The sequence below is a fragment of the Rhododendron vialii genome, chromosome 12a (genome assembly GCF_030253575.1).
Source record: "Rhododendron vialii isolate Sample 1 chromosome 12a, ASM3025357v1".
Lineage (NCBI taxonomy): Eukaryota > Viridiplantae > Streptophyta > Magnoliopsida > Ericales > Ericaceae > Rhododendron > Rhododendron vialii.
The window spans coordinates 410,546-532,441 of NC_080568.1; the positions used below are offsets into that span (position 1 = coordinate 410,546).

At 38.4% G+C, this 121,896-nt stretch overlaps 10 protein-coding genes across 10 annotated transcripts; 2 read left to right on the plus strand and 8 right to left on the minus strand.

Annotated features, from left to right (window-relative positions):
• Positions 1-8,301: 8,301 nt before the first annotated feature.
• LOC131311620 (putative methylesterase 12, chloroplastic) lies at positions 8,302-13,180 on the minus strand. Its single transcript, XM_058339126.1, has 5 exons — positions 12,363-13,180; positions 11,235-11,474; positions 11,010-11,153; positions 10,710-10,844; positions 8,302-8,761 (listed from the first exon to the last, which is right to left on the minus strand). Exons 1-5 carry the CDS (start codon positions 12,630-12,632, stop codon positions 8,489-8,491), a joined length of 1,062 nt encoding a protein of 353 aa, XP_058195109.1. The 5' UTR covers positions 12,633-13,180; the 3' UTR covers positions 8,302-8,488.
• A 2,492-nt stretch (positions 13,181-15,672) lies between these two features.
• On the minus strand, positions 15,673-26,457 carry LOC131311695 (agamous-like MADS-box protein AGL11). Its single transcript, XM_058339241.1, has 9 exons — positions 25,894-26,457; positions 25,092-25,291; positions 19,157-19,238; positions 18,484-18,545; positions 17,936-18,035; positions 17,716-17,757; positions 17,559-17,600; positions 16,768-16,955; positions 15,673-15,868 (listed from the first exon to the last, which is right to left on the minus strand). The coding sequence occupies exons 1-9, from the start codon at positions 25,909-25,911 to the stop codon at positions 15,865-15,867; spliced, it is 738 nt and encodes a 245-aa protein (XP_058195224.1). The 5' UTR covers positions 25,912-26,457; the 3' UTR covers positions 15,673-15,864.
• A 3,832-nt stretch (positions 26,458-30,289) lies between these two features.
• LOC131311166 (elongation factor 1-gamma-like) lies at positions 30,290-36,013 on the minus strand. The gene is made up of 8 exons (XM_058338507.1): positions 35,906-36,013; positions 35,745-35,798; positions 34,233-34,382; positions 34,075-34,135; positions 33,942-33,994; positions 33,709-33,810; positions 33,077-33,596; positions 30,290-30,856 (listed from the first exon to the last, which is right to left on the minus strand). Exons 2-8 carry the CDS (start codon positions 35,751-35,753, stop codon positions 30,477-30,479), a joined length of 1,275 nt encoding a protein of 424 aa, XP_058194490.1. The 5' UTR covers positions 35,754-35,798; positions 35,906-36,013; the 3' UTR covers positions 30,290-30,476.
• A 1,704-nt stretch (positions 36,014-37,717) lies between these two features.
• LOC131309323 (tryptophan--tRNA ligase, cytoplasmic) lies at positions 37,718-46,331 on the plus strand. Its single transcript, XM_058335976.1, has 12 exons — positions 37,718-38,107; positions 38,557-38,676; positions 39,952-40,137; positions 40,753-40,804; positions 40,917-40,982; positions 41,865-41,951; positions 42,914-43,006; positions 43,273-43,353; positions 43,915-43,986; positions 44,456-44,524; positions 44,634-44,744; positions 45,993-46,331. The coding sequence occupies exons 1-12, from the start codon at positions 37,878-37,880 to the stop codon at positions 46,041-46,043; spliced, it is 1,218 nt and encodes a 405-aa protein (XP_058191959.1). The 5' UTR covers positions 37,718-37,877; the 3' UTR covers positions 46,044-46,331.
• Positions 46,332-47,567: 1,236 nt separating this feature from the next.
• LOC131309325 (GDSL esterase/lipase At1g33811) lies at positions 47,568-51,319 on the plus strand. The gene is made up of 5 exons (XM_058335978.1): positions 47,568-47,978; positions 48,365-48,489; positions 48,876-49,124; positions 50,012-50,285; positions 50,825-51,319. The coding sequence occupies exons 1-5, from the start codon at positions 47,714-47,716 to the stop codon at positions 51,040-51,042; spliced, it is 1,131 nt and encodes a 376-aa protein (XP_058191961.1). The 5' UTR covers positions 47,568-47,713; the 3' UTR covers positions 51,043-51,319.
• A 97-nt stretch (positions 51,320-51,416) lies between these two features.
• LOC131309324 (GDSL esterase/lipase At1g71691-like) lies at positions 51,417-55,816 on the minus strand. The gene is made up of 5 exons (XM_058335977.1): positions 55,431-55,816; positions 53,277-53,398; positions 52,599-52,838; positions 51,954-52,203; positions 51,417-51,855 (listed from the first exon to the last, which is right to left on the minus strand). The coding sequence occupies exons 1-5, from the start codon at positions 55,726-55,728 to the stop codon at positions 51,635-51,637; spliced, it is 1,131 nt and encodes a 376-aa protein (XP_058191960.1). The 5' UTR covers positions 55,729-55,816; the 3' UTR covers positions 51,417-51,634.
• Positions 55,817-56,535: 719 nt separating this feature from the next.
• On the minus strand, positions 56,536-72,086 carry LOC131309326 (suppressor of mec-8 and unc-52 protein homolog 1). Its single transcript, XM_058335979.1, has 16 exons — positions 71,915-72,086; positions 70,143-70,353; positions 68,002-68,154; positions 66,852-66,900; positions 64,676-64,759; positions 63,969-64,072; positions 63,091-63,177; positions 62,956-63,009; positions 60,678-60,773; positions 59,040-59,167; positions 58,656-58,782; positions 58,506-58,565; positions 58,287-58,394; positions 57,254-57,354; positions 57,041-57,092; positions 56,536-56,893 (listed from the first exon to the last, which is right to left on the minus strand). Exons 1-16 carry the CDS (start codon positions 71,941-71,943, stop codon positions 56,795-56,797), a joined length of 1,542 nt encoding a protein of 513 aa, XP_058191962.1. The 5' UTR covers positions 71,944-72,086; the 3' UTR covers positions 56,536-56,794.
• Positions 72,087-74,631: 2,545 nt separating this feature from the next.
• LOC131310905 (agamous-like MADS-box protein AGL12) lies at positions 74,632-80,954 on the minus strand. The gene is made up of 7 exons (XM_058338170.1): positions 80,626-80,954; positions 79,918-80,011; positions 75,966-76,027; positions 75,632-75,731; positions 75,472-75,513; positions 75,313-75,354; positions 74,632-74,990 (listed from the first exon to the last, which is right to left on the minus strand). Exons 1-7 carry the CDS (start codon positions 80,805-80,807, stop codon positions 74,898-74,900), a joined length of 615 nt encoding a protein of 204 aa, XP_058194153.1. The 5' UTR covers positions 80,808-80,954; the 3' UTR covers positions 74,632-74,897.
• A 15,073-nt stretch (positions 80,955-96,027) lies between these two features.
• On the minus strand, positions 96,028-99,140 carry LOC131310966 (glucuronoxylan 4-O-methyltransferase 3-like). Its single transcript, XM_058338248.1, has 2 exons — positions 98,562-99,140; positions 96,028-96,438 (listed from the first exon to the last, which is right to left on the minus strand). Exons 1-2 carry the CDS (start codon positions 98,811-98,813, stop codon positions 96,046-96,048), a joined length of 645 nt encoding a protein of 214 aa, XP_058194231.1. The 5' UTR covers positions 98,814-99,140; the 3' UTR covers positions 96,028-96,045.
• Positions 99,141-116,387: 17,247 nt separating this feature from the next.
• On the minus strand, positions 116,388-119,873 carry LOC131311939 (glucuronoxylan 4-O-methyltransferase 3-like). Its single transcript, XM_058339592.1, has 2 exons — positions 119,110-119,873; positions 116,388-117,172 (listed from the first exon to the last, which is right to left on the minus strand). The coding sequence occupies exons 1-2, from the start codon at positions 119,641-119,643 to the stop codon at positions 116,780-116,782; spliced, it is 927 nt and encodes a 308-aa protein (XP_058195575.1). The 5' UTR covers positions 119,644-119,873; the 3' UTR covers positions 116,388-116,779.
• Between the last annotated feature and the right edge of the window lie 2,023 nt (positions 119,874-121,896).

The window sequence follows — 121,896 nt, forward strand, 5'->3', positions numbered from 1 at the left end:
CATAACTTTTTATGAATGGATCGTTGCCCTTAATCTTGTATGACCAAAAAGTTAATAATTAAGCAAGAAACTTTTATCTAATTATTAGAAAATAATAATAATAATAATTTTGGTCAAAAATTAGTAAGCTTAGGCTTATACTAGTTTTATTTAAGAATTTAAAATAGATAAATAACCATGATAAATGAAAAAAAATAGATGATGATATTGAGTGAAGTAGCATGACCTTAGAACGAGTCCTACAGTCCTATGCAATATGTTCGAGTATCAAAAGTTGGATTTGGAGGGTCGCGGAGATATTTAAGAAATGATATTAACGAAAGTTGCCGAAAGTAAAATAAATACATAATAAATAATCTAATAAATAAAATATGTTGAGATTAACAAAGTTTCATCTTAGGAGTGTAAAGAGTCAAAAGAAATTATTTGGGCAATAATAACATAGTTTATAAGGTCGTAAAGTAATTTTGATTGGAAACACTTTAAAAATAATAATGAATAGTAAATTTAAATAAAAAAAATGAAATTGGCAAGATATTATCTTTGAGATGCGAGAAGTTTGGGAAAAATAGTTTCGATGGTAAAAACGTTCTTGGGAAGGTCGTAAAGATTTTTCATTTGTAAATTTTGAATGAGAACAAAAAAAATAAAATAAATAGAGAATAAAAAAAATGATATTAACAAGTTATGATATTTGAGGTGTGAAAAGTCTAGTAAAAATAATCCGGGTGTCAAAAATGATGTTTAGAAGGTCGCAAAATGGTTTCGAACCGTTTTTATCAAAAACCGACGGAAGTTTTCGTCTGGGGTCCTTGCCGCAAGGTTGGACCAGGTCAACCTTGAGGTTAAACAATTAACCGCTAACTCGGCACTGGTTCTTGCTGCCCGAACCTTGCAGCCGAAAGGTTGAACGCTGAATTCGAATTTTTTTATTTATTTCTCTTCGGTTTCGATGCATGGGGTCAAATAAGCTATACTTTAGGCCTAAAAATACATAAATATACTTAGAGAGGAGGTTGGATAGAATTATAGTACCTCGGGTTGGTAGAATTGGATTGAAATCGAAATTTTCGAATTTAGGGAAGGTGACTTCGGGTTTGGTCGAGGAGGAACCTTGGGACCGAATTGGATGACGTTTAGGAATGCTTGGAGTTGTGAGAACTGATTTGAACAGTTGAATTGGATTTCGGTTGGGTCGAGGTACGAAACCCATTTTTCTCTCTCTAAAACTCTATGGATTGGAGCTTCATTTTTTTCTTCTTCTTTGGTCGGTGGATTGTGGGGAGTATTGTGGTGTGCTCGTGGGTCAATGAAGTGGGGTATTTATAGGTGAATTTTGGTGGAGTAGGATATAATCGAATTTAATTAAATTGGGTTCATGGAACTTAAAAGGAACGAATTGAGACTGTTTTTGAGGCTTAAGAGGAAGCAGGAAAATGATATGAACGAATTGAATTCGGATTGAGCTTGGTGGGGAAGAAATTTTTTTGGTTTGGCCCATGGGGGATGAATTTGGGTTTTCTTGGAGGGTAAGGAAGAAAGAGTTATGGTTGGAGATAGAGAGGGAGCTGTGAGAGTGAGAGAGAGAGAGTTGCATGAGGGAGTGAGGTGAGGGAGATGCATGCACGCTACGTACATGCATGTGTGTGCATGATAAATAAATGCATGCATAAAAAAAATATTAAGAAATTATTATTATTATTATTATTAATGATATTATTAAAAAAAATAGGGTCAAAAATCCGGATCGTTACAAGTAACTCAACCCTAGCTCTCTCTCTCTCTCTTAACCCTAGCCACCATAACTTCTATTCTCTCCTCCCCCACCTCGGGTTCCATACTCGTGTGCGGCGACAGGAGGGGAAGACCATGGTACTGTTTTGTCTCCCTTTTCTTTGATTTTTCTTTTTTCCCTTCCGTCTCTCCAAATCATTGAATCTGTGAGAGTTTTGTTTTTCGTTTTACTAGAATTGTTAATTTCGTCTTTGGACAAATTTTGTCTACGGATCGGGTTCTCTCAATCGAGGTTATTTCACAATAATATATGTGCTTCAGTGTTCTATCCTTACACGATATCTTTGGTGGGCCAACTTGTGGTGGCTTGTCAGATCTATAGTTTTTGGGAGTTCATTGGTGCGTTCATTCTTGATTGTAGTGCATCTGATCGTCTTCTAGATATTTGGCGTTTTTTGTTCTTAACTTTGCATTTTTTCTCGCTTGAGATTCCTAATTAGATGTTTGACAGTTTAAAAGTGTCGTTATTGCATCAGACCATGCCTAAGTTAAGATGAAAGACATTGATTGTCTTGTGATTTACTCGTTTGTATTTGTTAGACGGTTAGTTTGGCTTTGTCCAAATTCTTTGTAATGATCTCCGTTTTGTAAATGCTACTGGGTGTTAATCAATACAATCTTCTCACTTTTGGAGAAAAAAAAAAGTTATTAGGCCATGTTCAGTTTGAGATGTCACACCCTCGATTTTCAACTTAATTATAAAGAGATATTCATACATAAAACCTCACAATAATCCGTCCAATACCCGAAAAGAGTTTAACATTCCCACTTCCATCAATTACAATTCAACGTCCAAATGTTTACAAAAAGTATATCATTGGCTCTATGGCCCAAATAAAAAAAAAGTGTCAAGTGATCAAGGGTTAAGGTTTACAATATCCTCAAATCAAAGTATTATCAAAAGGAGTTACAAATACATATTGTAAAGCCCCGGTATTTTTAATAAATAATAATAATTTCCAAAAAAAATATTATTTTGCTCGTTAGTTTATTTAATGCGAAAAATTATTTATATCGTCACACAAATTTTATTTCCGTAATTGATTGTGCGCGCAAATTTGGCGAGTAATTTTCCTAGTGTGTGCAATTGTTGCACCAAATCATTTTTCCAACCCAATCCCATTTCTTCTCCCTTTTTCCATTTCATACTTTTGGCTGAAACAAATAGAAGAAAAGAAAAAAAAAATTTCCTCATTCTCCTCCAATCAAAATTCAACAACACATGATAAACCACAGCCTATTGTCCCTCATGCAAAAATCCAAAATCCAATTATATATTCTCCTTTCTCCATTCCTTTTCTGGTTCCCAGCCAATTTCTCAACCTTTCGGCAGAGAGAGAGATAGATTAGTTCACACCTCATTCTCCATTTCTTCTACCACCACTTCCCCCTACTGTCGCAACTGAACTCACCCAATCCAAGTTCTAAAAATTAGCCCGTTACAACCTCGTTCCAACTCCGTTTAAGCACTCCAAAACAGCTCCAATCGCAACCTTGAAAATCAGTCCGGAGCCACCACCACCGGGCGAGCTCCATGCCACTCTGACCGCCACCGATATCTTTCCGAAACCCTGTTTTGCTAGGCGAGAGGTAGTCCGAACTCACCTCCCTAAATATATATTATGTTTCGTATTGATTGTTTCGTATTTCGGTATGCAAATTCGGTCCCGACGTCGCCAGTTCCGACCACTGTTTCCGTTGGCCATAACTACTGTTTTCTTTTAAAATTGGTTTGGAGAATTACAGTTTAGCCTCTCGTGATTTAAGAGCTTATAAATCTAACTCTTGAATAGTAAAAGTTAATAGTAAGTCCTGAAGTTAATTAGTTTCGATTCGATCCAAAATTTGTTGCAAATACGAACTAGTCTAATATTGTCAACACTTTGAGGTGATGTAGATTAAATGAAAATTTTTGTTTTGAAAAAGAAAAGGAAAAAAACAAGAGGAATCACTTAATTTTCTTAATATAATATTCAATTGCACGATTAGTTTCTATCACACGAATAACTGTTGTTAGCATGTTTTATTGAAATGTCTTTAATGATGTGGAGATCTAAATATGTTAAATGCAAGTATTAGTTTACGAAACGATTGGTGTTAGGTCGATTACTCTATTTAAGTGATAGTTGTTAATGAAAGGTGAACATAGTTATTAGTCCGCGTGAAGCATAATTTATTTTGTCTCTTGCTTAATTCCTGTTAACTGTGGACATGCACAATTTCGAAAACCTAGAATGGACATTAGAACCCGGGGTGGTATACGATTAGAGGATCATGTAGACGTTGATAAGTAAAGGATAAATCGAAAAGTGATTGAGTTATGATTTTTAAGATGGGTGCTAACAGGGGCCCAATCTTGTGTTAAGATGGGTACTAACATGGGTCCAGTCTTATGTTAATGAGTGCTAACAGGGGCCCAAGTTGTTTGAGAAATGTAACTCTAGGTAAGGTACAGTGGTGATTGGCTGCGAGAACAGGTTTGGTTCCTTCCTTGCGTGGTTGCGTTGACTGTAGGTCCGAGTAAATAATTTGGTAGCTATCAGCGGGACACAACAAGGAGCAGTCTGAATCACACTGAGTTGCTTTAACGCTGGAGGTTGAGGGTAGGACATATCTCGAGGTGGAGATCCTAGACTTTCATATAAGTTGAAGGATAGTAATGAAATCAAGCGCCGTATTTGCATTGCACTCTCTATCTTGTTGTGTGTAAGTTATGGATTCGGGTGGATTTTGGCTACTGAGCGTCATCGCTTACGGTACTATGTTGCCCTGGTAACTCGAACGCCAGGTACTGAAGACGGAACATAAGGGTCATATGAGAAAGTGAAGTGACGTTGACCGATAGCAGAAGGGCCGTGGGCAAAGAATGATTTGACGTCAACCAAAGAAGATATTATCGAATCTCTGGTTACACCCTTAGTTACTCTGTAATTCCAATTAATTATTTTAATATTGTACAGTAAGAGAATTTGACAAATTACTTTAAGGTTGGTACGTTGTGATTTGATTGAAATTGACAGAACTTTTGGAATTTTAATGCTTCAAAATGGAAATTTATTTAGAAATCTCAATTCAATATTTTTTTCATGTCTTCAAATTTTCGGGGCGTTACACATCTTCCAAAAAAGTGATTTACAAAGATGACTAAGTAACTTCTTCAAGGTTAGCTTTCAAAAGAATGTCCACATCCATGCACTCCAAACATGAACTACTGCCCTGGGTTAGTGCCTGAAATTGATGTAAGATTTGAGCTACACTAGCCCAGTAGAAAACTCTAATTTAACAATATATGCTAATGAAATGCAGGAACGGTCACAGGATAAAATATGGCAACCAAAACCAATGGAAAAGACAACAATAATAATCCAATTCCAACCTTTCATCTTCAAAACCAATCATGTGTCTTACTGAACAAACTTTGAAAACACCATATGTCAAGACATGTCTCGTACATGTGTCATGAGCCGAAGCTCCAACTGGGCCAATTAAAGGACCTCAATGTCTTCTGCCAGGCACTTTACCCATTTGGGATGTCCTGAAGTATCAAATACGAGCTTATAGCTCATGCCGGGCCAATTAAAGGACCCCAATGTCCTCTGCCAGGCACTCACCCTTCGATGAGTCCTGAAATGTTCTCGTCGTGTTCGTAAAGCTTCGAAATCCTTTTATCATCATGTTCGTATCATTCAAACCCTGACTTTGATACATAAAGTATTTTGTGAAATCATATCCAAACGAGCATTAAAGTTATGCTAAACATCCGATGAAGTTATTAAACACGAGTAATCAAGTTAAGGGTTATTCGGGAGGTGTTTGGGTAAGTTGGAAATAATTGGGAACCAAAACGGTGAAAAATGAAGCAAAACAGTAAAAGTTAGAGATAAGCAACATGTATCGATATCAAGGCAAATGGTATTGATACCTTTGGGTTAAAAAGTACTCCAGACGCAAGGGTATCGATAACTAGGACAATGGGTATCGATAACAAGTGAATTTCTGGGTTTTGGAGCATAAAGGTATCGATAACAACACTAAGGGTATCGATAACAGTTCATTTTGAGCAGATTTTTTGCAAATTTTCATGGGTTTAACAACAACAACAACAATAACCACAACAACATCAACATCAACAACGATCAATGGCAAGAATCAAGCTACAATAAACAAGTCATAAACATATGTTGAAAGTTAGAACTCCCTACCTCAAGATTGAAGAACGAATTTAAAGGGTTTTCCAAGCCCTAGCCCCAATTCTTGAAACCGAATGGAATATGCCTCCATCGAGCTTAATCCGACGAGAAAAGAACTCCAATACGCGTAGGAATGAAAGATTGGAGGTAGTTTTGTGTAGATTTTGGGTGATTTGGGTAGAGTTTGAGTGAGAGTGAGAGTGAGAGATGTGAGCCGAGAGAGAGAAGAAGAACGTGAGAGTGGGAGGAGAAAAGAAAAGGGAAAGTTATTCCCTATACACCACATACACATGCTATATACACACTACACACACATCACACATTTACCCCTCAAGCATAACACTTTACAGTTTAACCCCAAATCTCAATATTTCAAATCAATTTCTTCCTTTTATTTCTTGTAAAACTTTTAAATCAATTTTATGAATTTACAGGTCTTTACATGAGACTTAAGGAAGTTTTTTTTTGGGTAATGAGTAGATAGGGATAGATAGAGAAATGTGAGCAATAATTAGAGAAACAATTTATTGAAGACCGTGCACAGAAAGAAAAGATTGGGTCTAGAGTCCCAAAACGAACATGGTAGGAATGGTTGAATTTCACCATTGGTCACTATAGTTTTGTCCAGACTTTGAAATTGATCCCTATAGTTTTGTCCAGACTTTGAAATTGATCCCTATAGTTTTGATTTTGACAATTAAAACCATATAATTTTAAAAAAACTACGGTGACCACAAGTAGGGGTGAAAATGGGTATGGGTTTTGGTTTGGTTCGATTTTTGACTAATTTTACAACTATCCCGGTTTATTAGGTTTTGATCTTTCAAAACCCAAACCAAACCAAACAATTTTGGTTTTGCTCTGGTTTGGTTTGATTTATTTGGTCGAAAAACAAGTTTAACCCAACATATTTATTTAATACAGTATCATTTAACAAATCAAAAGCTCAACGAAAATAGAAAATATTAAATCGCATGAAAAAACTAATGTCTACAAATGATTTATCTATCGGATCAAAAAATACAAATGATTTATCTATATACAGTCTGGATCTCCTAAGGGATCCCGCACGGTCTTACCGTGCGGGACTTCCCTTTCCCGAACGAATTGCAACGATCCGAGCCACTCAAAGTGATCAGAACGTGATTTTCAAGGTACCCGCAAGAAATCAGGAAAAAAAAAAGATCGGGAGGGGCTTGATCCGAATAGTTTTTTTTTTATTTTATTGAAATGGTTCAGTAAAAAACTGCTAGGATCAAGCCCTTCCTGATAATTTCTTTTGCTGATTTCTAAAGAGTACCCTTTAAATCACGTTTTGCACACTTTGAGCAGCTCGGATCATCGCAATTCGATCGGGAAAGGGGAGTCCCGCACGGTAAGACCGTGCGGGATCCCTCATTGGATCCCGAGTGTATCTATATATCCTTTTATTCACCAAACCGTTAGAAAAGAAAGAAATTGGTCATGGGAAAAGGGTGTTACTACAAGTTTACTGGGTAATGGATTACTGAGATTACTAGGTTTATGAGGTTAGTGACTTAGTGTTATATGTTCGGTTCATTTTCGGTTTACTTCAACCAAAATTAAAACCGAACCGTTTTCAAACTTATTTCGAAATCCAAAACCAAACCAGAACAATTACTCTGGAAAATCAAGCCAAACCAATTTTTTTGGCCTTCTTTCTCGGTTGGTTTGATTTTGTTGGTTTTTATTTCACCTCAGATGATCACATGGGCCTGGGTAAAGTTGGTAATTGACATATTTTCCTGTCTCAACGAACCACACTACTTACTTTGACCGGTGTTAGTATTGTGTTTGAACATGTGAAAAGAATTTTGGCCACAAACACACCACACTACTCATTTTGACGAATGTTGGTATTTGGAACCCCTGGAGAGAGAAGAAAATTACATTTATTTTCCCTCAGCTTGGAATCTCTCAGGAGTGAGAACAAAGAAGCCAAAATACATGTGCAAGCTATGTTTTAACTTTCATTGATTTTCCTAGCAATTAAATTTTCTTCTCTCGTTTTTCTTCCACAGCTTCCAAACACAGACTAAAAATTTCATCAAGTGCGCAAAATAGCAAGTTATTCACTCTTGTTTTTGTTGGAACGTACATACAAACGTACCAGCCGGGCTTAGGTAATCTCTCTTCCTTATGTTTGAACCCTCCTTCCTGTAGACTTGGTATATATTGTTGCATAATTTTGGTGCAAAATACTAAGCAAAAATAAGTAACTACACACTGCCCACATATATATACATACACACAACAACATAGAAGCTAATTAAAAAAAAAAAAAAAGGAGTCATCGTTGACCAAAGAATAACTTTTATCTTTACATTAACCAGCTATGGATAGAAAATAAGTTCAGCCCTCCCTAATGCCTATATCCAGATTTCAAAAGAAGAGGAAGAAAGCAGCTCCTGTTTCTATTTATCGAAATCAAGGAAAGGTATCTTCCGGTAAGGTGGAAAAGAATAATTGTACAGAAATTTAAGCTACGGAATCTGCGCAATTTCAAGCAAAATTTTATGCAGTGACTGTGGCTTTGAAAAGAATGGGCAATGGTCACTGCCTTTGATCTTGAATACTCCTTCAGGAGGGTTTTCCCTGACCAGCTTTTCCTGGACATCGGGCGATAGAGCATTATCATCTAGGGTTTGAATGAAGAATCGCCGACCAGTACCATATTTTTCAGGTGTCAGAGACAGCTTCTCCATGATGGGACCAAGAGGGATGGGTCTCATGGAAACCATGGCCAAAGCAACATCCTGAAAAGAATCAAAATATAATCATAAACATATGGTGCCATACCTCTATTTGTCATGAATTATGAATATGTCCCAAAGCTTAAGGCCCCATTCGGGTGAATGTCGACTTTAAACTAAGGGATTTGATGTTTTTATTCAGTGAGAATGATGTCCAAGAAATAAATTCAGTGAGAACACACCAATTTCCGTTAAGCTTACACATAAATTTCAGCTTCACGTTAAGGATTGTAATTATGAAGCGACCCCTAAAAAATACATCTTCGTATCTCTAATCCATCTTCCGTTTTAGTTTCACAGACTACCTGTAACTGAACATCTAATATTTTTTCTGAAATTGAACACAGAATCCCTTCATTTGAAATCAACGTTCACCCAAAAGGAGCCTAAGAATGCTATCAAGTACGTCTGCAACTTTGCTTACATGCGTAAAACCAGATCAAACATATAGTTGATCACCACACTTGATGCAAACCAAGACGACTGGTCATCGTATTCATATCAGTAGGGCAGATTCATTAAGCCAATTTGTAGGGCAATAAAACCTCGACAACAAACCAGAGATTTAATGCGTAAGCATTGTAACAGTAGTCTATACAAGTTTCCTGATTATATCCCTGATATTGAGTCGAGTCTCAGAGACTCCCTCAACCCATTCCATCTTTTTGGAAGCCAAATTATATGTGCAAGTTATAATATCCAAAAAGTTCAGTCATCATCTTCCCGTAACACCTTTCCTTTCTGTCACAGGTTATACGGTGTCACATGAACACTCCATACCAACATGAGTTGTGGCCCCAATGCCCAAAAGATATGAAGCATGGATACTCACAGAACACGATGGGGTTGGTAAACGAAATAGTAGGCTCTGGCTAAGGGAAGTCGTCTTCTTGGTGAGACAAATGATGGTTCATTGATAAAATGCCTTTTTGCTGAAATTTTTTGAGAACGATGCAATGATAGATATGATTTAAGGCATAAATGGTACTGTGAAAGTTAGAGCCTCCGTATAACAAAATTCACAAGCATTTTTGTAACATGTTCCCAATGTGTTGCGTCCTCCAATTTTTAAAAATGATGCGTTTCAAAGTCCCCGTGTCATGTCACATGTCCATGTTGCATAGCCCACAAGTCATTTGGTATGCAATACTTCATGAGGTGTCTCTATCTTCACTCTTTAAATCATGCTAACAATACCAATTCCAAAACTTATTTACACAAGGAGCAATTATTTTGGACATATATTGTTATGAGCTCAACCATGCTACAAAAGTTGGAGGGAATAACTTCATGTTATACTTTATCACTACCTACTTCTAGACATTTGTTTTGCTTTTGCTGCCTATCAAACTAAGGTGAAATATTTCATAGTTCTTAGATTAGCAAGAAACTTATTACAAGAGGGCAAAGGACAAGATAAATCATGGTACAGTAATAGACCAAAAACTTGCAAAAAGCAGGTTGATAGTACACAACCAACAAAAGATTTTTGACGCAACAACTTATAACAAGGAGGCAGCAGAGCTGAACCTTGAACCCAGCAACATCCATATCTCTGCGAAAGAAATAAGAACACTTCCGAATGACGACCATAGTTTTACTGACTGACCTTGTTAACAATTTTCTGGCAACTAAACAACTTTTTACCCTCACATATCAAATAAATAAGCATACGAACACAAATGAGATTACATAACACTTCACAGACATAACTGTTCTTCAGTTTGGTCTACTCTTAAACTGAAATCATAGAGGTCATGTCCCTCTTGAATAAATATCTTTACCGAACTGATTTTCTCTAAATGATTGATTATATTGTGATAGTACCTACATTCAATGTACACAGAATAATTTCCATGAGATGTGATAATGACTGGAGGCTAGACTGACAAAGAAAAGCAGATCAAATCACAATGTCTCACAAATATTAACAGGTTAGGTCATAAAATACCTTTGATGGGGATTGGTTGAAATATAAACCTTTTGATTGTTGTTTCGCAAACATGAAGCCAGTAGGAGGGTTGTCTTTGCCATTCCCATAAATTAGGAATTTTGATTCCTTCATAAAAAGTTCAGCAGACCCAAGCTGCAAAATACCAAACATAGAATTGAAGCAAAGGAAAACTATCTGAAAGAATCACCATTTACAAAGACATCTGAGAATGAAAAGCACCTTGACAGGACAAAAACATTTTCCTAAGATGTTTGAGTTAATGGGCTGACCATGTGCAATAGTCTACTGGTTACATACCTCTTCTGCAAACACATCGAAAGGCCTCTGCCCGTCAGAAACCATTGTAGCACAAAGGAAGACTGCTTTTGAGATTTTCTCGGGGAAATGCTCCAGAGCATACGAGATGCACGCACCTCCACTACTATGACCAACCAAAATGACCTATAAAAGATTTACAAGATAAATACCATGAGAGTTGTTAAGAAGACGCAAAGGAATTAGAGCAGCCCCACGAGCATTTACCTTGTCATCCTCCGGAAGGTTATTGAGAAAATCAGTTAATGGTTTTGAGTAGTCCGCAAGGGAAGTGATCTTGTTAGTATCTGTCAGTTCTATTCCAGATCCTGTGAGATCTAAGGCAGTGGCAAGCAATCCTGATTCCTCCAATAGGGCAATAGTTTTGTACCAACACCATGCTCCAAATCCTTCTCCGTGTATTAAAACAATTTTCTTTGTTCTCAAACTCTCCAAAAATTCTGGAAGCTGCAGAAGGTGCACTTACACAATGATGAAACTGCAAACAAGAATGTAATCCAAAAAAAAACCCCTAAAAGCAAGAGAATCAAGGTGTCAGATAGTGCATTGCAGTATACTGCACTGCCATTGCATGTCTAAAGGTGCACATCATGGTCTAATTAAATTACCATATCTTATTCGCACACTAATACTTGCCACAAGGATCAGACGAAAAGTGAATCTCCAGGCGCCTTTTCAGAATACTTCTTACCCTTCCCTTTTCCTTTTCTTTTCTTCATAAAATACAAACAGTTCACACGCTCAATTGCTTAATTCAAAATTCGCAAGAACCCAGAAAGGAAAAAAGTGAATCGGCCCACTTCAAAACATTTCAGACAAAGCGCTCCAGTCCCTTCTTTTTCCTTGTACTTGTTCAACATAAGAAGTGCTAGTAATACACTACGATAAAGTTGAGACCTAGGATAGGAAAAAGATACCGGACCTTAGTCAGACTTTCGTAGTGACATTCGCTCCCGCTCTAAATTCTCGCAATTGTTGCACTCGCCAATAATTTTAGTTGTTTGCACTTCTCGCAATTGTTGCACTCGCCAATAATTTTAGTTGTTTGCACTTTTATACTCGCGCTCGCAAATTATGTGAAAGCGAATTTTAATAGTTCCAGATGATTTTGAAAGGCGCTTATTGCTTGAGCTCGTGCGCGCAGATTATGTGACTTAGACCTGGTCCGTATCTAAGATGAATCAAAACCCACTAAACTTTCCTCTTTCGACAGATCCAATCATCACGCACAAGAAAAAAGGAACTTTGGGCAGGGCATTTGTACTATAAAGCATAACTATACAGACAAATGAATCACTAGTAGTACTCCTAAATTGAGAATGAATGGGTGGGTACCTGTTTGGTATTAGGGAAGGAATCGGAGAGAGCGCGTTGGCGGCGAGAGCTAGTAGATCCCGGGCCGATTCGCCTAGACATGGATCCTCCTCCTCCTTCGAAGCGCTGAGAAAGCTGCTGATGAATTGCCATGGACAGAGCCTGCCTGTGAATCAACTCCTCTTCCGCTTGCATTTTCCTCTGCGACCTACCATTTCCCAACATCCTCTTGCTCCTTGACCCTCCTCTCTCTTTCTCATCCTTCTTTCTTACGCAAAATATATTCCCCATTAGATTTCTCTCTCTCCCTCTTTCTCTCTCAACTGAAAGGAGTATTTTTTTTTTCTACGACAATTTAGTACGACGAAATGAGAATTGAGGGGGGCGAATTTAGGGATCGGAAAATAGTAGTAGAAGTAGATAACTGTTTGGTGTGGAGAGATGAGAGAGAGAGAGTAGGTGAGGGTTGGCAATTACTGGAGTACTACTACAACTGAAAATCGAAGCAATTTAATGCGTTTGCGTTTGTCTCTCTCTCTTTGTACATTTTTTCAACGTCTAGCTATTGGAGTCCCATAGACACCGACCTGGTGCTTTGACAGGTCTTGTCTCTCTCTCTCTCTCTCTCTCTCTCTCTCTTACGATTGATTCTTACCTGCTCTGCCTCTGCTGTGAATTTCGTTGGAGTTGTTTAGGTTAGGGGTTCGGGTGTGTACATTGTATGGAGAGAGAGAGAGAGAGAGAGAGAGAGAGAGAGAGGTCAAACGCTGAGATTCCCACAGGATGCGGTACGGCTGGTTGGCTTTCGACACATCATCGAATCGAAACAAGGGAAGGACGAGATTTTTGGAAGGAGAGAGAGATAAGAGAAAGATAAAGAGACCAACTGGTCCAAACGGAGTCGCTGTGAAAACGAGAAGGCTTGATTTCCCAATGAAAATACTCCTAACGGCTCCGTTGATTTTTTGTTTTTCGTCTTTTGATTATTTATTTTTTTAAATCAAACTCACAAATTTTGATTACTCAAAATCCACTCCGAGGGTTACAAACCCCTTACCGGAGCCAGTCGATGGAAACAAACTCATAATAATCTCTATATGATTTGGATATGAATACGTGATCTCTATATGATTTGGATATGAATACACGAGTACAGAGGAAAGCTACCCAAAGAGGATGAGAACAGTTCCACGCGGGGCTTCCTCCGAGCGACTCACACCAGGAACGGAAATACCCACAGAGGGTGGAATCCAAGGAAAACATCTATACAATTTGAAGGAAACATAACTCAAATGTCCGGGCCAACATATACTTTCATTAATTTTGAGGAACCAATGTCATCGTTCATTTTTCGTATTATATTCTATAGTGTGTTAAGTTAATTCAAACGAATAGTGTAGAGACATAAATACTTTTAGCATTAAAAGATTGTTCACAAAAAGTAGTTGGCCGAATGTTCATCATATAGCATCGAATTATTCGTAAACCTACAAAATTAACGCCTAGTTTGGGGTTAGAAAATGAGGGGGGGAAATGCTACTGTAGTAGTTCAATTGGTGCAATTCACGCGGATCAAAACTGTAATTTTTTCCAGAGAAGAAACTCGATCGAAAGCTATATATGGTGATTGGATTTGAATAAGATATATATATTGGTGTATAATGCATCCAAGAGGATATTTATCAAAACTAATGACGTATATATATAGAAATATAATATATGTGAAGCTCATCACTCCTAGCTAGCTACATGACTCGTCTTCTCATGAATTTAATCTTTGTTATACCAATAAAGTGGACCCAAAATCTAGTCACCTCCCCGAATGAATTAAAAATTGGTCTCCGCCAAATGAAATGGGAATTATTTGATTTTTTTAATAACTCAGGTGTTCGGATCAACTATTTTACACGTACCTCGACTAATCATGATCATTTGAGATTTAACAAGCGATCTTGTTTCATATATGTTATCACCAAAAAATTAATGAGGAGTGCACAAAGACTTTCATGTGAACCAAACAAATTCGTCTCAAGGTTTTTCAAGTGTCAATCAATTTTATCACCTTTCCCTCTCAAAGCCGACATTATCAATTTTGACAAGGGGGTTGTAATCTTGAAGACTTTTAAGAATCGGCGATCTTCCGTGCTTTAAAGGGGAAATGGATCTAAAAAATCTCTCCTTTAAATTACTCATAGAAACTTCTAATTCTCAAGTGAGTACAACTCTTATTGATCACTTCGTCACATGTACTATCAACAATAGGATTCAGGTACTTGCCATTTCATTTGGATTTCTCATGCTAATTAAAGATAGTATTAACGAGCTACGGTGATTATTGCTTGCACCTATTAAATTAAAGTAGATGGAAAAAAAATGTAGACATTAAGGACCCACCTACTAGACCAACTCTCCCTTGCCCGACTTATATAGAGCTATAGAATGAGCAATAGCCCTGGTAACAGGTAGCCTAACATTTCATTGCTGGAGTACTACTTATTTAGAAACCTCATAAATATTCTAGCTAGGACTCGCAATTAAGTTCCCAGTTGGTCTCTTTTCCCTTTTCCCCGTACATATTAGGAGTCCACTACAGCTAGCAAAATAGGCATAAATGTCTCAACAAGAGACGGGTTTTCTATCAAGGCACTAAGCTACAAAAATTTTTTTTTTAACGGCAATTTTTTTTTAATAATCTTTAAAATTGTTACAAAGACTAAAGAAACAAGGGTTGACGGCATCATATTCCTAAATATAAGAACAAAATGTTCTTAAATCTAAGAATAATCCTGTGCCCAAAGACCCGAGCCTCAATACTGAGACAAGCCTACACCTATTGGGGTTAAGCCATAACACCTAATAGGCCAAGTCTAGAACCAAAAAAGAAAACCCTACCCTACCAATCAGCCACCAAAATCGCCACCCCTACCCAACCTACTGCTAGCCACCCGGCGCCCGGTAACCACCAGCAACCACCATCGTAGCCACCTGCAGTCACCAGCAATCCCCACCACACCACCGCGCCAAAATCTGAAACCAATTGCATGCGATCACCACGTACGTCCCCAGACCACATCTCAAAACCACGACGCATTTGTAATGAGGCACTTTAGTGAGCCTCGAGAGCTCTTTCTCACTGCACTTTTTGGTGCGGCATAGATTACTTATCAAGGCCAAAAATTTCAAAACGCATTTGAGATGCAATGTTAAGGCATTCCAAATTACGGCATAAAACCACCAACTTTTGAGGTCAAGAGGACTGCCGCAACAAGTACGAGAGAGAGAGAGAGAGAGAGAGAGAGAGAGAGAGAGAGAGAGAGAGAGAGAGAGATCATGTCCTAAGCATGGTTACAGTTTTATATGGTCTGATAAAATCACACATACTAGCACAATAGCGGCTACTAAAGTACAATGTTTCGAGCCCAAACAAGTAGTAGAGTACTGACAATCAAAATGAAATTTCTTTATTCCATGCATTATGTAGGGATACCATCAGGGCAAGCTAGCTCTCATGACCAAATTAATTTTACCTGTATATTCACAAAGGCAAAGTATGTCAATTTTAAAGTAAATCAAAAAATAATTACAGAAACATTTCTATGACGTGGCTTTCTATAATTAGCAAGACATATATGGACTGACACTAACAAGTAGCAAAATAAATCCCAACTCTTTGAGGGTCTTAGAAAAATACTCCACCTTAGTTTTACTGGTAATTCCAAGATAATTTGTGGGCATAAACCTTTTGATCTTGTGAGCATGCAACATGATCAAATCTTTTGGCCGAGCAAGAACCAAAAAACAAAAAACAAGATCAAATCTTTTGACCATGAACAATGACGGGTAATGATTAATAAAATCCTTTTAATCGTTGGGGTGCCAAACTATTTGAGATGTCAGTTTTTTTTGGATGCGATCGATGCCATCTTTCTTTGGATTCTTTTAATCGTTGTAACTTGTTGCAATGATTAATAAAATCCTTTCTTTTGCAGATAAAAAAAGAAAAGAACGATGACTAGTAATGGGTAAGTAGGTAATTAACTAATTTTTTTGAAAGGCAAAAAAATTTATTAATCTTTGAAAACCGATTACAAAGATTAAACGGATCCCAAGTAGCATCAAGCCGAAGAAAGAGAAAAACCCACAAGGAAAAATAACAAGCTCCAGCAATCATATGCCAAGAGGGACCCAAAGGGAAAGAAAACCAAAATTAAAGTTAGCAACAAGCCAATAATGGCAGAGCAACGCCAATCTCAAATAGACACCTGACGCCTAAGACCCAAAAACAACACCCTAAAAAGATACATCCAAAGATTCCAAAAAGAAAATACCCCACCCAAAATCCAACAAATCAAACATGCATATATCATGTTGTAATGGTGTTGTAATTAACTAATTTAATGCGTATATCATGCATAAATAAATTTACCCAAGATGGAGAGAGTGCTTCTTGTCTGTAGGGAGCTGTGGTGGGTAAGCAGTATGATCTGGTCCAGTACCATCCTCCATTATGTTGAGTTGAAGCGCATGGGCATTGCGAGCAAGGTATGCCTGAATTGCATTGTATTCTTGCCCTGAGACCATGCTTAGTTCCTGCAGCCTCTCATTTTCTGCAATCTGGAATTATCTTCTTAATTGTTATTACAGTACTTTGGAAAATTATTTTTTGCTCCTGGAGTGCCCTTCTCCACCATGCATTTGTGTGGGCTCCGCAACCACATGTGTGGCAGCTTCTACACAAAATGTGTGGGGAAAACCCTTGGAGCACTGAATAATCAACTCCAAATTTTGAAAAAACATGCACCCTTTCGAATACCTAGATCATTGTATTAGCAATGGTGGAATAATTACGTGTGAGATAATCTTCTAATTTCAGAAACTAACAGGAATCCATTTAATCCTATACATGTATTACTTCACAAACATGATAAGCTCTTATTTTCAATTGGAAAAGTCTATTAACACAACATCGATCACATACAACAATACGTACGCACAACATGTTAATCTGTATCGTTTTATTGGTTACTGTAAAATAGCATTTCAGTCAATAGCTAATAAAACAGATCACAAACGAGCATGTTGTGCAAGATACTATTATTGAGGTAGAAGCAAACCTCTTCAATTAATTAAATTTTCTTGCGTTTACTTGTTAGTATTCAAGAAGATAAATCTGATTTGTATTTGTTCACTCGTTACTGTCCAGTGCAAAATACGTACCTTGGCTCGAAGGAGTGCATTTTCGTGTTCAAGCTCCATTTCCTATTGCCAATTGTTTGAAAAGCGCATGCAATTCATTAGTATCATACCAAGTCAAAAGTCAAAGAAAAAGGATTAGAAGGTGAAAACATCTACATGAACTCAAGACATTACGTACCCTTTTCTGCAAATTTTCAGTTTCTGCGAGTATCATTTCATGCTGTCCAAATAGAAATGAGAGAAATAAGGCAGCATCGATCGGTTTAATGAATTTCAACACTTCTGAATTTTTTTTCTTAAGGCATGTATCACATGCAAAATTAAAAGAAGGGTCATATGCTAAAATGCCAACATACTAATATATCTTAGCGTTTTGTTTAAAAGTTTTTATTTATTACCTTTTTAGACCTGATTCTTGTGATTCCTCGTTCAAGTCGATTCTCCAACTGCTTTAACTCCTTCATGTTCAAGGACCCCAAGCCTTCACCCATGATGTTCCTGTCGACGAGAAATATTTGAAAACGTAATCGAATAGAAACACTTCACATCTTTAGACAATGTCTAATCATCCACCAAATTTTCTCACCAATTATGTTCGATGGAATAAGGACTAAAAAATGGGCTCCATGGTTGAACCATTTTATCGAATTAGTATCAAAATGCACACAATTTTAGATCTCAAATCAAGCGAGGGAAAAAAAAAATTCTAGCAAAATTGGTAGGACAAACTGGGTGTAAGTTTTTTGTACGTACGCGTTAGGAGAATGCAACATGCATGCATGTGTGTAGTTTTTCCTTGTGATTACTATCACTTGATGGATTGGAAAGACATTTTAACTGAAGAATTTAAGCTTTGGCGTTAGATTTACAGGTTCTACACAAAATTATACGTAAGCTCAATCAACCAGCTAGAGTATGATTGCCAATAGTGGATTCTAAAAAGCACCTGTTGGTATTCTGAAGCATCTGAATTTGTTGGCGCAGCTTCTCTGATTCTTGTTGATAAAACTGCAGTACTCAATTCCATACAAGTAAAATCAAATACCTCAGACGAAGTTGTTAGATCAGCTGGTTGAATACTACTTCGTATAATGAAATTTTAGGTCCGTGTTGGGCATATAATTGTCAAGGGTTTGTGTGCATGCCAACATAATTGGGATCAATGCTTTCTCCTTGTTTGTAATGCCGTTTCTTCACGTGTTCCCTTTAGTCTTTGTATCTTACATTTCAAAGATTAATGAAACTTTTTTCTGCCTTTCAAAATACTTCTTATAGCCGTATAGATTCCTTTTCGGAGTCATAATATAGGGATGATAACAATTTGTATTTTGGTATATATTTGAATGACTGAATTTTTAAAATCTCGTGTGTCGAGGCCAAGTTACGGGCACCTTGAATAATTTTCCAAAGACCAATTCTACCGTTCACTACCGGGAACCCATTAAACCGGAGCAAAACTCCAGGCCAACCCCCTTGGGTTGTATTTGATTTGCTTCATATATATGTGCACGCTCTACATGGTATCGCTGATTAATAAAATCTTTGTAATTTATTTTTAAAGATAATTAATAAAAAAAATTTTGCCGTTAAAAAAAGAAGAGAGAATTAAGTGAGCTTACTCGAGCATTAATCTCCGGAGTGGGGCATGGATTTGAGTTATCTGAATGTGCCTTCTTGTATCTCTCAATTGTTGATTTTATGCTGCATGCAAAAAAAAAAAAAAAAAGTAATGGAGAACTTGCAACAATATTGAAACAAACAATAAGTAATGTTGCCGAGCAAAAAAAACAATAAGTAATGTCTTGTCATTAGCTTTACTACGTTTTTTACTCTTTTTTTAAACTGGATTTGCTTTACTACTTTCATTGAAGGATTTTCATTTCTTCCTTCACCTAATGATCTAGCCACAACCTATTAATCTGATCCAATAAAACAATAGGAATGTAAATATTTCGCAAAAATGAATTCTAAAATGTTATGTAGGTCTTAGTTAGTATATAACTATATATGATCAATGATATTTATGTCTCGTTTCCTGAAAAATAATTCTCTTGTCCATCTTCTTTGGATGAGGAATGGTATGTTGACCATACATTTGAGTACTATGTAATATGTCACAATTGTATTATTATAATGTGCTCCACTCAGGGTCGATTATTCAGTCTCTCTAAAATCAGTCTCCCTCTCTCTCTACTGACTGCAAATAGGGTGTCCATTTGGGGGGGCGGCGCCCGCCGCTAGCCGCTCCCCCCTGCCTCTCTCTCCCTTCTCTTCTCTCATCTCTCATCTCTCTCTGTCCATCTTCCTTCCTTCCCCTTTCCCTTCTGATCTATTCCCGTTCTTTTATTCACAAAATGATTGGCGTTGCAACCGAGTTGGGCGGCGATGGTGGCGGCTGGGCGATGCTGTATTCGATTCTCGGCGTCTGGTTCCTCCAACCGTTTTTGGGAGTCCTTTGGCATCGCTTCACGGCGGTTGGGTCCAGGTTTCTGGCGTTGATGGCGGCTGGTATGGCTTCTCCTCCTCTATCTTCTCTCTCTCCTCTATGTTTTTTCGAACCCCTACCCTAACCTCCGATCCCGCCGTTCGCCTTCTTCGATCTCGGTCGTGATTCTCTTGTTCGGTTCTCCGGTTGGCGGGTTGTTGGACTCGCTGACTTTTGCCTAACGGCAGGGGCTTCTTGAGGGTGTTTTACGTCCGGCGTGGCTCCCGCCTGGGTCTTTGTCGGTGGACCTGGGTTTTGCTTAGCGGCTTGGTTGTTGCTTCCGCGGTTGCAGGGGTTCGTTGGGTTCCGTTTTGCTCCGTCATTGTGTGACCAGTGGTGGTTTAGTGGTGGACGATGGTGGCTGATGGGTGGTGGGTGTTGTACATCCTGATCGGATGGGCGGCGGTGGGCGGTGGTCTGATCTTTTGTGGTTGTGCTTGGGTGCAGGTTGCAACTCTGTCGGGTGGCCAGTGGTGGCTTGGTGGTTGGCGAAGTTGTTGTCCGGCGGTGGGGGCGGGCTGAGATCTAGGGTAGGTTTTGGTTTTCTTTTGGGCTGGGCTGTAATGTTTTATCTGGGCTTTCTGGCTCTTTGGGTGTTTGTTCTTCATTGTATTATCTGGGCATTCGGCCCTTAGGTGTTTGGGCTTCGGCCCATTAGGTGTTTTTCCAACTTTTGGTTGGAATCATCTTTTCTTCTAATAAAATGTTTGCTTCGCCTTTCAAAAAAAATAATGTGCTCCACTCCATGACATATGAGGCACACTCGTCAAATACGTTGTTGACACATCACATGATACTCAAAATATGGTAACAAAATGTGGTCAACAACATATTTTCGGTCATAGTTTTTGGGAAACCAACTGACAAGTTATAATTTGAATCATAGGGATAGGGGGTTTAATTTGAATTATGTCACAAAAAATTCAATAAAGATATATACACAACATTCAACTACAACACCAGCCACAACACCCTCGCATAGGTGTGAAACCCAAGGGTTGGACACTTGGGACTCACATATGGGTCCCACCCCATGTGAGAGAGTGTGAAAGTTGGTGTTGTGGTTGAATTAAGGTTGTGTACATATCATTGTTGCAAAAAATCAGCTTCAGTAGTTTCTCAAAATACTTTAATTACATTCCCGGTTACTCATAATCCACCTGAATTACTTATATCTTCACACTTTGCTGGACTTTTCCTCCTTAATTTAAATGCATAATCAAGGCATGCTGTAGCTAAGTGAAAGTTAAAGCCCATTGCACATTTGACAGTAATTATCTAGCATTGTTTTTGATCACTCGATAGTCGATTCTCTCAGGTCAGGTGTTTTTACTCTTTCCAGTTCCATGATAGAACATGAATGAGGTAGGAAAAGTGGATATTGTTGTCCTTTAGGGAGAGAAAGAGAGAGATCTTCGATCTCTCCTACGTCTGTTCATTTTCGGGTCTCAAAATCTCTAGGCACGGTCTCTAAAAAAATTTCTCCATCTATCTCTCTCCATTTATTATTCTAAAAAATCTCTCTCAAAATCCAAACTGAAAGTGTCTTGGTCAAGAGCAAAAACATGACAAAAGGGTAAACAAGTAGTAGGAAAAGGTATGCAGATTTGGTTTATCTGCTTCCATCGAAGAGAAAAAACAGAGACAAACTATGCGAAAGTTTAATTAAAAGCTAGAAAGGAAACAAGAAGGCCAAAGGGAGCCTGAGATCCGGCAACAATGAAAGAGGAAAGAAAGGTACAGAGCTAATCTAGCTCATGCATGCATAGTGAAACATAAACTTGTCTCTTTTCCTATTTTTTGAAGTTTTCGAAAATAGTATCAAATCTATCAAACTGATTAGAGATTTTCTGAGAGACCATATCTATGTCATAACATCAAAAGGGTGGCCGAAAAGAGTGAAGTCAGAAGATATTTTATTTCCTTCTTTCCCCAAGCAGGCCGAGTAATCCTTTTTGGAAGTGGATTTGGAACCTGGTAAGGAAGGCAAAATAATGTTCCTGATTTTAATTACAAGAACAACAAAAGAGATATGCTAAGTCCTAGTTTCCACTAAATTTTTTTCTCTATAATTTTTTTTTTGGTCAAAAGTTTATAAGTTGTTTTCACTAAAATAGAACATCCAACATATTTCTTCCACTAAACTAAAACACTCAATACATTTTGTACAGCTTTTAATTAGTTTAGTGAAAACATACACCTTGATTACAAATATCTACTAGAAGTTGAGCTTGCCGGAAATGCCACCTAAGGATTTTTAAACTACATGCAGTAGGGCACAACAATCTTTTTATAATACACCACATGGATCCAAGATTAACTTTAGAGCAGTGAAATATTGAGATGAATGTCTTTATATATACGTATTGTAGCATTTTTTTTGACAATCACATTCAAGTCTACTTGCGCACGCACACTGATTAATTCTGAAAACATGAAGTTAACGACCATGTAAACTCTTCAATAGCCCCAACGTTTGAAATACCTCCTTATTGTCCTAAATTCTCTCAATTCATCTATACAAGAAAGTCTCATAAACAAACGAGAAACACTATCTCAAAGGCTGTCGTCCTTAAGGGATCAAAGAATCCCAACAAAAAAAAAAAAAAGAGGTTAAATAGGGTGCATTAAAATTTAAAACGTAAGTAAGAGTTTGCATCTCGAGGGTATTTAACCCATTCAAATCCAAGTTTAGATAACATGAATTGAAAGCTACTTTTTTTAATCTTTCTTGCCGTGGGTGATGGGTTTCAGAAAGTTGAACACATTATTGTCAGAAGTTTATTTGGGTAGCCAAACAGTGAAGATTTAGAAGTAAAATTAATCCATCGAGAATCTTTAATGTCTTGTTCGGTTTGGTTTGGTTTGGTTTTTGAAAAAAAAATTCAACTCAAAAAATACTCATTATCTTTACTTTCAATCATTACTCTCCATTCATTACCCATATCTCCAATTATTATTCTTATTTATCTCTTTCTCTATATCTCTTTCTATTCATTACCCATACTTTCAATTATTACTATATTTCTTTCTCCACTCATAATCCTAAAAAATTTATCAAAAACTCATCCAAACACAGCACAAGTCACTAAAAGTGAGTGTCATCATTCCTTCCCAAGTGTCATCTACCAAAAAAAATAAAAAAATAACTCCCAGCATCCTATTTTGTTCACTTCCTAAGGGAGACCGTGCCATTTAAGACTTCCACAGTAAATTACTTCTCAAAATAATTTTCGAAAGTCTTTGCACCATTAGATCTCAATTACTAGTACTTTTGAAAGGTTTGAAAAAATATTCTCCGAACCACCACAATGGAAAATGTCAAGCACAACTTCCAACAAAACCTAATTATGAGTCAAAAGAAACTCAAAGGGATATCAGATTTCCAAAACATAGAAGCCAGCCTTGGAGCATGCATTTGCCTAAAGACTGGAGTGGAACTCAAGTGAGTCTCAGCTCCAGATCAGATGCAGGAGAGAAGATTCCTCTCTCTCTCTCTCTCTCTCTCGGACAGCAATTTTCACTTTCCCTACCTCATTCATGTTCTATCATGGAACTGCAAAGAGTAAAAACACCTGAGAGAATCGAGTGATCAAAAACCAATGCTAGATAATTGATCTCATGTTCAGTGGGCTTTAAGTTTCGCTTAGCTCAAAGAAGAAACATGACACCAGTCACACCATGCAAACCCAGAGTCAATGCAAAGCTTAAAACGGCAAGCATCAGAATTTTTCTCAGTACTGCTGCTACCAAGTAAAAACTCTAACCTTTTCTAGCTGGGACATATTGTTGGTATGTATATGTATGTATGTGTGTATGTATGTATACACATGCTACAGATACTAATCATTACTGATCTCACAGATACTAATCATGACTTATTAATTTGCTAAGCAAAAGAATTTAATTATTAATCTTTATAAAGGATTACAAAAATTAAAAGGATCAATGGTGCACTAGCAAAAGTCATCCGAGACCTAAAAGAAGACAAGATGCCAACTGGAGCCCAAAAAGAACCACCAAAAACTAAACAAGAAGCAACCAAAGACCCAAACGAGCCTCACACCCAAATCCTAAATCCCCACCAACAGCAGCAAAAATACATAGAAAAAGCCAAAACCAAAACCACAATAATCATGACTTATTGATCTCATAAAGAAGGGCGAATACAAATTTTAAAATATATCCTAAGCGCGGGCTGAATCGTTGATAATAAAAAGTGGAGTACATTCATTAATATTTTTTGCTCGGCAATTCATTAACTATATATTACTTGGAGAGAGACGATTGTATCTATACACGCAACCACCATTTAGTTTTATACATGTAACCAAAAAATGACTAATAACTTGAAATATTAGAAGTTTTTCCCACACATATATAAGAATTTAAGGAACTTATTGAAGAAAAACATGACTACATTTCCAAAATTTTGCCTTGTTCTCTTCTCTTTTCAAAAAGAATTTTTCAAAAAATTCTCCCTAGATTCCTCTTACTTTTAACATTTCTCTCTCTATCTCTCTCCACTTATTATCCCTACTATTTTTCAAAAAACTTTTCAAAAACTAAACCAAACACAGTTTTAAGACTTTAATCTCGTAAATCAATGAAGAAACATGATAACATCGCACATAAGTAAGGACAGACCTAGGAGCGACTAGGACTAACAACCACATGCAAATTTTGGGTTTTCAGGAATATCTCTATTTTTTTAAAGATATAGAGCTAAATAGTTTCGTCACTCTAAAAATATAATTTTTTTCCTCCCAAAATCATTCACCTCGTCAAATTAAGAGACAACATTCCTAGATACAAGGCATTATATATGCATCCTTTCTTCTTCTTTTTTTGAAACGGCAAAAATATTATTCGAAAACTCGAACATTATATATACATCCTATAGAGTAGGATTAGGATTTTCAAGCATGCAAATTATCCGATCAGAATTAAGACCAATATAGTTATAGTTTCTGTATATATGAAAATTAGAAAGCATATAAGGAAAATAAAGTAAGGTAAGGTAAGGTAATGTAAGTTAAATTCAGAAATGTAATTACTGATTAACATACTTGCTGTTGTTAGCGAACTCATAGACGCGGCCGCGGCTGGAGAAGACAATGAGAGCAACTTCAGCCTCACAGAGTACAGACAATTCATAGGCTTTCTTCAACAGCCCATTCCTCCTCTTGCAAAATGTCACCTGCCGATTCGTGTTGTTCTCAATCCTCTTTATCTCTATCTTCCCTCTCCCCATTTCACCACCGTTCCCCTAAATTACCAAGAAACAGCTTAATATGTCAACTTCCACACACATTTTTTTTGTGATCTGCAAATTTTTTTTTATTAGAAACTCGACAAAAAACACATCGAGGAAGAAAAAGAGGGACAAAACACCCGCTAATTTATTCTACCCTAATAAATGCATACACTTACATGTATGTGTATGTATAACATTTCTGTCATGAGAAAAAGGGCAAGAAATGAAGTGGTCAAATTAGCTAAACTTTTTTTTTTAATTTTTTCCTGCAACAAAATTTTATTAAAACTCGACAGGGGAAATTAGCTAAACTTATTCTCTATAAGTTAGAAGATGTCACATTTCTTTTGCAGAAAACTACACCAGGCGAGAGTATGAAACACGGATGGTCTAATAAACGGATTTAATTCAACTAAAGACACTAGATACGTACAGATCTTGAGCAATTTTTTTGTTTTTTTGATAATGAAAAGATAGGAAGAAATACTGCTATATATACGACTATATATGTTGATGAAGTTAAAGAAAGATGGAGATCAACGGCTCAGATGAGATTATAGGGCAAGAAGACTAGCTAGCTGGATCCCCGAGCAAAAATATAGGGGAAGAAATACCTCCATGTCAGATGACATTATTATCAACCAATCGAACAGTGTCCTGAGAGCTAGCTCTTTAGAAATGGCTTCTTCATGAAGAAATTTAAAACAAAAAAAATTTGAAACAAAAATGGAGAGATCTTTACAAGCTGCGGATGGATCTTTCCTGGAAAATTGCGTATCAAAAAGGTGAAAAATAAAAAAGTTACGTCAAAAAACCTAGATCCGAGCAGATTATTTTCCTGGAAAACTGGAAATGGAAGAAAGGGCTTATAAATCTAGAACTAGAGTTGAGATCCGTAATTTTCAAGCGAAGATCAGGAACTTGGAAAAATGAAAAACAAATTAGTGAAAAGGTTTGAAAGGGAGCACGAGGGAGAGTTTAGATGAAAGAGAAATGAAGATCCTTTAAGCTAGCTCGTGGTCTGGCATGAGAAAGCCAAACTAATAAAAAATAGGTTTTCAAATTAAATCAAGCTTTGTTATTTATTGTACAGACAAACAAAAGGAGAAACGTTTCAGAAGATGACATATATACATATATAAATGTATATATATACATGGTTACTCCATTGGAACAACAAGGGTTTTGATTGGAGGAGAGAGAGAGAGAGAGAGAGAGAGAGAGAGAGAGAGAGAGAGAGAGAGATGATCATCGATATCACAGCTCCTCCATACATAAACAGCAAAGATGGAAGCGAGCTACCTGACTTGGGAATCCTGAAAATTTTGCTATATTCCGGTGATGACTTGAAAGCTTTCAGAAACCAAAGCACGACTTCCAATGAAATAAAAAACCCCAATCTTTATAGACCACTCTGAGTTCCGTTTCACAAATACATGCTCCTTTGATTATATGCGTAATGCGTCATTGTCTAGCTTTCTACAATTTAACCACGCCTATCTACTATGTCACAGAGAGAGAGAGAGAGAGAGAGAGAGAGAGAGAGAGAGAGAGAGAGAGAGAGAGAGAGAGAGAGCTTGTCAAGCAAATGGACTTGTTTCCGTATTTGGAATACGTGGGGCTGTGGTTTTAGCTCACTCAAACACCTTTCCAGTGCATCTTCGCTCCATTTTCTGCAACTGTTGTTTTCTCTCTGAACTGACCCATATGCCCTCACCTTCAACCCTCTCTCACTCTAGACTTCTGAGTTGGAGAGAAGATATTTATCTGGCAACGTGAGGGCATAAAAGAGAGAGATGCCAGGAAATCACATTCCTGTTTAGATTAGGGTTTGGTCTTTCCACGTATAGGCAGATAATATGTATGCATATTTTTAAAATAAGTCAACAAATATTAAGAGTACTATATTGGTGAAAATAACATATGTTCACATGTCTTTGGTGAAAATATTGGTTAATTTGAGTTCCATTTAATCCAATACATCCCACCATCACACACCTGGGGACTTGCCTCAGTGGTTCGGGAGGATGTCCAGACCGGCTTTGGGAGTAGTACTCCTCAAGATTTGGCATTCGATTACCCATATGGTGAATATCTTGAAGTAAGTCGGAGTCTTGACTGATGTGACTGCGTTAGCTCATTCAGAAGTTTGAATTGCGCAATCAAGTCCATTTAGTGGCCTGGACCGTACGCGTGAATTGGTTTGTCCATTTAGTACCCACAATGTGTGATTAGTTAATACCATGGAGAGGGTGCCATTGCTAGTAAAGATCAAAAGTAATCATCATCTCTATTCCTAACTAGTACTAAATTAAAATCTTCTGAAGTGAAAAATCCTTTGTAGTATCTCTTTTCCTAACTAGTAATTAAAATCTTCAAAAATGCTAATATTGGGTAAAAGCCTAGTAAAGTTATTTAAGTTACCTGCTAATTAAGCCTATACATGTCAGTGCATGCACTAATTTTAAAGTTCTGTGCCAACAAAAATGAAAATAAAGAAAACAGAGTGACAAAAACATACCAAATTGGTTCATTGCTTACATTCTAGACAAATCCTAGTACACCACATTTTTGTACAGTAAATTGTTTGGAAAAAATCTATGTAATGTATTATCTATCCCAACAATGAAAATGAGACTAAAATTTTTATAACAAAACAGGATCTGTGAAAATGTAACATATAAAAATTCGAGTTCCATGAAAATAATCACAATGTAATTACTTTCCTTATAAGAAGTTGTGGTAATTAAATTATTTTTGTAGCGACCCAATACAGATAAAATATCGAAAAACTAAACAAGATAATCGAGCAAGGTAAATTTCACTTACACCTTTAAAGATTTTGCTTAATTACAGTGACAGATAAGTGATAACCCCATTCACGTATGAAAAATGACTATACATTGTTGTTACGTTTTTCATTTCACCGACACTCAACCAACAACTACAAAACCTCAAGGGGTGTCGATGAAATTTTCCCAAATTTTAGTAGTCACATATACACTACTAAGAATTTAATCTCATATACTAGTGATCGATATGAAGGAAAAAGATTCATGAAACTGATCCCAAGTAATTAGGACATAAGGCTCGGTTTGGTTTGATTTCAAAATTGGTGGAAAAATATTAGTCCTGATAAAAAAATTCCGCCACAATGTATAAATGGAGCATTTTTCTCGTGCATTTTGATTTCATTTACCCTCGGGACTAAAAGGTTATTACTTTTTCCATTTTATGCTTTACCTACTACAATTTTTTTCCTTTGAACAAATTGTGGCCTCTGACTACTGTGGGAACTTGGATCAACTACGTACTGATTCCTTGTCATTATAGTTCAAGAGAGAAACTTATTCACGTCTCAGCCGCGAACAAGTTTTTTACAATAGCAACCAATCCCGACGTTCTAAAAGTGTTCTGGATAGTTTGGATTTTAATGAAATTTTTCCGGAAAAAAGTTTAACTCCTTCCCGAAAAAATTTCATTAACATCCGGACCATCCAGAATACTTTTGGACGGTCACGATTGGCTCTGTAAACAACCATTCACGGCATTAAAAGGATTTTCTCTATAGTTCAAATAGCATGAAAGACCTGCAACCTTTTGATTTTGATTGGATCAAAAGGAAACTTCGTGAAATTTTTAGCAATAACCAAACAAAATTGAACAACTTTTTTCTATATGGCCTTTCAAATTTTGAAAAGGCTGGACATTTTCACATATAACTTGAAACAGGTCATAACACACAAATACTTGAGATTTTTTGGACTTCATCATCAGGAGTTTCTGGCTGTTTGACTGAATAGTATATTGCTCTTTCAATCTAACAGCTCCCTTTGTTCTACCAGGAGGAGAAGATATTCAATGCCCCTGGAACAAGGATGTACACGAATCTCACACTAATATGTGTTTCAAATTTGTGTTCAATCTTGCTCGGGGGCTTTCAATAATTTCCGTAATAAGAGAAGGATTCAATAGTCCACCAATATATGCACTGGACAGATTTCTTGGGGAAGTGGGCTCCATCACAGATTCACAAACATGGCTTTCAAGATAGATAAATTCAATTTTGCAAGGAAAAAAACGTGACAATATTAAGCGATTCAGTTAACTTTTAATGTATAATGTATACATCAACATTTACCAAATGAAGGGATCAAAACCATAAAAAGAGACTTGTGTTGGGACCCACAAACATACGTGGTCACATCAATGCCAAGAGGCTTTTGGTCCAATTGAATTGCATCATGTGGTGCACTTAGGTGCCTAAGAGAAAAGGAGATTAGGAGTTCAATTCTTTTTTTAATATTTTAATTTAACTATTTTAACTATACTATCTTTTTGTCCATAGAAAAAAAAAATGGTCAAATCCTTTATTTGGACCCCAAGGGGTCGATCGAGTGACATGATCGAGAAAACAGAAGCGCTTGCACTCCAAAATATCAAAAGGTCAAATCTCACGAAAGCGTTCGAGATCTTGAAACCACTAAAGGTTTAGCAAGTTGTTAACTTCAGGGGATTAATAGTGGTGCGCATAAGCGGACCAAGCACCCGGTTGGAAAAAAGAAGTAAAAATCGAACAATATGGGCTCAAGAGAATCCCATCCCTTGTACTACTACTAGTAGTCTGCATACGTACTCTTCGACTAAACGCGAGGGGACCAACGAAGAAAGTCTGGCTCATTCGAATGAAGAGTCACATGACAACAAAATGAGAAGTCTACATTCACACAATTGTTTCCTCATTTGGGTGCATTTACCTGCTTACTGATGAATTATTCAACACAATTAATGGCAAGGATGAAAGTGACTCCTAGTGTGAACATTCATTACAGATTCCACAATAGGGCCTACAAATTCTCAAATTATAGATCAATTGGGTTGGCCAATGCAAGGGCTAGGTAATGTTTCCTATTGTTAACTTTGTTTTTCTTCTTCTTCTTCTTTAATCTCCCTGAGTGTATTGTTATCATGAATAAAAATAGTATCTCAAATCTACCTTTCAGAAACCAGTTGAGGACAATCATAGTAATTCGTAAATTTGATTTAAAAGACGAGTACTAGAATAGAAAACTCTCAAACAAAATCCCAATTCAACAGTCATGAGCCTCGGATTACAAATTCAAACGAGGGCAAAAACAACTGACAGAGGTTAGATGCCAAATTATAACTACCTTTCTCTGCCAATGATTTGTTCTTTTTACTTGAAGCATTTTGCATCCAGCAGAGCCTCACCTTCAAAAGGCTCATAATCTTCAATCATCTGATTCACACGCTCCTTCTGATCCGCATCAGAAATGTCTACCTTCTTCCACTCATACAATTCCATGTCGTAACATTCATTAATCACAAACTGAGGGATCTCTTGCCCTCGGAAGAGCCACAATCCCTTCACTTTGAATGGGGGCTCTGAACCGATCACTAGCATCTTCCCAAATGCATATTTGCGAGCCAAATCCATTCGCTGTAGGAAACCACCCACCTTGTTTAAAGTCACGAAGGAGACTGTATTTTCATTGTTGTACTTGTAGTCGCAAAACCAAAGAGAGTATCCCTCAGGATCATACATATCCCAAAATCCTGCAAACCAAGAAAATAACAGGAGCCTTAGCTAATTAAGAATAAGGTTGTTACAAGTTGGCCACATTTCAAAGATAACAGAAGCACTGGTATGTGCGTATTTGTGGACGTGTACATCGAAGCACAGATTTATGCTTATGCCAAATTGCACATCCTTTCTTCCAAGTTTCCCTTTGTCTACTCTCAAATTCCAATCCATCTAAACCTTCACATCCATCACTATCATCAGCATCAATCTCACTCCCTTCATCCCTCCAATTAATCCCTATGAATATGAATCCAATCCATCTTTTTCAAAACCTTCCAAGCTCTAAACAATACCACAATCTATATATCTCCCTTAAGAACTCAAACCCTATAGTGTACATGACAGACCAAAACATATATGTAAGCACAATCGTCCATACAAATACAAGCACAATATGTATTTCTATGTGTTCATGCACATGGTGTGCCATACCTGAAATTTATGCGTTTCACTATTGCAGTGGTGTTGGTTTCAATGGTGGTGAGACGTAGGGCAGATGATGGTGGTGCTGGTAGGGTCATTATGGTAGTGAAAAATCATAATTTTTTCATGGTACTAGTAGTGGTCATGGTGAAGTGGTGGTTAAACGAGTGGGGCTGGGGCAGATATAGTAATTAATGATGATGGTGATTGGTGGGTGAGAATGCTGTAACGTGGTGGAGGTTTGCAATGACAGTGGGTGTTTGTGGTGGTGATGGTGGCAAAGGCGGGTGATTTCTATGATTGTTCTGCAAACTTATCAGATAGGAGCTTCATAGGTTTGTCTATGTATTTCGTCCTGCAAAATTTGACTCTTAATGATTTTTCAGAGGGCACTCTCTAGACTTTGTTTCCTTATATTCGAATTTTCTTCATCTAAGAGAAATAACAAGGAGACAAATATATACCAAAACAAGACTGCTCAATTCACTAGTTTGAAAAAAAATATATATATTTCATGTCTTGAAGTGACCAAAACGTAAACCGGTACACCCTGTTTGTTAGGGGTCAAATATGTCTGGATATAGCATAGCCCCGGATATCGGAATCCAGCGCCGCCCATGTTTGGGGTTTGCTTTCATTTTCACATCCAAATAAAAATTCGGGATACTAAATTATCTCTCCACACCCAGACTAATTATGGCCTTTCTCCCCAGTGTCCATAGTTTTGGACACTCTATATCCGGCTTTTGCTTACAAAAATGCCATTATGTCACTGTTACTTACGGAAATGTCATTATCCATCTATATCTCCCTTACCCAAACAAACCCTGTATAAGTAATCACCCCTACATAAATCCCCCCTTCTATCATGTCCCCCTCCTATAATTATATCCCCACATACCTCTTCAAAACTTGTCCTGCTAAAAAAATGGGCCAATAGGGTATTAGTATTTGCATGTGAAAAACTAGTACAAAATAGAACTCAAAGGAGAGTCGCAGTCACTCAAATAATGTTTCGAAACTGCTCAGGCGGTCGAGCCTAGAAGCTATGAAGCACAGTTTAAGGTCATGTATCAGTGGCGATCACGTGTTGGACACTCTCAAGATAGATGTTGGGGAATCAAATCAGCACGTCGATGTAACGCTCAGGTTGAGTTACGTGTCCAAGTTGGTAATACTTTGCTTACAAGGCTCTGGATCGCGTACACAATCATATTAGCCTTACAAATGCAAACAGTGATATTAGACTTACAAATGCAAACATCAAACATTATACAACAGACTATATATACCGGAACCACACAGATAACACAAGAAAAATCCAAAAAGATATTGACAAATCCTATAAATGTTTCTCAAATACTGCATTAGCATGAATTGAAGCTTCTACGCCAGAATTACTAATAATGTCTCAAGCAGCTAGCAGCCCAAATTAGCAAGGCTAAGTATGTTAGCATTGGGCAATTTAAATCAAAAGTTTACAAATTATACCATAAAAGAATATAGATGTCATTGCTTGGCCACGAGTCAAAACAATGCTTGCTCATTGGACTCAACAATACTTTATATCAAGAGAGATAAATCTGTGCACATACAAAGAGGAAGGATGATAACCATCAATTTCAACTTGTCAACAAACTGACAGATTGGCCTAGCTCTATATCCGCTCTTCATCTCAGTGAGTAATCCACAAGGTAAATATTGAACGAGGAGACTTGAGTACTAGCAAAGTGCATAACAAGGAATGGAAATAGGGGTAGTATACTGACCTTTTATAGCAACCTCACGGAAGTTGGTCTTTGTGTTGGAATATAGTCTCTTCCAGTCGTCCAGTATCATTTTACTTGGAGGCAAGAGATCAAGAGGATTTTTTGGCTTTGGCTTGGGTGCCTCCTCTTCCTCCTCTCCAACTACCCCCTCCTTAGGCTTCACCGATTCTTTCTTTGTCTCTTTTTTCGGTTCATCCTTGGCCTTAGGTTTTGCAGGTTCCTTCGTCTGTGATGGCTTCTTTGCTGATTGAACAGGTGGGACAGACTCTGCCTGTTTAATGTCACCCAATATCTTGTAGAAATTTGGTTGATTAACCATGGTCCAAAAGTATCTCTCTACGTGTGGAAATTCTGAAGTAAAGCTCTTAGTCATGATCCGATTGAATCCAAGAACCAAGTTGCATGTCATAATAATATCAGCCAATGTGACAGAATGTCCAACCAAGTAAGTGTTGGAAGCAAGGTGGGTGTTCAAAGCACCTAATGCTCTCTTCAATGCAGAAATTGTAGCTTCCTCTGCCTTTGAACATAAATCACAGCATAGTACTCACTAGATAAGTATTACACAACAATTGAAGAAGTTGTGCATGAGATACAATACCATCTAGAGGTGTAAGATATGTCGGATATACCGGGGGAAGATAGACAGCAAAACCAATAAGCGGAATGAACCACCGCAAAATATTGTCATCAATCTCAAGAGATGAAAAATCTATCCATTGCTCAATCAGGGCCTATCAGAACAAAGGTGATTGCAAGGGAAATAGTTCAATAAAATGGCCTAATAATCTGAAAGAAAAAGAGCATAACTTTTACCATAAACCGGAAAATTCAGGAAAATAAATAAATAAAGTCAATTCCTCACATTTTCAAAAAGGGAAGATCCATAAAGTAGATTGGCATCCTTCAAGCGAGCAACTGGAGCAACAAAGATAAGAATTATGTTTTTATGAAATGTCCCTAAAAGATAGCCGAACATCTAAAACAAGTAAACTCACCATAGTGTGCAATGGCATTACTCTCAAATATGGGCCCATCAGGTGTTTCAAGCACAGGTACCTATAAAATAGAATACACTTGACTGGGGGATAAAAGAAATCGTAACCATCTGAGTAAGCTACCTAAGTAAAAAAAGCCTGCATGAGTAAACGCATACCTTCCCTATAGGATTCATTTTGAGATATTCGGGAGTTTTATTTGACACACCCATCTCAAAGTCCTTGACCAAATCAACTTTAACACCAGTGTATTCTGCAGCAATGAGCGCCTTGAAAGCATTTTTATTTGTGCTCCCCGCATGTAAAACCTGCAAAGGAAATTGAATACACGAAACTAGCCATCTGTCCACCAACTTCAGTACTTAAATAAACAACAATAGGGTCCTATAAATTTTGGATAATGCATTTTCCCATTAAAAAGAGCCCTGACATTGGAGGATTATCAATTCTTCAAAATTTACAACAAGATAGAAGATTCCCAAAGCAACTATGAGTAGCAATAGGAAAAATCCATGCTTGATCACATCAATGTTCTAAAAATCGGCTGACGCGGTGCCCCGCCACCGCGCCTAAGGCCTAGGTGTTTGTCTAGGCGCCGGGCCGATTAAACGGCCGATAGGCGGGACTAATCGGCGATCAATCTGCTTAGCGGATTATGTGGGATTACACGGCTAGGCGGACGATTAACGGGTAGGCAGTGTGATTTTAAAAATTAAGGGCTTTAGTGCAGTGGTAATATAATACAAGGAGCTTTGGTGTAGTTTTACTATGATATATATACATTTCTAGCCTACCAAGTTCTCTTGTACGATCGAACGTTGAACTTCAAATTATTACTTAGCTTTCATGTTATTTAATGTTTTGTTCTACTTATGTTGTTTTATAATTGTATTTGCTCTCAGAACTTGGGAGGGAGGTAGGAGAATGTGTGAAAAAAAATAAAAAATGATAAATGACAAATCCGCCTAATCTCTAGAGGCCAAGGATTAATCGGCCTAGGTGCTAGTCGGTGCCCGGCCGCCCGACCAGTGCCTCGTGACTTTTAGAACCTAGATAATATGGCAGTAACTACTTGCCAATTGATTCTGATTTCCATTTGAGAATAAATTCTTTACACCGCCGGTGTAAACATTTGTTTCCTTCAAATCAATTACATCGCACCACGTTGCAAAACAGTGGTTCCAATCAATAGAACATGGCGACGTGGTGCAATATAATTGATTTCGAGAAAACAAATGTTTACACCGGTAGTGTAAAGAATTTATTCTCTTTCCATTTATCTATATCATAAGCGAATTGTGCGAAGGCTTCGAATCCTCCCAATTGTGCCAGGTCCAATTTTAATTTACCTGCTACTTGTTTCATTTTAATTTGAGCCACAGACCCTACTCTCTGGAAACAGAGATACCCCCACTATTAACTTTGTAAGACTTAAAAACTTAATTATGCATCTGACCATAATCGGTGGCCTGTGCAACGACGATACTTTGTGCAAGCCAAAGAAAAAAAAGGTTTTGCCGATATATATAAAAAAAAAGGTTTTGGCTTTGCAACCAACACAGATGCTCTTATTTCTCAGAGAGCCAATTTCGGTTAGTGCAATCACATGCAGATCCGCCATTTAAGTGCAGACCTAAACATAAAGAGGGAAAAAGGCATACGAAACTTACGAGAGCCATAGCTTCACGGAAATTGTTGCTCTCTTAGTCTCAGATGAGGAAAATCTGATCACAAAAAGACCAAGATTGGGAACACAAAAAGACCAAGATTATAAACCCAGAATCTTCACAGGAAAGGATCAACCGAAAAGTAGAGCAGATGAGAAGCATACCTAGCGGATATGGCGGCCCTGTTTTGCTCAGAGAGAGAGAGTGCGTGTGTGTGCGGGGGAGACTTTAGAGGTTTATATTAGGGTTTAGAGGTAATATTATAGGGTCCAGTAGTAGAGTGGCAAATGACCCGTTTGATCAAGTTCAGACGGGTTTAATGATAGCGGGTCTCATTGAGTTCGGGTTGGTGGTTCCCGTGGAGCAAGCTACCTGTTACCCAAGGTTTTTATTTTTATAGGCGATAAAATTTTATTAAAAACACTTGAAAAAAAGATACATGCAAGCTACCTAAGTTTGACCTCGTCCCTGTTCCAAAAGTTCGTTCAAGTTCGAGATCGATTTCTTTTCTTACATAAACAAATTAATTTTGAATATTCTAGAGCTGGTTACGCTGATTTATCAACCTTAGTCGTATAATTCTTTAATAATCTCTTTGTTTCCATTCACAACTGTGTTCTTACTCTTCATTCTCGCTCTCGAAATGTGTTTTTAAAGAAACCTTTTTCCATAGCGTAGTATATGACGGGAGCATATCCTATCCAGTTTTGCTAGCTTCCAATCCAATTCAATTTGGGCCATTTGTGAGCCTCCAAACCCATAATAACAATCAGAACCATTAATTTTTAAGAGTATATAGGAGTACCTATAACGCATCAAGATCCTTTTATGCGGACCGAGCTCCCCTGTCTGATCTCAATCCGGACATGGTATTCCATTTTTCTTGGCCGTTGATCTCGCAAATCGACAGCTGAGATGTGCCGAACACTTTTTGCTCCAAAACGACGTCGTTTTTGCTCGGCACATCGCAGCCGTTAATTTGCGAGATCAATGGTCGAGAGGAGTGGGACAGGCCCCTGTCCAAATTAAAATCGGACAGGGGATCTTGGTCCGCAAAAAAGGGTCTCGACGCATTATAGGTACTCCTATATACTTATACCGGAAGCGGGGGCTCTGTTGTGCCTCATGGCACAGCGCCCCCTACCCACACCCCCAAAAGGTAACGTACCGTTTGGGATTAAAAAAAATCTTAAGTTTTCAATTTGTAATCCTAAAGAGCAGAAATATGATTATGAGAGCCTTAGAGATAAAATTTAATTATGCCTCTTTAGAATAATATGATCAGAATAATAAGATCTTCACACTGGTTCAAATTGATTGAAAATTGGAGCAGTAAATTTTTTAATCATATTTTTAATTAAGTGCTCTAATTTTTAATTTATTGAACTAATTTATTGAACAAGTGCGAAAATCTTATTATTCTGATTATATTATTCTAAAAGGACATAATTAACTTTTGTCTTTAAGGCTCTAATAATCACGTTTTTGCTCTACAAGATTCTAAATAAAGAGCAGATGCTTAATTATGAAAGTTCTAGAGACAAAAGTTAATTACGATCCTTTAGAATTATATGTTCAGAATAATAAGATTTTCTCACTTGTTCAAACAGATTAAAAATTGGAGCAATTAATTTTTTAATTTTTTAGACAGTTTATATATTTAAAAATATGGTTAAAAAATTTACTGTTCAAATTTTCAATCAGTTTGAACCAGTGTGAAGATCTTATTATTCTGTTCATATTATTCTAAAGAGACATAATTAAATTTTATCTCTAAGGCTCTCATAATCACGTTTCTGCTCTTTAGGATTACAAATTGAAAACTTAAGATTTTTTTTAATCCCAGTGGGTAGGGGGTGCTGTGCCATAGCAGAGTCCCGCGCTTCCATTTATACTAGTGTTTGTCTGTGCTTACGGCACTATCTACCTTTTGAAGACATTTTTATAATATATTTATAAAAGCGTGAATACTTTCTTGAGAGGATTGGAGAACATACCCCACGTACTTGTATTTTATTGGGCAGATAGGCATCGTCTAAAAGCGTTGAGTACTAATTTAATGTTGGTTTTGGTGCCCTAGTAAGAGAGAGACAAAGAGAGACAGAGACAGACAGAGACAGAGAACAGGGGACGGGGATGGCGGCGGAAGAAGGCGAGGTGGCAGAAGCAGAAAAGCAAGAGGAAGAGGACCAAGTGGTGAATCCATGGGAGGTATCGGCCAAGGAGGGAGGGAAAATCGATTACGACAAACTCATTGTCCAATTCGGCTGTCAAAGGCTGGACCAATCCATCATCGATCGTGTCCAACGCCTCACCTCTCGCCCCCCTCACGTCTTCCTCCGCCGTGGCGTTTTCTTCGCTCACCGGTACTCTCTCTCTCTCTCTCTCTAAAGTTGTTTTAATTTATCAAAAAAAAGTTTTTTTTTTTATAAGATGTATGTTTTCACGTTCTCGGGACAAATTTTTTTGGCGCGTGGATTATTGTTTTGCTAACAATTGTCTAATAGGGGTGGATATTGCACACACAATGCGATAAAAGTTACAGTATTTTAGCAAAAAAATCACAAGATCAATATACATTTGTAGACTTGTATACATTTTTCAATGATGTTGAGACGCTTTTAGCATATCAATCACTGCCCAAGGGGCTTTACTGCTTTAGTTACCGATCTTTCTATGGTTGATTAGCATATAGGCAGCAAAATCAGGTATGTTTCTAAGTATCGGTCCCACTGCTCGAAAATTGTGGCTCCGCCCGTCTGTACATGTGTTACATATACACGCTGGCTTATGAGATTGTGTGTATATTTGACAGGGATTTCAATGAAATTCTTGACGCGTATGAGAGACGGGAGAAGTTCTATCTGTATACCGGCAGAGGGCCATCTTCCGAAGCTTTGCATTTGGGACATCTTGTTCCCTTCATGTTCACCAAGTATGCTCTCCATTCCTTTAGCTCTAAATATGTTGTCCTACATATGTGAGACTTCATCATCAGTTGCAATTTTCTATGTTCTGTATTAAAGTTTTCATATTTTTGGATGGGTTTGTTACCAATACTCCACCCATACAGGAAACAAACAAAGCAACAGCCTGTTGCAAACAAAACAAAACAAACCAACCCAAACCAGCCTAGTCCTACTAGGAACAAATCAAAAGTGTAGACTTAGCAGTAGAAATATGAGTTATCTAGGTAGGAAAATAGCAGCAGAAATGCTCCAGTTAGCGTAAATCAACCTGTTCTCATGAGTCTTGGGGATGTTTTGTGCTCACGTCACTGTCGCTAAAACAGAATGTATTCTGTGGATGGATCCAAGTTCAGCATTGGCACTCTTTTTAACTAACTAGAGCATCTCCAAACCTCAGCTATTTTTTTTGCCAATGCAGTAATTTGGCATTAACTCTCACCAAAGAACCATCTTCAACTGTAAGCCAAATTGTAGCTTTGCCAAATTTTGGCACCAGATTTGACTCGAGCAATTTCGTCTTCTCTTTTAAACCAGTGGAGTCATATTGCTTAATAGTGGCATTTTGACACTGTAGCAAGCCAAAAAATTGACTTCAGCTTAAGCCATTGGAGATGCTCCAAGAGAACCTTTAAGATATTCTTTATTGTTTTTGGCATAGATATGTTTTACCTCTTTCATGTACATAGTATTATGTATAATTCTATGTTGTAAAATGCCGAATGTGGCCTGGGTACTCGGTCCCCTTGAAGTGCCAAATAGTATCAGGTATAATTTGGTTTTTTCATCTGGGTATTTTGTCTGCTGTCTCTCTTGATTAAGTGATCCATCACATAGTGTTCTTAGGTGGTGTCTTCAAGTGGCTTACAACAAGGATTTTAGCTGGTGTTTAGGTCAACACGTGAAGCTTGTACTTACAGAAGTCTAAGCTCAATGAGTTTTTGCATCTCCATTGGGTTCCGCGATTTTCAAGTGTCATGTCGTAGTGCAAAAAGACTGCCAAGCTATTCTGTAATTTCCCTGATTGTTGTCTTTAATTCTTTATTAATTTGAGTGGCTTTGGAACCTGTGAGTAAATTGCGTATATATTCTGTTTTTGTCTGCCTCCTACGACCAGATTTTGTAAAGCCTCTATAAACTAAATATTACCTTATGAGAAGTTTTGTTGGTGAGTTGAAGAAAGATATTGAACCTCTTCGTGTTCATCTTGTTTAGCTTATGAACAGCGTGTAACACTGCTGCAGATATTTGCAGGATGCTTTTAAGGTTCCTCTTGTTATACAGTTAACTGATGATGAGAAGTGCATGTGGAAAAATTTATCCGTGGAAGAGAGCAAAAGACTTGCCCGCGAGAATGCTAAAGACATTATAGCTTGTGGCTTCGACATTTCAAGAACCTTCATCTTCTCGGATTTCAATTATGTTGGTGGGTAAGTGATATACATGTTCCATTAACTCATAGTATCTTAAGATTAATGCTTTAACAGTTATTTTGATATCCATTAAATTTGGTTGGTTCCATTCTTTGACTGCTCTACTTCCAACAAACCCCCCCAGGAAGGCATGAATCACTATTTTTAAAAAAATAAATAAACTGGGCATTCAATTCGAACCAAATTTGGAATTGTTATTAGGGTTGAGTTTTTCTAAACTTGGCTAGGCTGATGCTTAACTTCAATAAACTCAAACTCAACTAATGTCTAGACCCCAGCTTGAAAAAGACTCAACTAATGTCTAATCCCTACTACTTCGTGTTGGCTAAGCACGTCGACTGATGCTGTAACTAGTACTTATAGTTCTTATTTTGGCCCTTCAGATGCCTCATAGGGAATATTGCTCTGATTTTTGGCATGATTTTATATCCTGAATTTGAATATGTACCCCATTCAATATTCGTTTATAACTCCAATGGCAATGTAGGGGCATTCCATTTTTTATTCCATATGTTAGTAGCATATAACATATTTCCGTTGAATTCATCTTTTTTATAACACTATTGGCCTGGTGCATTTCCCGATTTCTCTCCACAAAATTTTCCTTTGCAGTGCCTTTTACGAGAACATGGTGAGGATTGACAAATGTGTCACGTACAATAAGGTAACAGTTGATTTTTTTTTTTTGTTGAGTTTATATTTTTGGTATCTATTCATTGTCTTCCGTCATTAGTCTTCACTCTTCATTGAAAGCATTGTGCTGGTGCTATGTTCAGGTTGTTGGCATTTTTGGCTTTACTGGTGAAGATCATATTGGAAAGATAAGTTTTCCTGCTGTTCAGGTATGACCTTTGTTCTGCTATACACTGCTGTGCAAAAAGTTATGTTCTACTGTTGATGAATTCCATCCTTCCTGTTAGCGCCAAAAAAACTATCCTTCCAGCTTACGATTGAAAGTGATGGGACTTATACTACCTAGCATATGTATCCATTCCTTCTCGTAGCGGTTGCCTTTGGAAATTCATTTCTTGTGTTTGTTATATTTCCTTCCTTTCTTGTCCACTGCTGCTGTAGAACAGTAGGTGCATCCAAGTTTGATCTTGATAGGACATGCAAAGTACGTGCTCCTTTTAATGAAGTTGGACGACTACTGAGTACTGAGACATTCTGGAATATTATGATTTATGCACAATAGATGCCTGTACATTGGTGGAGGCTTGGAATGTTATCCATAATAGAAGCCCATACACTGGTAGAGGCTTGGTCGTCCGTTGTAGACACATCTATATCCCCAGCTCTCTTGCCTGGAGACACAATCTCACTCTTCTAAGCTCTCTGATGATAAGTAAGCTGCTTTCTAGTGAGAATCTGTCCAAAGTCGACTTGGCAGTCTTCTTCATTGAGCATCTTTTCAATGCACCTGACACTACCTGCACCCAACAACTGTATCAGAGTCCACATTACATAGGAGCAGATAAATGTGAAAGGAATGCAAGAATGCTGTCACCAGTTTGTTTCCACGTATTTGCTTCTTTTTAGCTCAAAATTTGGATTCACATGCTTTAAAAGTTCTACGTCATTAGGGTTGGATGTTTGGTTTGTTAAATCGAAATAAGACTTATATGTATGTTTATTTATCTCCCTTGCCTCCGTTTTCTTTTGTTCTCAAATTTTCTAGTGTAAAGAGTGGTTGTTTCAACATGCTGAAATTGTGTCACCTGCAGGCTGCTCCGTCTTTTCCCAGTTCATTTCCACACCTCTTTTCAGGCAAAGACAATCCCCGCTGCTTGATTCCATGTGCAATTGATCAGGTTGATTCTTCTCTGCATTTGAATGCTTTTGTCCTTGTCAGTTCACTTTTTGATCCTATTATTGCCTCATATGTCTAGCTTGTTAAGATCTGGGTAAATTTCAGTTATAAGTGAATAAAAAATAAACATGGAGGCTCCTTTTTGTTTATGGGATTAGTGTAATAATTGTATCCGGTAAATTTTGGATAGCCGCAAAATAACAAAGTATCAGTTTAAGGTGTCGTAGATCTTCCAAAGTGGTAAGTTTTGCAATATAAGTAGACTTTTTCTTTTCCCTTTCGTCTCCTTATCTTTATCATGATTTTTTACTTTCAAAAATGGAGTCTTGTCACACTTGTCGTACATTTGGTTGTTGATATTGCCATCTGAAGCTTTGATATAATCCCCACCTGAATGGCTGAATCAAGCTTCAGTCCCCTAAATAGTGTTCATAATAATACCATCAGAGAGGCCCGTGGTTTGTGGATCTTGGAGAGTCAAGATGACAGCATTTGCTGCCTGAATTAGTACTATGTGGTTTTGAGCATAGTAACAGAGTTCAAGACTATAGGGGCACCAATCATGAGAATGGGCTTGGAGAAAAAAATTTCTAGATTTATTTTAATTTGACTTTAGCTCTTTAACCATCCGTTCACTTTTTGTTATATCTGACAGCTTGTTTTCAAGTCTCACAGCTTGTGGAATTCAAACCTTTCTTACTGGAAATTGGCTTTATGGCCAGATGTTTTTCGATGATGTGAACAAATTTGCTTTGATTTAAGCTGCTTACTATTCCTATCTTTCCACATGCATCACAGTTATTGTATTATCATATGACATCAAAGGATTGCCTCCTTAGAGTATCTGCCTGTTGCGTGCGTGTTATTGTGTTTGGTTTAAATACATCTCATATTGGTAAACTCAACTTGGTATCTCCCAAATTGCTTTTCTTATGGTTCACTGTGACTCAAAATTTTCTTCAGGATCCTTATTTTCGAATGACACGAGATGTTGCTCCTCGGTTAGGGTATCACAAGCCTGCTCTGATTGAATCATTGTTCTTTCCTGCCCTTCAGGTTCTCTTTCAATTAGATTGCAAACAATCTTTGCTTCTCGCAAAATGTAAATAATTTGTTCGTTCAAGTGCAGCTTTCTTTGTAGTTGGATTGATTATATTGGATGGATTGCCTAACTGGATTGATTATATTTCTTGGACATTAGTTATATTGATTATTTCTTTGAGCAGCTTCATCTAATCATTCAAACTAACTTTTAGTTGGTTTGATTATATTTCTTTGATGTTAATGATAGATTTTCCTTTCTCTCATCGTGAATTTTGCAGGGAGAGACAGGGAAAATGTCTGCAAGTGATCCAAATTCTGCCATATATGTGACTGATTCTGGAAAGATTCTTAAAAACAAGGTTCGTATGATAGCTTATATGGGTGATACTAGTGGACTGGCTACCATGAATGGAAAGGATTTCGTTAACCTACATTGTTTGTTGTTGTTGTGCATATGGAAGAAGTTTGTCTAGAATTTGAGTGATTGTGTAGTTTTATACTAAGCCAACTGGAGAAAACAAATTATGTAGCCAGCCGTAGGTTTCCGGGCTGAGGCGTGTTGAGTGGATTTACGAGTCTATCCTAGACTGAATGTCCTTTTAGGTGTATGTGTTTTCTGGTGTGCACTGAAATCTTTGCATGATTTGATTGTCAATTGTTGTGGTCTGGATTTGCTGGTATGTTTTAATACGTAAGAAATGGTGTTGTATGTGATGATGAAGGGAATTCGTTAGTTAATGCATACAATATAGGTCACTGTTGGACATTGCTGTCTCAAACTATGATTCGGCATTCGATTGCAGTATTTGCATGTTGCCTTCCGCTATTATTCAGCATTCAATTGAAATATTTGCATGTTAATTGGAATGCTCATATGTTAGATCACAAATGATTACTAACTGTCTGTATTTTGTACACAGATTAATAAATACGCTTTCTCTGGTGGGCAAGATTCAATAGAGAATCACAGAAAATATGGAGCGAATCTTGAGGTACTTAATATCGTTTGAATTGGTCAATGTATGATGAAGAATGAAATTTCATCGCAAAGACATGACATCTATATCTCATATTATCATACTTTCTCCATCCCACATTCCTAGAATCCTAGTCCTTTGGGGAATCGTGCCAATGTTCGGGTAAAGAAATAATTTATATTTCGTAAATGATCATATGAACTGTGACCCTTCATTGCATTGTGCTTATGATTAGGAAATGTTGCACCTTAGTTAGGCTTGAAGCTTTACTCTGTTCTGGTACCTATTGTACTCCATATCCATATTATTTGTGGTTAAGTTCCTTGACCTTCCTATGCAGCTGCTTGTCTTCTGTTTTTATATCTTGTGACAAGGCAGGTTTTTGCCAAATTTCAGCCTGATGCCTCTTAGGATATGCAGTTTTGCAATGGAGGCATACTCATCTTAAACTCCTTCATGGTATATTTTTCTCAATATTATGCAGGTAGACATATCAATCAAATATCTTGGTTTTTTCCTCGAGGATGATGCTGAACTAGAACATATAAAAAGGGTGAGATATCTTTTGTATAGTTCTTACGTTATCCACTACGTTCTGCTAAGCTCAAATGGTAGCTGCAGGTATGTCATGTTTCTTAAGAATGCCTTGTTCTTTGTTCCAGGAATATGGTGAAGGAAGTATGCTAACTGGCGAAGTGAAGAAGCGGCTTGGTGAAGTTCTAACAGAATTGGTGGAAAGACATCAGAGGGCTCGAGCTACAGTTACTGATGAGGTAAGCACTTTCATTCTTGATGAATTATTGCTTTGTTGGTAGAAATTGCAAATGTGATCACTAGACTAGCCAATTCTGTGATACTCCTCGATTGACTAATTTATAGATTGTTAAGTGCATTCTTCAAAAAAAAAAAAATTCAATAATCTTATGATGCTCTCCTTTTCGAGTAATAGCTTAGAAGCGACTGAGTAAAACACGAGGAAGCCCAAATAATTTACCCTGTAAAGACTAAACACAAGTGAAAAGACAGCGAGCAAATTGGCATGTGGAGATACCTTCAGGAAGAATCACATAACGTACACCCTGTAAATCAATGTCAATGTTGCTCGATTCTTATCAGTATAATAGAAGTTTTCTGTTCTTGCTGTTGAAACGTTTGCTTCCTCTTAATTTTATTTTGGCGTGGCATATAGTGTCCTTTGAAAACATCTTCCCTTGGTTCTCGCAACTGATGTTTGGCACTAGTTATCTCGAAGCTGAGTATAATTCTTGTCAGTGTCATGGTTTTAAGTTCCAAGCGTAGCTTGTTTGCTAACTATCAAGTTAATTCTTTGAAAAGAAGAACCTGCGCATGGTCCAATCCAGCCCGGGCCTTCATGATGGTCGCTTGGCCTCAAGGCTCTCAACTGATGTCTTCCAACACCTTGGGCTTCTTTCTCTACCTTACACTTTATTATTGCCAATACAGACCGGTAGCATTGGATGGGCACTTGCTGACTTGTGCTATTCGTCAGAGATAACTAAATTTCAGAAATCGATATTAATTGTTGGCTATTCCACTTTTGAAGGAGCTACCTGAATCACATAGAAATTTGTGTATGATATTTTAGTCACCAAAAGGGGTGACGATTGGTCTCTTTAAGTCAGTACTAGTATTCCATGGGATTGAGAAGACTTTGGTTGCTTGGAGTCATTGTTCATCTTTCATCCACTCAAGGAAAAACATATATTGGGGTGAATTGGTTAGAGCTCAGTAACACAATGCTTTTTCTAGGTTACAATCTTCTATATCAGGGCTAAGGATTTCATTTCATGCAACAAACAATTCATATCCGGATCTTTAATCGGTCATAGGGGTTACCTTAGGAATTGATGACTAAGCAAAGGACAACCTTGATTCTGGAAAGTTATCATATAGCAAGCTAAGTTTATATTGTTGTCTCATACTTATTTTAGGTCTAGAATGGATTTGCAAGTTGAGGACTTTTTGTGGTTACTAATACTATTCCCTTTCGTTCATTTCAGATGGTGGATGCATTCATGGCGGTTAGGCCCCTTCCCAATATGTTCAACTGAAGTGGGTGATTGGACTATATTTCAATTTGTCTGACAGATTAACTCACTGAGTCTCCTCCTCAAGATAGCATACAAGTTTTTTTTTTTTGCACTTACACTGTTTGGTCCACTGGTTAGTTCATTAATCAACTTGAAGGAGGCCTTTTATCTATTACCTGGTTCAAAAAGGCTTCTTGAAAATTCATATGTTTTGCTTAATTTTGTTATCAAGTGATAATTGTATGGATTCAGAATTCTTATTTGATGGAGCTAAACAACTAGTAAATTCTTTGCTAGTGGTGGAAAAAATTTGCAAAATTCTTCACCAAATACGTTATGTTTGTAAGGCATGATAGTTGAAAATTGATTTGCATAGGAGTAGTATTGGTCCACCCTAAGCTCAGCAAGTGCTCCATTGTGTATATAGTTTTCCTTCTTTTATTTTTGTTGTCCGACGATAGAATGTTAGGTAAGATAGACTACTACAAGGGGTATCGATGGTGTTCCATCAGCTTGAATCTAGAACCTCTTGTTTTCAAAAAAAAAATCTAGAACCTCCCAGTACATGAGAACTGGTGAATGACCAATTGAGCTAGAAGCACCGGTCCTATTGTGTATATTCATTGGGCTTACATATGTGTAGGGATGATATTTTGAAAGAGTAATGATGCTTTCCATTTTTCTGTTCTTATAAAGCTTGCTTGCTTGACTTTTGGGAAGGTGTAACATTAAGAACAGTAGCCTTTTAGGGTATGGGAAAGGGGGATTGTTGATCTTATCATCTTAGGTATGGTGATGGATTGTGAGGAGCTAATACTATCATTCTTTGGGGCATTCCATCCACTTGCACTCAGAGACTGAAAGAGAGTGATTGTTACCTAATGAGTTGGCTTATCTGTGGCCAGAGAAATGGGTTGTTTCTTGTTTTTTTGCCCTTTTATCAGTTCAGCTAAATAAAGTTAGGAAAAGCCCCTGTAGTTTTCCCCTTGTATCAATTCAGTCCCTCTGGTTCAATTCCAAAATATGTCCTTGACTCTTTCCAAGTGTGCCTATTTGTCCAAACAGAGAAGATATGGTGGCATGATAATCGCATGGGTATTGCATAACATAAAACCCGATTTGCGACTCAAGGGCAAATTTGTTGAAATCGGAACAGAAGGGACCAATTTGATCCAACAGAAAAGAAATGGTCACATCATGATCAAATGGGTATTGTCTAACATAAACCCAAATTGCGACTCAGGGAAAATACATTGAAATATGTACAGAAGGGACCAAATTTACATAAGTAGGGTTGCAAATGAACCGAGCCATTCATGAATTGTTCGATGCTCGACTCGGTAAATGCTTGTTCCAGTTCGGTTTGGGCACTAAACGAGCTGAACCTAAATTTCAATTTTAGGCTCGTTTAATAAATGAACCGAATTACAAAACCGTACCCCATCACACATTGATGTGAGAGTCACATGCTTTCAAATGGAACCCACACCGTGTGGTGTGGAAAAATGGCAGTACACTGGAGCACTTAATGGAGTAATATTTTCGGCTTTGTTGGTGCTGTACAACTCCATCCTTAGTCAACAGCACATGAATCCCATAAAAAACAGCAAAAGCACAAGGCTAAATAGAAGACCAACTGGGAGGAGCTATATATTGTGATAAATTTTGGTTATTTGCATGCATCAAAGTCCATGCAAAGTATGAGTAGCTTGGTTGAGTTGGTTTTGTTGGTCCTTGTGGCTTTCTTGTGGCTCATAGCAACCAGGGTTTGCTCACAGTCCCAACTAGAGCCCCAAGTGCCTGGCCTCTTCATATTTGGGGACTCTTTGATAGATAATGGTAACAACAATGACTTACCCACTCTTGCCAAGGCCAACTTCTGGCCTTACGGGATCGACTTTCCGCAGGGCACCACCGGCCGCTTCACCAACGGTCGAACTTACGTTGATATTCTAGGTACATACTTCGGCTAACCAAAACTGATTACTTACTTATGTTTTATACGGGGAAGTTATTCAAAATAATGTGACTATGACTCTACGGACTTGTGAGCAAGTTACAATAGCTATTTGTTTTGGTTTCAGAGAAATTGGGCAACAAAATGGCACGTCGCTTTTGTATGAGAAACAATGTCCTATCTACCGCCCTACATCCCTTGCTATAAAATAAACATTCACAAGCAAACAGATACACAATTTGCTGCAGCTTGATATATGAACGTAACAAGTGCACGAAGAGCTCCGAAAATATGGATTATTTTTCCCATTATATGCTGTCAAATGGCTATGGTATCCGTAAAAAATGTAATTCATGATCATCATTGCTCGTCTTAACATTTGCAGCTCAGCTTCTGGGATTTCCAGATTACATTCCAACCTATTCAAGGATTCGAGGCCGTACAATTCTTGGGGGAGCAAATTATGCTTCAGGAGCAGCTGGTATACGCAATGAATCTGGCAAACTTTTGGTATACAAATTACGACCCACCTGCTTTTAGAACAAATTACTCTCCCTAGCTCTCTTCTCTTTCTTCTTTCGACGAATTTAAAAGTTGAGGATAAAAAAAAAAAAAAAACAAAAACGAATTTAACAGTTTCTTTTTTAGTGTTTAATCTGTTCATGAGTTCAAATTGATCATTTGTAAAGTAGATCGATTAAGTATCCGAATTCCAGCGGAAAATCTTTCGTGATGACCCAAGACAATGCATAGTGGTGTAGAGAAAACTTTATTTATTTGTTGTATAGACAGATCGATTAAGAAAATCACGAATCTACTCTCAACAATAGATTGGGGGAATAATAGCAATATATTTTTGGTTGATCTTGCGTTTTAATTAATTTATAAATTGACAGGGGGCTAACGTGCCAATGAGGGAGCAAGTTGCCAGATTTGGAAGAACAGTGCAAGTGATAAGTAGGAGGTACTTCAGAGGAGATTACAGTGGACTGATGGGGTACCTAAGCAAGTGCATAATAGTTTCTGGACTTGGAAGCAATGACTATCTTAATAATTACTTCATGCCTTACTTTTCAACTTCCACAGTTTACACCCCTAAAGCCTTTGCTGCTTCACTCCTTGAAGATTATTCTAGCCAGCTTACGGTCCGTCCCGTTACTTCTCCTCCTCGTATGTCGTATGTATTATGCTTCTACTTTCCGCATCGTCCAAAAAAAAAAAAGAAAGGGGAGGAAGTGTAAATTGCGTCTATGATCCTTCAAGCGTATGTACTCATTGCCCACTATCACTTACGTACGCACTAATTAAGTTGCAATTTTATTGATTAAGTGTTCAATTTGAGGGGAGTAAATTGTTTGGAATTTCAAATGACCGTCTGTATTGACACCCATAACCCCTCAAATATGCTTTATGTGTCACTGTGGTCCTCAGAATTTGAATTTTGACAATTTCGTCCCCAATTGTTACAAGACTGTTTGGATGGTTGGAATTTAAAGATGCAAGAAATGTGATTTGTAGTTACATAATTCCACCTATGTCCCGCAAAGGAAAAGCTCTTCCTAACTACCTACTCAAGAGGAACTCACTTCTTGTTAGTAATTTTGTCTCAGGAGTATAATTCTTGCTCAAAGTTCGACCACCCAAATAGAGTTTTAGTGACGAAATTGAAATATATAAGGACCAAAGTGACATGAAATACATACTTCAAAGATCATTAGTAGATTTTATTATTGTTTCACTAATTAGAGAGACCCTTGAAATTGGATGAATTTAACACTAAGTGATACAGTAAACAATACGATAGGATCCAAACTTTTAAGTACCAATGTGAGAAGGTGCAGCTACATTTAACGAATGTAGACGTATGTTTCACCAAAGAAAGAAAAAGAATGAATCACAAAGGTTTTGGTATATATTTCCACGATTCATGGATTTTTGGTTGTTTTGATTTTTTGGCATGCACTCAAATATATTATACTCCACTAGTATGATGCTTGTATTTGTGAGTGATAATTGTAAATTGTTGGTCCAGGCATTGTATAAATTTGGAGCTCGAAAGATAATTGTAGCTGGGGTAGGCCAAATTGGTTGCATGCCATACCAAGTAGCCCAATACAGTACTGGTCGTAATTGCAACGGCAGCAGATGCAACGAAGAATACAATAACGCCGTCGATCTCTTCAATACCGGGCTCCGAAAATTGGTGGATCGTTTCAATAGTGGTCATGAGCTGCCCGGGTCTAAATTTGTGTATATTGATTTAAACCAAGCAAGTAAAGACCTAATCCTAAATGGCGCCTCTTACGGTAATACTAATTCATATAGAATGTGCTTTCTAATTTAATTAACCTCCTGCATGCATGCATGCGCATTTTTCACCAGGCTTGCTTCTGAATAGCTAGCTGCATATATGTATCAGGAAATACTAGTATATGATACGGTATACCAAAGCTATGAGAATACTTCAGAGACCAATGGTATAATCAAGCCTTATAAATTCCAACAAACTTTACTAAATAAGTGAGTTGCTGGGTTTAGATGAGAGCTATTTTCAAAAAAATGATCGATCTTGGGGATTTTCGTTATCAATGTTCTTATTTTTTTTACAGTGAGAGGGACAGCCGGAAAAAAGGTGAAGAGCGTAAAGTAAATGTTACGATGATCTTAACAAAAGTACTAGGTGTTAGAAAATTTCTGAGTCAAATATATATGATCAACATACATGCATTGATCGAAGGGGCCTGAACACATCTGTGTACACAAAACAGTATACATGCACTTAGTCCTGCTCTCTGGCTGATATATCATTAGATGAAATTAAACATGGGATTTTACATACATGCAGGTTTTGAGGTGGTGGACAAGGCATGCTGCGGGGTGGGAAAGACCAATGGGCTATGTCTTCCTCTTCAACAGCCCTGTAATGATAGGACCAAGTACTTGTTTTGGGATTCTTTTCATCCCACAGAGGCTGCCAACATTGTGGTCGCCAACAAGTCTTTTTATTCAAACTCCCCATCTTATGCATACCCAATTAGCATACATCAATTGGCAATGCTGTGAAATGATGATCTCTATCATCTTTCCTGGAAACACTGTAAGCGTGTTTCCTCAATTCTTACTGGATCGATGTTGTACGGTAAGACCGCAGAAAATAAGCGTTACGCCTAGTGAAATAAATGTTATGTACCCAATACCGTTGTGCTTTTTGTTATGCCATTTTCCCCTTGTGTCTGTGTGTGCGTGTGTTTTTTTTTTTTTTGGAATGGAACCCCTCGTTGTTTTGGTCAAGACCTTTTGAATGCTGACTAAATTTCTATTAAAGCATAGATTTTATGTAATTTAAATTAGCCTTGAAACATGAGTGGATTGACCTAATTTATTCATGCCAAACACTAAAAAAATAAGCAAAATCAATGAAATGAAGGAGAAAAAAATTTAACACGAAATCAAGCTAAATTAATCACACCTCAAATGACAAAAACACCATCAAGTCATGGAATTTAAGCTATAGCATATTTAATACCGCACTCTAACACTTCGAGTCCCTGGTATGCTACACTTCGATCCTAGCTACTAGTCTTCTCCCACACCACCAGATCTTCATTTCCGTAGAGCAAACAGTGATTGAAAAAAACTCACAATTAAGTTTTGTTCAAAGGTTGGCGAGCTGCTGAATATTGATGGGAGAAACCACAGTTTGATCCCCACTGAAAGCCTTCCTCCCCATTATAATGTTGACTGCTTCTGTTGGGTGGAATGCATCCCAAAACACGTACTGATCCCTGTTGGGACACGGCGTCTGAAACGGAAGACACGTTATCTGTCCTCTGTTTCTTCCAATCCCACAGCACCCCCGGTTTATCACGCTAAATCCTGTCAGAATAGTTTACAGTTAATTTTGAATGTTCTTAAGCTGGTTCAAACACCCGGTTATGAAAAAACAGAAATCCGATATCCAAACCATTGCATACCGTAGGATCTGTAATTGGTGAGGACATCGTTGAACATGTTGCGAACATCGATGTAAGTGAAGTGGGAACCAGGTAGGTTGGCGCTGAGGTTGTTCATCATCATCTTGATGTTAGCGTTGAAAGGTATCATAAGCTGGTTCACTTCGTCTGAACATCGCCCAATCGGGCTTTGAGCCAGGATGCTGGGTATGCAGCCCATCAGGCCCAGTCCTGCCAGCACAAACTTCCTTGCTCCTAGGTTGTACATCCTCTGTATCGACGTAGTCAGTTATGTTAGTTGGTATAGTTGGTGAAGTTGGGCTTTAATATTTAGCTGTAGAAAAAATTTTAAACATTGACCGCTACATAACGATTATTTAGCCCATCTGACGCTTTTGATACCGTTGCATCCTTGTATACCGGTGACACTGAAAAATTGCATGTGCATAGGCCGATTTCTGCTACATATCTGTTTGGTCTACGACTGTTACTCTGATCGCTACATCTGATTTAGGTACTCCGGAAGTTCTTTTTGTCAACATTACTTCTTAATAATTCAAGACTGTTACAGACGACTCCTGCTACGCGTCGCCAAAATACTCTCAATATGGTAACTTATATACCGAGTCTGAAACAATTAAGTATGAATAACAAGTATGATCTTACAGTGAGTTGTTGGGAGTACTGCTGAATCAACAAATCAGCGTACTGTTGGCCATTGTACTCGTTCCGGGTCGGGTAATTGGGCATGAGGTAGTTGTTGAGGTAGTCATTGCTTCCCATTCCAACAAAGAATATGGATCGGCCCAATGCCTGCGCCAATTCCACAGCTCCCAGGTTGCCCGTTATTTGATCCAGCGTGTTCTCGAAATTCTTTATTTGTTGGTTAAATGGTATCCGGCCCACCTGTAAATTCATCATGCAAACAATACCAAGTACCTTCAATTAGAAAATTCAAAACCCTAGCTAGTTAAGCATCCCTATTTACCATCCGATGTGACATAGTCTATTCACGTCGATTGAATGAGTCGTGTACGCATAACGCTAAAGTTTGCATCCTGCTTCGTAATCTATGAATGGTAAATGGAGATGGTCAAAGCAATGAGTAATAAGAATATATACAGATTGTAGTGTGGAGAATCATCTCCAAGGAAATAACATAAGAACGGCATCCTAATATATTCGCAGCCTGGTGGCGAGTGAGCGAGCCATATGCACTAGGATTATGTACAAATACTCTGTTTTAGTCATCGGTCTTGTTATGAAAGTACTAAACTATTACAAAATTATTGAACACCCACAAAAATGTCAGTATTGATGCAATAAAGAAGCAGGAGTGCTTACGAAATTCCGGCCGGTGATGTCGAGGATTCCGGCCGCCGCAGATGCATAATTGACTCCATGAAGCACTTGGTCACCAGAAGCTTCAGAGTAAGCAGGAATCAGGGGCAGTCCCAAGAGTTCAGCTGCATTTTTTCCAGGAAATATTGAATATCAGTTTATATATATAACCAAAAACAAAGCATCATCAATTAATCCTCCAAGTCTAGATCGTCCAATGATGAAAGAGCATCCAAGGACAAGTACAAACATATTGTTGGGGAATTGTAGCCTCTCCAAATCTAGATAGTCCAATGATGCTTTTGACTCTTACAGGTAGGAGGAGTCTGTGAGCAAATCTGTATGGTCCAAAACTTCGACTATCTCGTCTAGTTCAAAACTTCAACAAGAGAGGATCCGAACCATATTGGTAGTTACAAATATAATTAAGAGATGGACCCTGATCCTGACATTAGAGCCATGTGATTATAACGGATTTGTACGATGTAGTTGTTTCCACTTAATTCCTGTCTAATACGTACCTAGCTAGGTAATTAATGCTAATAACGAGTTAATGTCTACGGTCAAATTCTATTCCATCATTACTTTTTGGTTACCTAACCTAACAAACAATCTTCTCACTTTTGACCAAAACAAAAAAACAAAAACAAACAAACCATGGGCAATGTACTACTTCAAAGATTAATGCCAGGAAGGTGAGGTTTTCCATTTCGTATTAAATACCCATTTTGTATAGAAAAAAAAAACATAAATAATACAAAAAATGCAAACCAAACATGCATGAAATTCATTGTCAAGATCACTTCTTCATTCATTTTAATTTATTTTTTTTCATATAAAGGGAATTTGGTATATTTGCTCGAATAAAGACAAGAAAAGAAATGCATTAGGATGGAAGGAGAGTGCGACATTTCAAGAAACCACGGGTTATATACAGGGCCGGCCCAAGGTATTTGGATACCCTAGGCCAAGTGGTGGAATATGGCCCTACATAAATTTTCTAATTTAAAAGCAATAAACAAAAATACTTATCTATATATAATTTTCATTCATACTCAACAAGGTAAATATTTTGGTCTTAATGGTTTGTGCGGTTGCAATAATATTCAGTGCACTCAGGTTTGAATCACAACAGTCCTAATTTGTGTGATAAAAGAAATTTTTTTCTGCAAAAAGATACTTCAAAAAAATATCCTGCCAAGATTTGAACCCAAGCATCTTATGCGAAAAAACAAATATTTTACCACTGAACCACCAAAGGAGTTTATATTATAGTTGCACACAGAAAATATATATACTCATCTAGAAAGGGGTGTCCCATTTTTTACCCAAAATGTGGAGGCCCAAGGCGGCGGCCTCTTGGGCCTCCCCATTGGGCCGGCCCTGGTTATATATATACCTTTAAGTCTAATAATACCCATTTAGTAATACAAAAAGGCCTTAATTCCTCCAATCAAGCTGTATGATAAAGGTTTAAATGCCCATCTCCATCACAAATAGGCTCAGAGTAACTGTGCATGCGCTCTATATTCATGCAAAATTAAAATTCAGATTTTTAAAGGATAAAAGGAAATGGCCGTTTTAACTACTTAGTATAACGCAGAGGTTGTAACTATGTTTAAAAGTTAAAAGCCCATTGACTTAGTATTTGTGGGTGTAGATATTTTCAGTCCAAAAATTCAGTAAGATTCCAAGTGTCAATTAGAACACTTGCAAGCCCTTAGCCAACTTAAATCCCAAAATCTTTTGTTGTGGGTAGTGTAAAGGTGTCCGGAGTCATCTTACTGACACCTCAAATTTATGGGCCCTCTTAAAACAATTTCACACTTTTTACTAGCGGGGTGAAGTGGTCTCAAGAGTTGAAGAAGAGAGCAAACCAGTCACATGCGTCGACTTAAATTCTTAAATCTTGTTCACTCCTCTTAAACCCATTAAAATGATCAGTAAAAAAGCACTTCTTTACTGGAAGACCAATTTTTCACTCAACTAATTGCAAGACTGAACTAAAATTACAGACTAATGTCTACTGCATGCATGCACGCAGTGTATATTATAGTAAAGAAAGCAAATGTACCCTAAAAAACTAGCTTCCACACACACACAGAGAGAGAGAGAGAGAGAGAGAGAGAGAGAGAGAGAGAGAGAGAGTTTTCTGACCGATTTCATCGACCATGGTGTAGCCATTGGAGAAGCGGCCGGTAGGACCACCTTCAAAATCAATCCCATAAGGGTAATAGTTTGCTTTGGCAAAAGACTGGAGGTTATTGTTGTTTCCATTGTCAATGAGGGAGTCTCCAAAAATGAATAAGGCAGGCACAATCTCCCTCCTGCTTCCAACAGCCTCCTCTGGTGCAAATGCATCTGAACCTTCCCCTTGTCCTATAACTGCACTACTACTACTCATCAACATAACCATCAAAACCCACAAACAGAAAAACCTCACCTTCTCAGCCATTTGCTTATCTGTTTGTGTGAGTGTGTGTGAGTGTGTGTGTGTGTATGAGAGAGAGAGAGAGAGAGAGAGAGAGAGAGAGAGAGGCGAGTGAATCGTGAGTGGTAGAAGGATTGGGGATTTAATAGAGGTGGAATTGAGGTGGTTGGGCCGTAATTAATGAATTCACCTGTAAATTTCCCGAATCAGTAAATACACTAGTCAATTTATTGTGTACAGGCTTCCTCCAACTGTCCTATTTTATCCCTTCTTTTGTGTTATTTGGCTGTGTCTTAACTAGTTCTATTAGGTCAAACATCGTTCTCTATGAGGCTTTTGTTTTCCAAGAAAGCATCTTATTTTCAACTGATTCTACATTACTAGTAGACAATACTTCTCTTCTTATGAGAATGCATGGGAAAAAAAGAACTTTTTTCCTGATGACAGGGCTTCTTCCAATAAAAATTTTGAGTCCATACAACCCCCGTTTCATGGTGAATATATTATCAGAGGTGATGGTTACTTATAACCGGTATTTGCCAACCGAACATAGGCGATTAGGCGTGGATAAATTACTCAAGTTTTATAGTTCTGACAAAAAAAGCACCCTTTTGGACTAGAGAGCAGGGAGTACCTCTCTCTCTGTGCAACTGCCGGAATCTCTTTCCAAATAACCCATTCTGGTATAAGAAAAAGAAAACATTGACCAGCAAAAGAATCGATCAAACACATTTTCTACATAGTTTCCATCTTCACATATAGGCTTCAATGACTTGTGAAAAGGGAAATATGATGCAGATCATAAATATGATGAACTACACAACCATCACCTCTGCAACTGAAGCTTTTATAGAAAATTTCTAGACCAGTAACACAGAATTCCAAGAAAGGAGAAACTTTTTTATATAATAACAAAACTTCAACTACCACCACAAATCTCTAACAAATAATTGCACCTTTCCTACTACAAAGAATACGAAAGGGATAAATATTTTTAACAAAGACCGACTATAGATGAACTGAGAGTACAGAGCTAAATCCTGAAACTACACTCGCAACGAAACAAGCTGCAGCAACCTAAATCAAGTGACTAAGGCTTCCACAATTTCATCGTGCAGTCCTCGCTATAGGTAGCAACGAGGTTTCTGTGGGGATGGTGAGTGATACCAATTACATCTTTGTCATGGACCTGCCAAAAGATGAAATATTAACAAAACGTCAGTGTAAGGCGAAAGCTGATTCCTGGATCAGATAGTTAGAATTCGAATTGCGACCTTGGTCCACCTTACTTACTGCTAATATAGCAATTCTTAGCCTCAAAAGAGTATGGGCTTACCTTCATAAGATGCTCCAGTTTACCAGATTGGTGGCTGAAGCAGTACATATTTCTGCACAAATTTACATGTCATTTACTTAATAACTGAACCGACAAACTTCGTAATATTAAGCAGATAAATTTTTCTCCCAACTATACTTGAAACATCATGAAGGCATTCCAGGATAATACAGTTCATGTGAGAATAAGCATGATAATCCTTTCAGGCCATACCTATCTTCACCAACACAGTAAATCCACTCCCCTTTAGGTGATACACAAGCAGCTACAAAGTCTCCCCCTTCTTTTTTACCAGATGAGAAGCTCTTTACAACCTGCAACCGATACGAAACAAACCATACTTCTGCTTACATCGCTATGCTAACCACAAAGCCAAAATGAAACATGAGAATATAAGAGGTGACTCGAAGATGAGACATTCTACTTGAACATGCATTGAGAAATCAATGATACATAATCTACAGAGTATACACTCCAAAGCATTCCACCACAGGAGCAACGTGTTATGAGTAGATCCGGAATTCAGGCCACCATATGTAGCTGTTATCTAGTCATGCATTGCAGTACCGCTATGAGTTATTGCACAAAGAGATGTTCCCTCTCCAATTAGGTTTCCAGCAAGAAAAAGCAATTTTCACCAATTCCGTGTGGCTTTTTATGCAAAGTACAAAACAATAGATGAACTCTTCAAACTTCTTGCTTTATATAGGCTGCCCGACGACATTGTTTAAGCCATCTAAAAACTACAAGTTGTCTGAATTCAAAACTAAATTTCCATGATAAATCAAAAGTGGGTATATAAGGTAAGGCATACTCTTATCAATTCTTTGACCAAAAGTGCGATATCAATTTTTCATAATGTGGTTGTTGCTGGGTACCAACCAGTGAGGACAACTACTTCCTCAAACACCGTCAAATCACTACATCAGAAGCATTATCACTCAAGTCCACATATGACCAAACCCATAGCTATAGAGTGCGAGACACCTAGTTACCACATCTACGTAACATATGTGTTTCTTACATGCCCATTCAACGTCCAACAACGGAAATTTCCCGTCTGTCCAATGTTGAGCAAGTCAGACATTTCATTGCCAACCCAGTTTTATTTGTGTCTCAACTATACTGGATCACATGTGAGGGAAATTCGTAATCGATCAGTAGTTTGCACCTTTGCACTATCTCTCAATACAGGAACCTAAAACGATGAAATAACAATCTCTTGCCCAAGTTTGTGTAAGCATACCTGTCCTTGAAGTGTCATTAGGTGTATTGACGAAGTCTTGTTACACACAATTATGTGATCTGTATTTTTAGGAAAAAGATGGACAGAATTCACTGACGCATCAGCTCCCTACAAAACATAGAATAGGGTTTGAGGAATAGTAAAGATCATTGAAATGTAAAACAGGTTCAATGTTATACTAGATGAGAGCTGCAATTTTTGTCACAAGAGAAGAAATACCCTTAAAGTAGGTGGTGGCTTTAATGTGTGCAGACATTCTGTAGTCTTGACGTCCCAAACCTATATAGAGCAGACTGCCACATTACTCATACAGGAGAAAGAAGCACCGGGTTCGCTACTTGAGCCATGATGAATAAAAAATACACCTACCTTGACAGTAAAATCGCTAGATGCAGTAATTACACGAGCTCCATCGCTCGTAAAGATGGCATCATTCACATAGGATCCATGTCCACGGAATTCCTTTAATAATTTCCCTGATTTTAGGCCATGGATTCTACACCAAACACGAGACAACACAACATTAGAGTCTCAGAAAAGGAAGCAAGTTTCGCCTACCTTATTGTTAGTCAATATTACCCACTCTTACAACCATAGCAGCTATTAATCAAAGATGGGAAATAAGTACATCAATAATTACAAACCCAATCAGCAGAAAAATAAAACAAGTACAGCTAAAAATCAATGGATCATGTACATCAAAAGCACTAGGTTACAAGCCAAATAAATAGATGCATATTTGTTCAGTTAAACCTTGCTGTGCCATCAAATGATGTGCTTAATAGCTGACTTCCATCTCGAGAGAAGGTAAGACTGGTGACACCCTGAGAATGTGCATGTTCAAGGCGGCGCAAGCATTGTCCAGTCCTTATGCGCCAAACCTATAACAATAACATTGAATAAGCGAAGCTACTATTGCTACTGACAGAAATTACATGCTTCATTGATAGTAAGTATATGATCAAAATATGATAGCCAACTGAACAAAACTGAGGTTTTTTTTAAGCATGCAATAGTACCAAGAAAGATATGGTGACAAATTCTAACAGGAAGTTGTCAAATCAGTTACACTGTGCACTCTCCAATGTTTTAGACCAATACATGCCTGGCAGCTTGACTAACGTGAACGGCAACCAGGCTGCATCAAGATTCTTTGATACTAAAAATTGCTTAGTTGACCATCAACGAATTCTAGTAGACATAATCAATAACTCACTTCAACCAATGGCTAATCTCAATAATCTCATGATTTGCTAATTAATGTAGGATGCTCGCTTGGACTATTATCCACTTCTTGTTAAACTAATCACAGCTTAGGGATCGAACAGTTTATCAGTTTCAGTAATCCAGTTATTAAAACCTCTGTTATCTTGAGGAAATGAAGGAGAAATTCTTTTACGATAAAAGTATCTAAAATTCTAGATTTCATTTATCCTGCTTTTGCTTCTTTCACTTCGTGTGATAGTTACATGTTTCATTGTTTATTCTTCCGACATTTATTACTTTCTACTCATTACTCATTAGTGTTTTATTTCAAGGTATATTTGGTTTTTGCAAGTACCAATGATTTTGTTGCGAGGTGGGGGTGGCCTCATGCTTATATGTTGCACATTATTTTTTGCCCTCAAGCAATGTGACTTCACCACTTCAACATTGCACATGCTACTAATTAAGACGCATCAATCTGACATTTTGGTCCACTTCACCTCAATCAACCCCAAAAGCTAGCCTTTGAGGGAGAGTGCCCTTGCGCTAATATATTGCGCATTACTATTGTACCCAGACAATGTAGGACTTCACCAAACATGGACCACTTCAACACCACACAGCCACTCATCCAAACATCGTAATTGACATTTTGGTCCAAAATCCAAAGGTCATTCTGTTGTTAAGTCAAGTCAAATACCTCTTACGAAACAAGGTTTTTTTTTATATTTTTTATAAGTAATAAAATTTATTGAAAAGGCATCAAGGGGGTGCCGCCCATGTACAAAATAAATAAAAAAGCTAGCAATAAAAAAATAAAAAATAAAAGGCCCTATAATTACGGGTGGCATTCCTTAATGCCTTCATTCTAATATAATTATTTACTTATCAAAAAATATATATATAAACATAAAAGGCCCGAAACACCCCTCTATACCCCAAAAATATCTAACATGTCCAAGAATTTACTCAAAGAAGGGTTACACTCCCTTAACAAAGAACAAGCCCACCTATGATTGTGCAAACTGGTACAGGAAGCCCTTCATTAGTCTACAGTATGCTTGCAATCTAAGTATGAAGCAAACGGGAGAAAGGATACACAAAAAGATAACGAACAAGGCCTATCATAAGAACGTTTATGAAGGAGGATTCGCATCACAACCCGTAGATAAACCTAAAACTTACTTTGATTTTTCCATCTTGGGACCCAGATGCCAGCATCTCAGAATCTCTACTAAAATCAACACAAAGGGCAGCATCATCATGCATCATAAATGTCTCCTGTTGGGAAAATACCATGTGATGAACGCACAAATTCAGACAACAATGGTGATGGAGCTATAAATTTTCTTACTTTGACATAACCAAGCAGAAGTGGGATCATCCAGATCCTACTATTCAAATTCTTACATCCAGAATTTCTTGGCCATGCAAACTACCTTCTTTTTTTGGTGAACTACTATTGCAGGCATTCGTAGTACAACCATATTAACACAAACAGAGACAGACACGATTAGTCGCGGCTCCAGATATTTTCCTTAGGGTTGTCAATAAGAAACTTAAACTTTTCAACTCAACCTATCCATCTAAATTTGTTTGTCCATAGAAATCTAACTTTTTTAAAGAAAAGCAATTATTGAACTTAAAAATCTTTAAGCTTCCAAAATTACCCATCTACTTCTTTTTGTTGTTCGTATCATTCAAAAAAGAGGGGGGAAAGAAAAAGAAATTCATATGAATTAGTTAATCAACCTTTCAGTATAGATAAATTAAGAGCAATGTTACATTTCAGAATTCTGTGTCTGGACAATTCGATGCACTTGGATCCCTCATTGTATAGTGGGGTTCACTTCGGACAAATCGCCAAAATTTTGCACCAAAATCCCCATGCACGGACTTTACGATTAAGTAATAAGTTTTCTACTATATTCCCTTGCAATAGGGCTCGGCTAGGGTCACTAACAGTTTATCCTATATTTTGCCTTGGCCATTCAGTAATTCTGCCATCTATTGATTTTGGATTCTATCATTATAGTTTCAGGCTTTACATGTGTTCAAATATTGTGGGTGAATGTTCAAGCATTGTGGCCTGGGGTGTTCAAAGCAGTGGTTTACTTAGAATTAGCTGCTATCTACATAGTTTAGTTATTTGTGAGCGTATTCAATTGCATAGCATCCTTCAATTGTAGCGCCACCTCTAACAAGAATCATAAGACACAATAAACGACAAAAAGTTCAAATCAAGGAATGTTCAAACAGTATCTCATATAAATAAAGAAAAGGTAACAGCACCATAGATCAATTGAAGAAGGCACCAAAAAATTGAAGAAAAAGGTCAGGCTATATAAAACAAAAACTGCAATATCCGTAAGAGCGAGCAGTCTTCCATACAATAGCACCAACTCAACATTTTCAATGCACTAAGAGTATTAAAGTATAAACCTTCAATCAGTTACCTATTTTGTTGGCTAGTTGCAGCACAAAGGCGGTAAGAGTAAGACTACTTTCGAATTAGAGAACATGTAGCTACTAGCAGATGCCTTTGGAGACAAGGTCAGAGATTGGTGGGGCGGCCCAATAGTGGTGGACTGGAGGGTAGTCCAAATGTTAGACTGGCCAAAATACTATTTTTTTGGTTACTTGAAAAAGGATACAAAAAATGGATCATATAGGTTTGAAAAAGCATATAACCATGATAGTTAGGATTTCCAGCTTTAAGTTCCAGATCTTATTTTTTTGGTTATTTGAAAAAGGATACAATAAATGGATCATATAGGTTTGAAAAAGCATATAACCATGATAGTTAGGATTTCCAGCTTTAAGTTCCAGATCTTATGAGCTTTAAGGATAATTGCTGCCACAATCAATGGGTCTGAAGCAGGTGATTCCCTATCCCTGTTGCTTTTAATCCTTTTTACGGAGGCCTTGAATTCTGATCAGAGAGCAGTTCATAGGGCCACTGAGAAGATCTCAGGGTATGTGCAGCAAATGGCAATTTCTCAGAGTGTGTGCAGCAAATGGCAATTTATGTGACTGGCCCAGTACAGCAGGACGAGAAAGGGAAAAAAAAAAAAAAAAGAAAAAAAAAAGGATAACACTAGTAAACGCTGAAGATTACACGACTAGATTGTTTTGGTCATAAATGCTGAAGATTATTTCAACCCTTCTAAGTAAATATGTATAACTCAAAAGATGCGTTGCGAAGCATTATATTGCGAACATTGAGAGTAAATTATGGGAAGAGCGAGAGAGTCATCCAAGCTGGAATCCTAGGCAAAGTGGCACGCGGTTTAACTAAAGAATGGCATCAACAAGGCAAAGAAGATTCATGTATTCCACACTGGGTAACTCAAATCAGGCTTAGTTCAACAAAACAACAGCATAAGGTTTTCAAAACTAAATAGTCCAAAATATGTCCACACAAATTAAAAAATAGAAAAACAATAGGCTCTAAAATACTCACATCAGCTTGGTATTGAAGATCCTTCTTCAACTTCCCGCTTATGTGGTCCCAAACCTGGTACAAAACCATACAAGTTCTTCACATAATATGAACAAATTCTTAGTGGTCAGCAATGCAAGTTCTGATTGTGCATACCTCAACAAATCCGTCAACAGAGCAAGAAACAAGGAACTGTCCATCTGGTGAGAACTGCGCACATTCTGGGTGACTTTTCTTTCCAAACTGTAGCAAGACACCGCCAGAAAACATGATTTCACGAATTCTGAGGCTAATGTCTATTAACAACAATTAAGCATGCAACTATGAAGGAAAAACTACATGCTGAATTGATTACCCAAGATCTTTGCAACTATGTTGAACATAAACCATAAAAATGCTGTGTTCTCTTTTCCTTCATTCTGATGGATTATCTTACCTAATTTTATATTAACATAGAAGCAAAACAAAGGGTAGCGAAAACAACATTATAGCGCATGGAAATGATCAAAAAATCACTGATGCTTTCTCACAACCTCACTCTGCCAGAAAGTAAAACAAAATCTTTAGAAAATTACAATAAGGAAATGTACTACAACCACTAGCACATGGATCTACATATTTCTTAAGGCTTATCAGATCTCAGGAATCAATTAGTTTACTTTGGACAAATGCCTAGCTTCGAGAATACAAGACCAGAAGCTTAAGATCTCACAGATCCTTCCCTATGAAACAGAAAAGGGGGGGGGGAGAAATAAAACATGTCTGGGCATTTCAAATATCAACAGACAAACAACACAAGTACATTCGTCTGCAGCCTAGGTTTTTCTTTTGAAAATGGCTATTAAAAGCCATCGTCTTAGGATTTCAATACTTCAGAAAAATAGCAGGAATGTATTCAATTTCCAGATTAGATTTGTCTATAAAAAAAAATCACATACAACACATGTTCACGTATATGTATTCTCCAGGGTTAGATTAAGATCAGATTCATAAATGCAAAATAAGTGTCAGGAAGAGAGACATCTACAGCTTACCTTAATAGTATGCCCAAGATTTGTCGCGTACATATCATCTACATCTTGTTTCATAGCAGCCGTCCCTCGGAATAGGTCAAACTGTGTGCCTGGCGGAAGCAACCCTGAAATAGAAGAAATATGTATATCAATTTACTAAGTATGATGTTTATAAAGTCATTGAAGTCAACTAGCCAGAAGTAAGAGTTGAAAGCAATGCAAACTGTTGCATCAGGAGAATATTTTTTCATTTTATCTTTGTAAGTGTTGCGCAACAATTATCAGACAATGATAAGTTCAACAAAGTTCAACAAATCACATATAAAATAGAATGAAAAACTCCCCGAAACTTTTCCAGTTCGAGTTTAATCTGAGATTTACAGGGAGATATTTCCATTATGCTACTTGTATCCAAACGAAGCTTAATTGGTTGAAATTTCTTCTCCTTTCCTTTTGTATGAAGGCACAACTCTCAAAGTGCTACCAAGCACTGGCGTCTTCCACATTTACATTGCATCTCCCTTCCCTTAAGTTTAGCAACCAGTGATATCCATGAGAATGGGTAACGAGAGAGAAGTAAACAAACATGGATATTGGAAATTGGTGAATTTATTCTTATCCTTTATATTCAGAAAGTCAAACTTGCATTTTCCCAGTTCAAATTTATACATCCAGGCAGAGAGAAGGAATAGATCTCTGTTAAATAACATAGCTCAATAAAACGTAACCTTGGTGCTGCTGCCACTTCAAAGCCTGACCAATTAGAGCCATTAGTCGTGACGGCGGAACCACAGAAACCTCTGCAGCGAGAGCTGAAAAAAAAGGAATAGTGAAAATGGATAAGAATAAGAGCAGCAGAACCAATTGACAACCTTTTGTAAAACTATTCCTTGGGGTCATGCATATCTCATAATTGTATAACACAAACGAGTATATTTCAGTATTCAATCTCACTGTTCTCACCAATAACCTACCGCTTTCACGTTTTTACAATGACGTCCACTGTCAGAAATGCCTAGATGATTGAATCCTCTTTGCAAATCGGAAATCACGGATGACTAACAAATGCTTCAATTTAAGTACTTCGAAAGGATAAACAGATTCAGATTGTTCCCAACAAACAACCAAATTTGATCTCAATAAGGATGCAAGAAAAGTAAAATCTATACTACTGTACTGAGGTCGAATTCTCACTAGGTTCATCATTTATTTTGTTGGCCACGTAGAGGCTATAAATACTTTCAAGTCGAAGACCAAAATAGAAAAATCAACAAGCCAACTTCTACGTACTTTCAATTCGAATTCTCACTAGGGTTCATTATATGCCTCAAAAAATTGATCTCAGCCAGTTTCTCAAATCTGCTGTATGGTTCACATCTTATTTGGAAATTGGAAACCTAACAACATAAATAAACAAAAAAATGGAAGTAACCGCAGAAATTGTTTGGACATTTAACCATTTTAGTGATGGCGTAACAGGTTGAATTTCCCTACAGACATGTCTCCATTTGATTGTGGAGACTTATTCTACTACTGCTTTTAACTGAATCCCTGTACACAGACCAATGATAGGAGATTCACTAATATGACTAAAGGTACTTTTAGATCTCTTTAGAGGCAGAGACAAATGTTTCTCTTGGATTCCTATAAAGGCCAAGTGAGATCAGGCTATCAAAAACAAAAGTTCCTTGGCATCTTGCCTATTTCCAATAAAATCACAAATTCAAATAAGGCTTCAAACTTTTATGACAAACTTCATATATAATTCCATAGTCTCACGTAAATACATGACATTTTACACAGAATTTTCACATTTTGGAATCGTTCTATCAATTCCATGGAACACATTGAGGAACCCAAGAATCCCTCATCCATTGATCTTCCATCCACCTAGGCAGTACAGTGTTCATCAATTTCATCACTGAAAAAGCTCTTTCCACAGCTGCAGTGCTAATTTAAGAAGTAGGTTGATTAGACTTTGCAGTGCTAGTTTCATTGAGTTTGGTCATTCCTTTTGAAAACACATATCATAATTTACATTTTTTGGAAGTCAGTGACTCCTGTTGGACCCTCTCAATGTACAATAAAGCCACTTGTGCTAAATAAAGGAGCTTCCATGGCCACTAACTTTTTGCATACTTCTCTTGGAAGGAGGTAGTCTCATGGGGAGATGAATAACTTGGTGAATCACTGCAACTTGTCAGATGGGATCCCAGGAATAAGGGAGGGCTTTGATGCTTTGGGGTGGAAGAGTACAAGGTCGAGGAGATTCAAGTCAAAGGTGGCTTTTGGGGCACGTACATAAGTGATTATGAAATGGCGTTCGATGTGTAAAAGTGATGGAGACTCAGTTCGGCATCTTCTCATTAAGTACCCAGTGGCTACAGATCTTTTGGGGAGTAATACTGAGAACATTTGGCAGGTGGAGCAACTACTTTTTTTATCTCTAAAAGGTTTCTTCTCATCCATTCCGCATGATTATTCGAACGTTACCCATCTCAAGATCATTCATGGCATTTCACAGAGGCTTTTAAGACATAAATTATAGGTTGCTGTCCTCCTTTTACCCGCTAAATAGAAGACCTAATCACCATGTTCTTCATTAATTTCCTATTTCCAATTTGGTCTTTTTTGCATCATTATGCCTTCTTTGAGCATTTGTCATCATATGAAAGAACCGCATATATCTCTCATGGGATGCCAATTTTCTGTTCACTGTAGCAGCCCTTATTGGCTACAATCAATATGTTTTATTAGTTTCTCCTTCCTGAAAGAAAAAGCGTGATATTTCTTTTCCTAAACACTGGATCAGGAGACTGGATCTAGCTGTCAGAATAATGTTTGGTACATGCATACACATCATTTTGATGAATCCCTCCAAAGAAAGGAAGAGAATGCTCAAACCTTGAGCTATTTGTGCACGTCTTTTCTCTTTTGTTGAATCTTGATAAGCCTGGGGAAAAAAAATAGTAGTGTTACTGTGTTAGTAATTATATGAAGTACAAGACAATTACATAATACCAAGTTTCTTCTTGTAAAGTTAAAGAACAGGGAGACCCAACTCTGCGCATGCAAAGAGTATGGAAGCAATTAGAACCCAAATTACAAGAACCATAATTGCACATCGTCCAAAATGCTAACAAAAAAAATTCTGCAGGAGAATACAAAAGCCAGATACTACAATATTTGACAGATAATGACAAGTTGACAACCTAAGAAACCAGACACATGAAAACAAATTATTTCACTGCTGCAGTGACCGAACAAAAACTCACTACAGTATGGTCAAATATAATCCACTGCAGCAATAAACACGATAATCTAGGACCCAAAAGTACCCTATCTAATTACCCAGGGAAAACTTACACGGTCAACCACCACATTTTGCAGCAACACATTAAGTTGGTCTTCAGCTGTTCACTATCACCCTCGCCCAAGTGTATGTTTATAGGAATGAAAACAAGAAAGCAACAAGATTCTAACAGAATACTAACGGATCCATGTATCACTATGGTGCTACAGACTTCTAACTTCTTAGATAAGAACCCAGAGATGGTTGAATAAAAGAAAATTGATTGATCATGAAAGATGTCTCTTCAAAAAAAAGATCATAAAATGACATGCATATTTCCTGCTACACATTAACTAGTCCATGCTTATATCTCTTCTAATACAATAATGATAAGTGCCCTACAACTAGGATTGCACTGAAGTACTCGGATGTCCAAGACATGGTACAACCCATACAAATATAGAGTTTGCATCACACAGTACATCTAGCAGCTTCTGTGCAGACTACTGAAAAGTATCAAAATGAAGTAAAAGTTCAGCCTTCTACCACCAATACAAACAGTACAACCCAATAGAAATTGTGTAGAAGGCTGATTACACCTCTCATGGTAAATACTAAATAATCATTACAGTTTTCCCAATGCAGTAATAAAAAAACATCATTGAAGGATCCATCTGCAGAAAATGCGGTCAACTATATTGTAATACCGATGAGTAGAGAAAAGGAGATTAAAGAGTTATTGAGCCAGAAAGGCAATCTAACCTCATGCGGATCGAAATAAGTTCTAACAAGGAGATGCTCCATTCGCAAATATCTTTCAGGTTGCTCTTGTTTCATGACGCCCATTACCTGGGTTTGCCTTAATATAGCACGTGCAGTATCCAATTCCCGAAGTTCGATCATTTCCAAAACAATCTGGAAATTCAGGAGGAAAAAGGAAGTACATTAGAACATGCTAGCAGAGCACGTGCAACAACAGAATTTTTTCTTCTATTATTCACCTCAAATGCTTACAACTAGAAAACTAGGACTATATGGACCGTACTGGAGAGTCTTGATTAACACATGACAATGAGCCAAATCCAAACTCGTGTGGAAAACCTAAACTCGAGGTCGGACTTGAAATTTTTTAAACCTTGGTCTCAAATAATCAACCTATCAATGGAATCAATGAACAAAGCAAACCCAGAGAAAGGAGGGTGGGGGGAGGTTTGTTCTATCAATGTATTGGGCCACAACTGAACCAAGCTAAGTGGAGTTTTACCGTGTTTGAGCTCAACCCAAGTAATGCTTAAGATGTTCGAACTCAGCCCGAACCAGAGTCAAGCCTAAAGTAAGCTGTTCAAACATGTCCCTTGCTCAGATAGTTAAGGAGCCGGCTAGGGAGTGAATACATATGACGTAGGCAGGATTGAATAATTGAGAGGTGTTCAATTTCCATTAGATTTACAGCCGTGTTCGCAAGCCTAAGAAGTCTAGGTACCCATTGATTAGGCTTGGGTCATTGCAACTTTCTCCCAGTTCAACCTTCATCCATTTAACCAACTTAACATAGAACGAGTTCTGCAGTTCAGTTCTTGTTTTGGATCAACCTACTCTTCATTGTTTTAACCCTCAAAGAGCTGGCCACCTTTACAATTAAAGTACCATCAAAAAAAAAAAAAAAAGGAAAGGAAAAACATAAGTGGTGAATGCAATCATCCTGAAAGGCAAATGGAATGCCACAGCCAAATATGTGATATACATGAAGGCCCACAGGACAACATAAGCTCCGTTCTGATGGAACTATCTAAGTGGACAATTGTGTAGAATTTGGTGTCCAATGTTAAGTTGTCAGAATATTTGCACATCACCGGAAATACTTCCTCAATAGTATTGGCACATTACAGGAATATACAGTGAAATGTTACGGGTAATGATTCCTAAAAAATTGTCACCAATATTTTACCAAAACTTCATATTAGCAGCTTTCACAAGTCTCAGGACAGCTCATGCTCACTTTTAGCTGCAATTTTTGTGAATCTGTGATATATAGTTATTGAAAATCTCGAACAACATTTTGTGGTCTATCCTTCTTTATGCTTCTCATTGACTTCATCAGAAAATGGGGAAAGTAAGTGATAAAAAGTTCTCCTAATAACTAATTGACTCGAACTGTCGAACATACACTTGTCAGCTCCCAATTTTCAGATTCTCGAGCAGCAGCAACACATATGCTTTAGTCAGGTCCCCAAAGTACTTCGTAACTTCTAACCAAAGGAAATTTATTAATTTAATGATAATGAAATGACATTTGGTAGTTTCTCAAACACATGCCAACTAATTGTGTACTTTCAGTTGGATTTCAAGGTACAGATGGAAGTACTAACAGATCTTTCAGAGAGGGTGAATAAACCACTACCAAGATCTTCTTTTTGTTTTTTGATCTACAATGCCAAGATCAAACACCACATTGTTGTCATTCTTTAAGCATAAGGAACAGGCAAATATACAGTCGACATCAAACTCCTTACAAAGCCATACATCTCCTAATGTAGAACAAAATTCAACGGACTTTCAAGTGCATTTATTTTTGTCCTCCGACATTTCTCTATTTGAAGACTCTTACAGAGCAATCTTGCCAAAATTGATGCTTGCTCAGACAAATGATCCATTCTGCCAAACATCTCAAGCCTAAACTCCACACAAAATGCATCTTTTTAGAAGTCCAATGAAATAACATAAGGAGAACAGTCTGCTATTAATGTGTATATTACATAGACGTCAAGTAATCATTCAGGCATCAAAATAATAAAACTTTAAGTTCAAGAGACCAACACGTCACAGGGTTTCAAAACCCAAGATAAAAATGTAGTAAAAGCAGATAAGAAACAGTGTTATCTGGTTAAAGACATAATACATACCTGTTCATAGAGATCTTCTAGTTTCTTCCTAGGAAGCTTAAGTTGTGCAACTTGAGGTAATATTGTATCCCACCTTCCACTGTTAATATCCGCAACAAATGTTTCAAGGCTGTCTACCGTATTGAGAGAAACCTGACACTCACTCTGTAATGTTTGGAAAGTTTGATGCAAAGAATTTTCTTTGCAGAATTGAAGAACTATCTTAATCACACTGCAATGGAAAATACAAAACAGATTAGAATATAGTGGTTCAAAATAACTTGACAGTCCATGATAATTTGCATTTGTCCCAGATAATGCAGGATGTGGATATGTAATAATAGCCATGTTCACGGGACAAAAAGACTAACATATGCTTCCATTAAGCCATAAATATTATTGCCAATGGATGAGATGTCGAGGACCCCAAGAACCCTGCCACCGCATTTCTTGGTGATTCTATTATGGTTTTCATAGTGAATCAACAAGTTTACGAAAGAGTTGTGGCAATCTCTTGGCGCAAAATTTGCTTCCTACACGCTTACATTACTGAGCTGTGCAAAAGTATTGGTTCTCCTTTCATGGACCACATTTATAACTTTATACTACTAAGTTTCTTATAAGTTGAGTACCAGGCAAAGACTCAATTTGAAAGGAGCATTTCCACGCCAAAGATCGAATTACGAGGGTCAAATTAAAGTGCATTAAGGTCACTGATAATTCTAAGAAATAACTAAGAGGAGAAGAAGACACTAGATGAATGATAAGTTTAGACGTGACTCTCAATAGCTTCATGCGTCAAGAAACATTAAGAAGGATAGATAGACTACAATTTTGTCTTGTTAATACGGTCTCCATCGTTTCATAAACTGCGAACTGATACAAAACCTGTTAACCATAGATTGGAAAACAATGATGCTGCAATGTTTAAAGAGAGAATTCTTCCCATTATTTGAGAATGTTTCACGGTAAAATATAGGTTGAGACAAAAGGAGGCAGAGGAAAACTTGTTCCCCTCAGACATTCACCATTTGCTTCCTCAGAAAAGTTTATCTATAAAGGTTAACCAAAAAACATAAAGCAAGAAGTACAAAATCGGAATTTATCGAAACCTATAAAAAGGAAAAAAGAGCCCAAAGAGAAATATAACTATCATGATTCCATCGAATCATTGCAACTTGGAGAACCCCAAGTTACCTCTCGAAACGCTCTGCAATGAAACAAGCTACGTGTGAACAACTATCAGCATGTTTTCCTGGAAAGTTCATGACCAATTCACAAAAGCTACGTGAACAAAAATCATAAATATCTTTCCTTGGAAAGTGTATTGCCAATGCACACACTCCACACCCCACAATGGCAGACCCAAAAACAGCTCTGCACAAAGATAGACTAAAAAGTAGCTACACATGACAGACCTAAATGCGGTTGCACGTGAGGGAGGGTGTTCAAGAGTAGTCACATTGCTTGGCTATGGAATGGGAGATCACTTAATAACATAAGGGACCTCTCCACTTGGTGCCAATTGGTTTTGGGCTGGATATAAGGTTTCCACAGGATTCGCGTTCCACTAATTTAGCTCAGTGCGGTTGCTGAGAAAAAGGGGGACAATAGAGGAACACAAAAGCTGTGAATTTCGACAAATTTTGAGCTTGAAAAAACTAAAGCTCCGTTAAGGTAAACCAGAAAGATTTGTTCCGACAGCCAAACAAGGTCGAATTAAGTTCTTCCAAAAAACAGAGTCAAATTGGAAAACAAAAAACCAGGAAACCTAATGGTGAAAGAGAACTTACTCTCGGGCTTCGATTTCGAGCGTAGACATCGCGCTCTGTTGCTGAGTATACGAATCTTAGGGGTGAATCCTCGTCAGTATAAATGATTTTGATGACAGAGAAAACACAGAGAGGGGGTTAGGGTTTATCCTGAATTTCAAGAACCAAACGAAACTTTAGGGGCATGTTAGAAGATATATTACAGTTGTAGTCCCTATAACTATCTTTTTTTACAAATTTATCTCTATACAAAAAACTTTGCAATTTTAATCTCAGTCTGGATTTTACTACTCCTATATATTTATTTTTTTGGTGCTTCGGGAAGATAGATTTTATATCTATTTAGTTCTAGAGAAAAACTTTTATTACTGCGGAGCCGTGAATATATTTTACGGCGCTCAATCGCGCGCATTCAAAAGTGTTTTGGATGGTCCAAATTTTTAAAAAATTATTCACTGAAAGAATTTAAGTGTCCGAATAGTGAGTAGAAGTGGGATCTGGAATTATGACATAAGTTCATTGCATTAACCTATTTTCCTTTAGTTTTGCAAAAGAAGAGGAAGACAGTAGTCAGCAACTCATAAACAAACCTTATCTATTGGGCTGCACAAAATGTTACAAAGGCTCCCTGCTACATCACATAGTTATCTTTTTATAGGCAAAAAATTTATTAAGAAACTTGACAATAGATATATCAAGTCGGAGGAGTCAAATCAAAGATTGAATGACAACGCGAAAAAACGCCAAAATATAATTAAAACCCAACTACAATAATGCCCAAAAACAGCCCAAAACTTTATCTGTCAGTAGGTGGGGTCAACACCTGAACACTGTCTTTCGACCTAACAAACTCGGAAACGATGAGGGCTAAGAGATCCTCATCTGCAAGTAGGGTCAGCACCCAACACCGTCCTTCGAATATACACACTCGGATCTACAGCCCCTAATCTGGGCCGACCACAACACTCTGGCGGCAACCAAAAGCAGCTGCCTTTGACAAAATGACGCCCTCACCAGAGCAACCCATGTCAAATCTCAGACAAGCCCGAACGAAAACACAGCACCTCGAGCGGTTTCGACAAACCTTGCTATGCCCCGAACCGGAGGTCTTCGATCTCCGATTAGTTTGATCTTCAATCAATGCACACACCACACCAAAATCAGAAAGCTAGCCGCCAGAGCTGAAGAAGAAAACAACCGACAACCTGCGCCGCCGCGAACCCCACAAGTGGTCGGACCCCAAAAGCGACCACCAAGATCCAACACTTCGGACCTCGATCACAAGCGACTAGAAAATCTGACCACCAAGATTGCCATACTGCAAGCCACCGTCGTTGCCCACTTCATCGAAAAAATCTTCAATGCAACGATTATTTGTAACGCTCTCTCTCATGATGTGGGCTCCATATATGTGTACGTCACATACCATGTGAGAGGGGTGTTGCAAAAAAAATTGCATTCAAAATTTTCCTCATAGATGTTCGTACAATTCTCATTAGATTTTGGTTCTGGTTGACTTAATCTTATTAATCATCATGCATGTGACTACTTAGCCTGTATACTCTTAAATCATAAGCAGAAGTAAGAGAGATTTGATAGGTATATTTAGAAGCTCCAAAGTTTATGGAGAATGAGAGGGCCGGGGCAAAGAAGTATTCTTTCGCTATTGAAAAATGGTTCTACATACAAGAGTTGAAATTAGCTTTTGAAGAAATGCACCGGTGATAATTAGTACTCTTTTGAATCTAGGACCCTGTTGGAATGTGTGTTCGAGGGGGTAAATTAAATGAGATGATTCGGATTTTGATTTAGATGAAGTTACAGGACAGGATTGGTTCCAGCGAATATAATTCCACTGGACTCTGAGATTGCCCTAGCCGAGAAAAGCTCCTTGTTCCCTTTTACCTATGCCATGATGCTCATGAGTCATGGGCAGCCCCAGCCCTGAATCCACAAGGGTTATGTCTGCATGCATCTTATAGAGATATTCTAAGTTGACTTTCTAATAGTGTCTAGAACGAGCATTAATGGTCATGTTTTGATGGGTGCATGTTATCTTGAGCACTCAAGAGTATGTCAGTGCAAATATATATATGAGGTGTAAAAGGTACAGTATTTGTCAAATGAGATTAGATGTGAATATTAGTCATGAGATTGGGAGAAAAGAGTAGGATATTGGCATAATCTTAAGTGGCAGTGATAATTTAGTTCGTACTAGGAATCAAGTACCGTGTGATTTAATTCATTGTTTGGATTAATTCTAGAAAACATATTAAAGTCGTCTTCTTTTTTTATGGGTTGGATATGAAATCTAAGCTTTGTAGTATTAGAGAATGAGGCAATCAGTATCGATTCTACCTAAGATCGAAAATATGATTGCATGTAGAATTTGTTATCAAGAATTATGTACGTACAATGTTATTTCAAACCATTTCAAGACATAGAAATCGAAGGTTTCACGGGTCACAATTTTATTCTCCCTCAAAAGTCCTATATATCATGGACCATTGGTCTACTAACTTTTTCCCTTCTTTGTTTTTCCTTTAAAAGCAAGAACATTGTGCAAGTATATACAATTTGACAATGGGAGGAAGGAGTTGAACCTAATTAGACTATGCGAACTTGGTACAAGCACTCATCCACTTCTACTATGTATGAGTTGATCACAATGAGAGAGAGAGAGAGAGAGAGAGAGAGAGAGAGAGAGAGAGAGAGAGAGAGAGAGAGATAGATAGATAGATTTAAATATGGAGAGTACTTCTTCACAAACCATTCAGCAAATTATTCAGCGCATATAAGATAATAAAGCAGGCGCCATACATCCAGCAAATTATTCAGCGCATGGTACTGGCCGGTCATGTCTTCAGAATTATTGCAAGCCCATTTCACAAGCTAGGTTACTTACTTACTTAATTAATTACCACAAACATATCAACTGATTATGCACTTTCACAAACCTCCTAAATGCATAATCAACTTACATAAACATGTAAATTCAATATATCTAAAACTGATATATTTCATCATATATTGTTAGTGGTTGTGGATTAGTACTGATCACTGGTGCAAAGTTAGTGATCCCGCAGTGCTCTTCTATCTGCTTGCACACAGAAAAAAGAAGAAGAAGAAGGTAGTAGTTAGCTTTCATGGGTTAATATAGATCGATCTTTCAACGTGTAAAAGGGTCTTGGGGTTTAGATAAGCGGGTGCATGAGAAAGGAACTAAAAATTTAATGCCAAAAAGGTTGCAAGTTCGAATCCTATAAAAACCAAACATTTCAAACTTTGGGGCCATTGGAGATTTGTCCGCCCGTTAACTTCAAGGCCCCAGAATTAGTCAAGGTGCACACAAGCTAACCCGGACATCCAGTTATCCAAAAAAACCTTGTAAAATAAAAATGAGGAAAACATAACGTTACCTTTTCTTGGAGATAGTTGTTAGCGGCTTTCAGTAACCCCTCCTTAAAAAAGTAAAACCATGCATATAATTAGACTTTTTTTGCGCAAATATATTCAAATGGTAACATGTTTAACAGAGAGATATATATAGAGAGAGAGAGAGAGTACTGCATGCTAACCTTGTTCTTCAACAATTGGATCTCTTGATACATGATATCCATCTGCAAATTAATTAATTAATGTAAAATTAGCCAGGAATTAATTTGGTTGTTTAATTAGTACTGCAGAAAACTGCAATTAGATATTATAGTTCGATCGAATTAGCTTTTACGTACGTACCTTTGCTGAGCGGATATGATAGATCCAAATCTCGAGATGCTTCTCAAGCATGTGCAACTCATCTAGTGCCATTGTTCCAATCCCCCCTCCATACATATAACTAAAATGCAATTTATATACATAAACTTGAAGTTAATTAATCTCGCAAGTTAATTAGGAGTCACGTACGAATCTTCTAGTGTGTGTGTGTGTGTATATATATATATTAATCGTAGGTATATTAATTTGTCCGTAAAAACTTTCGAGTGATCGAAATGAAGATTATTGTTAGTTAATTCTTCACCACATGGTTTTGAACTTGAGCGCAACGCTTACTTTAAAATAGCACACATACCTGAGACCCTTCTGAAGAAATTCAATTTCATGCTTCATATTGTTGACCTCCTCTTTCGATTCCTAGGAGAGAACAAAAAAAAACAAAAGTTTAAAAAAGAAGTCTATAAAGGAGCGCGCATGTCCAACGTACCCCACACTATATTCGTTGCTTCCCCAACCCACCCACCCCCCCCCCCCCCCGATTTTAGAAGTGCGTGTGGAGTACGAGAAAAAAAATTGGTGATCCACTAAATCCACTTTTGGAATATAGAAAGAGAGAAAGAAGTAAACTTGAAAGAAAAATAGACAATGATGGGAGAAAAGTGAAAGAATACTTGAGAGGAAGATGTAAGGTATAGATATAGAGATTTGTGATTGAAGTTTTTATAAATAGTAGTATCTTCTAAAGTCTACTTTTTTATTATAAAATAGTATCTTGATCCACTAAAATAGAGTTTTACGGTGTATTGGGTTGGAGATGCTCTAAGACGATGAAAAGGACTAGACTTTTTTTTTAAAATTTTGGTCTATATTTTTGAACTATTCAAAATCCTGTTATGGAGACGAAAGATGTGAACTAAAAATTTGACCCATATTTAATGGAGTAAACGTTAAGAGAAAACAATTAAGGAGACCGTACCCAAAAGTCAAGCGAAAAGTTATGGCAAATGGGCCATTAATAAGGATGGCTACGGGTAGGGTTGATAAATGAGCCAAAAGCAAAACCTAACTCCAAAATATGTTTTAGCTTAGCTTATTTTCGAGATGCGTAGATCTCAAATGAATTTTAATCGAGCCAAATGCATTTAGCGGATCTCAAGTAACTGAATTTTTATACATTATACGTCAAACAACTGAAACAAGCAAAGTAGTAGCTTGTTCAAGCTTAGTTTGACTTTGAAACCTTAACGAATTTTCAAAAAATTGTTCAAGGGTTTATTGTTTGTGTTAATAAATTAACCAATCTTGATCGAGTTTTTGCCAACTGGATATGAGCTCGAACTGGGTAGTTTGCTTCATTTAGCCGCCTACATGTAGGGAAAGTTTTAATAAGATTTGTGGGGATTTGATAAATTAAAACATCGAACCGAATCGGATTTGGGTAGTGATTGAGTTAAGGGTTCCATAGCCAAACCCAAACCCAAACCCAAACCCGGTTCTATTCTATAGCATACGAAATCACCAAATTATACCTGATGGTTTTTTTGTGTAATCAACCATGCAATATGGATAAGATAAAAAAAAAAAAAACATGCAATATGGGTCCCACCATTGAGAGAGACATGTGAGATACTCAGGGAGGAAACCCAAGTTAGCAGTTCAGCCTCCCAATGGGCCAAAGCGAAAAGAAATGTAACGGCTGGCGTAAACTACTGGCCCAATAAATTATTAGAGCATAATCATGTGGTTCAAAAATACCTAAGCTTATTTATCGGGCCAGTGGTTTACGTGGGGGCGTTATAGGTGGTATCAAAGAAACTCGTATATGCTGTGTGGGCTCCGACCATGAAAAAGAATCGTGAAATACTATGGTGACTCTGGGCTCGGGGTGCAAGTGGCCGCCAAGGAAAGATCTGTGAAATATCATGGCGACTTTGATCATTAGGGACCCGTGAAATATCTTGGTGACTATAGTACTGAACTCGTCATAGGGGCCTAAGGCCATAAAGGTGGGGAGGTTATGGTAGCCCATCCTACACCAAAAGTTTACATGAGTAATCTTGGGTTTATAAGAACTATGTAAGTGACTACTAGTAATTTGAGCTTAAGAATTTTGGACTATGTTGTTAGGCTTCGACAAGTTAAATAGTCGTTGGTCTACATGAGACGTTATAGATGGTATCAGACCGAGGAAAAGACGTTATAGACGTTATATTGGCTCATGATTAGGCCAAGGAAAAGACCTATTAAATTCTGTGGTTACTTTGGGCTTAGGGCGCAAGTGGTCACTAGAAAAAAGACTTGTGAAATACCGCGCCTTATTCCACATTGAAAGTTTATATGGGTGATTTTAGGACTATAAGAGACCACATAAGCTACTGTTAGTAAGTTGGGCTTAATATCTTGGACTCGATATATTCCAACAACTTACTGGGCCAATGATTTATGCATGTACGGATGTACCCAATCGTGTAATTATTAGGATATTTTGAACCATTGCACGCTTGAGCTCATTGCATCTTTTTTGAAGATGGAATTATACAGTACTCTCTTCGTCCTATAATATTTGTCTGGTTCGCAAATCGAAGATGTAAAAATAATAATACAATTTTTGCAAGAAAATTTTGAAATTGGAAAATTCTAAAATCAGCCCATTGGACTGATAATAGTAAGTAGGGGTAAGCAAAAAATCCATCAAACTGTGAATCCAGTCCAATCCAAACTGAAAGATTTGGTTCGGTTTTTTAGTAATATGGTTTGGTCATGGTTTAAAAAAATTAAAAACCGCGTTATATGATTTGGTTTGTGGATTTACGTTCATGGTTACGGTTCCAAACCGATCCGAACCATATAATACATACATATATATATATATATATATAATTGAATTATGATTCACCAATTAAATATGGGAGCTACTTATCAAAAAAAAAAAAAAAATGGGAGCCTTAGTTAACTACTTTCCTAATTTTATTGATCTTATTAAATCCACCGCAATATTTGTTTTTTCTTCCCTACCAAGATAATTTAGACTAAATTTCTATATATCAAATCCAATCCTAATTTCTTATGATTATTAATTATATTATACAAAAAAAGCACATGGATCACCAGATCAGTCAACTTCCACAGCTCAATTCATAAATTTCTATACATGAAAACCAATTCTAAATCCTAGTCCTATAATTCCTTCACTACCAAGACTAATTACTCTAAATTTCTATACGTGCAAACCGTGGTTTAAAACCAAAATCAAACTGTATTTTAATGGTTTGGATTGGTTTGGTTTTATGCTTTTTGTGGGTTGGTTTTGTTCTCCAAACTCATAATCCGTATGTATTTGTTTGGTTCTTGGTTTACTATAAAACCGAACCAATCCGGACCATGCTCACCCCTAATAGTAAGTGTGTGAATGTGTATTAAAGAGTGTAAAAGTACACATAAATACGTATTTTTCTTGTCTTCTAGTGTGCTTATTGTCAACCCAATGAGCTGACAATAGCAAGACCATTTGAACTTTTTTCAACAATCTACTAGATATCGATGAGTTCTTTTAATTTATGGAAAAAAGTTTGAATTTTTTCTTCAAAGAAATATACAGTACTATTTTTGAATCCTTATTTTGCGGGCCGGACAAACATTTTGAGAGGGAGGTAGTGTATGTTTCTAGACATGCCCTCCTTTCTTTAAATTCAAGTGGATCATTAGTAGCTAGTAGCCTAGCATAATAACTTTGAAACAGATATCCAATTAAATGTGTGTTCCCCTAAGTAAGGGACTTATCCCGAATTCATTCTCGCAAGTAGCTCTCGATCGCAGTCAATAAAAGAATAAACGTAGCCAATAAAAGAATTCTCGCAAGTAGCTCTCACGTACGTAGTTATACATAATATGTAAAAAGAAGTATCCATGTGAAAAAAAAAGGTGGTATATATATATATATACATACTTTATAGCTAGGATAAAGCTTCACTACAAAATTAGTAATTAATTAATATACCCAAATTAGGGACGTAGATGCATGTAGTCCAAGAATTTTCAGAGTTAAAAGAATAGAACCGCCCAATGCATGCCGACCGTGCGTGCATTTTAATCATTTTCCCGGGAGACAAACATTAAAGTTATTCTGCACACAAATATATACTAATTCGATCGTGTATATAATGGAGCATCTGATGCAATAATATGATAAAGTGTATTAAACTAATAGGTCCTTTTAAAAAGAGTACTGATTTGTTTATTAGTTTGGTCGCCATGCACACATTATTTTGAAAGATATTCTTGAAAATGGTAAAGATATATCACATTACCAGAACTTGCTTTTCTTTGGCTACGTGGTCAGCTGCTGCCTGATGAGTCTCCACGGTTGAGTTCACGTACCTTTCGACAAGCCCTTGCATAGTTCTGGCATACACAATAGGAAAAAAAGAAAAACCGAAACACCGTCAAAACAAAAATAAGAGTTGGCGTGCAGTCGAATAGAGACGCGATTTTTCTCTTTAATTACTCCGGTTGTACATAGGAGCTAGCCTACTGATGCATCATCGGACGTAGCAACTTCCAATATGATCCATAAGTTCCATAACTAATGTGATATTTTCCTTGTTATATACATAATTCTAAATTTAGGCTTCATTCGTCACATGTTGAAAAAAGCTTAAAGAAATTGACCAAAACCAAGAAAAATCCAATAAACACACAACAAAGCGCCTGGATTTTTTCCTATTTAATTTTTGCTTACTTGAGTTCTTTACATTGTTAAAACTCAATTTCTTTACGACAAACATTTTTGGACAAGAGATAGCAACTTTTTTGGACATGTACACTAAATGAAACAATGCTAACTTGAATTAATGTTCACCTAGTGAAAACAAGTTTACTAGATTATAGAACACATGGGTGCCTGATGAAATTCTCATCTCTACTGTCCGAGTTGGAGGAAATCTTAGAGAGAGAGAGAGAGAGAGAGAGAGAGAGAGAGAGAGAGAGAGAGAGAGAGAGAGAGAGAGGTTACGTACCCTTTGGTGGCTAGTTCATAGAGCTTTCCATGGGCGGAGAAAATGAGAACACCAATTTCAGCATCGCACAGCACAGACAGCTCCTTAGCCTTCTTAAGGAGCCCAGCTCGGCGCTTGCAAAAGGTCACCTGCCTGTGAACCGGGTTCTCAATCCTCTTCAGCTGAACTCTTCCTCGTGCCATGATCACTTCTTCTTCTTCTTTTCTGTACTGGTTGATTTACCGTCGGCTTCTCTGCACACAACCTCCCACTAGTTTGAACTAGCTTCGAGATTGCTGCAGTAGTACTACTGAACCTCCTCTCTGGTTCTGCCTAAAACCTCTAAGTACTCTCTTGTATGAAGCCTTTCTCGTTATATAGGGGATGGCCGGGTTTTCCATTATAAGCCACTAAAGCAAACACATCACGCTCCGGGTGAAATTATTCAATACTTAAGGAGCACCGCTATGTAGTGCTCCGGATCACTCTACTACTACACATTCTTGTAGAATTCACAACTAAGTGCATGAATCCTACATAAATATGTGTAGTTCTAGAGTAATTTTGAAAACCACGTAGGGGTACTCCAAAACTATTGAATAAAATTACTCAGGCTCATAAAGATAAACTTGTATTTTTTCGGGACTTCTTTCCTGAACTGTTCAAAATAGACAACACTTTAGGACAGTGAAAAGTCAAAAATAGGATAAACCATATGGCACCTAGGAGTATCTATTCTATATCTTGGGTTACACCTATTCGCTGTGAACCAAACTAATAATGATTCGGTATCACAAAAATGACGGAAAATGATTTTGTCATTCCATTTTTTTGTTAACACCACTTTTCTACAAGTGTATTTTTGCACCAAAAATACATTTATAGGGAAGTAACGTTAACAAAAAAAGAAGTGACAAAATTAGCAGCCTATTTGTCCCTCTCGAAAAAAGTCCTTACACCTATTTCCATATGCCATTACTCCTAATTAACAATTACTACGTCAGAGCAGTAAAAGAACCCTTGCTAAATTCACGCGCGCGCACACCCACCCACCCAATGTTTTGAATATCATATCAGCTAGGGTATCGATTTTCTTACTGGTACGGTACATACTGGTACCGATCAAATACCGAGTACCATTTCGGATTTAGCGCCATTACCATTATATATAGTTATAAATTTATATTTTTTTTCCATGTCTTCCCATGTTTTATAACATAAACTTTTATTTAGACAACACAAATTACACTCTCATTATATAAGCTCCATAAATATCAAATTTTGAAAGTTCATACTTTATTTGAAAAAGAAACTTTAAGCTCGCACATAAATATAAATGGAAACAAAATCATTTACTGACTCATCTCCCCACTTCCTTTTTGCTCCACGTGTAAGTTGTAGTAAACAAAAGGGTAGTTTGGTCCTAGTCCATTTTAGGGTTTCAATCTTTTTAGAGTTAACTTTTTACCAGCAGTTCCCCCACCCCCGTCCCCTTCCCCTTCCCTTTGCTGCTGCTGCTTCTTCTCCTCTCTCTCTCTCTCTCTCTCACGGCAAACCCAGGTATGAACTATATTGTACAGCTCTCTCTCTCTCTCTCTCTCTCTGGTGGCGATTTGAATGAGAGGGGTTTGTAAATCCCAGTCACAGTCATGCAAAATGGTACCGGACGAAATCGTCGATACCTCCATCTCGTCCGAGATTGGCCGGATTTTCCGGTACTCGCCGGTAAAGACCGGTATTAGAGCCGAGATGGTATTAGAGATCCAAAGTACCGGTTTCATCCAAATCCGGTAGACTTTAAAAATTCTTTTTTTTAAACGGCGAAAAAAAATTTATTAATCAATTTATTAATCTTTGAAAGGGAGTACAAAGATTAAAAGATGATGAGCAAGAGGCATCACAACAATAAGGAAGCTTCCTAATAACGTTGACACCCAACCTATCGACAATCATATGCCACTCCAAAACCCAAGGCAAAAAAGTTTTGAGCTGGCCCTGGTTATATACACATTGCACACAACAATTTAATTCCCCTTCACTCTTTGTTCCTCTCTCAATTTTTAAAAAAGGAGTATATATATAGTTGGGTGTTGTTGGCATATATCCTCCTTTACACGTCACTTTGGTGCGTTCTTTTTCCTTTTCCTTCATGTATACTCTAGCTATATATGGCTATACAGAAAGTCTACGCACAATGACAATTTGTGCACAGATTTTAATGTGGGGCTTATTACGGGTTCCACACAAATGATTCAATTTATTCATTAAATGTAAAATATTTTTTTAAGGGTTCACGTAAAAAATCAAATCAATCTGATATTTATAAATGCTCGATTTAATTGTCGAACTTTTCATTCAAATTTAAGAATAATGAAAAGCTAGACGATTGGATCGAATATCTATAGGTATCGAATTGAGTTAATTTTTTACGTGAACCCTCAAAAACTTGTTTTACATTTAATGAACGACTCGGATTATTTGTATAGGACCCGTGGTTGGCCCTACAACGGAATTTTTGCACAATCTATGCACAGACTGTTGTGTGTAGCAGGGCTCATGACTATATATGTGCTCCGTGTATGTAGTTCTCTCTCTCTCTCTAGATCTTCCTTGCTAGTGACTGCTTCAGAAGTTTCCGCGTCAGGATTATCATTCGAAATCATTAGCAATGGCATCCCTCCACCGCGGGCGGTCTGGGACGGGGCTAAAATTTACATAGGGAGGGCTATAATTTACATGGAAAGTTATTGATTTTCGCTACATCTTAACACATACACTATCTACTAAAGTCAGCAAAACTCGACATTCTTTCAAATCTTGAAAGTCATCTATGATTGAATCTACCTAAAACGCGGCAACTTCCTTTTCAATGACCAAAAATTAAAAGAGTTTGTGAGAAAACCATTATATATGGTATTTCATTTATTTTTCTTAAAGTTCGGGATTGATACAGTATTTTAGACTATGTACGTAATGTGTAATGTGTGTTACTATATATGGGGGTGATTCTAGCAACGTGGAGTGCCAGGCCCCCCAAGTCCCCAACCCATATATGTGCCTCCGTCCAAGGCTTTTTTGGCCCCTTTTTGACCCATTATAATGATCAGAAATGTTAATCTTTTTGACTCATTGATACAATCAATAAAGTCAAAAATCATGTCCATCGAATGTTTGATTGGTATGTTCTCAAAATAGGTTTGTACCAGAAAAAACAAGAAACGTGAAATGTTAGGCCTAAGAGTAACCTAAGAAAGCCTGGACAAGATTGTTCAGTCTCACTTGAGAGGCCGGATTCTACCCCAAAACATTAATCCTCTATTAATGTTACTACAAATTCAAAGTACAGTCTTGAGTAGCTCCTCTCCTGTGTCTTAGAGAAATCTTTCAAATATCTGATTCTCGACAAGGTCTAAAATATAAACGATTTCGGACATCGAAATAGACCCAAAGAAGACCACAAACGAGAAATTTGAATGGCTCAGTCCCTCTTTTAGGGACTCGTAAGGAGTAGTTTTTGTTTTTGCAAATACCCTATCAAGAACAATATTTAAAATAGCTAGCTTTATAGGGATATCAATATCTACTCACGGCTTTTAGTCACATGATAAAAGAAATGCAACTATTCAGTAAGATAAAAGAAATGCAACTATTCGGTAGTTATGTAGTTCTGAAGCACCGGATTGCGACTGTGACATATATAAAAAGTATTTCTTTAGAAAAATTGTGACATAAAAAGTGATCGATGCTCTCCACCAATGAGGATATGTAAAAGAAATGACACAATCATTTGATTAGCAATTTCTAATTATTCAAGAAAATCCTGTAAAAAGTATATTAGTTGTATATGTAGCGAGTGGAGAACATTGAATATTAGATCAATTCCCAGACATGGTTGCCTTTTCGCGGCTAATGGCACCATGCCACCTGGTGCATGCCACTAGATCAAGTGCTTTATAGAATTTCATCTAGTCAAAAACAAAATTCCATGGTAATATTAAATACTCTCAAGGGGAGGAAGGGTCTCATTGGTTGGCAATTGCAGAGAATGAGGAGGCAGCCTAAAGCATCTGCTTTTACGTATTCCTGGGACTCGATTCTCCAAGGTGCATGGCCCAGATGAGATATGGAATGGAGTACTAGCTATATATTTAGTATCACTGGGGCCATTCATAATGGAGAGAAGTTTTTGCTTTGGGCGCGCAGATGATCATAGTCATATCATACGTAGGCAATAGGCATTGTTTGATACAAGTGGCATGGATAGGTTGCAAATAGCGGATTCGGATTGAAATTGATAGTAAAGAGGGATTACTTTTCGTGAAGTACGTAGTTTGGTTGGAGCTAGAGATTGTTTTACAAACATGTTTGTTTGGGTTGAGGAGTACGCAAGAGAGGATTAATGTGGTGATGCAAGACGTAACTTTTTGAACTGTACAATTAATGGAAGACGCTCCCTGAGTTTTTGCCAACCCCCAATTTTGAGAGATTCAAAATTCTCCTGGTTGATCTGCCTCTCAAAGCATGCAACCAAAAGAAAAGACTGATACAGGGACCCACACTCATAGCAGTCTAAACTCACTCTCTAAACCGGCCATCAAACAGGGTCACAGTTCGTGAGTGATGCTAGAGATACTTCATGAATTTTTGTACTTTAAACGTTGTAAAGTAATTATATATCTATGTTATAGGTTCATACACATCTTAATTACACCAATAACATGTTTGACAAAACGTGAACATGATTAAACTTTATAATCAAGAATGCTATATATTTGGTTTTAGGTTAAAATTCTTACAGCCCGGAGTAGACATGCATTGATATATACATTATTCACATATTACTGTTTGACCAAAAAAAAAAAAACCATTATTCACGCAGTTTGTGATAATAAGAAAAACCACTATTAGTTTAACGGAAATTACAAATCCTGTAAAATTACATATATATTCTATGATACTATTGTATGTCCTTTTTCCTATTCTTGCATTCACTCCCCGCAAGGGTATTTCATGGAAGATCCTGAATTGGCTTTTCTCAAAGCTTACTTAAGGTTTGATCAATTGCGCCCTTTTCATGTGCAGCCAACTCCCATCTAATCCTAGTTGAGTTAACCAATGAGCTGCCCATGTTTGGGTTTGCCTTTTCCCACAAAATTCTTTAGAGAAAAGATTTAAGCTAAAGAGTATCTGACATTTTTCTAAGGGTTTCCATCCGTCCATGGTATTTTGCTTTTGTTAGGATATTAAACAAAACTCTAAAGGCTAGGGGGCTATTACTATTGGAGCCGTCCACTCCTGTCTTCAGTGGCCGGGGAGCCAGGATTCGGATGCAAGGTGACACTGTTTAATGAAAATCTAGTTACATGTTGTGAGAAAAAATATCATATAAGTAGTCGTGGGTTTTTTTTTTTTTTTTGAAAAAGGAATAAAAGCTTGCTTCAACTCTCTTGTGGTATGCAAATGCAAGACATTAACCACCGATGGTGGTAGCCTGGATGGCAAAAGCCTCCTTCATTCCTAGGCAAGACTCAAGTTCGAGTCTTGTCAGTGACAAGGGAATGAGAGATTTGTTCTCTTGCCATCTTGTACCTAGGTGGTGTTGTGATGACAGTCTGTGCTCACAGACAGTAGCTATGGCTCGAACCGGACATTCCACAGCGGGTAGGAAGCCCCTATGGTCACGCCCAAAGAGGGTTGCTACACTGGTTGCCTCCTCCCACCCTTTTTGTGATTAAAAAAAGAATGCAAGACATTTCGATATTAATTTTTTTGATCCAAACTTACCATTCTCTAAATTGCCTCTTCTTCTTTTTTACAGTATTTGTGTAAAGTATTAATTTTTTTAATATCCGTAAATACTTAGTCGAACCACATTAGCCTATAAAAAAATTATGTGTTCGAATAGGTCATGTTTCTTTCAGATTAGTGAAAAAAATAATTACAAATCTTGAAAGAACTTATGCGAAAAGTGAGAGAGCTAGGGAGAGTTTGAAAAACAAAAAAACGTATAGGCTGCCAGGGGATTCAACCCCCCCCAAAAAAAAAGGTACTTCACCCCCCCAAAAAAAAAAAAGCTACTTCACAAGAAGGCGCTTTGCCACTCCACCAAGCATATTTTGGGTAAAATTCTTCAAGTATTCTTATTTAACCTTATTATGTGTTAATTTTATTTTACAGTTGAAACGTGGTGCCAAATGCCACCACCCCGTCTTAGGTTCACCCCTACTTATCTTAACTATGAAGGAATTCAGAATCTTGTCAAATCACTTCCCATGTTCAATCGAAAACCAACAATTGATCTCCTCCAGATATCTATATTCTCATGTATTCCCACGTGTAATGATGGTTTAATTGGGTTGTCCTATAAAGTTTCAGATTCTAGATTCCAAATCCTTTTCATTTAAAAATGAATTTAGGTGTATAAAACAAAGGAATAAAGTTACACAAAAGGTTCCTGGAAAGGATTCCCTTTGAAACGGAAGAGTGTCTTTTTTACGGAGTTGTTCAATCTTTCGCGTCTATTTCAATTTTGAACGGTTCAAATTTTAATAAAATTAATTACAATTAATTATTTTTGATCATAATTAATTTTCAATTCGAGTTGTCCAAAAATATTTTGAACGATCGCGATTGAACTTCATATTTCTTCTTTATGGAACACCTATAAAGAAGATTTTCTCTTGATATATATCTCCTTAAATTCTGTGGCGTGTCTTTTGAGAACATGAGTTAACAGTACGAGAAGGAGAAAATACTATTTTTGAAAGAAAAAATTACAGTAGCAGACTAGTAGTTTTTGGACTATCGGTCGACTACTTTCGGCTGCCTAATGGATGCACTATTTGCCCTTGACAAGACATGAAAGTTGAAACTACTCATGGAACACAAAAGAGACCAGGATATCCCGCGCAATAATTGCAATATCGATCATTACATATCGTTTGTCGGACGGATAAAATTTTGAATGGATAAAAAAGAAGGGGTGGATAAAAGGTGTATATGATATGAGGGGAAATTAGGTAAGAGAGGAGATTAACTTATAATTGATTTGAGTAATAGTTAATATGAATGGATAAAAATATGTGGATAACAGTGGATGATGTATGAATTTACTTACTAATTGCCATTATTAAATAATTACATTGGAAATACAAAAAAGGTTTAAGGGGCAATTTGGTCTTTCTCCTCACTCGATATGCTTATCCTAGGGTGGGGGGTGAAATTAGCTAAGAGCATGTACACCAATGAAAATGTAAAAATGCTGATTAACAGTGCACTTTTTTTATTTTACCTACTTACATCTCTCTCAACACTACACTAAAACTATCTATTTTACCTAACTCCAATTAAAAAATATTTTTTTTAATTATTTTTATTGTTTAAAGAGAGGAGAAATGAGGGAGGAGACAGAAAAAGATAATAAAAAAAGAAAGGAGTATGAATAGTGCATAGGTAAAAATAGAGAACAACTATTCATAAATTCATTTTAGCTCCTCTTTTAGCTTATCTGGTGTAGACTATTTTTTAAAAAAGAAAGGAGTATGAATAGTGCATAGGTAAAAATAGAGAACAACTATTCATAAATTCATTTTAGCTCCTCTTTTAGCTTATCTGGTGTAGACTATTTTTTTATGTTTCTCTAAAGTAAAATAGCAAAAAAAGGTATTTAAGCTCATTTAGTATACTTGCTCTAAGGCCACTTCAACGGCATAAGCTCTCTCCCTCTCCCCCTCTCCCTTATCCCCTTCCTTCTCCCCTATCAAACGACATCTTTCTTCTCCCTCTCCCTCCCTTATCTCCCTCCCTCTCCTATCCTTGTTCTTAACATCCCCTGGCCCTGAGGATTGGTATACCCAAAGCGAGTAATTATTTCGTAGTTTTGGATACGTAATATTCTTTCCGTCTCATAATGTTTGTTCGGCCCGTAAAATGATGTCTTAAAAATAACAAAAAAAATTCAAACTTTTTTCACAAATTAAAAAAACTCATTGCTATTTAGTAAGTTGTTGAAAAAAAATTAACTTTCTCTAGCAAAAATTGTATTATTTTTAGGGTAGTTATAATGCCAAAACTGTTTTTGTTGGTGCCAAAATTTCAGTGTATAAAAGTCTTGTACACTGCACAGGATACAAACTTTTTGTACATTATAGTTTTGGCACCAACAAAAACAATTTTAGCATTATCATTTCCCATTTTTAATACTCTGTTTTACGGACTGGATAAACATTTTGAGATGGATGGAGTAGTTTTTAATATTCATGAGAATCACGTATTCACGTGACTTCAAACTTAATTCTAAACGCTTCATCAATGTTCATTTGAGAAAAGAGTTGGGGCGCAACGTAATGGTACTGCAGAAGCACTCAATATTTTGTACTCCCTCCGTCTCATAATGTTTGTCCGGTCCGCAAAACGAGGATGTAAAAATAATATAATTTTTGTAAGAAAAAATCAAATTTTTTTCAACAATTCACTAGATATCGATGAGTTCTTTTAATTTATGAAAAAAGTTTGAATTTTTTCTTGAAATAAGTGCATTATTTTTTAGTCTTCGTTTTGCGGACCGAACAAACAATTTGGGACGGAAGGAGTATGTCAAAAGGCAAAACTCCTCACACATCACCTCAGCCTGACATGGTGATGCCATTGGCTACGCTACGCACAAGTAGCACACAAGCTATCAAACATCCTACAGCCTCATCACGGTTGATTCCTGGCTTGACGAATTAATTTGGCCATGCCATGGCCCATTGTTGCCATGATTGCTTGGTGGCCGGCTTCTGTCTGTTGTGGCTGGTGGCGGTCTTGGTTCAGTATTCGTTATTAAAACTCTCAGGCTTTGTGTCCACAGTCCACTTTGGGTTTTCAGTGTTGGAATTTCTCAGAATCCGATGAATGAAATCCGGACATTCAGAGGGTCCCCGGTTCTCCTGAGGCAACCCGAAAGATCCCTCCTTTGGTTTATCGAACCTAGACAATGAGATTAATAGGACTTCTTAGACCCTCCCAACTTAGAAACATTGAGTTTTGACATCATTACACCATTAGTATTGGTATTACCAAACATCCTATAGGCACATGCACTGGAGCAACTGTTGACTAGGCCATCACGGTTGATGATCGCTTGCTTGGCCAATTTGGTCAGCCATGGCCCATTTTGCCATGGTTATTGATTGCTAGGGAGCTTCTAGCTGTTTACTGTAGTACGAGGGCTTGCTTGCTGCTTCTTTTCTTTTTTCACTTGAAAGGAAGTAGTTTTATTAAGACATCGAGATAAGGCCAACGCCCCCGATAATCATCAAGAAGAGCTAAGAGTGAAAGTCAAGAGGGAATATTCTCTCACCAACTTTCTCTCCTAACTTCTTAAAGGAAATGCTTCGCCCAACATTGGGCGACATTGTTACACTTTTTCCCGTGTGAAACGTGAGTGTAATGGAGGTTTGGTTCAATACTCGTAATTATATAGCTTTATGGTTGGGCAGCCCAGCTACTTCTAAAAAATCTACCATCAATATTTCCGTAGAATAGTACTGAAATAAGTACTCATTTAAATAAGTATTTATTTTTTGTATTAAATGTGATATATTGTGAAAGAATAACATGTTTCGTAAAGTAAAAAATAAGAACATTGGTAAAACGGGGCTTTCTTGTTACATCAACAACTAAAAAAAAAAGGACATAAACCACCTCATGCATACAGTACAATCTATTTCACAAGTATGCATGTCATGCACAAGTGCGGAACCAGGAATTGGTCCTGCCCTAGGCTAACCCCAAAAAAATTTCGGTGGGCAAAATAGTGTATATAATATGCATACAGCATTTTCTAAAAAATAAGGCTTGTAATTCCACCCCAAATTTGGTGCAATTTCTAGATTTTTTTTCTATTCCATTATAATCTAAACCCAAAAGAGTAAGATTGTAAGAGCCAATATCTTAAATCAATTTAAACACATCAGTCACTGCTCTACATTAACTAAATTAATAAAAATCTAAGCACGCCAGTCAGTGCTCTGTATTTAACAATATAAGAGCAAATCTTAACACACGAACCAATACTCTACATTTAACAACATAAGCATAAATCTAAGCACATTAACCAACGCTCTGCATAATAATAAAATACTTACGGATCTGAAGCATCGCGATTTGAGGCTGAAATCATTTGGATGGTGGGTTGGACTAGGCTGAATTTTGAATGGTGGGTTGGGCTAAAATTATTTAGATTGAAATTTACATATAAATTATTATAAATTTTTTTTTTGGTTTATGGTGGTAGACATGGGCTACAGGCCAAGATAGCCCATGAATAGTTCCGCCCTTCATGCATCTTTAGTTCTTAACCGCTGCAATTGATCATGTTTTGAAATGTACACAAAACACTTGTACGACTGAAGTGAAAATGAAGGGATCTATGAGGTATCTATCTGTGGGTACTTGGGCATGCAATAGGGCAGAGGGTGTAATGGACGATCGGAGCCATCCGCTCGGCAATCAATGATTGAGACTTCTTTACGCTCTCGCAAATCTGTCTATTGCTGAAATGAACTTTAAACCATTGATTGTTAGAAGTGGATTGCTCAGATCACGCACTACACTATAGGGTCTCGGTTCCTGTATGTGGCACCACTTAGTTATAATGAGAAGCTCGTAAATTCAAGAAAGAAGTTCCTCTTATCAATGATATTGATCACGCTCTTGACAATTCAAGCAATATATTAAGTAAAGGTACAGTTACAACCTCCTATGCTGGTAAACCCCTTTCATATCAGCGGAGAAAAAGAAAAAGCAAACTTTTGGAACAAAAAGAGAAAGTAGTAGTATTTGATTAACAAAAAGAAAAGGAGTAAAAAAAATTATAGCAAGCAACCTTTAAGAACAAAAAGAGAAAGTAGTATTTGATTAAAAAAAAAAGAAGTAGTACAAAAAAATATCTACGCGTGCGGAGGGAGGGAGGGAGAATGAAATGAGATGAGCTCTAGCCCAGATGCACTTTCGCACTTCTTTGACCCTCCAAACTTAAAAGCATTGGGGATTTATATTTTTTTAAAATAGTAATAGCTTTCTCTCTACCATGGCAATTTACCTAGAGCTTTTCATCGTTCCGCTGCCGCCTACTGGGGGGAGGTGCCCTTCTTCCCTCTTCCCCCAGGTCCAATCTCCTCTCCTCCCCCTCTATCTCTCTCTCCTATCCTCTCCTCCTCCGGATCGCGCCTCTTTTCCTCTACTCCGTTCTCATTGGGGTTCCGCCCTCCCTGACGTGGGAGGGTGTGGCATTTCGCCTACACTGGTGGTCCATTGGTTCTGCCGGAATGCCTAGCGGCATGGGAGCCTCAATTGGTTGTTTGGTAGTCTGGTTTGGTGGCGATTGGTTTAGATCTGGTGGTTGTAGGTGGAGGGCAGTGGTAGGTGTCCCGTTAGTTTCATTTTTTTAATTTTGTTTTGCAGATTTTATTCAAAACGATCGGTGAAGATGGCGGTGTGGATCGGCTGTGGTTTTCAGTTCGGTGGTGGTAAGGTGGTTGTGGCCCCCATGGTGGTTTGCTCAAGTCATTTTATGTGCCAAAGTCTGGTCGACGGCTATTCTGAGTTCCCCTCCGGGCACGGGGCTGGCGGTTCATCATTCCGATTTGTTATTGCTGTTTGGTTTCTTCGGTGGTGTTGGGTTTGGTTGGGGCTGTTGTTTGGTAGTGGTGTGCTCCCTTGCCTTGAGTGTTGTGTACTTCATTGTTGTAAGCCGGTTTCCGCCGCAGGTCTCAACGTCTGGGAGGGGTCGGCTCAGCTTAACAACGAGGCTGATTTTCCGGTGGTTTGTGTGGCGGTGGAGTATATAGCGTTTAGGGTTTAGGGTTTTGGGTGTTGGATTGGGTGGGCCGGTCCTTGGTTGAAACGGGTATGGATGTTTTGGGCTTTAATCTATTTTATTTAGATGCTGAGTTGTGCTGTATTGTTTTTTGGGGTTCTTACTGGCCGGCCCTCTTTTGTCAATTTTTGCCCATCCAAACCCATCCCATGTCAAGTCCATCCCACACAAGCCCTGTTTTAAGTAAACAGCTGAAAATACCCTCACCTCATCTATTAGCTCATACGCCGACCAAATACGTTCCACCCAAAAGGCGAGCACCAGATCTGCCTCATCTCTCTACCTTTCTGCGTCCTTCCCCCCTTAAAACCTCTTTACGCTTACACCATTGGCTTCCAATCCCACATGGTGCCTGACAAGCTGCTGATGGCGGCGGACTTGGAGAGCTTGGCGGTAGGGATGGCGTTGGCAACGCTGGAGCCGGGGAAGTAGCTGGGGGTGACGAACGTCAAGTCGACGATTAGTATCAACAACGTGAAGATCAGAAAAAGAGATTTGATTTTTGCGTATAACCCCAAGGTCATGGTTCATGGACTGTCGGCACCGTTTCCGCACGTTCACGAGATTTTGGCGGGGTTAAAAATGACGGTCCGTATTTTCCGTCGACAAATATAGGCGTGACGTGGCGGCGCCTACACCGGTGGTTAAGTCGGTGGAGATTGAGGATCACCATGGCCTATGAGATCTGTAATTGAAGTTTTACTCTGTTTCTATTGATTGGAATAAAATCCTCACGTACAGTTGTAGCTTTACATGGTTTACGGTACATGCTTGTTCTCGTCAGCGGTAAGAAATTAGGCTTTTTGAGTGTGAGGGTTTGTTCAAGGTGTAAATTGTATAATTTGGGGTGTGAATTCTAGAGTCTGACAGTGCAATTTGAGGGTATGAATTCTGGAGTTTGACAGTGCACTTGAGGCGTGAATTCTAGTGTTTGTTTTGGTGGCTGAAATTTAAGGTTTTTGGTGTTTTTTTTTTCTAAGCATCTGGTGTTTGTTGTTAACGACAGGGGCGTTGGGACTTTTTTGTAATTTAGCGGTGTGAATTTTGCATTTAGAGGTTTGAATTGTGTCGATGAATGTAAATTTTGAGGTGTATGAATTATGAGGCGTGAATTCTGTAAAAGCGTGTGAATTTTGGCAGTGTGAATTCTCTTGATGTGAATAATATAGATGGGGTGTGAATTCTGTAAAGAGGTGTAATAGTGCATATATGGTGTAAATTCTTTAGGTGTGAATGTGAATTCTATGGGTGTGAATTTTGTAAAGGTGTGAATTCTGGAGATGAAAGCTTGATCCGCCGGCAGAGACTATGGTGGAAGAGGCAGCAGGAACTATGGAGGCTGTGACAGTTATGGTGGAAGAGGTGGTGGAGATTACGGAGGCAGCGGTGGCTGCACACCGAATATGTAAGATGCAGCTGTAACCTGGAAAGGAGAAATGGAAGAATTAGTGGAAAGGAGAAAGGGAAGAGTCAGCGGAAGGCCAGGGAGATTAATTTTTTATTTCTTTTGAATTCAGACCTTTTCGTTTTTTTTTTGTTTTTTTGGTGGTATGATTTTTTTTTGAAAGGTATAAACTCTTAATTTGGTGATGTGAATTTTATTTTTTTCGAGGATGTGAATTCTTTTTTTCTAAGAGTGTGAATTCTTAATTTGATGATGTGAATTCTGGATTTGTGCTCCAAACGGCATTATTTTCCAATCATGGATTGATGGAACTGTAACACCCCGTCCCACATCGGAAGTCTACATGGATGATCTTGGGCATATAACAAACCTTGTGGGCTACTACTAGTACCTTGTGCTTAAGCTTTTGGGCCATGTGGTGTGGCCTGTGGATCAAAATCAAGGTACTAGGCCAGTGGTCTGGTCGGGGCGTTACAGGTGGTATCAAAGCCATCCATGTACACGACCATGTTGGCCTTGGAGTTTGGTTTGATTTAGTTGTTGGTTTGATTTGTATTGGTGATTATAGTACTCAACCCCTCGCAAGGGCGCGAGGCTATAAAGTTGGAGAGATTGTAACACCCCGTCCCACATCGGAAGTCTACATGGATGATCTTGGGCATATAACAAACTTTGTGGGCTACTACTAGTACCTTGTGCTTAAGCTTTTGGGCCATGTGGTGTGGCTTGTGGATCAAAATCAGGGTACTAGGCCAGTGGTCTGCTCGGGGCGTTACAGGTCCTGTAACGCCCCAAGCAGACCACTGGCCCAATACCTTGATTTTGATCCACAAGCCACACCACATGGCCCAAAAGCTTAAGCACAAGGTACTAGTAGTAGCCCACAAAGTTTGTTATATGCCCAAGATCATCCATGTAGACTTCCAATGTGGGACGGGGTGTTACAATCTCCCCAACTTTATAGCCTCGCGCCCTCACGAGGGCTTGAGCACTATAATCACCATTATAAATCAAACCAATAACCAAATCAAACCAAACTCCAAGGGTCCACACGGTCGTGTACATGGATGACTCTGATACCACCTGTAATGCCCCAAGCAGACCACTGGCCCAATACCTTGATTTTGATCCACAAGCCACACCACATGGCCCAAAAGCTTAAGCACAAGGTACTAGTAGTAGCCCACAAGGTTTGTTATATGCCCAATATCATCCATTTAGACTTCCGATGTGGGACGGGGTGTTACAGGAACACAGTGCCGTTCTTGGCGACGAAGATAGATAGAACATATCGAAAACAGAATTCAACTCGTTGTAAACGCTGCTGATGGGGCCATTGAGACACGGTGGTTTTCAGAGATTAACCAACCTTGAAAATCTTTGATTACGTTTATTACTAGTATAAAGTAGAACCAGTAGATGCAGTTTATTATTTTTCTTATGCACTTGATTATATATGTGGAATGACTAGAATCAATTTTAAAAAGTTATCCGGTGAATTCTTACTTTTTCGAAGGTGTGAATTTTTAATTTGGTGTGAATTTTGTCTTTTTCAAATGTGTGAATTTTTCATTTAGGTATGAATTCTCTCTTGTTCAACTGTGTGAATTATGCAAATGTGTGTGAATTCTTTAAACGGTGTAAATTCTAAAAAGACGTGTAAATTCTGCAAATGAGTGTGAATTCTGAGAAGTGTTAATTCTTAAGGGTTTGAATTTGGGAGGTGTGAATTCTTGGGGCTTGAATTCTTCAAAATGATGTGAATTCTAGGAGAGTAAAAAGTGACCAGGGCAAAATAGTAAAAACATCTTAAAAAAGGGTCTCGATGGAATAGCACTACAAAAAAGGGTTTAGAGGGGATAGGAGGAAAAAAATAGGGCTGGCCGGTAATTTCCTGTTGTTTTTTTGACCTTTGTAGACCTTTGGGTGTTTTGGGCTTTGTTATTCAGGTGTATCTTCTAATTTTTTGTTGGATCCCCTTTCCTTTTTTTCTGTTTTTAATAAAATTTCATCTTTTGCCGATAAAAAAACTTAGAAGCATTGGGTTCAAATCTCACTATACTCGAGATAGTGTTGCAAACGGTGATTTATACCCCATGTGACCATGCCTCCTTCTTCTCTCCCTAGATATAAAGAGAGAGAGAGAGAGAGAGAGAGAGGGGAGAGAGAGAGTCTAGGGGCAAAAGGGTCTGCCAGAGCGAGCCCTATGACTGGGAATGGTGAAGTGCCCGATCCTCCCTTCTTGCTCTATCAAGTAGCCTTCACACAAGAATGCCTTGGAGAACTTATCCTCCACAACCCTGTCGATATTGTGAACAAACACGTCGGTCTCGCCCTCCTCTCTGTTCCTAGCCATGAGTCCAGCAGTGTAGATGGCAGTCATCCTCCCAGGAGGCCCATCGTGGTACCCAGTTGGTGCATCGACCATGATCAAGTCCCAATCAATGTCGTACACCTCACTTGGAAACCTTTTCAGGGCTAGCTCACACCTTGATTCCCTAGGATCCACCACAGCCTTGCAATCCTCCCTCTTTCCAACCTCCATCAGTTCATCTGCTTCAGTTACCTGATTAATTTCACTGAGCATTTTAAGTCACATATCCGTCAAACACGTACCATACATAATTCCCAACAAATATGCCTAGAGATGTCAAAATTAATTATTTTACGGAACCCGGCTCCGTTCGGGTTTGAACTGCAAGAAGCAATCACATCTCGATCGTTCATCTTATTTACATTTTTAGTGTTATATACAAAAAACAAATGAAATTTTTTCAAGTCAATGACGTCTTCGTTGTGTAGTCGATCTTTCCATTTTGTTTTAGAATACATGTTCGCCCTACTAGGTTAAAATTTTGGTTCCTGTCAGTTTGACATCTTGATTGGATCAGAGATGCTCTTGAATTATTGTTCTCGTATTCTTGTTTCTTATATGAAAAAAAGCATAAAGATGTACTTGCGAACTCATTGAAAACAAAGAGATAAAATCACAAATGAGGAGTTATTTGAAAACAGTTGCATTGAGTTGGTGTGTTATGTCAGTTTGACATCTTGATTGAGAGTGTGTTCTACCAACAAAAATAAATATATTTTTTAATTAAAAATAATGTATTGTGAAAGAATTGACCTGTTTCGTAAAACCAAAAAAAAATATTTTAAAAAAAATAACCTTAGCAGGGGGGAGATGCTCTTTTTCAATGAGTTGGCAATTACCATGCATCTTAGAGTATCCACAGTGGAATAAGCAAAACCAAAATATTATTAAAGTTAGCAATATTTGCTTAAAAAATTACTTACATTGGAATAATCAAACTTAGCAACATCTTAATAATTCATTAAATTTTGACCTTTGAATAATCAAAATTAGCAACCTTTTTCCAATACCAAATTAAGTGATCCCCACATTTTTTCAATCAAGTACACCGATCATTACACACAAATCTTCTTTCTCTCAACAATTTTTTCAAAAAATAATTTTAAAAAACTATTTTTTTCAGAATTAAAAAAAAATCTGTCTTCTTATGAACTTAAAAAAAAAAAAAAAAGTTTCTTCAATTTTTTTTAAAATTGTAATTAAACAAAACTGTTTTTTTTTACACAATTTTTTTTTCATAAACTATTTTTTTATTCCACTGTTTTTCACTTAAACTGTTTTTTTTTTCAAGAACAGATATTTTTTTTTTATAAAAACTGTTTTAACATAAACAGTTTTTTCAAAAACTAGTTTTCAAAAGATATACGTGAAATAAAGGGGAAAATTTTGGAGAATACTGAGGGAATGAAACAATTAATGGTTCCATTGGTTTTAATTATGAGGAAAAAATAACCAATGTGAAATTTGACATTGCTAACTTTAACAACCTCTAAATATGGATAATTAAAATCTGATGTGGCATGTTTTGATTATTCAATTTTCCTTATTCCACTGCGAATGCTCTTAACATGGGTTTTCAGAGCATACGCAATACATTTATCAACAATTACCTAACCATTATATCTTTTGATAAAAATTTCACATATTTAGCTCACTTGTAAAGCAGAGCTTGGCCAACCACACCACTAAATTAATCTCTCTGTAAATGATGCATGCCCAATTTGGATGAATGGTGACTAACCATTTTTAAAATGACGTATGCCCAAATTATTTTCTAAAATGAATGCAACACCTCCACAAAGCAGATTAGGGGTTTGTTTGGAACCTACAGAAAAGAAAATAAAAGAAAGAAAACGAAAATTATTTTCCTCAAAGTTTCCTTTCCCTTTTCATTTTTTTTTTCTCACAAGTTTCAAACATTCCGTAAGGGTTCGTTTGAAACTTGAGAAAATGAAAAGAGAAGAAAATATGTAAAAAAAAATTATTTCTCATGTTTGGTCAAAGAAGAAAGAGTGAGAAGAAAATATTACCATTTTTTTTTGGAACTTAGGAAAAGTGAGAGAAAAAAAAATGAAAGTTAAAAAAATTTCCCTCCAATTATTTAGATCAAAGAGAAATAGGAGAGAAAATAAAGAATTGAAGTTTTGTAAATAGTGAAATTTTCCTCACATTTTCTTTTCCCTCACTTCCCTAAGTTCCAAACAAAACCATTTTCCTCACATTCTCCGCCTCAACCATTTCACTTCCTTCTCACAAGTTCCAAACAGGCCGCAAATAGTTAGCATTAATGGAACCAAGCCAACAATGTGTCAAACCTTGGTATTATAAACCACATGGTAAGACTCCAAACTGGGCAACTGCTTCGTAATCTGATCGACCCACGATTTGTCTTCCTCGAGAAAGACAATGCGGCCGCCGTGGTTGAGCGCAATCCACATGAGGCTGTCGCGTCCCAGTCCGAAGACCAAGAAGTTGCACGGAGACTTCCTCTGGAGGACCCTGAGTGAGACCAAGACCTCCTTCTTCGTCTGCTGCGGCGTCACGTTGGAGGTTGCGTAGTGGACCATGGCTTCCGCCAGGGAAGGTGAGATCTTGTTGCATGTTAGTGGTGGCGTAACAGTAGTGGGGATTTCAATTGGTGGGCAATCTGTGGAAGATTTTTGTGATTATTCTTCTTGTGGGGAATCGTCATTTGTGGATGAGTTGTTTGATGATGAGGTGCTGATGGGTACTGGAGATTGGTAATTTGATCTTAGGATCAAGAAGAGGAGGAAGAGGCAGGCGAGGCAGATGAGGATGAGCTTGAGGTTGATGTTGGTCGACATGTAGTTCTGGGTTTTGGATCTCATCTTGGTTTTCTTGATCCTTTACACACACACACACACACACACACACACACACAGAGATGGGATGGGATGGGATGGGATTTTGGAGCTATAGCCTATCTGGGAGCTTGGTAGTTGGTATAGTACATTGCTGGGATAGCGACGGAGCTATAGCCTATCTGGGAGCTTGGTAGTTGGTATAGTACATTGCTGGGAGCTTGGTTGTTGGTATAGTACATTGCTGGGATAGCAATGGAGCTATAGCCTATCTGGGAGCTTGGTAGTTGGTATAGTACATTGCTGGGATATTGCTAGTATAGTCCAGGGTGCATTGAAGAAAGAGATTGGATGATGAGTGGGGAGAGAGGGAAGGAGTATAGTAAGGCATTTCTTCTTCTTAGATTTCGAGATGGTACGTACTAATTAATGGGATTGGTAGAACGATCTTTCGGTGGGTACCTTAACGGTAGTACCAGCCTTGTTGCATACCGCTCCCAAATTTCTAAACTTTTACCGGAAGACATGCAATTTTGAGATTAAAAAATGAAATACATTCGGATATAATTTTTTGAATTTCTTTGCACCATATTAAAGGGCTCGTGAGATACTTTAATTTGGTATAAAGAAACTTTAAAAATGATGCTCGAAAGTACATAATTTTTCGATTTTAAAATTGCACGATTTTTTTCATAGAACGGATAATTTGGGAGGACGCGGGGGGGCTGCGTGCTGCTGCCTCAATTTTGAGGCCCACCCCGGTCTCGCTCCGATGATCTGAATCGTTCACTTTGTAGAGCTCGTCGAGTAGAACAACTTTGCAAAAAATCAACTTAATTGGATATCATTAAGTACCTGATCGGAGCCCATATAACTCTTAGTCCATGGGTTACAGTGGATTTGATCCAGTGTTTCGGATCCATTCTTTTTAAGATAAAAAGGTTCCGATCAAATACTTAATGATATCCAATTAAGCTGATTTTTTGCATAGTTGTTCTACTCGACGAGCTCTACGAAGTGAACGTTTCCGATCATCGGATCGAGACCGAAGTAGACCCCGAATTCAGGGACCCTCCCTCCAATTTGGGACGGAGGAGGGAGTAAATACCAAAGTGTCTGCTCTGTCCTATATACTCCCTCCGTCCCATAATATTTGTCCGGTCCGCAAAATGGAGATATAAAAATAATACAATTTTTGTAAGAAAAGTTGGAAAAAATTTCAACAATTTACTAGATCTTGACGAGTTCTTTTAACTTATGAAAAAAAATTGAATTTTTTCTTGAAAGAAATACATTATTTTATAGTCCTCGTTTTGCGGACCGGACAAATATTATGGGACGGAGGAAGTATACAGTTCAAAGTGGAATAATGGTTTCCACTATTCCAGCAAGCCACAGCAGATCTAGATAACCTAATCATGTGATCACTTGCTGACACAGAAGCAAAGATTCAGGAGAAAGGGTGACTTGAAAGGGATGAGAAAAATACGTCCATTGTCGAGCATCCGTAACAGGATTTGATATATTTATGTGTTAAAATATTCTTTAAAAGGTGTATTAGAATAAAAATGGGTCTCACAAGTGTATATTAGACATTGATAACATAGACATCTGTTAGAACATTCAGAATAAGTTTGGTAAATTTGTATGTTAAAATGTTTGTTATGATAAAAATGGGTCTCACAAATGTATATTAGAAGTAGTGAATATTTATATTTTATAATTGAAGTTTGAATTATAGAGGTGGAACCCATTTATTGTTTGCTAGCATATTTGCCAAACTTGTCACTGTAGACACCCCATTCTGGACTGTCCAGATAATGTTATTTGTCGATCTTTTATTTCCCCAATGATGATTATAGTCGAAAACAGATCAAAGACAAGGGTGTGCTTAAGCCTTGAGCGTCCAAAACCCATTTCAAACCTTTCAAACCAGAGCCAAACGGCCCCAGCAAAACCCAACTGGCATACGCCAGTGTCTTGGTGACGTACGCCAGTAAGCTTCCACGTGTCAGTCATCGACCAGTGGTCCAGCTTATACTGGCGCACGCCAGTAAGAAATGGCGCACGCCAGTCAAACCCAGTCAAATCAACTTTATTCAGCCACTTGGGCGGGACTTTTGTGCCACCCTGACGTCGGCCACAGTGTCCCTGATGATTGCTTTCGGCAGGGGCGTCCCCTCTCTCTCCTACACCCCCCATCAACTAGTCCCATGCATTTAATGCATGGAAGGCCTCTTTTGTTCCTAAGACCAGCCAAACAAGGCCTGACCTTAACTGATCTCAGTCCATTTCCCCTCTATATATACTCCCCTCTCCCACTCTTGCAAAGGGTTACCAAGTTCACAAAGGGTTAGCCACATTAAGAAGGTGCCATCTCTCTTCTTCTCCTTTCTCCAAGCTTTCTATCTCCTTTCATCCATTGAAAGAGAAGAAAAGGTCATACACTTCCACACATCCTGCTGGAACCCAGTCATCATATAAGCCACCATCTTCAACCCTCAAGTTCAAAAACAACCACCAAACCACAATACTAAGAGGTATACCACCTTTGTGTTCTTTTCTGTTTTCAACTCCTGAGGGGGGTCAGTAAGGCCCAGGCTAGTAGATAATACTAGTTCTGGCCTTAAACAGATAAAATACAGCTATCGTATGTGATGATACATGGCGCACGCCAGTTTACAAAGGCCGTACGCCAGTCATGGCAATATGGGCACAACTGGCGTGGGGATCATGAATCGTCATTCCTTTTGTTTTATCTTTCTGTCGATCACCTTAGCATGCTAATAACCAGTTTACTGCTTTCCATATTTAGAATTGTTTAGTGGTGGCATCCTATCTTGTTCATTTTTGTCATGTAAAGGCCTCTGGGATCCTTCTGGTCATGTTCCAGAACCCAGATGATGCAAAGCCAAACACTGGAATCAAAGGCAAAGTGGCGTACGGCAGTAATATACTGGCGTACGGCAGTAGGCTTCTGGGTCCAGTGACTGGCCCTTGCATCTGAAGCGTAAGATAGGCCTATCTTCTGTCCCACACTGTTTTGGGGTGTTCTGCTTTCTTTCATGGCCTAAAGCCATTCATTTTGCCTGTGACTGTGTATATTCTGCTATATTAAACTGCGTGGTTTGCCCTGGGTGTGCGCTGGTCCTTTTCCAGAGCCCAGAGGGTTGCAAACAAAGACTGAGAGATCCAACAAGTGGAGTACGCCAGTTTATATGTGGCGTGCGCAGGTTGTATCACCATGTAGTGGCTCGACCAGTGCATGCTGGCAGAATCTGCTCACGTCACCTTGTGACGGCGTACTGCAGTTTGCTCGGGATGCTCAGTGCTTGTTCTCAATCTATACTTAGCATCGCAATCAAATCATTCATAAGCATTTTGTCACATAAACTGCAATTTGTTACCGCTTTCGTCCCCATTAACTGTTCCCCCGCCCTAACTGGCTAAAAAATGATAAAATGAGAGAAAAATGCAAAGGTTTTCATGAAATGCCCGAGTAGAGACCGATCTCCGGATTGGGCGAGAGGGGGTGCCATAAAACCCTTCCCCTCTCGTAACCTGGCTCCCGAATCTCAGATATCGAAGGTGACGACGGACCGGTCTACGCCTTTTCAAAATCAAACAAACGTGGCAAAAACGTTTTCGAGTTCGGTTCCTTGGGTGTTCCTACCGCTAAAACCCGAGTGGCGACTCTGAATCGAGGCGTTTCGCCGCGCATTTTCAAAAGAGGGCCGCGCCCAGTCTTTAAAAAGGGAACCCAAAGATCGAGCGATTTTCGGGGCGCGTGCCCACAGTGGCGACTCTGCTGGGGACATTGCGTTGGTTGATGTTTGGCAATTAAAACATAACTGAACAATTCTCAAAAGCTTGTCAAAACAGTACGCTTCGCGCTGCTGAAGAACGGAATGGTAACGTAACAGGATCTCAGCATCCGACCAATCCGGACTGGGGCTGTTTGCTATTGTTCTCTTGTGTAGTTTTCTCCAAGTATCAATTAACAAAAGTGAGCCAAGCTTCAAAAGGGCATTTGTTTTCAAAAGCGCTGCATTTTCTCTCATTGAATCATTCTTCGGCATTCTCCGTTCGTATCGATGGTTGGTCAGCCCCGTTGAGGTGTTTTGGGTAACCGGCACAGTTTACTGGAGCCCGGGGTCCTCGAACGCCCAACAACCTTGGACGATGATGAGTCGTACTACCGTTCGACCATTGCTTTGCTCCACGCGTTGCAATGGGAGGTATATCGCGGCTCTAGTCAGAGGAACCCCTTTAAGCCAAAATCGGCCTCTACAGCGTTTACAAAGCACTAGAACCTTTCAACATAAGACAGGAACCCACAGGGTAGGATTACTTGTTTCTAACCCCATATCCTGTCTATGTGTTACCGCTTTCCTTATCGCATGCTTGTACATTCATTCGTGACCGTTTTTGCGTAGGAGCATGCTAGGGCGGCTTCTAGGATATCTTTTGTCGAGTCTGTCTTGCGCCCGTTCGGCGTTGCCTTGGACCGATGACGAGTCGTGCATCTCGATGTTGCACGTTATCAAAAATTTTCAAGTCCTTAATCAATGAGACTTCGGGAAATCAATACTTTCTAAGTCTTTATCTAACGCCCGATCGAGGTTTCAAACTGAAAAGCTAGGAACAACGGAGAGGATGTCGTGATGCTTACACCGCTCAGGCTCCAGCACAGTGCTGCTTATGCCACTTTGGTTACAGTATCACGCCATCTACACTGAGTCATTCCGAGCTCAAAACTTTGAAACTTCGAGAAGGGAAAAGTCAAAGGCTTAGGCTGTTTTGGCATCTCTTAGTGACAGTCGATTCAATCAAGGATACACCGTCGAAAAGAAAATCCGAGGAAATTAGGCAACTGTCCGAGTATCGTAGGGCAGACTCTCTCTAGCTCTAGAGTCTAGGAGGACACCGACGACAATGACATGCGCATTGCATTCCTTCAAATTCTTTCAAAAGCTTGCTGCAGGAACGCCACTGAGTTCTCATTTACTTTACTGTCAAAAGCTCTAGGCCATTTCACTGAAGGAGAGAGCCAAACCTACTTGGGAGCGTCTGCCAGGGCTATTTCACTGTCACTTCCAAAGCCATATCGCCCTCCTCAATCATCAATCCAAAATGGCAGCACAAACAGAGCTGGCTGAGCTGAAGAGGTTTGTTCAAGAAATGAACCAGAAAATGGACAAACAAATGGCTATGGTCCAGGGATTGGTTGACCTCTTTACCACCATAGCCCCGCAGCCAGATATGGGGCTAATCAAGGAATCCTCTCAAGCTTACCACACTCCTGCGGTCGGAACCAAGCAGTGCTCGAAGGACATGTTCAAAGACCTGGTTAAGTTTCATGAAGCCAGGACTCACCCGAAGGAGAATGTTAGATCCTTGTTCGAAGCCAACGCCGAAAGGGAGGATATGCGCGGCAAAGAAATCAATCCCAAAGGCAAAAGAGTGCATCATGTTCCTCAATCTGGTCGTCGGAACCCACCAAGGACCTTTTCCCGCTTCTCCACACCTTTGTCCTCGGTTTATGAGAAGCTCATCGAAGCTGGCTTCCTCAAGCCACTCCTTCCAACTCCTTCGCCTCGAACATTCCCGGCATCCTACAACCCAAACGCCTATTGTGCTTTCCATCAAATGCCAGGCCATCTCACCGATGCTTGCTTCCGCCTTCGACATGAAATTCAAAATCTCATTGATAGTGGCACCATTCAAGCTCCACTCCCATCAAAGCCCAGCGTCATATCCAACTTCATGCTCCAACACGGTTCAAACCCATGTGTTAACCAGATATCCATCAACTCTACTCAAATCAACTCAAGCTCCACTCAAATCAAACCTAGCTCCACCATATTCAACCCAACCCTTTTCATTAGCCCAGAAAATCAAACCAAGCCAATTTTGTCTCTCCCATCCGAACCCGAGGTTAACCTGATGGCCATAGGTGCGGTCGAGGTCCTTACCGCTGATACCTGGGTTGACAGTGATGAGCAGTCTACAAAGGAGGAACTCAAGAGGAAGCTTAATCAATCAAAGGAGAAAACGGACTGGCTCGGATCCTTCAAACATGAGAATTTAGGGCTGTTGTTCAAGGAGTTCTCTCAAGTGGGTTTGGACGAAGAAGCTGAAGAAGCCGAAGTGCTGTTGCTTGAGCCTGTTGTCCTCTAGCTCCCACCTCTCTGCGAGGAAGTCAAGGGTAACTATAAAAGTTGCATTTTCAAAATCGCGTCTCTTTTGCATTGACACTGTTGAGTATGAGTCTGACATAGTGTCTGTCAAGTCGTCTAAATCTAGCTCTGAGTCGGAGTTTGTGCTTCTTGGCCCTCCATGTCGTAGCTTTTATTCTCAAATTGAGTCTTTTTGCTGTACTTGGCAATCCCGAGGGTTCTTATGATATGCATTATCCCGCTTTTAAATACTTTGCTGGCTTTTGAATAAACCGTGTCGACCCCGACGACGAAGGGATAGATTTCGATGGGATCATCCCTAAGGAAATGTGTTCCCTCGCCGAAAGGGAAGACGAAAGGCATGCTTAGCCTCTAAAAAGAAGAAGTAATTTCAAATAAACTTGAAAGATGGGGCAGACCCCCGGATGGTTCAAATTGGTTCAGCGCTGTCCCCATAGGAGTATTGCGCCCGTTGAGACTTGTTCAAAGAATTCAACAATATCTTAGCATGGTCTCACAAAGCCACGCTTGGCGTTGATCATGGGATAAAGAAGTATCAAGTCCCCTGCCGCCGGATGCCAAGCCAGAAAGCAGAAGCTCAGAAGGCTCCAGGCCTCGTACCATGCTCAAAATAATAACAACAGTGTTCCATCAAACACACATTAAAGAGGTACAAAAGTGGCCTGGAGCGAGGCATTCCCAATTGTAGCAGTCAGGACCCTTTCACTATCAAAGCCGTTCTATCTGGGGCTACAATCAAAGATCATCGACCTCGACGGTAGCACATCAATACCTCGGTCAACATGGATCAACACAAGTGTTGCTTTTTCCTGAGAGAAGCTCGTTGGACTGAAAACCCCAAGGGTGGGCAGTTCCAAGCAAAAGTCAGAGCAGCCTGCTAGACCGAAAACCTATGAAGGCGGTCTAGGCAAAAGTTGGCAAAAAGTCGAAAGCTCGCTAGACCGAAAACCTGAAAAGGCGGTACTAGGCAAAAGTTAGAGCATAAAAAGAGAGGTAGAACACACGAGTGAACCTTTGCCTGAACTACGTTTTGACCTGATTCCCAGAAAGGGATACGTAGGCAGTCTCTCTTCGAGGCTCGGTCATACTCTATCAATTGGATCCAAGGTTGACGTTTTGGTGCACATCAAGGGTCAAGAAAGGTCGAGAACAAGACAAGCCGAAGTGCTGACTGGTAGACTGAAGTCCATTGATTCATTGGAGAATCAGAAGGGGGAAGCCATTCGTCTTTCAAGTTTAATGCAAACTGCTATTTCAATTTTAAAGCTGAGCAAAAGCCTTAAAATATTTTGAAGCATCAAAAACAGAACGAAATGCTTATGAGGCCTAACGGCTCACAGTTTATTCTAAGTTCAGCAAACGTTTATTTTAAGCAGCTGCAGCAGCTTTGCAATCTCGCGCGCTAGTTTGAGACTCACACGCACTCGTACAAAAGTGATGCGCGTTGATCTCAAGCATGCGCGCGCTTCTTCATTTCCTGCATCAGACAGCAGTAGGCAGCCATCACGCCTAACAAAGATTTTTGGCCGCTCGGGGGCACATTTCAAATTCAAAGCACCTCAAATCTCGTTGAAGGGGCTTTTACCAAGTCTTGTCATGCTGTGCGAGTCATATGGTCCTAATGTGGCTGCACAGGGGTGTTGGTGTCAGTCCGGGCCTATATGAGTCATCATTTGTGTCTTTTGTCCATCTTTGCGACACTTTTCAAGTTTTTCAATCGATTGTCATATCGGGATGCTTTTCCTAGTTTTACCAATTTGTACAGGTCAATGTACATTTATTGGACCTTATGCAAAGTGTCAGTTTCACCTGTCTAAGGGATACTGTGAATTTTGGCACATTAATGCCCAAAATTTCATTGTTTTCCATATGTTTAGGAGTTCGTGACATATCCGGGGCTCTTCTTCCTTTCTCATTTGAGCTAGGCGAGTCTGTACATATGTGTATGTTTGTCGATTCAGTTCACTTGTCAATGCAAATTAGATATTAGCGGTTGGTTTCTGCATTCTTTTAGACATTCTCAAAAGAGAGTCAAATAAACTGAAAAATGCAATTTACATTGCTACTCTACCATTTGTAATCCGCAAGTAGTGGAATCTTGTGAGCAGCGGGGGCATGTCGGCTCAGGGCCAAGCAAAGCTTATCTATGGGGCTCATTCGCCCAAGCATCAAAGGAAAAGGGCACGTCGACCCAATGCCACTCCTAAATGTCAACTGGGGCAGGCCAGTCCGCTCAACGTCTATCTATCTAAGGACACATCTCAGAAGCAAAGGACAGTAAAGTAAAGAGGCTCAATGGTAGTCCTCAGTGGTAGAGCTCAGCCTCGTTCTCGTCGTTGTCGTCACTCTTGATCTCCTTGAGTACCTGGGGCTCCTATCCCATCCGCCTCTTCTGAGGAGGCTTTCGCTGATGGACTCTTTCTCTCTCACTCTCTCTTAATCTCTTAGACTACTCTCTCTGAACCTCTGAAAACTCTTTGGCGCGAGCCACCCTTTCTATGGGCCTTTCTTTCAACTGCACACCTCTAGCCACTGGTTATCTATTGCTCTCGTGTCTCTGAGCTGTGGCTAAGGTGATAGTACCACTTTCTGTAACTCTTGTTTATGTGGCCATCCTAGGCCATCAATCCTCTAGAGGCCGCCCTAGTCTGCCCTTGCATTTTCAATTTATGCATTCAATTCCGTACATATCATTGCATATTGTATATCAACTGTTGAAAACAGGGAAAATCTATCCAGTGTCAAAGCATGCCTGTCCAGTATCGAAAGCAGCAAGTAATCAGGATTTTGGGGGTTCATACATGGGATCTAACCACTACTGGAACTGGAGCCGAAGCCGCTGCTCTGGGAAAGTGCAAATTGTAAGGGGGGGGGTGCCACATGTTGTTCTCCTTATCTATTTTTCCATGACAAATGTCGAGCACACAGCCTCACTGTCCCGCTCCACTAGCACCTGGAACACACTTTGGCAATCAGAATACAAATTCAAAGCAACAATGGGTTGTGCTACCCGTCTCAATCAAATCGACGACGATCAGCCACGTCGTCCTTCTCAAATCAAATCGACGACGATCAACCATATCGTCCTTTTCAATCCTTCAACGACGATCAGCCATGTCGTCCTTCTCAAATCAAATCAACGACGATCAGCCATGTCGTCCCTTCTCAAATCAAATCAACGACGATCAACCATATCGTCCTTTTCAATCCTTCAATGACGATCAGCCATGTCGTCCTTCTCAAATCAAATCAACGACGATCAGCCATGTCGTCCCTCTCAAATCAAATCAACGACGATCAGCCATGTCGTCCTTTTCAATCAAATCAACGACGATCAGCCATGTCGTCCCTCTCAATCAAATCAACGACGATCAGCCATGTCGTCCTTCTCAATCAAATCAACGACGATCAGCCATGTCGTCCCTCTCAAATCAAATCAACGACGATCAGCCATGTCGTCCTATTCAATCAAATCAACGACGATCAGCCATGTCGTCCCTCTCAATCAAATCAACGACGATCAGCCATGTCGTCCCTCTCAATCAAATCAACGACGATCAGCCATGTCGTCCCTCTCAAATCAAATCAACGACGATCACCCATGTCGTCCTTTTCAATCAAATCAACGACGATCAGCCATGTCGTCCTTCTCAATCAAATCAACGACGATCAGCCATGTCGTCCTTCTCAATCAAATCAACGACGATCAGCCATGTCGTCCTTCTCAATCAAATCAATGACGATCAGCCATGTCGTCCCTTCCCAAATCAAATCAACGACGATCAGCCATGTCGTCCCTCTCAATCAAATCAACGACGATCAGCCATGTCGTCCCTCTCAAATCAAATCAACGACGATCAGCCATGTCGTCCTTTTCAATCAAATCAACGACGATCAGCCATGTCGTCCCTCTCAATCAAATCAACGACGATCAGCCATGTCGTCCTTCTCAATCAAATCAACGACGATCAGCCATGTCGTCCTTCTCAATCAAATCAACGACGATCAGCCATGTCGTCCCTCTCAAATCAAATCAACGACGATCAGCCATGTCGTCCTTTTCAATCAAATCAACGACGATCAGCCATGTCGTCCCTCTCAATCAAATCAACGACGATCAGCCATGTCGTCCCTCTCAAATCAAATCAACGACGATCAGCCATGTCGTCCTTTTCAATCAAATCAACGATGATCAGCCATGTCGTCCTTCTCAATCAAATCAACGACGATCAGCCATATCGTCCTTCTCAATCAAATCAATGACGATCAGCCATGTCGTCCCTTCCCAAATCAAATCAACGACGATCAGCCATGTCGTCCCTCTCAAATCAAATCAACGACGATCAGCCATGTCGTCCTTTTCAATCAAATCAACGACGATCAGCCATGTCGTCCCTCTCAATCAAATCAACGACGATCAGCCATGTCGTCCTTCTCAATCAAATCAACGACGATCAGCCATGTCGTCCTTCTCAATCAAATCAACGACGATCAGCCATGTCGTCCTTTTCAATCAAATCAACGACGATCAGCCATGTCGTCCTTCTCAATCAAATCAACGACGATCAGCCATGTCGTCCTTCTCAATCAAATCAACGACCTTCCCAAATCAAATCAACGACGATCAGCCATGTCGTCCTTCTCAATCAAATCAACGACGATTAGCCATGTCGTCCCTCTCAATCAAATCAACGATGATCAGCCATGTCGTCCCTCTCAATCAAATCAACGACGATCAGCCATGTCGTCCTATCGTCTTTTCAATCAATCAACAATGATCAGAATATCGTCTTTTCAATCAATCAACGATGGTTCAACGAGTCGTCCTTCCGTGATGACCCACCGTCTCAAATCAACGATGGTTCAACGAGTCGTCTTCAGTGATGACCCGCCGTCTCAAATCAACGATGGTTTAACGAGTCGTCCTTCAACGATGACCCACCGTCTCAAATCAACGATGGTTTAACGAGTCGTCCTCAACGATGACCCACCGTCTCAAATCAACGATGGTTCAACGAGTCGTCCTCAACGATGACCCACCATCTCAAATCAACGATGGTTCAACGAGTCGTCCTCAACGATGACCCACCGTCTCAAATCAACGATGGTTCAACGAGTCATCCCTCAGCGATGACCCACCGTCTCAAATCAACGATGGTTTAACGAGTCGTCCTTCAGTGATGACCCACCGTCTCAAATCAACGATGGTTCAACGAGTCGTCCTTCAGTGATGACCCACCGTCTCAAATCAACGATGGTTGAACGAGTCGTCCTTCAGTGATGACCCACCGTCTCAAATCAACGATGGTTCAACGAGTCGTCCTCACCGATGACCCACCGTCTCAAATCAACGATGGTTCAACGAGTCGTCCTCACCGATGACCCACCGTCTCAAATCAACGATGGTTCAACGAGTCGTCCTTCAGTGATGACCCACCGTCTCAAATCAACGATGGTTCAACGAGTCGTCCTTCAACGATGATCCACCGTCTCAAATCAACGATGGTTCAACGAGTCGTCCTCAACGATGACCCACCGTCTCAAATCAACGATAGTTCCCGAGTCATCCTCAACGATGATCCATCATCCATGTTCAACGATGGTCCATCCATTCTGTATGACTACCTCTATTTCAGACCAGCTTAGAGCACATTTTCCAGCAGTCCTATTGCTCTGTCTCGGATGGTCCTTGATAAGGAGATTGGCTCTGATTCCCAACAGATGGAATTTAACCTCCCTGACGCGACCTACCCGTGATTGTTGGAGTTCTTTGTGTGCCGGATAAGGTTTGGTCCCCAACAACGTTCATCATTCCGCGATTAAACCATTTCCCCAAGCAGAGTCAAATCAACGACGGTCTGCCCGTCCAACTCTCAACTCAACGACGGTTCGCCCGTCCACTTTCAAATCAAACGAGCGACGGTTTGCCCGTCCAACTTCAAATCAACGACGGTCCACCCATCCAAATCCGAATCAACGACGGTCCATCCGTCCAAAATCAAATCAACGACGATCCACTCGTCCAAATCCAAATCAACGACGGTCCATCCGTCCAAATTCAAATCAACGACGATCCACCTGTCCAAATTCAAATCAACGACGATCCACCTGTCCAAATTCAAATCAACGACAATCCACTCGTCCAAATTCAGATCAACGACGGTCCACCCGTCCAATTTCAAATCAACGACGATCTATCCGTCCCACAGTCTTTTTCCCCAACAGAGTCGATGCTGTTGCAAAAAAGATTGTTCCCCAGGAGAGTCCGCATTGTGTGATCTATCCGTCAAAGACAACAAAGCAGCGGTCTGTCCGCCCCAACTTCAAATCAAACAGGTTCTTTAAAAATTTACGTATTCTGGATAGCCTTGAAGAGGGTGTCTAGAAAACCTTTGACGTTACTTGTCTTCAGTCAATGGTGTTTCAAGTGCCGTCAAAGGGGGGCTTCTGTAGACACCCCATTCTGGACTGTCCAGATAACGTTATTTGTCGATCTTTTATTTTCCCAATGATGATTATAGTCGAAAACAGATCAAGGACAAGGGTGTGCTTAAGCCTTGAGCGTCCAAAACCCATTTCAAACCTTTCAAACCAGAGCCAAACGGCCCCAGCAAAACCCAACTGGCATACGCCAGTGTCTTGGTGACGTACGCCAGTAAGCTTCCACGTGTCAGTCATCGACCAGTGGTCCAGCTTATACTGGCGCACGCCAGTAAGAAATGGCGCACGCCAGTCAAACCCAGTCAAATCAACTTTATTCAGCCACTTGGGCGGGACTTTTGTGCCACCCTGACGTCGGCCACAGTGTCCCTGATGATTGCTTTCGGCAGGGGCGTCCCCTCTCTCTCCTACACCCCCCATCAACTAGTCCCATGCATTTAATGCATGGAAGGCCTCTTTTGTTCCTAAGACCAGCCAAACAAGGCCTGACCTTAACTGATCTCAGTCCATTTCCCCTCTATATATACTCCCCTCTCCCACTCTTGCAAAGGGTTACCAAGTTCACAAAGGGTTAGCCACATTAAGAAGGTGCCATCTCTCTTCTTCTCCTTTCTCCAAGCTTTCTATCTCCTTTCATCCATTGAAAGAGAAGAAAAGGTCATACACTTCCACACATCCTGCTGGAACCCAGTCATCATATAAGCCACCATCTTCAACCCTCAAGTTCAAAAACAACCACCAAACCACAATACTAAGAGGTATACCACCTTTGTGTTCTTTTCTGTTTTCAACTCCTGAGGGGGGTCAGTAAGGCCCAGGCTAGTAGATAATACTAGTTCTGGCCTTAAACAGATAAAATACAGCTATCGTATGTGATGATACATGGCGCACGCCAGTTTACAAAGGCCGTACGCCAGTCATGGCAATATGGGCACAACTGGCGTGGGGATCATGGATCGTCATTCCTTTTGTTTTATCTTTCTGTCGATCACCTTAGCATGCTAATAACCAGTTTACTGCTTTCCATATTTAGAATTGTTTAGTGGTGGCATCCTATCTTGTTCATTTCTGTCATGTAAAGGCCTCTGGGATCCTTCTGGTCATGTTCCAGAACCCAGATGATGCAAAGCCAAACACTGGAATCAAAGGCAAAGTGGCGTACGGCAGTAATATACTGGCGTACGGCAGTAGGCTTCTGGGTCCAGTGACTGGCCCTTGCATCTGAAGCGTAAGATAGGCCTATCTTCTGTCCCACACTGTTTTGGGGTGTTCTGCTTTCTTTCATGGCCTAAAGCCATTCATTTTGCCTGTGACTGTGTATATTCTGCTATATTAAACTGCGTGGTTTGCCCTGGGTGTGCGCTGGTCCTTTTCCAGAGCCCAGAGGGTTGCAAACAAAGACTGAGAGATCCAACAAGTGGAGTACGCCAGTTTATATGTGGCGTGCGCAGGTTGTATCACCATGTAGTGGCTCGACCAGTGCATGCTGGCAGAATCTGCTCACGTCACCTTGTGACGGCGTACTGCAGTTTGCTCGGGATGCTCAGTGCTTGTTCTCAATCTATACTTAGCATCGCAATCAAATCATTCATAAGCATTTTGTCACATAAACTGCAATTTGTTACCGCTTTCGTCCCCATTAACTGTTCCCCCGCCCTAACTGGCTAAAAAATGATAAAATGAGAGAAAAATGCAAAGGTTTTCATGAAATGCCCGAGTAGAGACCGATCTCCGGATTGGGCGAGAGAGGGTGCCATAAAACCCTTCCCCTCTCGTAACCTGGCTCCCGAATCTCAGATATCGAAGGTGACGACGGACCGGTCTACGCCTTTTCAAAATCAAACAAACGTGGCAAAAACGTTTTCGAGTTCGGTTCCTTGGGTGTTCCTACCGCTAAAACCCGAGTGGCGACTCTGAATCGAGGCGTTTCGCCGCGCATTTTCAAAAGAGGGCCGCGCCCAGTCTTTAAAAAGGGAACCCAAAGATCGAGCGATTTTCGGGGCGCGTGCCCACAGTCACATATGCTAACACACTACTAGATTTAACACACTCTAGCACCCAAGCATTGTGGTACAAAAATTACATTTTTGTTTACTAAGTCTTAGCACACACACAATTAACACACTAGTTAACAAATCCATTACAGATGCTCAAAGAGCATTCATAATGGGTATGCTAACTAATGTTTTAATTGTGTGTGATAAGACTTAGTAAATAAAAATGTATTTTTTGTGCCATAATGCTTGTGTTAGTTTGTGTGCTAGAGTGTGTTAAATCTTACTAATGTATTAGTATATGTGAAAAGTTTAGCAACTATGCTAGCAAACAATAAGTGGGTCTCACCTCTATAATTCAAATTACAATTATAAAATATAAATATCCACTACTCCTAATATACACTTGTCGGACCCATTTTTTATCTTAACAAACATTTTAACATACATATTTACCAAACTCATTGTGAATGTTTTAACACACTTCTATGTTATCAATGTCTAATATACACTTGTGGGACCCATTTTTATCCTAATATATATTTTAACAAATATTTTAACACACAAATATACTAAACCCTACTGCGGATGCTTTTAATTCACACACTTGATCCAATTCTTTGAAATGAAGCAAAAGCTCTTGAGGATTGATAATGGGGACAAGAAAACATAAGATGCATGTTTGGTAGAGAGCCTTTTTTTTTTTTTTTTTCTATCTTTTTGTTTAATGGAAGTCAATCAGGCAGGTGGGATTAGTTGGGGTCACCTTGATATTTTTTGATTTGTGCATTAGTAAAGTAGTGTCTTTTGCGGTTTGTTTATAGTGGCTTTGGTTTGGAGTAAGATTTTGGAAAATAATTTTCTAAGATTTGGGCAATGATGTTGAAGGGATTAGTGGACCTTACTTCACTTTTAGTCTGAGGAATGTTTATTTTTTTTATAGTTTGTCCTTTTTTCACAACCACCTATTACTTCTTCCAAAGTTTTACGCTTGTATAAATCCATTGAGCATGCAAACCACGATTATCCAATTCAAATAATACAAGCCATCAAACATCCTATAGGCACATGCACTGGAGCAACTGTTGACTAGGCCATCACGGTTGATGATCGCTTGCTTGACCAATTTGGTCAGCCATGGCCCATTTTGCCATGGTTATTGATTGCTAGGGGGCTTCTAGCTGTTCAGACCCCGTTCCGTTTTTTTTAAAAATCTTCTTTTTTAAATAGAAGATAATTTCAAACTTCAATATAACGAAAATGAAAAATAATTTTTCAATTTTTTTTACACCTTTTAAAAGATCTTAATGAGATCTATCAAATAAGATTTATATTGATAGAAAAATTATTTGCGTAAACATATGATTTTTGACCTTAAGTACGGCTTGCTTCCTCTTTTCTTTTTCTTTTTTAACTTGAATGGAAGTAGTTTTATTAAAACATCGAGATAGGGCCAACGACGTGATAATCATCAAGAGCTAAGAGTGAAAGTCAAGAGGGAACATTCTCCCACCAACTTTCTCTCCTAACTTCTAAAAGAAAATGCTTCGACCCAAAATGAGCGACATTGTTGCACTTTTTCTCGTGTGAAACGTGAGTGTAATGGGGGCTTGGTTCAATATTCGTAATTATATGCTTCATGGTTGGGCAGTCCAGCTGCTTCTAAAAAATCCACCATCAATATTTCTGTAGAACAATATTGAAATAAGTACTCATTTAAATAAGTACTCCCCTGTCCCATTTTGTTGTGTCTATATTGACTTTTTCAAAATTTAAGGGGACATCATAATTATATTGACTTTTTGTCAATTTTAATATTTTACCCCTTTGACAAAATATTACTATAATTTTGTAAAAAATAAAAATAATTGAACGCAAATTATGGTATCAGAGCAACATCCACAAATAGAAGTCTTGTCATGTCAATCAAGTTTAAATTTTGAATATGGTGGAAAGGAAATGAGGGGTAAAATAATAATATGAACACCAAAAATGAAAAGTTTAATTTGAAACAAACACATCATTTTATGACATCTTAAAAAAGAATAAGGGCATAACAAAGTGTGACGGAGGGAGTATTTATTTTTTGTATTAAAAGTGATGTATTGTGAAAGAATGACATGTCTTGTAAACGAAAAATAAGTACTTAAAAAAATAAGAACATTGATGAAACGGGACTTTTTGGTTACATCAACAACTAAAAAAAAACAGCTCATAAACCTCCTCATGCATACGCTACAATCTATTTCACAAGTATGCATGTCATGCATCTTTGGTTCTTAACCGTTGCAATTGATCGTGTTTTGAAATGCACACATAACACTTGTACAACTGAAGTGAAAATGAAGGGATCTATGAGGTATCTATCCGTGGGGACTTGGGCACACTGTAGTGCAAAGGGTGTAATGCGTGATCTAAGACATCCGCTTGGAAATCAATAATTGAGACTTCTTTAGGCTCTCGCAGATCTGTTTATTGTTGAAATGAAAGTTGAACCATTTATTGTTAAAAGTGGACTGCTCAGATCACGCACTACACTACAGGGTCTCGGTTCTTGTATGTGGCACCACTTATATATCAATGATATTGTTCACGTTCTTATATCACAGCAATTTTTTTTTTATTTTTAAATCAGATATATCACCGCATTTTTTATTCATCGAAAAACTAACAATTCAAAGCAGTTAAGTTAAAGGGGTACTATTACAACCCTCCTATAGTCCTATGTTGGTAAACCCCTTTCATATCATCGGAGAAAGAGAAAAAAAGCAAACTTTTTTTAACAAAAAGAGAAAGTAGTAATTGATTAAAAAAATAAAAGTACAAAAAAAATATCTCCGCATGCGGAGGGAGGGAGAGAGAATGAGCTCTAGCCCAGATGCACTTCGTATTTCTTTGACCCTCCCAACTTAGAAGCATTGGGTTCCCTCCCAACTTGGAAGCATTGGGTTCAAATCTCGTTATAGACAGAGATAGTGTTGCAAACGGTGATTTATACCCCATGTCTCCTTCTCCTCCCCCTAGATATAAAGTAGTGTAATTTCTCACAATATTTGAAGAGAGAGAGAGAGAGAGCCTAGGGGCAAAAGGGTCTGCCAGAGCGAGCCCTATGACTGGGAATGGTGAAGTGCCTGATCCTCCCTTCCTGCTCTATCAAGTAGCCTTCACACAAGAAAGCCTTGGAGAACCTATCCTCCACAACCCTGTCCACATCATGAACAAACACGTCGGTCTCGCCCTCCTCTCTGTTCCTAGCCATGAGTCCAGCAGTGTAGATGGCACTCATCCTCCCAGGAGCCCCATCGTGGTACCCTGTCGGTGCATCGACCATGATCAAGTCCCAATCGATGTCGTACACCTCGCTCGGAAACCCTTTCAGGGCTAGCTCACACCTTGATTCCCTAGGATCCACCACAGCCTTGCAATCCTCCCTCTTTCCAACCTCCATCAGTTCATCTGCTTCAGTTACCTGATTAATTTCACAGAGCATTTTAAGTCACATATCCGTCAAACACGTACCATACATAATTCCCAACAAATATGCCTAGAGATGTCAAAATTAATTATTTTACGGAACCCGGCTCAGTTCGGGTTTGAACTGCAAGAAGCAATAACATCTCGATCGTTAGTCTTAAATTTTTATGATTCAAGTTTGTGGTAAGATACTGTAGTCTATATATACATCATTTAAAATCGAAGATATTTGCAAGCTTGTTGATAATTATCTTCTGATTTTCACAGAGCAAGTGAAATTATATTTGATATTTTAGTTACAAAATTATAAGCTCCATGTTTGTAATTGAGCATCTGATTGAGATACATTACGACTTTTTAGTAGAAAGATTGAGATAAATTACGACTTTTTTGTACTCTACATGCACATGGAAAAAATCTATTATAGTAGTATAATTTTAGTGTGCTATGTAGTTAAAAAAAATTAAGTCCGTAAAGTCTTCGTAGTGTAAATACACGTTGGCCACCACTACCACTAGGTTAAAATTTTGGCTCCTTGCAGTTTTGACATCTTGATTGATCAGAGATGCTCTTAAATTATTGTTCCCGGCCGTATTCTTGTTTGTTTGTTATGATATGAAAAAGTGTACAGAAGGTACTCCTTGCCAACTCAAGAGTTAAAATCACAAATGAGGAGTTGTTTGAAAACATAACTAAAGAGTTGGTGTGTTCTGTCAGTTTGACATCTTGCTTGAGGCAGAGATGCTCTTTTCCAATGACTTGGCAGTTGCCATCTTATCTTAAGATTGGTTTTCAGAGCATGCGCAATAAATTTATCAAACAATTACCTAACCATCATTTCTTTTTTAATTTACGGTGATTTTGGTCGGTTCGATTCGGGATAAAATTTTTAAAGACTAATTCAATTCAATCCAAATATTTTTAGAACAGATCTCGACTGGAGTTGAGTTCGGTTCGGGATGGGATCAATCTGGTCAGAGATTTTGACCTGTCCGAAATATAAAATTTTCATTTAAATTAAAATATAAATATATATGTATGTAAAATATATAAAATAGGTAGTCGATCGGTTCTGTCTGGTAAAAAAATGCGGTCTTACCTAGATTGAAAATCAAACCGATCGGTTGATTTTTTTTAACACTCCTACTTTTTATGACAATTTCACATATTTAGATCACTTGTAAAGCAGAGTTGGCCAACCACACCACACTTCATTAATCTCTCTGTAAATGAAAGATGCAGCCCAATTTGGATGAATGGTGACTAACCATTTTTAAAATGACGCATGCCCAAATTGTTTTTTAAAATGAATGCAACACCTCCACCTCCACAAAGCAGATTAAGGGTTTGTTTGGAATCTACGTAAAAGAAAAGAAAAGAAAGAAAACGAAAATTATTTTCCCTTATTTGGGTTGGGGAGGAAATGAGAAAGAAAATAACGAAGTACTAAAAAATCAAGCACATTACATTTTCCTCAAAGTTTCCTTTCCTTTCCCTTTTCTTTTCTTTATTTTTACCACAAGTTCCAAACAGGTCGTAAGGGTTCGTTTGGAACTTGAGAAAATGAAAAGAGAAAGGAAAATATGTAAAAAAATTCTCTCTTGATTGGTCAAGAAGAAAGTGAGAAGATAATATAAACCATCTTTGTTTGGAACTTAGGGAAAGTAATAGAAAAGAAATGAAAGTTAAAAAAATGTCCCTCCAATTATTTAGATCGGAGAGAAAGAATTCAAGTTTTGCAAATAGTGAAATTTTCCTCCCATTTTTCCCTATTTTTCTCTCATTTTCTTTTCTCTCACTTCTCCTAAGTTCCAAACAAACCATTTTCCTCACATTCTCCTCCTCAACCATTTCACTTCCTTCTCACAAGTTCCAAACAGGCCGCAAATAGTAAGCATTAATTGGAACCAAGCCAATAATATTGTGACAAACCTTGGTATTATAAGCCACATGGTAAGACTCCAAACTGGGCAGCTGCTTCGTAATCTGATCGATCCACGACTTGTCTTCCTCGAGAAATACGGTGCGGCCGCCGTGGTTGAGCGCAGTCCACATGAGGCTGTCGAGTCCCAGCCCGAAGACCAAGAAGTTGCACGGAGACTTCCTCTGGAGGACCCTGAGTGAGACCGAGACCTCCTTCTTCGTCTGCTGCGGCGTCACGTTCGAGGTTGCGTAGTGGACCATGGCTTCTGCCAGGGAAGGTGAGATCTTGTTGCATGTTAGTGGTGGCGTAACGGTAGTGGGGATTTCAATTGGTGGGCAATCTGTGGAAGATTTTTGTGATTGTTCTTCTTGTGGGGAGTCGTCATTTGTGGATGAGTTGTTTGATGATGAGGTGCTGATGGGTACCGGAGATTGGTAATTTGATCTTAGGATCAAGAAGAGGAGGAAGAGGAAGGCGAGGCAGATGAGGATGAGCTTGAGGTTGATGTTGGTCGACATGTAGTTCTGGGTTTTGGATCTCATCTTGGTTTTCTTGATCCTTTACACACATACAGAGAGAGAGAGAGAGAGAGAGAGAGAGAGATATGATGAGATGGGATTTTGGAGCTATATGGGAGCTTGGTACTAGTTGGTATATAGTAGTATATTGCTAGTATAGTTCAGGGTGCATTGAAGAAAGAGATAGAGATAAGGCATTTCTTCTTCTTATTAGATTTCGAGATGGGACGTAATTAATGGGATTGGTAGAACGATCTTTCGGTGGGTAGTTTTGAAATTTTTTTCCCAAGTACGGATGAAAAAATATTTGTTAGGCTAAAAATCTTTGTTAGGCTAACAAAGTTAGGTGGCTATTTTTTTTTTATTCAATTTTTTTTATATTTATTAATTTTTAGTCAATTTTTTAAAAATTATTACTTTATCATGACGAAAGAAATCTAAAAAATAAATAATTATTGTCGAAATCTAATTCTTTTAATAAAAACGAAAAAAATACCGAACTCCTATGAAAGGACGTGCTATTTTGAGATTAAAAAATAAAATACATTTGGGCATAATTTTTTGAATTTTTTTGCACCATATTAAAAAGCCAAGAGATGCTTTAATTTAGTGTAAAAAAATTTTAAAAAATAATGCTCAAAAATATTTATTTTTTCAATTTTAATATTGCACAATTTTTCATGGGACGGATAATTTGAGACGGAATGAGTAAATAGTCTGTTCTGTCCTATATACTGTTAAAAGAGGAAATAATGGTTTGCACTATTCCAAGCAAGCTAGCCACAGCAGATCTAGTATCTAGATAACCTAGCTAATCATGTGACTTGCTGACACAGAAGCAAAGATTAAGAGAAAGGGTGACTTGAAAGGGATCGTGAGAAAAATACATTTGTTGCCTTAATTCACACACTTGATTGAATTCTTTGAAATGAAGCAAAAGCTTTTGAGGATTGACGATGGGGACAAGAAAACATAAGATGCATGTTTGGTAGAGAGCTTTTTTCTTCTTCTTTTTTTTTTTTTTCTATCTTTTTGTTTAACGGAGTCAATCAGGCAGGTGGGATTAGTTGGGGTCACCTTGATATTTTTTGATTTGTGCATTAGTAAATATATATGTTGTGTTTAGATAAGTTTTTGAGAAATTTTTTATGAAAGTAATGATTGGAGATAGGAGTAATAAGTGAAGAGAGATAAATAAAAAAATAAGAATAATGATTGGCAATAAGACTAATGAAGCGAGATAAAGAAAAAAATAAGAATAATGATTGGCAATAAGACTAATGAGTGAAAAATAATAATTGAAAGTAAAAGTAATGAGTGTTTTTTGAGTTGAAATTTTTTTTCCAAATCTTGATCCAAAGAAGGCAGTCTTTGGAGGTTTGTTTATACTGGCTTTGGTTTGGAGTAAGATTATGGAAAAAATAATGTCTAAGATTTGGAAAATGATGTTGAAGGGGTTAGTGGACCTTTCTTCATTTTTTAGTTTGAGGAGTGTTTAGTTTTTTATAGTTTGTCCTTTTTTTCACAACCACCTATTACTTCTTTCAAAGTTTTATGCGTGTATTAAATCGGTTGAACATGCAGACCCCGATTATTCAATTCAAAAGAGTGCAAACTAGAGCAGCGACGGATGCAGAATTGGAAACTTATTAGCGGGAGCACGAATTACGTGTATTTCTATATATATTTTAACAAGAAGTATATTGTACGTATATGTATTGTCACTTACATAGTCTGACAAAGATACGAAATTGTGTGTATATACGTAATCGTCATTTAATTTTACACACGTGACCAAAAAATGGTTGATTACTTGAAATTTCAGGGAGTTTTTTTCTCACACATATGGGGATTTAAAAGGGCCAATCCCATAAAGTTTTCTTGAATTAACCTAAAAAACTAGGATTACTAGTGTGGCCATTTAGAGTTGTGCAGGAGCCCGAGCACCGTGGCACCCCTTCGTGTCCGCGACTGAATTAGAGACAAAAAAAAAAAAAAAACATAATGATTTATGTGTGAAAGACTTCTCCTTTATCATGGGTAAAAAAATAAAAGACTCTTCTTTTTAGGAGTACAAGTAATGAATAAGTGTTTAATTTTGGATCCTTTACATTTTGAAAATTTTAAAGCCCCAATCCAAACTTGAATGACTCTATACAGCTTCTTTGGATGAAATAATTTCATGAGAAATAAAAGGAAAGGGTTATGATTTCTTGTGAAATTCTTCATTTGGATTGAACATCTTGGTGAGATATGGAAAGAAAAGAACAAGAAAGA

What these genes read in the sequence shown, in the direction of transcription:
- LOC131311620 (XM_058339126.1), bottom strand. Translation starts at nt 12,632, where the DNA reads ATGGGGAATATATTTTGCGTAAGAAAGAAGGATGAGAAAGAGAGAGGA. An exon ending in CCTTCCCTAATACCAAACAG is followed by an intron (nt 11,475 to 12,362) that starts GTACCCACCCAT and finishes CACCTTCTGCAG; the next exon opens with CTTCCAGAATTTTTGGAGAG. An exon ending in TCAACCAATCCCCATCAAAG is followed by an intron (nt 8,762 to 10,709) that starts GTATTTTATGAC and finishes GATTCTTTTCAG; the next exon opens with GATGTTGCTTTGGCCATGGT.
- LOC131311695 (XM_058339241.1), bottom strand. An exon ending in GAGTTCGCTAACAACAGCAA is followed by an intron (nt 19,239 to 25,091) that starts GTATGTTAATCA and finishes TTTTGCATGCAG; the next exon opens with CATAAAATCAACAATTGAGA. An exon ending in CTGAAAATTTGCAGAAAAGG is followed by an intron (nt 17,601 to 17,715) that starts GTACGTAATGTC and finishes AATTGGCAATAG; the next exon opens with GAAATGGAGCTTGAACACGA.
- LOC131311166 (XM_058338507.1), bottom strand. An exon ending in TAATGCCATTGCACACTATG is followed by an intron (nt 33,995 to 34,074) that starts GTGAGTTTACTT and finishes TTGTTGCTCCAG; the next exon opens with TTGCTCGCTTGAAGGATGCC. An exon ending in GATCTTCCCTTTTTGAAAAT is followed by an intron (nt 33,811 to 33,941) that starts GTGAGGAATTGA and finishes TTGTTCTGATAG; the next exon opens with GCCCTGATTGAGCAATGGAT.
- LOC131309323 (XM_058335976.1), top strand. Translation starts at nt 37,878, where the DNA reads ATGGCGGCGGAAGAAGGCGAGGTGGCAGAAGCAGAAAAGCAAGAGGAA. An exon ending in GATTTCAATTATGTTGGTGG is followed by an intron (nt 40,138 to 40,752) that starts GTAAGTGATATA and finishes TTTCCTTTGCAG; the next exon opens with TGCCTTTTACGAGAACATGG. An exon ending in GAAAGATTCTTAAAAACAAG is followed by an intron (nt 43,354 to 43,914) that starts GTTCGTATGATA and finishes TTTTGTACACAG; the next exon opens with ATTAATAAATACGCTTTCTC.
- LOC131309325 (XM_058335978.1), top strand. Translation starts at nt 47,714, where the DNA reads ATGCAAAGTATGAGTAGCTTGGTTGAGTTGGTTTTGTTGGTCCTTGTG. An exon ending in AACTTACGTTGATATTCTAG is followed by an intron (nt 47,979 to 48,364) that starts GTACATACTTCG and finishes TAACATTTGCAG; the next exon opens with CTCAGCTTCTGGGATTTCCA. An exon ending in CCTAAATGGCGCCTCTTACG is followed by an intron (nt 50,286 to 50,824) that starts GTAATACTAATT and finishes ACATACATGCAG; the next exon opens with GTTTTGAGGTGGTGGACAAG.
- LOC131309324 (XM_058335977.1), bottom strand. Translation starts at nt 55,728, where the DNA reads ATGGCTGAGAAGGTGAGGTTTTTCTGTTTGTGGGTTTTGATGGTTATG. An exon ending in CACCATGGTCGATGAAATCG is followed by an intron (nt 53,399 to 55,430) that starts GTCAGAAAACTC and finishes GAAAAAATGCAG; the next exon opens with CTGAACTCTTGGGACTGCCC. An exon ending in AGTACTCCCAACAACTCACT is followed by an intron (nt 52,204 to 52,598) that starts GTAAGATCATAC and finishes ACGTCGATACAG; the next exon opens with AGGATGTACAACCTAGGAGC.
- LOC131309326 (XM_058335979.1), bottom strand. Translation starts at nt 71,943, where the DNA reads ATGTCTACGCTCGAAATCGAAGCCCGAGA. An exon ending in ATCTTCAATACCAAGCTGAT is followed by an intron (nt 60,774 to 62,955) that starts GTGAGTATTTTA and finishes TTTTCCCAACAG; the next exon opens with GAGACATTTATGATGCATGA. An exon ending in CCCAAGATGGAAAAATCAAA is followed by an intron (nt 59,168 to 60,677) that starts GTAAGTTTTAGG and finishes TTATTGTTATAG; the next exon opens with GTTTGGCGCATAAGGACTGG.
- LOC131310905 (XM_058338170.1), bottom strand. Translation starts at nt 80,807, where the DNA reads ATGGCACGAGGAAGAGTTCAGCTGAAGAGGATTGAGAACCCGGTTCAC. An exon ending in TATGAACTAGCCACCAAAGG is followed by an intron (nt 80,012 to 80,625) that starts GTACGTAACCTC and finishes TGTGTATGCCAG; the next exon opens with AACTATGCAAGGGCTTGTCG. An exon ending in TCCAATTGTTGAAGAACAAG is followed by an intron (nt 75,355 to 75,471) that starts GTTAGCATGCAG and finishes TACTTTTTTAAG; the next exon opens with GAGGGGTTACTGAAAGCCGC.
- LOC131310966 (XM_058338248.1), bottom strand. Translation starts at nt 98,813, where the DNA reads ATGGTCCACTACGCAACCTCCAACGTGACGCCGCAGCAGACGAAGAAG. An exon ending in ATGTGGTTTATAATACCAAG is followed by an intron (nt 96,439 to 98,561) that starts GTTTGACACATT and finishes GAAATTAATCAG; the next exon opens with GTAACTGAAGCAGATGAACT.
- LOC131311939 (XM_058339592.1), bottom strand. Translation starts at nt 119,643, where the DNA reads ATGAGATCCAAAACCCAGAACTACATGTCGACCAACATCAACCTCAAG. An exon ending in ATGTGGCTTATAATACCAAG is followed by an intron (nt 117,173 to 119,109) that starts GTTTGTCACAAT and finishes GAAATTAATCAG; the next exon opens with GTAACTGAAGCAGATGAACT.